The sequence below is a fragment of the Lissotriton vulgaris genome, chromosome 5 (genome assembly GCF_964263255.1).
Source record: "Lissotriton vulgaris chromosome 5, aLisVul1.2, whole genome shotgun sequence".
NCBI lineage: Eukaryota > Metazoa > Chordata > Amphibia > Caudata > Salamandridae > Lissotriton > Lissotriton vulgaris.
This window is the reverse complement of record NC_141693.1, coordinates 289,268,506-289,412,684: the sequence shown is the minus strand read 5'-3', so window position 1 is coordinate 289,412,684 and position 144,179 is coordinate 289,268,506. Positions and strand designations below refer to the sequence as shown.

Here is a 144,179-nt window from a genome sequence, read left to right as displayed (position 1 = left end):
TCCACCTCCAAGGAGGGGAGCCCGCTTCCATAACTAATTCTAAAATAACCTCCGGGACGTGGTAAACAGAAATGGTATTTCTACTTGTAGCAACGTCAAGTAAGAAAAAGTCAATTCTAGAATGATGTCCGCACTTTTTATTATAGAAAGTGAATTTCCCTCCTGGATGTCCTGAACTGTGGACCAAGTCTCTCCATATATCTACAAGCCCAATATCTAACATTAATTGCCTCAAGGCAGCTCTCATTTTTTGTGCGTTAACCGCTACTCTACACGAGGTAGAGTCTTGACTTCTTTAGTATTACAATGGGAAGCACAATGTTCACTTCTTGGGAATCCTGTCACAGCCTTTGGAGTTCCTTGTCTCTAAATTCCTAAGAAAGCACGTGGTTGCAGACGAGCTTGAAATTGCACATATCCTAGATGATGTAACCACTGTTTAACACCTGCCTGAACCCGATCCATGAATCACCTGATGCACCTGTTCCAAAGCGGACCAGAGCTTTCTCTCTTTCTACCCGGTATGAAAATAACAGTCAGAAGTTACTCTTTCACTGTGTGGTATTTACACATTTCTTAGGAAGGGGCCTGTGAAGGGTAACAACAAAAGAGATATACAGTATCCCTTACAGAGAAAGCATACATACAGTGTCGAGTAAAACAAACAGATAATAATTTGTGTACAATATCATCTTCTGACCAATAGGCATTGGTACAATTGCCACGTGTGACACAGAGTAATCTGATTACAGCAGCTTAGGAGGGGCTGAGTTTAATACTACCAGGAAGAACAGCTAAGCGAAGAAATGCAGCTAAAAGGAGGATATCTGCCAGATATCTTGATTGATTGGCAGACATTTTTGGTACATGATGGACATAGGAGAGATGGCCAAAAGATATTATGTCAAGGTAATTTGTATCCTAACATAAAAACATTTCTTCTCATGCAACATAATTTTCATTTACGATATGTCTATCATAGGAATTGGTAAAGAAATAATCAATATAATGGTTATTATGTACTGCGGGTTTTTAATGCCAAAATCACAGGTCTCCAGGTAGCCAGATGTTTCATCACCTGTAAGAATATCACATAATGAATCCAGGATTCGAAGTTGCCAAAGCATCAGATGGATACTCAGAGTGTTATAGTGCTAACACCTTCTATCATAGTGTTACTCCTGGCTGTTTTTCAAAGACCAGGGTAACAAAAGTCATGAAAGGCAGCTCTAAATTCATCTACAACATTACACTGATTAGTAACTAATGGAAAGGGGCGACCACTCGGTCCCCCCGAACGTATGGTTGGGGGCCCGGATCCCCCTCGGGAAACCATTTTGGGCGGGGGCATGTCACGGCTGGTATGCCCGAAGAGGCGTAGCCGGGGCGCGCCTTTTCCTGCCCAAGAGGGGTTGTCCTAGACGCCTACACCGTTGGCCACGCCCAGTAGGCGTACCGGAGGAGGGTACACACCCTCCCGAAGAGGAATAAAGAGAGCTGGAATCCGAAGAAGCATCCTCTTGTTCCTGTGCTTGGAAGCTGCACCCACTCGTTGCACGTGAGCCCTCGACGGAACAAGGAGCAATTTTGAGAACTTGTAATTCTTGTGTTTCTCTTTCAGCGACTTCGAGCCTGCGGATCCAGGACCGTTTTGAGCAACGGGGATCGAATATCTGATAACAATGCCTGGCAAAAAGGCGGGAAAGAAGTCCGGGACTGACCAGTTGCTTCACATGCTGATAAAAGATATGGCGAGCATGAAGAAGCAGATGGCAGCGATGAACAATACTGGTAAACCGAAGAAAGTTATAGGCCCGGCATTGCCGGGAGTTGTCCCCGCAGGGAGGGGTAAAAGGGTCAGGAATAGGATGGCAGGGGGGGAGGTCCCGGTTCCCGAGTTACCCCCGGCAAGCCCGGTCATTCCAGTCGAGGCCCCAGTACCGATCCTGAACGCGGGCCAACCGATTCCGGTTGTTGTTACGCCCGCCAGCGAGGAGGACATGCCTCCGGAATTAACCGCCCAGTTGGCCGCATGGTTTGGCAGAAAAACAGGGGGTGCTACGGCACCGGGAGACACGGCCGAAGAGGACAAGTTACTAATGCAGCAGTTGCGGCAGTCGCGAGATGCCGCGAAGGCGAATCTCCCTCTTGTCCCCCCACAGGTGACCTCGGAAGGACCGGCAGCTGGCGGCGAAAAAACAGCGGGAGCAGCAATGGAGCCGGGTAAGCAAGCATTGCCAATGGCAAGGGAGGGGTCTTTGCCCTCAAGAAGGGAGAAGGTGGTCCAACATATACCGTTGGCCACGAAAGAATTGATATGGGCTGATAAGTATGTGAATATGTTTTCTCTACTGACTGACCATCGCGAGATGGAGTATGTTAAGACACAGAAGGATTTGTGGCACCCGAGTGTATGGCGAGCCAAAATGGCGGGTTTCAGGGTTGATGATACAATCTCAAATCGGGCCAAGGCCTTTGCGATGTTTACTGCAATTATTGGGGAACGTAAGCCCGAGGTTTTGCCCGAATTGGCCTGCTATCAGGCACGAATAATGGATTTTTATGAAACGTATGAGGGCAATGAGTGGATGGGGTACGATATGAAGTTTCGTAAGGCCAAAGAGTACGATTCATCTCTGACGTGGGATTGTCTCGACTCGATCTCTTGGCAGAAGCAGCTCCTGCCGGGCGCGACAAAGTCGTCCTCGCTAGGCGAGAATGGGTCGGGGCCTTGCCGCCAACAGCCTGCGGCGCCCTTTCGAGCGGGCCCCGCTGGCGACCACCAACCAAGGAATGGTGGCAATGGGGGTAAGAAAGGGGTCTGTTGGAATTTTAACAGGGGCAATTGCACAAGGCCACAAGGGACATGTAAGTTCAGACATGTGTGTGTAGGTTGCGGAAATTATGCACACCCCGAGAGTTCGTGCAGATCCAGGAATAGTGATACGGGGGGTAGAGGGGGGGCCAAACAGGTCTGAGGAGGACCATTGTGTACCGCTACCTACCCCCGTTGATATCATGGCAATGATCCCCTGGCTAAACGAATACCCTGATCATGTCTCCGCTGGGGTGTCGAGGAACGGCTTCTTATATGGTTTCCACATCCCGGCAGGGGATTTTCGTGGGGAACCACTTTGTAGAAACCAACTGTCAGCTCAGCATAATCCAGCGGTGGTTGAGAGGAAGATTGCAAAAGAGGTTGCCCTTGGCCGGGCTGCTGGCCCATATAGGCACCCGCCAGTTGGGAGTGGTTCCCAAGAAGGACCCGGGGGAATTTAGGCTGATCCATAACTTGTCAGCTCCGAGGGGTCTTTCGGTGAACGATGCGATTGACCCAGGAGTTTGTTCGGTGCAGTACGCATCCTTCGATGATGCTGTCACCATGTTGAATCGCCTGGGGCCCGGAGCGCTGATGGCGAAGTCAGATATCGAGTCAGCGTTCCGGTTGCTCCCGGTACACCCACGGGATCAGCGTCTGTTAGGCTTTGTGTTCCAGGGCCATTACTACATGGATAGATGTATGCCAATGGGTTGCTCCATCTCTTGTGCTTATTTTGAGAAATTCAGCTGTTTTCTGGAATGGGCATTCACAAAAGCCACTGGCCTTAGCCATGTTATGCATTACCTGGATGATTTTTTGTTCTTGGGGGCAGCCGGCGACACAAAATGTGCGCAGGCCTTACATGAATTTTGCACTCTCATGAAGGAATTCGGGGTGCCATTGGCACCAGGTAAGACGGTTGGACCATCTACTTCACTCGAGTTTCTGGGAATTGAGCTTGATTCTGGGGAGGGATGTTTCCGTTTGCCAGTGGGGAAAGTAGCGAAATTCAGGGCTTCCCTGGAACTGTGCATTAGCAAAGAGAAAGTTACTCTCCATCAGTTACAACAAGCAGTGGGTCAGCCTAACTTTGCCCTAAGAGTGATACCAATGGCCCGCCCCTTTTCCCGTTCCATTGCACAAGCCATGGTTGGTCTCAAGGAAGGGCACCACCGCACGAGACTGTCAGCAGAGGTTCGCCAGGACATGCGCATATGGTTGGCGTTTCTGGCGGACTTCAACGGTCGAGTGGTGTGGAACAAGCCGCCAGCGTCTTCGGACGAGCTGGGTTTGTGGACCGATTCTGCGGGAAGCGTGGGATTTGGCGCCATCTTTGGTAATCGATGGTCGGCGCAGACATGGCCGACGTGGTGGCACACCAGCGGTCTCACAGGTAGCATTGGGTTTCTCGAGTTGTTCCCCATTTTTGTGGCTCTGAAGGCATGGCCGGATGAGTTCAGAGATCGCTCTGTGGTGTTTTGGTCCGATAACATGACGGTGGTTGAATGTATAAATAATCAGCCAGCACGCTGCAAGTGGATATTAAGATTACTGAAAGAAATTGTACTACTTTGCATGAGACTGAACGTGCAATTCAGGGCGAAGCATGTGCCTGGTGTACTGAACCAGGCGGCTGATGCACTCTCTCGTTCACACATGCAGGCGTTCAGGGGTTATCTACCTTCTGCGGACCTAGCGGCGGCACCATTTCCCGAAGCACTCTGGCTACTCGGTGCCCCGGATTACAAGACCTCGTGGCAGCAAGCTTAGCCCCCAGGACAAGGAAGGCATACGAAGGAGCGTTTCGTTCCTATTGTGCATTTTTGGGTCCGGCGGGGGGGGACAATTGGGGTCAGGAAGATTATGTCCTGAAGTTTCTAGTAGCACTGCACAGAGAAGGCCGATCAGCGGCAACGGCCAATAGGCACCGGGCCGCCATTTCATTCATGGCGCAGGCGCATGGCATCAAGGACCCGACATCGTCCTTTTTGGCAAATAAAGCCCTTCGTGGTTGGCAACGCCTTGAGGGTCGTAGAGTAGACGAGAGGCGCCCGATTGGGTTAGACAGGTTGTCCCTGCTGATGTCGATACTCCCCACAACATGTTCCTCCCAGTTCGAGGCAGTGCTGTTCTTGGCCGCTTTCGCATTAGCGTTCCATGGGGCTATGCGGGTGAGCGAGCTGGTGGCAAGAAATAAGAAAGATGTGGAGGGAGGTCTGTGTCGGGATCACATTCTGATTAAGGGTGATTCAATGGTGGTCACAATAGCCAGGTCCAAGACTGACCAGAGTGCTATGGGGGACAGCATTGTTGTCCAGCGCATACGAGGGTCTCCCATGTGCCCGGTGAAGTGCGTTGAGGAATATTTGGCGCGAAGGGCGGACACATGGGGGGGAAACCTGCTGAGACACATCGACGCCACCCCACTGACGAGGTTTCAGTTTCAGAGGGTGCTAACAATGGCAATCGCAGCGGCGGGCTTGGACCCGGGCGATTTCGGGACCCATTCCTTTAGGATAGGGGCTGCTACAGAGGCTACAGCCAGGGGTCAGAGTGTTGAGAAGGTGAAACAACTGGGACGATGGTCCTCGAACTGTTATAAAAGGTATGTGCGGTTGCACATGTTGTGAAGTCAATGTCATGCACTCACGCTTCTTGTCTTCTGTTTGGTTTACAGTTTCGCGAGCATGCTATGCGGGGCGGACTGTGCAGTCGACCCGGCACCTGGGGACCAGCGGTCAGAGATCACCGGATGAGGAGAGAGTGGTGTGGGTCGTGGGCCACTCATACGTGAGGCTGGCCGGGGACGTATTCAAAGCAGGTGACGTGACTCACGCAGCTGGGGAATACGGGTACAGAGTGACCTTCCACGGAAGGGGCGGGCTCTGTATTGACCAGTTTCAATGTTTTGTCGAGGAACTGTTAGGGCGGCAGAGGTCACCGCCATCTGTAATCATAGTACATCTGGGGGGCAATGACTTGGTGACACTCAGTCGGCGAGTACTACTCGAGCGAGTTTTATCTACTGTTAGCTGGCTGGCGAGAAGGATCCCGGGGTGCACGATAGCATGGTCCCACATGATTCCCAGGAAGGTGTGGCGGGGGGCCTCTCGGTGTCAGCACTGAACCATTCAGTGAAAAAGGTCAATAACAAACTTGGTAGGTTGTTTCGCTCGGCGCAGTTGCACTGTATTCCGCATGGATGTATTCGGGGGGATTACATGTATCTCGATGATGGGGTCCATTTGTCCCGGGAGGGGAATGTCTTACTCATAGGAGACTTCATAGCATGGTTAAGGGGTTTGTAAAAGCATGACCTTTAGTAGGAGTTTGTGGGGGGTCAACTATCCGGCCTGTGGCGGTAAGGTCATGATCGGTGAGCAGTAATTTCAAGGTCCCTAGAGGGGGGGCGCCACCCACTATGGATGGGAGCGCCCGGGGGGGAGGCGGCCATTGGCCCCTCCCACGGGGAGGCGGCACACACTAAGTATGGGTCGCCTAAGGGAAGACGGCCATAGGCCCCTTCCAGGGGAGGAGGCGGCTAGATGCCCCTCCTACGAATTTCCCGGGGCCCGGATATCCGCGACGGCGGATGTGATAGACAGTGTGGGGTGGGAGGGGGGTCCACGCTGCCTTCTTACAGACACCCCACACGGGTCCTCGGACGTCCTTTAAGATGGCGTCGAGTTAAAATGGGGGCCCCCGCAAGACAAGGGAAATTGGAGTTGGCACAGAGGGTACAGTCCTCTGCGCGGCCGCCCTCACACCGTGAGGGGAAGAGTTCTGGTAGTAGGGATCTGACACCGGTTGCGACCTTGCCGTTTGCCCGTAATGCTAGGATGTACAATTTTAATTTAGAAAGTATGCATTTGCAGGATGTTAGACTCGGCTAGGAAAACCTTTGTACTAGAGATTTGTTAGGGTTAGCCAAAGAACATGTCTTCATCAAAATGTAATAAATGAAAATTGTACATGATATGAAACTGTTATTTTAATGTTTTAATTTTGTTTCATATTTTAATAAATACGGCCGGGAGGGTAACTCCCTCCCGCCTTCCAAAAGTTCAGAACTGCGTCCGTCTTCCCATCCTTGGGGATTGTGTTGGGAGGGGGTGACAGGCATCCCGGCCATATGGAAAGGGGCGACCACTCGGTCCCCCCGAACGTATGATTGGGGGCCCGGATCCCCCCCGGGAAACCATTTTGGGCGGGGGCGTGTCACGGCTGGTATGCCCGAAGCGGCGTAGCCGGGGCGCGCCTTTTCCCGCCCAAGAGGGGTTGTCCTAGACGCCTACACCGTTGGCCACGCCCAGTAGGCGTACCGGAGGAGGGCACACGCCCTCCCGAAGAGGAATAAAGAGAGCTGGAATCCGAAGAAGCATCCTCTTGTTCCTGTGCTTGAAAGCTGCACCCACTCGTTGCACGTGAGCCCTCGACGGAACAAGGAGCAATTTTGACCCACCCACCAGCCCCTTATGGCAACATTAGTACTGCAATAAAGAGATTTGCTTTGATAACATCTTTTTTCCCTTTGTTTAGCGGTTAATAACATGGCAATGTTAGTACTGCAATAAAGTGATTTGCTTGATAACATCTTCTTCCCTTGGTTTAGCGGATGATAATGGTCTAGTTTAATGGTGATGAATGTCTAGTAGTATAGACAAATATTGCAATGTACAGTATAATTTTCTTCCTTAGTAGGTAAACAATTGTCGTATTTATTTTTTGGTCGGGCGGTAAGGTCATGATCGGTGAGCAGTAATTTCAAGGTCCCTAGAGGGGGGGGGGGCGCCACCCACTATGGATGGGAGCGCCCGGGGGGGGAGGCGGCCATTGGCCCCTCCCACGGGGAGGCGGCACCCACTAAGTATGGGTCGCCTAAGGGAAGACGGCCATAGGCCCCTTCCAGGGGAGGAGGTGGCTAGATGCCCCTCCTACGAATTTCCCGGGGCCCGGATATCCGCGACGGCGGATGTGATAGACAGTGTGGGGTCGGAGGGGGGTCCACGCTGCCTTCTTACAGACACCCCACACGGGTCCTCGGACGACCTTTAAGATGGCGTCGAGTTAAAATGGGGGCCCCGCAAGACAAGGGAAATTGGAGTTGGCACAGAGGGTACAGTCCTCTGCGCGGCCGCCCTCACACCGTGAGGGGGAGAGTTCTGGTAGTAGGGATCTGACACCGGTTGCAACCTTGCCGTTGGCCCGTAATGCTAGGATGTACAATTTTAATTTAGAAAGTATGCATTTGCAGGATGTTAGACTCGGCTAGGAAAACCTTTGTACTAGAGATTTGTTAAGGTTAGCCAAAGAACATGTCTTCATCAAAATTTAATAAATGAAAATTGTACATGATATGAAACTGTTATTTTAATGTTTTAATTTTGTTTCATATTTTAATAAATACGGCCGGGAGGGTAACTCCCTCCCGCCTTCCAAAAGTTCAGAACTGCGTCCGTCTTCCCATCCTTGGGGATTGTGTTGGGAGGGGGTGACAGGCATCCCGGCCATATGGCCTGGTTAAAACTTTGGAAGATGGGATACTCTGTCGCAAACGTGACGGATATCCCATCCGCCGAATTACAAATGCTATTGAATATAATGTAACTGTAAGAGGTGGACAGGATATCCATCATGTTTGTGATGGAGTATCTCATCCACCAAAGTTTAAATCAGGCCCTCAATTCTGAGGACTCCTGATGTGATCCTATATCCACCTGAAAGAGGTACCGTGCTTTTACAATCAAAAGTCAGCGCCCTCTTGTATTAAGAGGTTTACGCTGCACTTTGTGGCCTACAAGATTAAAGGTAAGGATTATGTGACTTTCAAACAGATTTAGTCCTGCGGCTTCAACCTTCCAAAGATACTCCAAGATATGCATAGTTGTGGGTCGTTGTATTTAATATACAGAAATAGCATATCTTTGTGTGAATTGTCACAATCGTTGTTATCCCATTCTTTTCCATTGAAATCCATGAGCAAATAGATATAATTAGATAAAGGTGTCAAAAGTTTACGTACAATATGTGACAGAATTGGTCTTGATGGCTCAAGCAATTGGTCATGGTTGAAAAGCATTTTTGGAAGTTGGGGAATTACGATTCTTGAGATTATTTTGGTATTTACTGTCCTTCCTAGGTTGACTTACATCCTTGTCTGAGTATGTCACCAGAGGCAAGGACATGTCCCCATACTAACCACTGACAATACAACAAGATGATTACAATGTCTTGGTAAGCTGTGAAAAAAATGTATAACAGGAAGTTCATAGATTAATGAGTATTGAAGTGTCTTAATATGATGGCATAAATAGCACAAAAGGGGGGAGTTGTAAACACGTAAAACAGTTTTTACTATTATTAGTGTAACTGTAACTTGCGTCAGCAAGGTTTTCTTGCTCATGCAACATTGCCAACAGAGGGTGCCTGTCTCTGACATTGAACTGTTATGAAGACTCTGGTATCGTCTGGTTTTGGGAAAAATAAAGGGGCATATTACCAAGGGCCTTATCGCCGCTTTAGCGGGAATTTTTCCCGCTAAAGCGGCGATAATTTTTTCGCCATATTACCTAGCTGTCGCTAACACCAGTTAGCGACAGCTAGTAGGAGATAGCGATCATCTTGGGGCCCACTTTGCATGTCAGCGATATTTATTGCTAATGACATGCAAAGTGGGCGTGCCAAGATGTTAGCGACTGTAAACAGTCGCTAACATTGCTATCTCCTATTACCAACAAAGGCGTACTTTTGGAAATATTTCCGCTAAGCGCGAATATCTCCAAAAGCTAACGCCTGCCGAGAGCAGTTCTTAGCCATGTTATCCAATGGTAGGTGGATAACATGGCTAAGAGCATTAGCTCAGGGTAAACAACCTTTACAACGAAACTTTTACAATGCACTACCATTACGACGCAACTTTTACAACGCAAATTATTACAACGCTTTGCGCTGGGGGGCGCTCTAGGATAGGGAATAGGTTTAATGTACTATCCAACACCTTCCCTACTATCCACGGGACTGGAGTTGGAATAGTAAATTAAACTATTCACTATCCAGCGCCCCAAAGCACTATGGGTTGTAAAGGCATGCGTTGTAAAAACCGCGTTGTAAAGGCATGCGTTGTAAAAGCATGCGTTGTAACGTCATACATCCTTAGCTCGGTAATGCATGAATATCGCTGACTTTCAGCGATATTCATGCATTTCGGCCGATTTTTATCGCTTTTGAGATATACCTTGATAATAGCAAGGTTTATCAGCGATAAAAATCGGTGGAGCTCGGCGATAATAATATTGCCGCTAACCGTGTTGAGCGATGATTATCACTTGATCTTGGTAATAGGCCCCAAAGAGTCTGATACTGCTGGCCCACCAATCCTCAACTTTGTGAATCCAGAACCCCATAAGACTAGAATGAATCCTGTCAAAGTTGAGACTTTCCGGGGCAAAATGGGGTATGGGAGAGAAAACCACAGAACAAGAAAGTCTGATATTCAGGAATATGCTGGCCTCTCAAGGTAGGCATAGGTACTGAGAGAATACAGGCTGAAACAGAAAGCACATACTATGGCTGACCACATATGTAGGGGTCTGCGAAGTTCATGTAATTTGCTTTTGTGTAATTATGTGAATGTTTTGCTAAATTATGTGAAATTACATGCAATTACGTGAAATGCAAATCCATCGTGTTGCACTATAGTTTAAAATGAAATGCGTCCTTGTGTTAATTTTTGACAGAAAGAAACATTTTCTGCAAAAAAAGTGAAGAAAACAAAAGGCTTGCGAACAAAAGCCTCTAACGTTTTCTTGTTCCCATGAATTTATTGTAAATTTTTACAGCAAATGACACATAATCACGCAAAGTGGCAAAATGGCATAAGTTCGGGAATTTCACGTAACAAGCGTAACATGATCCCCAAACAGATTGTTACTACGTTTCTACAACCCTATTGTTCTATTCTGCATTAATTGAGATGCATTGCCTTATAAAATGTAACCGGTTGCTTGGTCATTCTTCTTGATCGGACAGGTTGTACTTTCAAGGCTAAAGTCATGAATGTTGAAAACTCAATAAAGAAATATTGTGGGGGGAAAAAATCCTACGAAGTTTCGTAAATTACGGCTGCACAATTGAAATGTTTCTAAGCCTACTTGTAAGCCTAACGAAGAAAATATTCAACAATAACTATGAGTGAGCAGAGATAGTGAATCAGATAAGTAAATGATTTCCATATAATATAGCATTTGTCTTAAGCCAGTGTTCAAAGAGATAAACTGTGAAACCCAAGAAGTACCAGGAAACCCACATAAGATCCTGGAACACTGGCAGGATTTCTGTCTTCTGAGGAACAGACCTTGTAAACATCCATAAGATCCTCAGACGGCACGGACAGAGGATAAACTGCGAAGGAGGAAACACAAGAAATGTAGAAGGACATGCACTGGGTGAGGCAATACGGGAGAGGACCCCTACAACTGAAGATGTTGCGAAGCATCAGTTCCATCTTGCTGCTAGTACTTATCTTGTCTAGGAACAAAACACTGCCAGGAACTGGAGGGCTGTGACCCAGGCAGTCGGTGATTGTCTTTCTTCCCAAGAGACCCTGTTAGTCCATCTTTCTTAGCACCAGCCTCCTGGTTCCAGATCTCCAGAGTCTTCAACGAAGCATATAGGCGTCTGTTTTAAAAGGTGCAAGCCCTCCTTCTCTGTGTACATCCTAACAATTTTTCCTACCTCTTTGCTCCCAAAGCTTGAACACGGAGGTAGGCTTGCTCAACCAAAAATGGCTACATAGTGTGTTAGTATTTGAAGATCATCTCACTCAGTCCCACCAGCTATAGCTAGATACCTGCTTGTGTGTAAGCTTTTCAAGAAGTATTCTTGTGTTTTTATTTGAAACTCATCTGCAATAGTGTATATATTTGTCTTGCCATGGCATGGAGAGCCAGTGTAGGCAGAAACTACTCTGGTTGGATTGCTCTGTAATTCAAAGACTAATGATCTTTCTTTCTTCATTAAACCCTTTACACTTCAATTATTGTATTCGGAGATTTCTTTGGGGCAAAGATAATTATTGCAGCCAACTTGCCATATGTTTATTGGGTTTTGAAAAATGTTTGGTGAGAAGTTGGTTAGGTGTATATGTGAAACTGGTGGCATACTTGTGGGGAATTCAAAAACATTACAGACGGTATCCACCATTACACAATTTGAGAAATGGTGCTGACTTGCTGCGTGCTCCCTTCCCCTTAAATGATTTTCCTTTAATCTATCACCATTAGAGGGGGGTGGGGGGTTGGACAGAGCAAATGAATTCAAGTGATGAAGAACTATCAACACTGTGGTTGTAGTGTTGATCAAATGAAGAACCTTCTTGCATTAGGAACCGTTACTGAATTTACATTTAAATGAATTAAACATTCGTCAAATCAGATACTTTTGAATTGTCTGCATTTCGCTGATGTATTTTGTCATTTACCTGTTTGGTTTCAAATGCACATAAAGAGCCAGATTCTGTAAAATAAATAAATAAAAATATAAAGAACAAAATAAAACGTTTGAAAAACGACGTGAACATATATGACCAGTTGTTTCATCAAGTGTTCAAACAGTTCAATGATCTGGTCAGTAAGAACAGACATTTTCCAGAACAATCCTCCCACTGCAAGCACCTCCAAAGAATGAAACACTAAAGGACTGAAGTTCCCTTTCCTATTTAAACTCTGAAAACATGTCTCACTAAAACTCTAACCTATATTCTATTTTCCTCTATAAACTCTGCAAATAGTTCTCACAGACTGCACCAATAAACATTAATATAATTGTAATGCTGATTACATTTGAAAAATATTCATAATAAGAAATATTGAAGCAGTGTAAAACCAGAGCTTTTGTGAATAATAACGAAAATATATATCCGAGTTCGAGTTAGCAATTAAGAAAACTTGGAAGCAATAAAAACTACAACAGTTCCTCACAATTTTCTGACTCACTAAAACTTGAAAGAAGAAAAGCACTTATTCTCAAGCCTCACACAATTACTCCTTTACAACATGTTTGCACACTCAAGGGCATATTCACAATAAAATGGTGCAGCGCAATGCTGCAAGCAATTCTGCTGTGCTGAGGTGCGCCATTTTCTAAGTGCAGGAATACGCTATATTTACAACAATACAGCACATTCCTGTACTCACCCCTATGCCGGCGAAAAATACAGCAGCTTAGCGCCAGTGCGGGCACACTTGCACCAGGGTGCAAGGGTGCCTGCGTTGCAGGGATGATTGTTGTTGTTCATGCATAAAAACAATCATCAATTGCATTTTGCTCCTACTATGTGTGCTGCAAAATGCAGCACACATAAAAAGAGCAAAGAACAAGGAGAAATAAAAGTATTTCTCCTCGTTGCTCCACTCTTACACCTCCCTGGGGCAACCGTAGGTTGTTTGCAAAGTCTCAGTTTTACAGATCCTTGTAAATCTGGAGCAGTGTCAAAAAACAGTGGGTGTTGGTGGAACCCTCACAGCAACACCCATTGCACGCCCCTTTGCTGCAGAAAACTGCTTCGAGGAGGACCATATTTACGAGGAGGTGTCAAGCCACGCAAAGTGGCTTAGTGCCACCTTGTAAATAAGGAGCAGGGCACAGGGCCATCAGAACATCACAAAAAGTGTCGCTCTGGTGGGGCAATGTCCTTGTAAATATGCCTCAGGATTCCCTGATCCTATCGCTCTAGAAAACATATCCCTGCCTTCACAGTCTGGAAGAAACCTAAAGCAAGAAAATGCACTTCAGTACACACCTAGACTACAGCTCGCTCCATGTGTCACAGACATGAAAAATTCAAATGGGGCTACCCAATAGTCCATGCACATCATGCCATCGTATTGGATATCGTTAACACCCAAAACTAGATTTCTTTTTTATTGCGCAATTCGAGCACGGCTTAGCACTTACCATCAGATGAGGGCATACTGGACCCACCTGGCTATGTCAAGATAAGACATGACAAGGTGAAGGGCACACGTGGTGGAATCTCAATCACACATCGCAGAGATCTGACCTGCAAAAAAATCTGGAATCCCTCAATTTGACTTCTTTGAAGGCCTAAGGATGGCTTGAAACTAATCCCCCAAAATCACCATCCACATACACTCTAATTACTATCCTTCTAGACTACATAAGAACCTCATCTTGGACCATGCTGACAAAGCTATTCGACAGCAAACACTGAACATTCACAGTATTTATCTTGGTGACTTCGAAGTCAGTTAGTGGATTCTATCCGATGTCTATGCTAATGAGCGTCAAAAGCTTCTAGCACAACAGAACCTAAAACAAGCCCTCAAATCTCCCTCTCATATAAAAGGTAAAGATGTAGCAACCTTCAATCAGGTTAGAGCAGAATGCTTTAGCCCCATTGGAGTACAGTGGCTGGACCATTTCATTGTCCCTCTAGACATCCATCTGCAATCTTCCCTTTCACAAACATACCGATACCATATGCAGCATTCTTCAACACGGAGATCGCGAGCTACCAGTAGCTGTTTTGGAGTAGCTTGCTGCCTGGACTTCCGAACTATTCAACTTTCTGGCTATTTGCTACCACTGCACAGAAAACATTGCTAGCCTGGTTCAGAGAGGCCGGGCTGAGGGTGCAAGAGCAGGATTCATCCCATACGCTTGTTAAATAAACAAGTGTGCCACTGCTCGCTTTTAAGAAGCCTGCAAATAAATGCTTCAGCACACATTGTTTGCAAACCTCTGCCAACTACCCTGAAAAAGTTTTGCTTCAATGACTTCAGAGAGTTACTGAAAGCATCACTACATTAAAATGTCTTTATTTGTTTTTTTCTCTTACTTTCCAACTTCCTTTTCATTCTCTTTCCTTCTTTCTTCTTTCCCATCTTATTGCTCTTGTTTTTCTTCGTCTCTATTTCTTTCTTTCTTATATTCTTTTTTTTCCTTTTTGTTCTCCATTTCTTTCTTTCCTCTTTCTATCAACTTTCCCACTCTCCTTGTCTTTCTTTCCTTTTTCTCTCATTTGGTCCTTTCTTGCTTTCTCACTCTCTCTTCTTAATTCTTTGCTTCTTTCCTTTCAGAATTCCTTTATGTCACTTCTTCTTTACTGTCTTTGTCTTCTTCTTTCTGACCTCTCCTTCTTCCCATCTTTTCATCTGTCCTTTTGTCCTCCCCTTGTCTTTGTCTTGCCACGTTTCCTTTCCTTTTCCTCTTCTCCTATTTAGCCCTTCTTTCCTTTTCTTCTCTTGCTTTACTCCTTCTTTCCTTTCTTTCGCCTTAGTTTCTTACTTCCTTTATCGCAGTCTCTCCATTATTCCGATCTTCGCTTCCTGTTCTTCTGTTATTTCCTCTGCTCCTTCTTTTTTTCAGTAATATTCTTTATTACTCTAGTCCATTCATCCTTCTTTCTATCCTTTCTCCTCATTTTTCCCTTGCTTCACATGTTCCATTTTTCCTTTCATTCTACTATTACTTTCTTTTTCTCATACCTTCCTTTCCATACTCTCCCTTCAAGCTTGCCACTAAGCCTTCCTCCTTCGTCCCCTGTTACATACATCTTTCTAGTTTGTATATTAAGAACTAGCTCAGGAGGGTTTTAATAATAATAATCCAGGCAAATCACCCGTGAGGGTATGAAGGCCCGAATTGTAGGCACAGGGTGATTAAGTGATTTGCCCAGAATCTCAGGATGTTGACGTTTACTCCAAGACTCAAACCTAGTTCACCAACTCTGTAGACAGCAGCACAGGCCGTTACCCCACATCCTCTCCCCAATTAATTTATCAGGAGTAGCTCACACAACTGAAAAGGTTGGAGACTCCTGATCTGTAGCCTCCTGCGAAAAATAATTTAGACACATCATCACCAAATAAGACCTAACCAATGCACCAAGGGGCAGATCTACAAGAAAGTGCCGCAGCGCGGCACCGCAAGCCCTTTGGCTGCGCCACGCTAAAGCACTTTCAGAGCACAGGAATGCGACATATCTACAATGATATGTCGCATTCCTGTGCTCTCCATAGCGCTGGCGCAGAAACAGCTACCATTGCGCCGGCACAGGCACCCTTGCACCATGGTGCAAGGATGCCTGCGCCATGGGGAGATTGCTTTTGTGAAGGAAGGGGCCCCTTCCTGCACAAAAGCAATCACTGCAGGTATTTTCCTCTTTCAATGTGTGCTGTAGAATGCAGCACGCATTGAAAGAGGAAAAAACGAGTAGAAATAAAACCTTTCTCCTCGTTTCGCTTGCTACGCCACCCCTATGGTGGGGCAGCAAACTGACGCATTTCCAGGTTTACGATTTCTCGTGAATCTGGAAATGCATCAGTGGACATGGGTATTGCGTGGGAACACCTACAGCTACACCCATGTCCCGCCCCTAACACGCCAAGTGCAGCGTGAACAGGGGCGATATTTACAAGCATAGGTTAAGTCACGCAGGGTGACTTTACCTGTGCTTGTAAATATCCCTTAGCAGGCTGCGCCACCGGTCCGTCACGCAACAGGATGCACCGGCGGCGCATGGGGCTTGTAAATCTGCCCCTAAGTACAGTCTCATGAAACACAGTCATTGCCCAAGAGGCTAATGCCTTGTCGAACCAGCAAAAATAATCAAGTGCTTGAAGCCTGCAATAGGATCACTTTTATCATTAAGAAAAAACATTAACCACCAAAAGGCACAACCCTTGTTTCTCAGCTGACCTTCTTTATGAGAAGAGAAATAAGGGCACTAGAAAGACAAAGGACAACAAAACTTCAAACTTCTAAATCTCTCTTTCTTCTAAATTTATATCTCCCCCGTTGATTGAGTGATTTTTTTTAGGAGAAAATCCTTGGAATTCAGTCTAATATGTTGGGAGGGGGAATAATAATACTCTAGGAGAGTTAGAATTAGGTGGCACAGCTGGTTTAACATCTCAGTCGACATTGGTGACCTTTAGGGTGCAATCTGTGGAGGATTTGATTGCCCCTTTTGTGAGCTGCAGGTCTGGGTCCCCAATAGATCCAATCCGCCACACATCTTGAAGTCTATTGAGGACATTATTGCTCCGCTGTATCAAGAATTATTCACAGTATCCCTGCATTCAGGGATAGTACCAGATGACTGGAAAAGAGCCAAGGTGATCCCACTATCAAAAAAAGGCTAACACTGATCCTGAACCTCTCGGCTAGTTATATGTCATTGTCACTACTTCCAGTAGCTTCTAAAGTGCTTGAGAAGGTGGTAAACCGGCAACTGACCACTTTCTTGACAGAGAATAATATACTCCACCCCTCTCAGTCAGGGTTTAGAGCCCGACATTGCACTGAGTCAACACTGTTAGAGGTCTCAGAGTCCATTAAGTTTAGTTTAGATTCAGGCCTCAATGTGGCTCCGGTGCTGTTGGACTTGTCTGCGGCGTTCAATACGGTGGATCATAACATCTTCCTGTACAGGATGGAACATTTGGGGGTAACAAGTTCAGTGCTGGGCTGGTTGAGCTCCAAGAACGTGAGCAGGAAGTATGGAAAAATATGGATGTGAGGTGTGCTGCAAGGCTCCTGACTTAGTTCCACTCTCTTCAATGTTTATATGTCCCCTCTGGCATTTTTCGTGGAATCCTATAACATCAAGATCATCTCATACGCAGGTGATATTCAAACACATAATAATAGTTAAAGAGAAGGTTAAATAAACAACTAAACATGCCCGCACTCGAGTAAGATAAATTAGAGCGAGTAGGGCTTTTTTGAAATACGATTGTAATAATCATTTGAGGAATACTTCACTGAATTTTAACGCGGGGTTTGAATATTATTATCCCATTCTTTTAGATGTGGAAATTGGACTCGCCCTGACGTGGGTCTTGTTCATTAATACTAATCAAGGTGCTACTTCTTCGTTGACTCGACCTTTTTTCTACGTTTTTAGTGAGTATTAAGGATATTCGTTTGATACTGTTATGGAGTAAAATTAGATATGAAAGTGGGATTGTTATAGACACTCCGAGGTCGTGTTACATTCCACTTAGCAATATCCATTTGTTGATTTATCTGCCGTAGAGCTTATAGACAACGTCGTTTTGAACAGCAAGCCAGTGGTGACACCAGTTACGTAAATAAACAGACTGGTGAGCATTGGTATTTCTTTTGGCATACAATAACTTTTGCATGCATTGTGAGTTATTTAGGGTTTGGAGGCCTATGGAACTTTACTCTGCTAATAGCACTTGGTTGAATATGCTTTCTCACAATTCGGTTTAAGTTTATTTTGTCTTGGTTTTTACCTTGGTTCTTTTCGCTGAGGGTCTTGAGAATTTGTTTTTGCACTTCTTCTTTTCTCCAAAATAGAAATTTTGTTTTTTGTTTGGTGGTGATTTTACACTGGAATGTTGGTTTAATCATTCACATTAATATAAAAATGGAAGTTGTACACTGAATGCTCCTGTCACTTGCAGAAACAATCTTAAGACGAGGTTCAGATCAAAACTTGTCTTCTCTGAATTGCTTGTAAATATCTATTATATGACATATTTAGCTTGTAATTGTTGTCTTTGTTATACATTCTAGCCCTGATGAAGTCTAATTGCATAAACTGCTGTAAATAGACGAAAACACGTGTTGGCTAGCAATCCAAAGAGATGCTGAAAAGAACATTAAAGAAGACGACTGACACCAATTTTGGAATACGTTATTTTATTCGTTAGCTGTTTTGTACACAATTCAGTTCTGCTCGGGATATATTGTATATAATATTGTTAATGTGGTTTACTACATTATTTATGACGATAGATAGACGTCATGACTATCCCTTGTAGCAGCTCCAATAACTCTTCTTAGTACTTTTGACAATAGAGAGCAAGCTGAAAACCTTCTATCTATTGCTTCTTGTTGGACCTTCAAGGTAATTTGCGAAAACTTTAAAAAATGCACTAAAGTGCATTTTTCAAAGTTCCATTTTAAACACGCACATGCCCTTGGGGCATGTGAGTGTGCAAAATGTACTTCTAAGCAGATTTCAGGGGTGCAACAGGGTGTCCTTTGGACACCCCTGCACCCTTGAAATTGCATTCTTAATTTGCGAATTTCTAATGGTGAATTGCAAATTAAGAATGTCTTTCCATTCATTCCTATGGGCCTCTAGGCCCATAGGAATGGATGGGGAGGTATTCCTTAATTGTGATTCTCAATTAGAGAATCGCAATTAAGGAATTTTGGCCTACATGCATCAAGCATTTTTGGAGTCGCAAACGGTGCGATTCCTTAAAATCGGCCGTTTGCGATTCCAAAAATGCTTTTTGAGATGCATCATGCTTTTTTAGAAATCGCAACTTTTTTGCGATTTCTAAAACTGCGATAGCATTTCAGAAATCGTAATTTTGTGATTTCTAAAATGCTATGCATCATTTGATTTCAAATTGGGAAATTTGAAATTGCAAGTGCAAATTACCACGAAGTTGAACCTCGTAGTTATTTGCGATATTGTTTAAAAAAGCACAAACATGCATTTTTTAAACTGTAAAGTTACAGACACACATGTCCTTAGGACATGTGTGTATGTAACTTATACTCAAAAGTACATTTCATGGGTGAAGGGGGGGTCATTTGGACCCCCCTCTCCACCCTTGAAATGCATTGCTGAATTGCGATTTCAAATTGCGAATTCGCAATTCCCATTCATTCCTATGGGCATTTTAGCCCATAGGAATGAATGGGAATTGCGAATTCGCACTTTGCTAATCGCATAATATTTGAGAATCGGTAAAAATTGCGATTTTTACCGATTCTCAAATATTTTGCGAAAATGTACATGCATCCCATTTTGCTTTTCCTAATTTGCGATTCCCTAAAAATCGCAAATTAGGAAGTGCAAAATGAAACAATGATGCATGTGGGCCTTTAAGAAATCGCTATTTTTATAGCGATTTCTTGATGCATTGCAGTTTGCAATTCCTTAATTGCGATTCCTTATTTTTCGCAATTAAGGAATCGCTAAATGCAATATTGATGCATGTGCCAATCTGTGTTTCCAAGGAAATTGTAGTCCTTCGCCACCTTGGTAGGGTAATAGACTCTCTAATTAACTGCCTGAGTCTTTGTTAGAGTTTATAAAAAAATTTATCATTACAGAAAGCAACAATATTATTAATTTAGAATCAGCTTAATCAAAGTAGTTAAAGTAGTATTCTGTAAGAGGACTCTCGTAAGCTCTTACTCTAAAGAAAAGCTCAAGGAAAGAATAAATTCCCTAAACAGACTAATGCAGAGTCTGTCTGATAGTACCAAACAGAAAAAATATAAAAATTAAACCCATACCCTTGGGAAAAAAGCCAAAGGTGTCAGAGATATTTGTTTTTCGTTTTACATAAATAAATTCCTGCTTTGGGAGTTTGTTTATGTAAAACAAAAAAGTCTGCTTAGTGACTACATGTTACGTGGTGGCTGCTCAGAAAACGTGTGGTGCCTTCAGAGGAGTTCATGTGGTGGCGGCTCCTCTGAAGGGAGAAAGATTTCTGCCAGGCAGGCTCTAAATATGGTGGGCTGTATTACTGCCAGGGCGTCGTAGTACATCCCTTAGCTGCCACGTCGGAACAGAGTTCAGCCTGCCAGGGGATAAATGACCCCCTTGGCCTCAGACAATTTCATTCTTGCAACCACCAGAAACACCCTTATCTCATTATATTAAACGCACATGCTTCCTCCTATGCCTCTCCAATAACTCAAACAAACACCTATAAACTTGACTAGTCGTTCTTAACCTTTTGTCTTCTGTGGACCCCACTTGATAATTACTGGAACCTGGGGACCTCCACTGAATCATTACTGAAATCCAGGGACACTGTAGTAACAAAGTATTGGAAATAAGGAGGAATGCAAGAAATGAATTGTATAGGATTTATTCCTAAGCAAAGAAGAATAGATGCAGCTGGAAGGAAGGTTCATCCAAAGAATGAATCCCAACTCCAGATTCAGTACATACATTAGAACATTCATTTGTAAGAAAACATTCTACAATACATAGAGAGAATTCCATTTAAAGGAACATGCAATCACTACACATCCCCCTTCTTCAATAAAAAAAAACAAATAATAAAAAAAACAATAAACACAAGAAATGTTAAACATCGAACCTTCAGTAAACACACCACTTGGAGACTCTAAAGAAACAGGAACCTGTGAACCATCCTGAGCTTCAGACAGGATCTTCACCCACAACACCATCTCCCTTTTCAAACTGAAAAAAAAACCAAACAAAAAGAAACATCCAACCACAAATAAACCCTTTCCAAGTCACTACAGAGATTCCCTTCTAAACCAGTCTTGCCTGCAAACGCAAACCGACTCATATAATGAATCGTGCCATCGTCCAATTGGACCGTACTCTTCATTCATAACCCTTACAACAGTTTGGGTTCAGAAACCTTTGAGTATAACTTCCAAACTTTCCTTGCAGATTTAACACATACCATATGTCCAACACTGCCAAGTTTCCTATCAAAATAATTTTAATTTCTATCTTGTGACTTCAAAAAAAAACTGCTGAACTTGTCAGCATTCCAATTCATTGGCTACAAAATTCAAGATGCTGTAAGTTTTGGTGTCCAAAAACGTCAGGACTAACTTCACCGAAAAAGGAGTCTGAAACTTCACAAACCTGTACACAGTGTAACCCCAAAGAAATAGGATTTTGTGTAGCACTATTAGAAACTGTGTTTGTATCCTGACCATCCCCCTTTTTGAAATGAGACAAAACTTCTAACCACACAAAAACTCTTTTTACATTAGCAGAATCTTACTCTTACAAAAGAAGTTCCCTGCTAGAGCAACTCTATTCTATACACTCTTTTCAAAATAGAATTTCCCATGGGGCAGTGCAAAACAGTAAATTCTTGTTCAATACCTGTACTATTTACGAAACTCTCCATCAAATCTGAATTAAAGTCGACGCCATTGTTCGTCAAACTAAAAGCCGTAAAAGCCTCTTAAAAAAAAAAAACTTCTCTAAGAACTAATCACACACTGTGTATCCAACTTAATCACGACCTTCACTTCAAGCCATTCTGAAAATAACAATGTACCTAATCACACCATCCAGTTCATATGTCCATATTATGAGTACCATAATATCCATGGCAAAACTTTGCTACGGCAAACTAGTACAAATTAACGAGGATGACAGTGAATTAAGCATTTTCTGTGCTTTGTCCGAAGTTTCACACTAAACAATTATGAACATGTCTATCTATGCTCAAACAATTTTAATACGTCTTTTGGTCCAAGAGATTCCTGGATGACCTTAAATTTCCCTGAATAACCCTACCTTAATAAATCTACTAAAAAAACTGCACGCAACATATCACCCTCTTTATACTCCTCTTCCCACATAAGCTTTGACAGACAGAGTATCGTTTCTATTAAGCAGTGAGGGATGCCTACTGATATGCCTGGAACAAACTGTAAATTATAAACGAACTTATAGACATCCTGGTTATTCTAACTGATGCTCTGGATAAATCTTCCATAGTTAGTATTTTAAGTAAAGGAATTTCCCGCTGAATGAGAGCACATGTCGTTCGTCTTAAGAAAGTTACATTTTTTCCTGAAAGCTTACAATTGTTGCTTGGAACAAACAAGAAATTTGATTCTGAGAATGGACAAAACTTCCCTTAAAGCGGTATTCTGCTGAATCTTATTCTTGCCCATAATCAAAATATAGCTTTGGAAAACAACAACCTCAGAAGAGTTCGACATCAACCTTTGAAACACTGGAGTGGCTGATGTCCAGTGACTTTTGGTCTTTCCACCCTAATACCGGTGGACTATTATTTGCAACATATAATTTACCCATGGCATGCTTTCCTTTAAAACGAAACACGAGGGTTCTAAACCCTAGCATATAAATTTTTCCGCCTGTAAAACTTTCAGCAATAACATCATTGGATTGTAACCACCCTCCAATTTTATCCACAAAATGACTTTTCCACATCTCTTGTGGCACTACAGTGAACGGTGAGCCCGAATCTGCTGCCAATTGTACTGTAATTCCACCCAAAGAAATATAAAAAAAAGGATTAAATGATGAGTCACTAGAGGTATTTAAAACAACTATTTTCCTCTGTACTAAGTTTCCCTGAACAACATTATTGTCCAAATTTGATGAAGAAAAATCACCCTCGTGTTGGACATACATCACTTTTTTTTAACACTTTCTTGTTCTTCCTGTTGCACATTCGCGAAAAGTGTCCCACCAATCCGCACTCCCAGCACTTGGCAGATCTAACAGGGCATTTTCCAAAGAAAACAGCATGTGAATAACTACCACATCCAAAACAAACTAAGTTGCTACACTCCTTTTTCTCAAAACCCTCAAATTTCCTTGTAACATGGAAATCAGTTTTCACTTTCTCAAACTTGTTGGTTTCACAATTTCTATACCCTGTTACCTCTTCTACCACCTTCTCCGGAATTTCTTTTGCCATGCTGTTACCTTGCGATGACGTAGTTTTAGCACAACGATCAGACATTTCTGTTTTACTAACTAAGGCAATTATATCTTTAAGACATTTTTTACCCTCAAGCCATAACTTGTCCTGCAAGGATTTGTTTTTGGTATACTTTACTTATAGGTCAAGGATTAGATCATTGTGTAATTGAGCTAATTCACATTTCCTCACTAACCTTTTCAAAACTGAAATAAATTCCTCCACTAATTCAGCAATACCTACTGATGAAGAAAAAAATCATGCAAATCTAAAAATGCATTTTTAAAAACATTCAAATCTCCTAGTGTTCTTTCATGTATATGCATTTTTTCAAGAATGCGCAAACCCTCTGGACCAAGTGAATATAACAGCATTTGTTTCTTCTTTTCAGTAGAGAATGTACCGTTGACATCCTCTAAGTTTGCAATGTAATTTAAGAAACATGCATTCCAATCCACCCAGGAATTAACAGGTTGTCCAAAAACGGACAAAAATTCTCTAGGTGAATTGATTTGTAAATTCAATGGATTTTTGTCTCTGGTTGCAAGTGTTCTTGATCTGCTCGCTGCCAGTGGCATAATTGAGTGCCTTAAAGAGAACGACACCTGAAACAAAATTGGTTAGTTATTGGAAATGACCCCCTCGTGAATGATGTGTTGGTGAAAAAGAAATACCTAACACAATAACTAGTTAGTTATTTGAAACAACCACTTCATGAACAATGTCTTCGTGAACCAACAGCTGAATATTGAATGAACCACTTTGTAAATGATAACTTCAAGTGAAGGAATACCAAAAACCACAGCTTGTTGGTTATTGTACTCGTTGAAAATTGAATGCAACCACTTCGTGAATGATGTCTTCAAGTAAAGGAATACAAAAGACAACAATTGTACTTGTCGAATTATCAAAAACGACACTTCGTGAATGATGTCTTACAGCATGTAAAATATTGTACCTGTAGAATATTGAATGCTACCACATCGTGAATTATATTACAACCACATCATGAATAATGGCAGTCTTTTAAGTAAAACCTGTAAAATAAATTGGGTTAGTAAAAAGAAATCATATATGCAGATATAGAAACTGCAAATCGTGAAATATTCACTTCGTGAAAAGGTGTCCTCCAGTAATGTTCTAGACTTCCAGCTGCATTAAACTCGAAGAAAAGAAGAAAATTGATAAAAAGTACCGCTAAATTCTTCTCCAAATACTGCCTGTTCCGAAGTTTCTGCAACGCGAGTGGTTGCTAAGGAAACCCGACACAACACTTCCAAAATGGCCGTCACAACGTAGGTTAACGCGTGATGATGTTATCACACTGAGAGGAGTGATACGTGATGATGCTGGCGTCGTCCACAGACGGGATTCCAAGAAGAGATTCAATGGAAAGCTCCCTCGAGACCACGTTCCAGTGCAGGACGCTGTTGCTAGGAATCCGTTACGGTACGGCTTTCAAAGGTAAACAGTATGTAGAAACCTTACTGTTTGAAGTAGAAAATCCAAACATCGCTATGCGAACCGGATAATTTCTAATATCATGCCTTTTCCAAAATAAGTGGTACGAATCATGCTTTCATGCTTTTTCCGAAAAAAGTGCCCAGTACGAATCACGCTCAAATTAGTCCAAAACTACTCCTCGTGTAGGAGAAAAGCGGGCACACGGAGTAAAGAAAACGAATTATAAAGTACTCACAGGCAGAGAAGAAATTTCCAGGTGATAGAGCGATGAATAGTAGATTTAACAAGAGGCAATCACTTCTTTTGTTTAAATTGGGTTGTTCTTGTTTCAAATTCGGTTGTTCTTGTTTCAAAACCATCCATGTCGCCAAAATTGTAGTAACAAAGTATTGGAAATAAGGAGGAATGCAAGAAAATGAATTGTATAGGATTTATTCCTAAGCAAAGAAGAATAGATGCAGCTGGAAGGAAGGTTCATCCAAAGAATGAATCCCAACTCCAGATTCAGTACATACATTAGAACATTCATTTGTAAGAAAACATTCTACAATACATAGAGAGAATTCCATTTAAAGGAACATGCAATCACTACAGACACCCACTGAGTCCTTACTGGAAGCTAGGGACCCAGCCTAACCATTTTAGATGATTTTAACCACCAAACAATACACAAAAAATGCATTAACACTAATTTATCAAACAAATACACAAATGCTGAAATATGTTATTTCATCCCCAAATATCCATACAATATTCTGTTTGATGCACTTGCACTACTTCCACATATCAATCTGAGGATGATAACTTAATTTTTAGCCTCCAATTTCAAATACCAACACATTTACAGAACATATTAAAATGTTCAGTTTTACATTTAGATTATGTATGCACATGTTTTTAATATGTCAATATTATGTAATATTTTAAGCTGTTGCAGACCCCCTAAGTAAGCTTTGCGGACCCCAGTGGTCCAAGGATTACAGAGTAAGACCCTCTGAAGTAGACTATAGCCCAGATATACTGCTGAACTTTTTTACATGCTGAATCAGCCGATCCCCCTTTGGACTGTCTAGCCCAGTCCCATACTTTCAAAACCTAGGCTCTGCCATATAGAGCTTCCCAATGCTTACCCTCTGTATTCAACCTCTCTCTCAGCTCTAGTTATTACCCTATTTGCTTCAAGTTAGCAGTGGTACCATCTCTCCTAAAAAGAAAACACTGCAGATCCATTAGTCACTTCAAATATCGTGCTCTATCCCAACTTCTTTCTCCATAGTCTTGGAATGCCCTTTCTTGAGCCACTTGACCTTGTTTCTCATCTTGCAAAACAAATATAGCCCCTTAAAATCACTGTACTGTTACCACTCTCTGTGACAGTGGGTACTTTATTAATTCTACTGTACAATCTATCATCTGTTCTCATACTCCTAGACCTCTCAGCTGCATTGAATAGTTTTGATCTCTCCATCGTGATATCTACAATTGTTTCCTGACATCACTGACAAAGCACTTATAGCTGGTTCAATAGTTTCCCCACAGCGTCCCTCTTCAGCCCTCTTTTGCTCTCTCTAAACTAAACTAAACTGTAGGAGCCCTAATACCGGTCGGAAACGGCCGAATTCGGCCGTTTCCGACCGGTATTACGGTTTTGTTATGTAGGGGGCTACATAAGTACAGATTCGGTAATTTTACCGATTCTGTACATTTACAGAGTCAGTAAAATACCGAATCGGTAAATCTACAGAATCAGTAAATAGAGATGTAGGTGGCCCTCTGAAGAGTGCCACAGGCCTTCAGGAGTCGGTATTTTACCAACCAATCCAATTGGGTGGTAAAATACCGAATCCAGGTGTGCATGCACATCTGTGCATGCACACCTGTGCCATGTGACACACAGACATGCCCTTAGGGCATGTATGTGTGCCACATGGCACACAAGCCTGTAATTGGGGTGCTAGAGGGTGTCAAAGTGACACCCCCTGCACCCTTGCAAGAATAGGTAATTACCGAATCGGTAAATACCGATTTGGTATTCCACATTGATTCCTATGGGCTTCAAGGCCCATAGGAATCAATGGGGGATACCAATTCGGTATTTACAGAATCGGTAAACACCGAATCTTACAGATTCGGTATTTACCGAATCAGAATTACCTACATTTCCCCCCTCTAATTTACCACTTCTTAAATACCGAATCGGTATGAATCGGTATTTTAGAAGTGGTAAATTAGATTTACCTACATCGGGCCTTAAATCTTTTCATAGCTTTATTTCCTATATTTGTTTCTTCTATCATCTCTACACAGATGATACCTAAATATGCTTCTCTTTTTCAATTTTTATCCCTACCCTTCAAAATTGTAGTCTCCAACCGCCTCACAGCCATCCACCAATAGATAGCTCTCCTTTGTTGAACTTTCTAAGACGGAAATTAGACATTTACTTGCTACTACTGCACTTAAATCTCTCATATACGCCACAAAAATCCGCATTGACACCCCTGGTTTTGAACAACACTCAAAATGTTAAACTTATCTAACTGCTCAAAACTATCAGCAACTCACTAAAGGATGGGGCCAAGGACACTACACTGGGAGGAGGATAAAAAGGGGTTATCCTTGTGCCCAGTCCTCTCTGTGTCTCCCAAGAGGTGACTCCTTCGACTGCTCATGCTGCATATGATGGGACATATATTTCAAGATTCAGTACCAGTCTCGAAAAGGGGAGTGTAAAAGTACTAAAGGGAGACCCCCACTCAACTCTGCAACTCATAGCTGTTATCCTGATAAAAGACAAACCAAAGCTGTTTTAACAAGCATTTGCAATGCAATAGGTCTCGCATTTTGCAAGCTTGAGCTATTGGCATTGTGAATGACAATGCCTTTTATTTATGTTTTAAAAACAAAAACATAAATAAAAGGTATTGTCATTTACAATGCCACTAGCTCAAATTCGTGTAAATGTGATACCTATTGCATTGCCAATGCTTGTGTATATGTTTCAATTGGTTGTACGATTTAAAGTTTAAAAACAGTCCTATAAAAAAAGATAACACAAATAAAAAAAAACTGCATACACACTGGGTCTCGCTTTCCCTCGGTCTCTTGGGCCACCACACAAACACACACACAAAGGTACCAAAAGTTTAATTCTCACCTCTCCCATGCCCAAAGGCAGCGCCTCTCAGCCTGGCCTCTGCCCCTGAGTGGTGAGTCATACAGCCGTGGTCACAAGACCACATTCGGTGCCCAGAGTTATATTTACCCAAGCTGTGATGAGCGGGCTGCCGCCGTGGGGCCCGGACAGCCCTCCAAAGCCTTTCTGAGTGGCGCAAAAAACAACATTTGCGGGTAAGGTTTATAGCATGAGTGATTCAGGACACATTTAAACACTGCTTTTAGATGCTTTCTTTGTTGTTATTCCACAAAATTATGCTGAACCATCCTGTTTGAAATGGGATGCATGTCGAGGGAAAGGTTGTTTTAGGGGTCTTCCTACTTCACAAGTGTCACAAACGGTGGTAATTTAAATGGCTGTAGTAATAACTTTGATTCTACTGCATTTTACGGCAATAAGATGTTTCCTGGAGTGTGTCACGAAAAAGGCACTGAAATGTCACACCTAAGTACAGTGAAAAAATTGCAAAGTCGCACAATGGGAAAAAACTTGTCAGCTACGCGCGTATGTTTTCAAAAACGCATAGTGCGTGCTTTTTGGGTGGTCTTTGCTAAATGGTTGTAAGAGGCGGCTTGGTTGCATCTGACGTGATGGCCGCCCTAAGTGCTTTAACAGCAGAACCTGGTTCTAAGTGCCTTAAAACAGAACCCAGCACTAAGTGCCTCAACAGTAGAACCCGGACCTAAGTATCTGAACAGCAGAACCCGGCCCTAAGTGCCTCAACAGCAGAACCCGGCCCTAAGTGCCTCAACAGAAGAACCCTGGACTAAGTGCCTCAACAAAAGAACCCTGTTCTAAGTGTCTCAACGGCAGAACTCTGGCCTAAGTGCCTCAACAGTAGAACCCGGACCTAAGTATCTGAACAGCAGAACCCGGCCCTAAGTGCCTCAACAGCAGAACCCTGGACTAAGTGTCTCAACGGCAGAACTCTGGCCTAAGTGCCTCAACAGCAGAATCTGGTCCTAAGCTCCTCAACAGCAGAACCCTGTCCTAAGTTTCTCAACAGCAGAACCCTGGCCTAAGTGCCTCAACAACAGAACCTGGGTGTAAGTGCCTTGACAGCAGAACCCTGGCTTAGGTACCTCAACAACAGAAGAGGAGACGCCAGCCCTAGCCTTAGTCAGGGCTCATCCCTGCACATCAGAGTGAGTATAAAGGCTGATGATCCTGTGGTCTGTAAGAGAGCTTAAGCCAAAGTGGAATTACCAACTGATGAAACCACCCCATCCAAAGGAGCTGTGACCAATGAACAGCGGCTGGATGACGTCACTCTTCTAGTGAGTATACACTTGAGGCTTCACTCCCTCTTTATTTATTATAAGATTGGGTGCTCAGGATTCCCCAATAGTTGTTGTTTTCTTTCGGTGGGTAATAATGAGGATGGTGTAGTTGTTGTTTCATTAATTTCATACTTTGGATTAAATTGTTTTTAAAGGACATCATTTTGAGTGCTTTGTTCCTGAAAGCCTGCTTATAACAAGGAACTCACGTACCCCAGAGACAGGACTGAGTTACCAGGGCCAGGCTCTCATGCAGCAGCTGAAGGACAATGAATCACACTGTAGTATCACCAATGAAATTGCCCGCTGTGCAAAACAAACAGAGCCGTGAGCAGACGGAAGGTTTATGGGAAGCCCTAAACATAAAATACTCTGAAAGTAACCAGGAGACTGTCTGGGTCGCAAACGGAGAAGGTGCACAGAGGCAATTCATACTGCCCTAAACAGCAGGTGAACTCTGGTTCATACTGCCCTGAACAGGATGTGAACCCTGTCCACCCGCCTCCCAAGTCAGCCCTTCTCGAATGATGATGAGGCGTGAAGTGCGCTGGCACCGAGGCGGGCTCCTACACACACTGCTGTGCTCTCAGCTCCCGCGTTGCACTCAGTGTTGTTGCGTGGTTTTTACTTTCTGTCAAGTCGTTTTTCCCGGATGCGCTAATAGATTTTGAATTTCACAATTTAAGCAAATGCTTGTTTAACAAGTGTGTGAAAACGTTTCCATACCATAAACAATCCCATGTCTGACTCTTGTGTGGCAAGCACAAGAATCCTAGATAAGGTTTAAAATGCACTCACCTTGCTGAGAAATGAAAGAGAAACACATTGGTTTACACTTTTATGGATTTTAAAAGATTGCATGAAACCGAATTAACTTTATTGTGATGATGATGATGGTGAAGGGACAACGCAGTCCTCCACATTAGATATATTAGAAGCTGTTAATCACAGGAGTCAGACCGACATTTGAAACCCTGTCTTTGAAAAACAGAAAGTGTTACAAGAAATTCACCACCAGGGCCTCTTCATGACTTATATTATTCAGCTCAGCTCCTGGAAGGCTATCTGGGGGTCCTGCAGCTCCGAGGTACGCCAGGTTACAGCGCCCCTGCTGGGAGAGTCAGTGTGAGGTATGCTTCGGAGAAGGTGCTACGTCTGCAGCAATGGAAGCTGGTGCCAGGGGTCCCAAGGGGTCAGAGGGGTGGGGGTGTACCTGTATGTATAATCTCAACATCCCTGCAGTGTGCCTGTTAGTACCTGTGTGCATGCAATATAACAAAGCCAGAGATATTGACCGTGCCAGTGCTTGTGCATATAATCCTTAATACCTGTAAAGTGCCAGTTTCCAAGAGCTCTTAGTTTAGGAAGAAAGGGGAAACGTGAAGAAACCCCAATGCATGGACAGCAGAGTGGGGCGGGGGTGCAAAAATTCATGGACCAGGGATTGCGGGCGGGGGGATGGGGGTGCAAAAAACCATGGACAACGGGCATAATAATATTATACTAGGGGTACTGTACTGGAGACAAGGACACAACGTGAAGAGACACAGCGCGCATGCACTGCAATGCTAGGCAAATGGGCGGGGCCCAAGGGAGATAGGGCGGTCACCAACCCCACTTCCAAAGAAACCAGACAGAAAACCAACGACTATAGATCGAGCAGCGCATGCGCTGCAACGCAGGCGAGACCTATGTGGCGGGGCCTAAGGGAGACAGGGCGGTCACCAACCCCACTTCCAAAGAAACCGGACAGAAAACCAATGACTATAGATCTCGCAAGCGAGCAGCACCTGCGTTGCAATGCAGGGGAGCCCTGAGGGGGTGGGCCTAAGGGAGACAGGGCAGTCACCAACCCCATTTCCAAAGAAACCGGACAGAAAACCAATGACTATAGATCTCGCATCTCGCATCTCGCAAGCGAGCAGCGCATGCGCTGCAATGCAGGTGAGACCTAAGGGGTGGGGTCTATGGGAGACAGGGTGGTCACCAACCCCATTTCCTCGCATCTCGCAAGCGAGCACTGCATTCACTGCAATGCAGGTGAGACCTAAGGGGCGGGGCCTAAGGGAGACAGGGCGGTCACCAACCCCACTTCCAAAGAAACCGGACAGAAAACCAACGACTTTAGATCTCGCAAGCGAGCAGCGCATGCACCCAAACGCAGGCGAGACCTAAAAAGGACCCCTTCAGTCTCAGAAGGAGGCGATACTAAACTAAGGGTGCCGTTGCAGTTATTTTTAAGGCCGCAATCTTAAAGGAAAACGCGGCACTCAGCCAGTCGACCCCTAAATAGATCTAGGCTGTTAAATGTATTTGGAAACATTAAAATATTAAGAAATATCTCCTCAAAGGATCTAGCATTGGTTGATTTTAGGAATGCAGCAGGGGAAGAACTAACCAGCATTCTGGTTGCCTCCGAGGAGATGAAGAGCTTATTGTAAGCCTCTGGTCCAGCTAGCAAATAGTATCTGCGAAGTAATCAAGGCAAAGCGTGAGGCCATCGGCAAACTAAGGGAGAGCTGCGCCTCCCCAGACAACCCCATTTTTATGTGAATGTGGAGGGTTAAACATAATCAGGTTATCTTTTCCAGGTTCTTGGGTGTAGGACGGAGAATGGGTGCTGGGAAGAGCTGGTGGGATTGTGATGGCTCCCAAGAAAGAAAAGTTAATATCATGTTCCAGAATGACAGAGCTCTAAAAATGAGAAAACAAAATCTGTCCTACCTTCCGGGCTTTGATGAGCCCAGGAGAAATGATGGCCACACTTGTCAGAGGTACATATCCTAGGTTGTGGAGAGCCACCCCTTTAAAGATGTGCAAGGTCTCCAATTTCCTGCTTGGAGTGGTGGAGGTGTTCAGGAGATCGACTGGTAGGAATCAGGGCATCTACTGCCAGGTTGTGTCTTGGTATGGAATGTCCATGGTTTTAAATCGTTCATGGAAATGCAAAACTACAGAGAGATTCTGACCAATTACCCAGTACTGTTCCTCCAGGAAACCTGGTTGTTGGAGTGCCCATTAGTTGAGGAATTTGTTGCTATAGTACAAAAAGCCTAGGCCTCATCAAGAGAAAGAGCAGTGGGCGGATTGCTAATACTGGTATCTGTCTGCTTTGGGAAGAAGGTAGCAGAGCTTCAAACGACCTGTGTATGGGTCTTTGCTTGTTTAATTGAACAGTTGTTTGACAATGTGTGGTTAAAGCAAATGATTTGTCTTAACATCTATGTTCCTCCAATCCGCCCTTACGTGAGGGTGAATGTTGGACTTGGCCCTTTTTGCAGGGTCATCCCTGAACTTTTTGTCTTCCTCCTGTGTTTTGTCTGACCTGTTTTTGTTGGTTTTATGACTCTGGGTAGTTTACCACTGCTGATCAGTGCAAAGTGCATATGCTCTCTCTATTGTTGATGTATGGATTAGTGATTCAGTGATTTGCTGGTTTGGTTTACCTGTCAGACCCTAGTACAGTGCACTGAGTGTGCCCAGGGCTTGTAAATCCAAATGCTGCTAGTGGGCTTGCAGCACTGGTGGTGCCACCCACAGAAGCAACCTGTAAAAGTATGTCCTAGCATCCTAGCACCTATGACCAACCTATTAAACGCCTCCATCGAATCCCACAAGTTGGAAGAAGGCGGTGGTAAAGGCACTTATAAAAAACCAAACCTTGACCCGGACAACCTGGCTAACTTCAGGCCGATATCACTCCTCCCCGGCATTAGCAAACTGGCGGAAAAATACATCAACTCCCAGCTTTCTAATTACCTGGAGTCCAACGAGCTGCTTAAAACATCCCAAACCGGTTTCCGCCCGGGCCAGGGCACAGAAACAGCGATGGTAGCGGTCGTCGAAGAAGCCAGGAAGATCATCGACGCAGGAGGATCAGTGGCAGTGATCCTCCTGGACCTCAGCGCAGCATTCGACACCGTCAACCATAGCATCCTGGCCCAACGTCTGGAAAACCTTGGCATTACTGGGACTGCCCTCGACTGGCTCATATCCTTCCTCCAAACCGCTCCTTTCAGGTGGCGGAGGGAGACTGCATCTCCAGGGAAACCCCGATACGCTGCGGAGTGCCTCAGGGCTCTTCATTGAGCCCTACACTCTTCAACGTATACATGGCACCTCTTGAACAAATTGTCGTCCCTTATGGCATTAAACTCCTGACCTACGCGGACGACACCCAGCTGGTAGTCTCCCTCTGCCAGTCAGACCACCCCACCATCGATCTGTACTCCTGCCTGGGGGATATAGTCAGCTGGATGATCGACTCCCACTTAAAGCTCAATGGGGACAAAACCGAGCTAATGGTAACCAGTCCCACTTCCGCCCAGAGTCTCTATGGCCTCCCTGCATGGGCCCCCCTCCTATCCCCAAAACTGATATCGAAAGCTTGGGGATCTGGCTGGATGATAAACTAACCCTCAATACACAGGCCAGAAAAACCGCGGGCACATGCTTTGGCCTTCTACGTTCCATCCGTAAGATCCTCCCTCTGCTCCCGCTTCAGTCAAGAAAACTACTTATACAAGGTCTTATACTGTCAAGACTTGACTACGGCAACGCCTTATACCTCGGTTCACCAAAAAAAGTCATCTCAAGGTTACAGGTGGTGCAAAACGCGGCCGCACGAGTCCTCACAGGCACAAAAAATCGCTGTTCTGCCAAACCTGCACTCAAAGAACTCCATTGGCTTCCGGTGGAGCAAAGGGTGCAGTTCAAGGCCATGTGCCTAACTCACAGAATCCTGCATGGAAAAGCCCCTCCTGTTCTCAAAGATCTCGTGACACCCTATACCACAAACAGAACCCTCCGCTCATCCAACGCTCATCTGACCCAAATACCCAGGATCAAAAGAACACGCTTTGGGGGTCGGCGGTTCTCCTATCAGGTGTCCAGGATGTGGAACACTCTCCCACCGGACCTTCGTGCCCAACCTAATCTCCTGTCATTTCGCAAATCCTTGAAGACATGGCTGTTCCCCTGACCTCTTCCCGCCTCCGCCTGACTCGACCACTGGATTTCAGTTAGCGCTGGGACGCTCACGGGCAGCCATGCGCTCTACAAATCCCCTTCATGTCTAAGGTCTGCCATTGCAGAGTCTGTGTGCAATCTGGTACTGCCATGCTGACTGGGCAAGTGCACCCACTTGCCAGTCCCTAAACCTTCCCTTTTCTTCATGTCAGACACCCCTATGGTAGGCCCAAGGGCAGGGTGCATTGTAAGTATAAGGTAGGACAAGCCCTGGTGTGTGTGTGGCATGTCCTAATAGTGAATTACAACCATTTTCGTTTTTCATTATTTCAAGGCTACCTGTTCTCCATAGGCCAGAATGGGAAGTTAGATTATTACATCTTATAATCAGAACGGACTCAAGGAACATGGTAGAAATTCGAGTTTAGTATGCCTGAACTCAGAATGATAAAATACAGCTTTTAGTAAAGTTTAACCCTTTCGATGCTGATGACGAGCTCAGCTCGTCATCACCCACGGGTGGCGTGTGCTGATGACGAGCTGAGCTCGTCATGTAACGCGGTAATTAAAAAATTGCCGCACAGCGCGAAAATCGCCGCAGCATCGATGCGGTTAATTTAACATTCTGTGTTTGAAAATACCACTTTTAGAAAGTAGGTATTTTCTTGTCTAACTATCCAAGCCTGCCTCTGCTAGGTTGTTTATTCCTTGTCTGGAGTTTGAGTGACAGGGATGGGGGATTCCAGGAGACAGAATGAGTCAGCCCAGTGGTGAATAGAGAGATCTGCATCTAGATGGGAGGGAGGAGTTGCACCTGGGACCTGAATAGGGCTGTGCCTTTCCTCCACAATGCTGGCTCCACCTCCTGTGGGGCGTCTGATGTTTCTGCCCTGCACTGTGAAAGGAAATAAGGAGTCATGTCAACAGAGGGCTCCAGAACTGGTTTGGACTGGCAAAGGCCCCTCTGCCCTCAGGAGGACAAAGGATTTTGGGGTATAAATATTGGGACCCTGATCCCAAGAAATTAGATCACTTTTGGACAAACAAGAAGACACCTCTGCTGAGGAGAGAAACCTGAAGAAACTGAGGAGAGACTATCCCTAAGCAGAATTGCTGCTTGGCGGATTGGCCTGCAGTGGTTGCCTTACTGCAAAAGATAGGAGGAAGGGACTGTGTGTCCTTTCATCAACTTGTAAGGATCTCCAAGGGTTTGGAACAGAGCTTGCCTCCTGCTGAAGTCTCAGGGACAACAGACTTCAACCCCTAGCTCCCCAGAGTTCCTTGGGAAGTGTCTGCTGCTCTTTTGGGTCTTCTGAGGGACTGCGTGTCGCAAGGAGTTGGAAGCGTGACTCAAGAGGAAGAAGCATGTCGCTGTCACTGCTGCTGCCTTCGCATCTTGTCTTCCTCTTCTTTCCTCTAGTCAGGGTAAGGGGGTACACTACTAAAATAACCTCTGATCACCCCCTTGGTAGCTTGGCACGAGCAGACAGGCTTATCTCAGAGGCAGTGTGTAATCTTGGATGTCGCTGCTGTAGCTGTCCTATTGCACCGCATCGAGAAAAGCGTCTTGTAACGAAGGAGAAGCGTGTCGCCGTTGCTGCTGCTGCTGTCGTACCTTGGATGTCACCGCTGTAGCTGTCATATTGCACCGCATCAAGAAAAGCGCCTCGCATCCACGGAGAAGCGTGCCGCTGTCGGAGCTGCTGTTGTCGCATCTTGGATGTCGCTGCTGTAGTTGGCGCATTGTGCTGAAGCGTCTCACAACATCGGAGAAGAGTGCCGCAGCCGAAGCTGTTGTCATCGCATCGCTGAACAAGGGTGTCGCCACTGCAGCTGATGCATCGAATCGAGCCTGCTCGCATCATCGGAGAAGGGTGCCGCATCTGGAAGATCTTCACGGCTTTATTTCTTTGCACCGAAACTTTGCCGCATTTCCATCGCTGCAACACTTTTGTTGTGGAAGCGTAACGCATCGTAAGGTACATTGACTCAAAGTGTCGCATTTTCAAAACTGAACAGAACTAAGCTAAAACTACAACTTTCAGTACAGTATTGTGAATGTTTGTGGTTTGTGGTCTTGTGTTAAGTCTACGTACAGAATACTTCTTTTTGATATAAAACCTGTGTGGAGTCACTGGATTACTGTATATGGTCACAAATGCTTTACACACTGCCTCTGAGATAAGCCCGTCTGCTCGTGCCAAGCTACCAAGGGGGTGATCAGAGGTTATTTTAGGAGTGTACCCCCTTTCCCTGACTAGAGGAAAGGGTCCCTATTTGTCATGAGTACCTACCTGTGCCAACTAGAGACTAACCCTGGGCGAAGAACTACGCTCCGTTCGCGGAGTTTGCGGAGTTTCGGCAACTCCGCGTTCCGCGGAGTACGCGTAGCTGTCGATTACTCCGCGATCCGGTGCGGAGCATAGTTCTCGCGCGCTGAATAACATTATCGCGTGCGCGGCAATGGCTTACCTTGGTTCTGCGTTCGCTTTTTCCCGGTCACGTGTGCCACCATGTTTATAAACCCTCCCGCACCATTCCGTGCGACTGTGCGAACGCGATAACGTCATTTGGATGCGCGATAGAGTCATAAGGACGCGCGAGGATGCTTGTTGGTAAGATCGAGTTGCCGAACACGCTGAACCTGCAAAAAAACCCGGAACAGGAAATAAGGGAACGCAAGCGGGCGGGACAAACCTCTTGGGTAACTTAGCGCGCTAGCTATCCCGAGCATGCAGGCAACGCCCCGAACACGCGCACCGCGCTCCCGAAGACGAAAAATGGCGCGCGAACGGGTCTAGCAAGCAACTACGCATGGCTGCGGAGCTACGCGTAGTTCGCGGAGTGCAAGTGCGGCTTCGCGTAGCTCCGCGGAGTCCGACTCCGCGAACTACGCCCAGGGTTACTAGAGACCCCCAAATCTAACAGTGAACTTCTGAATTTGGTCAATAATGTGAAAAACCCGTCATTTGATTATTCCGATGCTCTGTTCGTGGTACGGGGGTATTTTAAAGAATAATCAGCATTTAAAGAGTTTGATGAGACAATGAAAGAGTTAAGGTTGGCATCAAACATTCCAGGCTGTACCTTCTCTGCAGGTATCAGGGCAGGTAATGCAAAGATACTGCCCCGTTTAGTACAACAGAATTTGATTAATGTTAACGGTTGTTGCAATGATGGCCTTCCTGCTGCTAGAACCTTTAAACATGGTAACAGAAACATGGCCATTGACCATGTGTTTGTCCCAATCCACCCAATTTATAGTGTGAAAACCTTTAGAGTTCTTGATTTAGGGCATAGTGATCACTTTGCTTGGAGTTTAACGATCCTTTTTTGAACTTTGCAAGCCACACCCTGCCCCTTGAAGTAGTTTATCATAGAAGAATTTGAGTTTTGATCACTGAAGATGCTCTGTAGGCGTTCTTCAATTGAATTCAAGCATTTACCCTTGGAAACATGCCAAGATGCATTGGGTTGGTATTAAAGATTAATAAAGCAATTATTAGCCCACTTTAAGCTGGCAAAGGGGGGCCCACATCAAACCAGTGGGACAAGAGGAAATAGGAATAGCTGCTTTTATGTCGATTGTTAGGACGGTAGAAGAGTGGTGAACTGTAGTCACTGACGTTTTAATTTAAATCCAAGTAATGCCAGCTTAAGAGTATCCGTGGAGGCTTCAAAAACTGCTTATCGAAATGTATGTGCCCACAAAATGAGGGACTTTTATAAGTCAAATTGGGAGCTAATATTAGCTGCCATCGTGGATAAGAATAGTAAGCACTTCTAGCGGCTGGTGAATTCTGTAACTCTCATCGCCCTCTTCCCTTGAGGCACAGATAAGTGAGAAAGGCTGGTATAACTTAATTTACTCACTTTATAGTGGTGGAAATTATGATAATTTGTTAGTGACATTGGCCAGCTCCTAAATTAATGCAGAGGCGATTGCAAACACTCAGACGGCAGCAAATAATCTGTAATATAAAAGCCTCTAGGAGGGGCAGCCCTGATGGTCTGCCATCTGTTATCTTTAAGAAAGACCCTAGGAAATGGGGTCTAATTCTGAGTGTGTCTTTCAAATGGGTAACTTACCACACGCATCCTCCCAGACACATGGAAAGGAGCCATAGTGAATCCCTTTCATAAAAAAGGCAAAATGTACCAGCCTGCTAACTATCGTCTGATCTCCCTGCTTGATATTCCATCCAAATGTTTTGCACACTATTAAAACATCTTCCTGCTTGGGCTTTTGACACTGGACTGATCCCTTTGAAGCAAGGAGGTTTTAGACAAAAGCATTCAACTATGGACTACAGTTTTACGCTGTGGGGAGTCGAAAGAAGGTCAATGGAGCTGGAAGGTGGCTTTTGCAGCTGCTTTGTTGATTTCCAAGTGGCATTTGACAGGGTGGACAGTGGTACAGTTAGCTAAAACTAAACCAGCGGAATATATTTGGGGCCCTATTAGGCCTCCTGATGAAGCTACATAGCGATAATTGGTTTCAGGTCGACCTGTACAGGTTAGGTAGCCTATCGAGGATATTCTTGGTAGAGAATGTCTTATGTCAGGGATCTGTTTTAGCACCCCTGCTGTTTAATCTGTTTATTGCAGACCTTCCCCACACATTAAGTGGCACTCAGTTTTTTCCTGAAGATTGGGGGTAGGCATATGAGCAGCCTTATGTATGCATATGATCTGGTGGTGATGGATTTCACGCCTATTGGGCTCCAACGAAAATTAAATGCACGTAACTCTTATTGTCCTGAAAATGAACTAACAATCAATGTTGATAAGACAAAAAGGTTTTTGGGCAATGTGGTCGGGGTACTCTTAACGCCCTTAATAGTTTATCTATCCCCTGTTCTAAAGTATCCAGTCCCAGACATACAGATGGTATGGGTATACTCTTTATTCTGTTTGGGGTTTATTCAGTGCTGAGCCAGTCTCTTTGAGAACTTAGTCAGTCTCTTGAAGAACACAAAACACGCTGATAAGCGTCTACAGCTCCTCCAGAGTGAACTTCCAGGGGCCTACCTTCCTGACGTCTTTCTCCCGGCCTGTGTGGGGACCCAAAAAGGAAAATAGAAAAAAAAACAAGGCTCAGGCTTTTTGGTCCTCTTATCTACACAGGGAATGGGGAGGGGTCATGCACCGTCACCAAAAACCCTTATCGTGATGTGCCTAGTGGTAGGGAAAACATTGTAGTGCCTCAGTGTCTTGTGACGCTTGCCCACAGCCCCCGAATCAGCCCCGAACATGCAGGTTGCATTTGCCTGCTTCCACGGCCCTCCGTGGACATGGTGAAGGGAGCCCTAGCCTCCTCGCCGTCGGGGAGAAGCTTAGTCCCTGGCGTGGTGTTCCTAGAGCTGTCTCCTTTGCCGGGGTCGGGTTCACCTCCGTGTTTCTCCTGCTCTGTGTCGCGTCTCTCCCGCGCAGCTCCCTCGCTGAGGATCCGCTGCTCCTCCTCAGGTCTGTGCGGGTCCGCCGGTCCACACTCCTCTCCTCGAGTCTCCTCCGTCGAACGCCGAAGTCCTGGCGTCTCGCCCTTTTCTTCCGTATCCGCACCTGGTTGTTTTTTCAAGCCTGGGCCGCTAACCGCACTTCCGGGCTGCTCCTCCCTGGCGGCCATGTTGGGTTGGTCGGGTGAGGTTTCGGACGCGAACCTCACACAGGCAATAAGGAAACGGAAATTTACTTGGTTTTTAGGCAATACCTGGCTGGAGCAGGTTCTTGAGTATAAGTATCTATGTATTATTTTCTCAGATGATCTGAGTTTGCATAAACACATGGCCTCCGCGGAGACTTGTGTTATCAACAGAAGTGAATGGCTTGAAAAGGTTTGATCGCAGACATGGCAGATATACCTTTGAGCCAATAAATAAAGTCATACAGGGCAAACGTAACTCCCAGACTCTATAAGGAGCAGAGGTACTCGCAGTGGATTGACGAGTCTCATGGGAAGGCTTAGAAAGTAGCTCATTGAAACTGCTCCTTGATCTACCCAAAAATGCGATGACCCAAACTGTAAGGAGGGAATTGAGAATTGTAGCCTGAAGTGCTCTTGTGGATATAAGAGCCTTGCGCTTTTATTTTTTAAATTTCAAACGGTGTCCCCGGCGATAAACTATTGGTGCTAACTTTACCTGCGGTGATGTCAATCTTCAACAGTAAAAGGAACCCTGTGAAGTGCCTGGGAACCCCTGGCATGCGCCTTGGAGTAGGAGAAGCTATACAAATTAGTCAAATCAAGGGTACCTTCAGGTGATGTGCTGTTGAAACTATCTGGAGGGAGGACCGTCAGTGTCTCAAGATCAAGAGCTCAGTTACTCCCTTCCTAATTTCTCAGGAGAGCATAGACCTTTTCCCGTACTTATATAAAATCCCAGATAGGTTTCTGTGAAACGAAATTCTACGGCTGATGGTTAAAATCGACCCTAGATGGCGGATGTCAGGGCTAAAAACAAAAATAGCCTAGATCCATGGTCAGTGTCTTTGTAAGCGGGGTATGAAGTACTCAGTGAGCAACCTGTTGATGGACTATGTTTGCTTCTTCCAAGAAAAGAAGATTCTTTGGCCTGTTTTTTTTTTTTAATGGGATACGGTCGAGAGAAATTGGCCTAAACTTGATATGCAGCCTTAGATTTCAAGATTTAGCCATTGCCATTAGTCAATACCTGCGCAAATCATTACATCTTATGCTAGGCTTCCTATCTCTTAGTGTTTTAGATCAAGATTGGTACCACCCTCAGGTTAGTTGTGATGTGTTTCTAACTGGTAGACTGATATCAACTATATTAGGAGGATGCCATGATTAGGACACTGGCCTTGAGATGGGAAACCTGGCTTTGCTAGTGAGGTTGACTGTATGAGTCCCTTGTGATTGCAATAATTTGGCTTTGCACACTGCACTTTATAATGTTTTAGTTGGCAAAATGAGTTGGATGCTGCTGGTTAATCTGTTACTAATCTAAACATTTAATACATGTGGGATAGTTGGCTGCTGACCTACTGAGTTTTAGTGAGAAGAATTTTTTATACTGTTTTAGCTTCATTAAAGGCTGATGATGTGTTGATTAAACTGATTTAATTAAGTGCTACTTAGTGCAGATTTTATATGTGTAATTGTACATGTCAATGTATTGGGTAATGTGTAATATTTTTGTAAGAATGTATTTCTTGGAAATAAAGAATTTTTTATTTGATTTACGCCGCATATGAAAACACACAAAGACAAATCACTCATGCACACATCCACACACAAAACACAGAGCACACATAAACACACAGACACACACAACATACTCATAGGCACACAACATTTTATCACATTTGAAAGCAAGGGGCAGATTTATGTTAGACTTGCGCCACGTTTGCAACACGCAACGGCGGCGTAAACGTGGTGCATCCCTGCGACCCATTTACAACGTGACGCATCTAGGCAGATGCGTCACCTTGTGAAGCCCTGCGCCACATGTGGGCGTTCCGGCGCAGGGTGGGCGTTCCGGGGCAGGTGCGCCTCGCAAAAGTGGCTGATTGAAATCTACAAGATTTCACTCAGTCACTTTTAGGCCAATGCTGTGTCAGAACCGTGCGCCTGCTTGAAGCAGGCGTAAGGCTTGACGCAGCATTGGAAAGATAGGGCACCCCCGAGCCTTGCTGGAGCTGCGTCGCGCTTGCGATGCAACTCCAGCAATGCACCACCTTTACGGCACAGATGCGTCATGCATCTGTGCCTTTTTTGCCCCATGGTGCGCCGCATTGTAAATTTTTGATGTGTGCATACATAATGTTGTCTATGTGTTTGTAAAGATGTTTCACAACAGTGCTAGCTTCTGTACAACATGGCTTCAATGGTAAAAAAAGTGCTGTGACATGGGAAAGGCTGGCTGCGTCATAGCACTTTAAAAAAAAACTTTAAGCCATGCTGCACATCAGCTCGCGCTGCTGAGTATCATGTCTAAAAACATTGACACATTTTTGCAGGTCAGATGGGCCCCGCAGTCCCTACTGTTGGGAATTTGTTGGTTAGGTCTGATCGACACACATTGGCCCAGCGCTATTCCCCCATCATTCCTGTGCCATATAGGGGAAGCTTGCTGTCGATTCTTCACCCAGCCACCTTCTCCCCTGTTGCTATTCCTCCCCTGCCTTCTGTTGTTTGTTTCACTCCCCAACCCCACCCTCTTTTCACTGGCTGTTTTGCTCCACCCCAATCCTACTGCCCACTCTCATCCATGCGTCTCTCAGTGTAGGCGCTATAACTAGGCTGAGTCAACTAAGCACTATATTCACAGGCATTAGCAACAATGTCACTTATATTTAGATTGATGACAGATTCATAGTCTCAATCACACAGAAGTACAACCGGCTACGTCAAAAAAGAGGAAGAATAAGAGAGAGGGCATCCTATGGAGGAATCCTATCTGTGTCTCGTTTTAATTTTGGGGCCCATCGGGGGGAGGGGGAGGCAGCACCGACCACAGACACAATATATGGTGTGACAAAGGCCACTTTATTGGAAGCCTGTGCACCTTACAAACACAAAAACCCTTAGCCTGTGCCGTACAAAACTACCTAACAACCCCACACCCCCACCCCTAAAATGGTTCCCCCCAAAGAACAATATAAGCACAAATTACCAACTGTAACATGCCTCAATACCTAACTAAATAACTTGTAACAAGTAGTCCCCACCCCCAGACAAACAACCCAGGCCTCCTACCATTTTCCCCCATTGACTAAGAAGAAAAGCCCATTGTCTTCAACGCACACCAGCACCTGTTCCAGCAACAGAAAACCCTTACAATAAAAAAAACCCTGATGCACCGGCTCCCAAGAAAACCCTTCTAAAAAACCACCTCACACCGTAAACCCTCTTGCCAAACCAACGCACAAAACCCCCCCAAAACGCAAACAAAAAACCCCAGGCACATGGGGTGGGAGGGTGGGAAAAAACGCTCAGCCACTGACCCCCAGCCCGGCTGCGGTGTCACTGCCACCGAAATGGTGGCCAGTGACACAAAATGGCCGTTCTTATTCGCCCCAGCCCAAACAAAGCCCAACCAGGAGCCCAAACTCACCGCCAGCCCAAAGGAAACAACCAGCCCACGTACGGTGCTGGCCCTAACTCCCCCCCTCCCTGGGCCCCCCAAACCCCCCGGGGGTAGCAGGCCTCCCGCCGGTCGGCAGCCCCCGCAAAGCCCTATTGGGGAGGGGGAGGGGGAGGCAGCCCGACCACAGACACAATTTATGGTGTGACAAAGGCCGCTTTATTGAAAGCAGGTGCACCTTACAAACACAAAAACCCTTGGCCTGTGCCGTACAAAACTAAACCTCACTAAATATGAACAACCTAACAACCCCACGCCTAAAATGGTTCCCTCCAAAGCATAAACACAAATTACCAACTGCAACATGCCTCACTACCTAACTAAATAACTTGTCATATGTAATACCCACCCCCTGTCAAACAACCCAGGCCTCCCACCATTTTCCCCCCATTGACTAGGAAGAAACGCCACTCGAAAGAGGTATTAACGACTTTCGACCTCCTCATATGACGCCTTCACCCTCGGATATCTGCGCACCCCAATAGCCTGATCCAGTGCCTCCTTCAATTGGACAATATAAAGCTCCATCCCATACCGAGACAGATGTACACCATCTTCCCTGAAAAAGTACACCGCCCCATACCTTAACTCCGGGTGCTCCATTCTACCCAAGCGTTCCTTTTCACAAAAAGCTTCATCTCTGTTAATTTTCCTCTGCGTCTTATTATCTATGGCCTCTGGCCTCTCCGCCCCCCTCCAAACCCTCCTGGGAACGATTTCTGACCAAATGACATGACACTCTGCCCATCTACTCCGTATCTCCAACAAGTCCCTCTTCATTTGCTTGACCAACGCCAAACCCATGCACTGGACCAGGTCATTCTCTCCTAAGTGTATGACCACATCATCTGCACACACTTCCCCTCTTACCACCTTATTTAAAGCCGGCACCAACTCATGCCAGCGCATTCCCCCCTTTCCTCGCCAATGACATTGAAACAACCGTTCGTCCCGTTCCAAGTTAAGGCTCCGGTGCTTTTCCCACTCCGCCCTATCCGCTCGCTCTACAAAAAAGTGTCCTAAAATGTAATTGTCCAACGCCGCCGCAGCTGGCCCCTCCACAGCACCTGTAAAGACACACATGTAAGAGGGTGGGAAAATCTGTCATTTCATTGATCCAACCCTACCCCTCGCATCCTGACATATGTCCTGTAACAATCCGACTTCCATCGCCCCAGCCGCCTGATGTCCACTTTCCCCCATCCTCGACGCGCCGCCTCCGTCGCCGCTCCAATTCGAAACTAATGCGTCCCGAAAGCCTTCGGGTCCTCACCCATATACCGTAAGGTGTGCCGCAGGACCCACAACACCTGAGCCGCAGTCACCCTGCCGTTTTCCCCCCGACCAAAAACCTCCCCTGCCAACACCCGCCGTCTGGCCACCAACCGCCGTCCCCACACCACCGGGCACACCGCCGGGACCTCCCCGGCCCCAACACCACCCACGTACCCTCCCCCCGCTGATCAGTCTTCGAACACCACAGGGGCACAGCCACCTCTTGCTCCCGGACGTCCACCTCCTCCCACAAAACATCTGGTCCCCCCTTCAGACCCACCAACTCCGAAATGCTAAAGGCTCCAAAAAACATGTACGACGTAAGTGTGGAAAACAAAGTAGTCTCCCCCCAATCGCAGCAAATCAACGGTAACGTCTGCAACAGGGACGCAAGCAGATCCTCCGTAATGGGCCTCCGCTTACTCACCCGTGCTCCCTTTTCCCTCCCCCAGCCTTCCAGGAGACGCGCCCCCAGCTTTCCAGCCGACGGCGAATAACCCCATCACAATTTCCCCATGAACGCCACCGCCGACAACTTACCCGCAACCGTCACCCTCGACAAACCCCTGTCCATCAAGCTCAACATGAACTGTACCACCTGCTCCTCCCGCCGCCACTGGTCCCCTTGCCTTACCGCTCCAAACTGCCGAAATTCCTCCCATGCCTGCTCATAAGCCTTCCAGGTGGACGCTGCCACCGACGCCCTCACCAGTTGAACAACCCAGGGTCTCCCACTGACCAAAGATCCGTTGGCACCAGCGTCCTGCGCTCGTCCGCCTCCGTGGCTAGCCCATGGAACCTCTGCCACTGTGAACGAGACAAAGCATCCGCAATGTCATTGTCCACCCCCGGAAAGTGTCGAGCCTGAAATAAGATATCATGCTCTAAGCAAAGCAGCACGAAAACTCTCATCAATTTCAACACCTTTGGGTCCCTGGCCGACTTCCTGTTGATCACCTGCACCACTGACACATTGTCCACCCGAAAGAACACCCGCTTATGTGCCAAATCCTGTGCCCACACCGTAATGGCCACCACCAACGGGAACAATTCGAGAAAGGCAATGCTTCACCCTCCGGCTTGCCAATGTGGGGGCCATTGCTTCGCGCACCATCTCCCCGCCCAGTAGAGCCCGAATCCGCCAACCCCCGCCCAATCCGACGAAAGCGTGACGTCCCACTCCCAAACCTCCGGGGGCGCCATGGGCACACCATTGAAGCGCCCCAAAAATGCCTGCCACATGCGCAAGTCCTCCTTCATCCCCGCCAACAACTGCAGATGATGATGCGGCAGCGTCAAACCCGACATCGCCAAGCCTAGCCGAAGGCAAAACGTATGCCCCACCCGCACCATGCAAAATTTAAATGCCCCAACAAGACCTGCACATCCCGCACAGTCACCTTCCGCTTGTCCAACATGCTTCCCACCAATGCCAACATTGCAGTCATCTTGTCTTCCGGTAGGCGTGCTTCCATGGCCGCTGAGTCGAGCTCTATACCAAGAAATTACAGCACTGTACTGGGACCGTGCATCTTCCCTGTAAAACCGTCCAGCTGCTGCTGGCAGTCCATCGAACCCGGCCATCCCACCAGGAAGAAGTCGTCCAGATAGTGCGTCACCGTCTCCGAGCCTGTGCGCCAGGAAAAAGCCCACTGCAAGAAGAAACTGAACCTCTCAAACAAAGCACAGGATATCGAGCATCCCATGGGGAGCGCTTTGTCTACAAAAATGCCCCAGTCAAACTGAATCCCCAACAACTGGTGATCCTCCGGATGCACCGGGAGCAGCCGGAACGCCGACTTAATGTCGCACTTCGCCATGAGGGCGCCCGTACCAACCGCCACCACAAACCTCTGGGCCACATCCAAGGACGAATACGACACTGACGTAGGCTCCGTCGAGATATAGTCATTCACTGATGCCCCCTCCGGGGCATCAGTGACAAGTGCTGTATCAAGTGAAACTGCCCCACCCATCGTCTGGTGGTACAAGTCCGAATCCAGCTCGCCCCACTTCGCCTCCCTGTCCGACGCCATCTGTGCCCGGAACTCCTCGTCATAACGAGACAAGGCATAACCTCTGTATGTAACCTGAGCCCGCCTGACCACGTCTGTGTACTTGAAGAGAGCTATGGCCCTGTCCGGATATTTCTCACAATATACGCTAGCGTATATCAGGAACGCTGCTGACCAGTTGTCGATCGTCAGAGGCACCTTGGGACGCCTGGCCAACTCTTGCTCCTATTCTTTCGACCCCTCCTTCGCCGTCAGCTCCCTGTGAAGGAGCTTCAAGATCTCAACATACTCCCCCTTTCATATTTCTCATTAGTTAACAATGACAGGTGGGCCCCCAGCGGCTTAGTCACCCCCATGTATGGGAGCTTGCGCACCGGGACATCGCAACTCTCCTTCGCCCTGGGGTCCCCGACAGCTTTCTTCCCCGCCTTCGCATTCCCCGCCTCAGCACTCCCGTCACCGCATGCCCCGGCGCTCCTCGACCCCCTGCCGCCCTTAATCAATGCCCCATCCAGGCCCACCCATGCGTCCTTCACATATCGTCCTTTTACCAGCCGCACCAGGTCCTCCCCCAAGCATCCGAACCCACTGACACCTGCGCGCCACGAGGTTTGCCCAAACTACTCCCTGCTCTGCCACCATCCTTACCTGGCATCAAGGCCAGCATCCGAACTGGATCCCGCCGCCTAACCAGTTGAGGTGGGAGGGCCCTCACTCTCAGAGCATCCTGCCGTGGGCGTACCTGCAATACACTTCCAACAACATTATTCCTCTCCCCCCTCCTGAATTTCCCCCTCCTCCTCAGACTCCTCCTCACAGTCAAGCCGCCCTCTTTCCCCCTGCTCATCACCTAGCCCCATCTGCCACCGTACCTCCCGGCCGCCCGCTAGGGCTTCCAGCCGGCTCAGCCCCACCTTCTCTCTACAAGAACTCATCAAGTCTCCCAAGTCCACACTCTCCCTCTGCCCATCCTCCGCATATGACACCGCAGCCTGATCCACAGCGTCCAATCTCCATCCCCGTCCCCCGGCGGCCATCTCGACCCTTCGGGGTGGGGCTGGCGGGGACCTACCGCCCCTCTTCCCAACGTGCTCCCGCGAACGGTCCCTCAGTGGAGCACGACCGCCCGTACAAGGCAGAGACGGCCCATCCCCGAGCGCATAGCCAAGTGTTCCTGCTAAGAGAAAAAGGTAGAGTCCTGCATGCCGGGGAAAAAACGACCCCCCACCCCCTCCTCATGCCCCTACCCCACCCCGCGGAATGACCACCCCTCCGTGCCGGCCGCTCATCCCACCCCCCAGCTCCCCCAGTCCTGTCCCCTCCCCACTCTTCAACTCCCACCCTTGTCCCCTCTGCACCCCGCTCCCCCCTCCCCGAACACCCCTTCCCCCACACGCCTCGCACCCCCACCCCGCCTCGCTTCGGCCCCCAACCGGCTCGCCTCCTCCCGACCTGCTGCCAAAACCCCCTACCCCAGACCAGTCACCTCCCTCCTCCCCCCCACCCCACCAAGCGCCCCCGACCAGGGCCCCCCGCTCCCCCTCCCCTGCCCCAACTCCTCATGTGCCCCCCTCACTGACGGCGACCCCTTCCCCCTGAATGATGCCCCCCAATCCAGCTCGCTCCCCCCGCCCCCTCTGCCCTCCTCCCCCTCCAAGTCAGACTCTTCAATCAGTAGGGACGACACTGCTCCCCCCTGCCCCCGCACCACGCTCCCCCCCTGCTCCCAGCTCTTCATGCTCCTTGGCCCCCAACAGTACTCCAACCTGCCCCCCTCCCTGCAGCATCGCGCTCTCGCCCCTCCCTGCCTCATTAACGCCCAGCTCCTCCCCCCGCCCCCTCGCTCCAGCCACAAACTCCAGGGTCGGCCTGCCCCCGCGCCCCGCCTCCCTCCTGCCCTCCTCCTCACTCCCGGCACCATTTTTGCCCGGCCCCGCCGCCCACCTTCAGCCGCCTTCCTGCCCACCTCCCCTCGCCCTGATCTCTTTGCGACCATGGTGGTTCAATTGCCAACACTGCTGCCGCCGCGTCACTCGCAGCACGCCACGGCGGCCTCACCTGGACCTCGGGCCGCACGAGATCCATGCGGCCCGCCTCCCCGATAAAACCAGAGTGCCTCCCGGACTCGTGGGTCATCCACAAGCACCATGCCTCCTGTAAGTCGCAAGCTCGCCTGCCTCGCTCCTCAGCTGCACCGCCCAAATGCTGATCCTGTGTCCGCTCCTTACCGCGCACCAGGCCAACGCCCAGCACCACCGCACCCCTCTGCAACGAGCAGTAAACCAGGGGAAAACGGCGAAAAACCAGCCAAGTAAGCCACAAGCGGCAAACCGAACCAATGCAGGCCACACCTCGACCAGGCCCAACAAAAAAAACGCTCAGCCACTGACAAAAAACGCTCAGCCACTGACCCCCAGCCCAGTTTCTGTGTCACTGCCGCCGAAATGGTGGCCAATGACACAAAATGGACGTTCTTATTCGCCCCAGCCCAAACAAAACCCAACCAGGAGCCCAAACCTACCGCCAGGCCAAAGGAAACAACCAGCCCACATACGGTGCTGGCCCTAACTCTCCCCCCCCTCCCCGGGCCCCCGGGGGTAGCAGGCCTCTCCCCGCAAAGCCCTAATGTCGCTGTGACCGCCAAATAAAGTCTCAGAGGACCCAGACAGACATTTTTAGATCACACCCTTTTGCACTCTGCCTCTCATTCACAACGTCTCTACGCTCATCTTCAGAGATAAAACACCTCAGCTACTCCCCAGAGGAGTCATTGCTCACACTTCGGTGTGACGAGGGAACCCAAATGATGAAGCATGTCACCTAACGGTGAGTGACGGTTCTTCTCCTGAGGGAATCTCTCCTCCCTTTTAGGTCCCAATAGGACACCCTCTCTCTTATTCTTCCTCCTTTTTGACGTAGCCAGTTGTACTTCTGTGTGGTTGATATTATCCTTTAGGGATCAGTACTTTCTGGCTTTCACAGATCCCTTTTGATCCCAAGTGTGTAGAAGATTAATAGTCTCTGCAGCAGGAATAATGACCTGCTGAACTACCCTGTGTAAGTGACCTGACTATATCAGTGGAAGACTTAATTTACCACCATGTTTCCTAGATGTGCAGTGTTTACATTCTGGACTTTTTGTTCATGAGTACATTCACTCTTACACAGTTGTGATGATACCTGCTTGAGTCGTTTACAATACGATCATCAGTGGCCCTCACTCCTTCTCTTCATGTAACATTAGCCTGTCAATGTAACTGTTAACTTGTTGGTGATCAGAACAAAAGAGGATATTTAAAATTGCACATTGGTTTTATGTGTGCCCTTCCACTAAGCTAAGCGTCTCTTGGTGAGTGGGAGGTTTGTGGCGTAGTGCACGGTGTTGTGGGGCAGGGCGTAAGGCCTGCCCTGCGGCTTGTTCGCTTGCGCAGGGGTGGTAGCGCGCAGCAGCAACCAGTGAGCCTCACACCCAGTGCCAGTCGGAAGTGACGTGCTCGAGCGCACGCCTTCCATTTATTCAACCCCGCAGGCCACGCCTGGCCTGCGGATGCAGGGATGCGTGCAACGTGCATACACTAGAGTGCTAACAGCACTACATCACTATCCAACTTCATAAACTTTTTGCAAAATGTTCCATATATAAATGTTCATTACATTGCAACAGTCTCTAATACATTGCTCTGTACTTGCGTGTCCCTTGGATGACGGCTTCAGGGTCTCAGCTGACAGGCATAGTCTTTTAGTCTCTGACTTGGGGGTGGATTGGGTCTCAGGTTGTACCGTGGGGCGTTATCTAGCCCTTGTTCTCTGTTGCGGGATGGATTCCTGACGGGTGTCGGCATCATCGGTGTTCCACCCCCCGACTCCGGCATTGGCCCTCGAGGGTCCGCTGTTGGGTTTCCGTCTTCCTCGGGTGTCGTAGCCCGGGGTCGGGGTGACTCATCGGCATTGTCTGCATCTCCTGTGTCCGTTCGCGGCCCAGGGGGGACCACTTTGAACCACGAGGTGTTCCTCGACACTTCCTCTCCTTCTCTTCTAGCGGTCACCATGGTCCCTTTCGTAGCTGTTACCGTCCATGGGCCTGGCTCGTAGAAAGTCTGGAACTTTCCTCCGGGGCGTCTGCTCCTTATGACTACCCGATCTCCTCGATGTAGTCGACGTGGTGTCGCTCTACGCCGTTGGCTCGCCCGCTGGTTGTTTAGGCGTCGACGTTCCTGAGTCCCACTCGTGTTGTTCGGGCTTGGCACCTGCTCCGGGGCCGTAGGGAGGGGGTCTCGGCGCCGGCCCTGGAACATGAGGGACCACGGGCTCTTCTGGGTAGTGCAGTGGGGGGTTCCTCGATATTCCCTTAGGAACTCATGTAACCATTGTTCGGGATCAGCCTCTTCTACCACCGCTATCCGGAACATCTTGTTGAGAGTCCGCATAAATCTTTCTGCCTCCCCGTTGGCTTGTGGCCATTGAGGTGTGATACGTCGGTGGGAGATGCCTCTGGCTTTTAAGAACGTGGCGAACTCTGTTCCCTGGAACGGTGGCCCATTGTCAGTTTTTATCTCCGCCGGATAACCAAACATGGCGAATAGTTTTTCCAGCGCCGGTCCCACGTGTGTGAAGGCGGTGGAAGCCACCCTTTCAACTAGGGGATATTTGGAGTACGAGGCAATAGCCACCAATGTGTGTCCTTCCCCCGGGAAGCTCCCGAAGTCCACGCTGATCTTGGTCCAGGGGGTTGTGCATGCCTCCTCAGTGATTATTGGGGCTGGTCTTTCGGGATCACTCATTAGCTGGCAGGACATGCAGTTTTTCACGTAGTCCTCTACCATCGCTTCCAATTCGGGGAACCACACCTTCTCACGCATGCGTGCCTTCATTTTTGTGGAGCCCTGGTGTCCGCCATGAGCAAGTTGAGTGGCCCGGTATCTAAGGCGTTGTGGTATCACCAATCGCGTTCCTCTCAGGAGTACACCCTCTTCCGTGGCGCTGAGGTCGTGGCGGACGTGCCAGAATTTTGTGAGGGCTTCTTTGTCTGATGCTGTCCAAGTGTCAGGAGGGTGTAGGTAATTGGTCCAGGACCCTTCCTGTACAGCTTTCAACGACCTCATGTATGGGTTGTCGTCCACTGCTGCTTCCTTGATCTCTTCGATGGTCATGCATTGGGGGCAGGAGGCGAGTGCTACCCACCGGGCGTATTCCTCACAGTCGTCGTCAACGGGTACTGGCTCTTGAGGCAGCGGGTGGCGCGACAGGTAGTCAGCCGGGTTCTTGGCTCCCGGTCTGTATACCACTTCCATACCACAGGTTTGAAGCTGGATCACCCACCTCTCAATTCGCGGTGGTGGATGTGGGGCAGAGCCCTTGAAGAGAGGCACTAAGGGCTGGTGATCTGTTACCATGACAAATGAGTGACCTTGTAGATACAAGTGAAAATGACTGCAACCCCACTTGATTGCCAGGGCCTCTCGCTCAATTTGAGCGTATCTGGTTTCAGTCGGGGTCAGTGCCTTGCTGGCAAAAGCTAAAGCCGTCCATTGGCCAGGCTCGTGTTCTTGAGTCAGAACTGCCCCGAGGCCCACCGGGCTGGCGTCGACAATTACTTCAGTCCGTCTGGTGGGGTCAAAATAGAATAATGTTGCATGCTCAAGGAGGGCATCCTTTATCCCCTGGAAGGCTTCCTGTTCTCTCAGGCCCCACTGCCACTTGGCGTCCGTTTTCGTGAGTGCTCGTAGGGGTTCACTGCGCGTTGCCAGGTCTGGTATGAACCGGCCACAATACGTAGCCATCCCAAGGAAACTCCTCACCTCCGTTGGTGATCTCGGTGCTGGAGCATCCTTTATGGACTTAGATTTCCTTGGGTCAATTTGAACTCCCTCTTGGTTAAAAACGTAGCCAAAGAATTCAATTGACGATTGAAAGAATTGACACTTGTCCCTGTGGAGGGTTGCTCCGTGTGTGCTCAGTCTTTTCAAGACATCCCGCAGATGTTTATAGTGATCAGACGCGGTGGCAGAATGGATTAAAATGTCGTCGCTGACATTAATCACCCCCGGCAAACCTGACAACAGCTCTCTGATGGTATTTTGAAATACCTCCGCCGATGACGATATTCCAAAATTGAGGCGCTTATATCGTCGAAGCCCAGGTGAGTACTGAACGTCATGATGAAGCGGCTCTCCTCTGCGAGGGGCAGCTGATGGTAGCCTGCGTTGAGATCGATTTTCGAGAACCATCTCGAGCCGTTTACATCGGCCACTATGTCGTCCATGGTGGGCGTCAAGTGTCTTTCTCTTCTGATGGCGGTATTCGGCAACCGCATATCAATACATAGGCGAATCTCGCCCGGCTGTTTGGGTTTCTCCACTATGACCATGGGAGAAACCCATGGGGTGGGCCCTGTTACCTTCTCGATAACTCCCAGGTTCTCAAGTTTTTCCAGTTCTTTTTCCACTAGCGGCCGAAGGTGGAATGGTATCCGCCGGTGACGTAGTGCCTTGGGAGTGACGGACTTGTCGATGTGGAGTTTGATCGGGTCGCACTTGATGCAGCCTAGTCCTTTGAATAGTTCAGGGGATCGTTCTAGCAGCTCGTCCACTTGATGGGTTCTGATCCGGTTAGCAAACGCGATCAGTTTTAGGTCCTCAGCAGTGTGGCTGCTTAACAAGGTATCAGCCTCCCGGTCAATTATGTGTACCGTCGCTGATATTTCTGTCTCATCTGCCCGGATGGGTATCACAATTTTTCCCTTGAGAGGTAGTGGGGTATCTGCTCCATAGGCAAAGATTCTGGTCTTGGAGCGCAGGACCTCAGGGCGGGGGCGAAGCTTATTAAACTGTTGCAGCCCCATGACGTTGACAGTAGCGCCTGTGTCGATGATAGCTTTTACCTCATTCTCCCCCATTTTTACCACACATGTTGGCTGTGGTCGTCGTCTCTGTTTCAGTTCCCGGGCAAACGAGATCACATACGCTTCCTCGTCTTCCGAGTCTGAGTCGTCGTAGACTGTGGGTAGGTGTTTTCCCGGCCTCTCCGGTGGCGGGTCTTCTAGCGATAGCTGGTGGACGGCTTTGGATGGCGTCCATGGCTTCTTGGAATTTCTGGGTTGGTTCTTCCTCCGGCAGACGGACGCGAAGTGGTTAGGGATTCCACAATTTCCACAGGTTTGACCCTGAGCCGGACAGTCTTTGGCCGCATGAGGTTCATGGCCGCAGTAACCGCAGCGAGCTTGAGGCGGGTCCCTGCGGTATCCTTTGTGCGCCTGGCCACGTGTCCGAGGCCGTACTGCGTCGGCACGTTCAACTTTGATGGTTTCAGTTTTGGCGGGAGTCTTGTGTAGGGCCTGCTCCATAGCCGTCGCTCTGGCGTCCGATAGTTTGTGAGCTCTAGCTAAAATGAGGATGTCTTCCAGGGAGATCCCTGGTTTCCGCAGGATGTGGCCCCTGAGTGTCTTATCTCGGCAACCCTGGATCAATTGACGCCTTATGGCCCTTGGCTGGTCCTCATCAGTGGAACTGGCCAGCTCCCTCACTCGGGTGTGGAACTGGTCCATGGATTCCCCTTCCCGTTGGCGGGCTTGACCCAATTTGAAGACTTCAAAGTCGACATTTAACTGGGGGTCAAAATGGTTGTTGAGCGCGGTGACAGCAGCAGCATAGGTGGTCGCTGCGTTTGGGTTGGGGAGGTGTTTGAAAAGTCTGAATACCTCGTCCCCCGCATAGTGGAGCAGTAGGGATCTTTTCACTGCATCATCCGTCTCCCTCGTGACCACAAAGTAGTTCTCTAACCTCTCCAGCCAGATTTTCCATCGAGGCGAGGCCGTGGATGGATCACTCGCCTCACTGAATGGAGGTAGCACCCCAGCAGCAGCGTGTTGGAAAGGAATGTTAATAACGGGCGCCGCCGCATCAGCATCCACCATGGCGGCAATGCAGTGTTCGCCGCCAAAACCACGCGCCTCGTGGCCGGCAGACGGGGAACAGTAGGGGTCGCCCCAGGGTCCACACTCCGGGCGGCCGGCGACAGCTGCGTCTTTTCCAGGCGGCACCAGGCCACAGCAGGCCGAGACACGAATCACGTAGGATGTGCCCCTACTCAGAGCAGCGAGCGTGGCGGACCGGCACCGCGCCGTAGGCGGGGGCCCGGCAGGGAGGAGCGCGCCGGCTCCCGTGAAGCAGGTGGATCCGTCGAGTCACACGCGGTAGGCACCGCGAGGGCGAGCAGACCACTCCGGCAGGATCGAAGTGCACAGGCGAGGGTTAGGCTCCCTCCACTCGTCGCCAATGTTGTGGGGCAGGGCATAAGGCCTGCCCTGCGGCTTGTTCGCTTGCGCAGGGGTGGTAGCGCGCAGCAGCAACCAGTGAGCCTCACACCCAGTGCCAGTCGGAAGTGACGTGCTCGAGCGCACGCCTTCCATTTATTCAACCCCGCAGGCCATGCCTGGCCTGCGGTTGCAGGGATGCGTGCAACGTGCATACACTAGAGTGCTAACAGCACTACACACGGCAGTGCAAACAATTCTGCATGGCAGAGCACGAGCTGTAAGCATGCAGCTGGCCTTTGGACTCACTCTCAAACCCCCTGGAGCTCCCATGCAGCCCTTTTGTTTGCTATTAAGTTGCTCCTCTGTTCATGGATTTTGTAACGTTCTTCCACTTCCGTGGAAATGCATTGCACAAGTTGTTTTGCGCAATTTTCCATCCAATTTAATGTTTGACTTTCTAAGATCACATGGGTTAATGCAGCCATTTAGATGCTGGTGAAGCTTCTGTTAGATTATGAGAGAAGCATCAGTTCCAGTCATTCCCCGTTTAGCCTGCTTTCTGGAATGCAGTGGCCCATTAGATAATCCGCAGACTTCAATTTCTTGCTGCAAGCCACGATAAGATACATTTGTGGTTTCTCTGCAATAAAGATTCTCATCTGCCTTCTGAAATGGCATTAGTCAATTTAGCATTATGAGGATTGGGTTTGTGAGATGAATCAGGAGGTCAAGAGCAGGGCCAGCTTTAGCACTAGTGCAATAATGTTTGTTGGCGCCTCCCAATGACCACCGCTGCCATAGATTCCCTCACAGCCACCATTTAACAGTGGTCCTCAAGTCTCCATAACTAATCTCTCAGGTTAATTTAGTTTTATAGCGCCTCTCATACCAGTGTGAGGTGTCAGAGCATTTTACTTTATACACACATTTAACCAGTGGCGGCTGGTGACATTTGCACATGGTAGGGCGTAAAATTGGTGGTTGAGCACACCGCTGCGTCTTAAGGAGGGTTCGGGGGGATTGTCCCCCCGAGAATTTTTTTTTAAATGAGTGGGCAAATGATGCATTTTCAAGCAAATTTGTCTAGACCAACGCTCACCTCCTTTTTGACTATGAATAGTAAAGTGCATGTGGTTATGTAGATGCACAGAGAGAGATAAAAGTTACTAATCTTAACTCCACACCTACTTACTTTGAAGATGTAGCACATACATTGACACAGAAAATCCACAAGTTAGTATATGAGCTTCACACAGTGCATCTTAGAAACATGAAGAAGTAGCCCTTGCTCAGTGTTTCCTAGTAGGTACTGCAAATAGCATAATTTGAGCAAAAAACGGTGCCTGGGACAGTTCTGAGCCTACTAAATAAGTTAGAACATGTTCATGATACAGGCTCTGTATCATCAAGTTCAACCTTCACTGTTACTGTGACCAGTCAACTCTTTACTCTCAAAATGAATCATAGAATTGATGTTGCAGAAACAAAGCCTGATACTTGGCAAATAACCTGTACATACAACAATAACTTTATTTATTAAAAATAAAATGAGCTGAGCTTATTCTTCCCCCAATAGAGAAAATATGCATATTTAATCCTTAACAGACTTCTCTCCTTTGAACAGGTAGAACAGGAATAGGCCCAAGTCGGGTTCTAATGCTACACTTATTAGCCTAGTCCTTTCTAGGTATCTCAAGACCAAGAACAAGGCAGTGGGAAACTGTTTTTCAGTAGCCGAGCACTGAGGGCCCTACAATATATATCCCTGGTCATTTGTAGAGCATCTTCATTCAGTAAGAATCTGTCATTTGTCTGAAGAATAAAGCAGGAGTTAGGTGTGTTAAATGCTCACCACTAACCTGTTATCTACTACTAGCAGCCCGCCCCGGCGTTGCCCAGGGCAGAAGGGGGCTGGGGGCAGCATCGCAGCAGGAGACGCACAGCAGAGCGGCCGGGAGCAGCAGAGCGTCCTTACAGTGTTTCCTTGCTCCGGTTTTGTTGCTCCTGGCCGCTTCTGCCCACGCTCATGTCCGTTGTTTCCCCCGACATCCTGACTTTGAGGAAAAGGCTTCCGAGCACTCATGGCCCCCGCCCGTCCCTCGGTGCACACCTGTCGCTGCTTCACTTACCTCAGCCACCGCTCCTCCCCGCGCTGCTGAGTTTACTGCTCCACTGCTCCTCTGCTTCTCGCCGCTCCTCACCGCTTGTTCGCCGCTCCTCCCTGCCTGTCCGCAGCTCCTCCCCGCGCTCATGTCCGCGGCTCTTCCTCTTGCTCCTGAATGCCGCTCCTCCCTGCGCTCCCGATGTCATCACGCACGTCACGGCCGGCGATACTTGCAAGGGACTACTTTTTTTTTATTCCTAAATTTTTTAAAGAACGTATATTTTTTATTTTTATATAGCCTATGTTCTTCTGCTTGCCCTGAGGTTGTCAAAGATGTCTTGGGTGTTTGGATTGGTGGTGTACTTTTCGAGTTTACCTGGCTCAAAGGACACAGTTCTCTCTTTATAATAGTAGTATAGATAATTAAATCTTAATGAGAATTAATACGCATCCTGATCCATGCACATGCGGTGGGACTCGATAGAAGAGTTTGAGTGCTTGGAAATGGGACCGACAGGGAGGTGAGGGAAATAATGAAAAGTTACAGGCAAGAACAAATTCAGGAAAAGTTACAGAAAAGGGAATTAGGAGCAGGAAAGAAAGAGAAGACCTGACAATAGTGATGAATGAGAGAGAAAAGAAATAAAAAAACACCCCTTACGAGCACTGGAAAAACTCACTACCCTGTTACAGTAAAAAAGAGTGAACACTGATACCCAATGATTCTTACAATTTTTTTATATGTTGTAAAACATGGAAAAACTAATCAATGGAATTCACAATGAAAAATAGCAAATAGGAAAGCCTATCTATGAGCGTGCTTTTCTAGCACAACATGCAGTGCAGGTATTTCACTACATCTCCAATCCTGCCACAAAGCCCTCTCTGATCACTGCCTGCTCTCCAAGCCTCTCACTATGAAGGATTCACTCCAAACACTGCTGACGCGCCAATCCTTTCATGATGTACTCCGAGCACTACCTGCTATCCAAGCCTCTCTGGCGTGCCCAGGGAGCAGTATGCTCATTGGGATGGGATCACAGCCTACATTCTAAGTCTCTGACTGGGCACTCAGAGCACCGCTGCTTTCAAGTCTCTCACCCTGAACTCAGAATACTGCCTATACTCTCCAAGCTTCTCTCTACAAAGTCTGAGCAAAGTATACTCACCAGGGCTCTGGCCATGTACTCCGAGTGCTGCCTATGCTCCAAGCCTCACAGAACACTGCTTTAATTATTTAATAATTCCTATATAAAAGAGGCATTTTACCTCACATAAGATCTATTAGAATATCCCAGACTTTCGGAAATCCCTTTCAAACGATGTTGTACGTCCCTGGCGGCTCCTCTACCGCACTAGCCAAAAACTTTTTAAAATGCCCGCCTGGGCCTTACCTGGGCTGCTGGTGAACTGCTGACTCCATTCCTGATGACAGACTCGACGCCGGCGACTAGGTGAAGTGTGAGGCCTCAAACCAGACAGTCTCTGTCCCTCATGCGCACGAGTCGACCACGAGGAGACCACAAGGAGGAAGGGAAGGGTGTAGGCAGGGTGACACTGACTGGCCGTGGGCCGGCCCGATTTGCCCAGCAACTAGAAATGCCCAATCACTGAATGGCTTAACACTAAGCCACTACAGGGATTGGGCATTGCTTGCCCACCATGTGTTACGATGCTCCCACCCTGCGGTGAGACACTAGACCGTGAACAGTACTGTTACATTACAGTACAGTACAGTAGTAGTAGCCAATCCTGATGCTGCTCTCTTTAGAGGAGAACTGCTCTCTAAAGAGAGCAGCATCAGGATTTGACTGAGCATGAAAAAAACGCCGCTCATTTTTTAAGCACTGGGGTATGTTGCATGAGCAAACCCCGTACTCTGCAGTGCTTGCTTTTGCAAAACCATTTAGTTTGCTAGCTAAACAAAGGCAGTCGGGCAAACACCACATGCGCAATGCGCACTGTGCCGGCTACTCCAGCGCCACCCAGTGTCAGACAGTGCATATTACTACATGATTGAAGCTTTAGCTCAGCTTGACACCACGGCCGCAGGCGCAGGGCAATAATTATTGGGTAATTTATTCGAGCGGCGCGTTAATTTATAAAACTTTTATTAACGCGCCGCTCGAATTAATTGGCCGAGAATTATTAGTGGGGCAATGCCCCACCACCCAAATGGTAAAACCGCCACTGCATTTAACAGAGACAATCCCTTGTTAAAACAGGAATTCATCAGTATATAAGAAATGTTACATAAGACAGAGTACTAAAAGATGTAGGAGTCACAGGTCATCCATACTGGTGGGCAGTATAGTTTAAGAGTCTTTGGTCTGTAATAGTTCTTTCTACCCCAATTAAAGCTTTTTGCAAGATTAGGTTAAGGAAAGACCGGGCAAAGAAACATGTAGGTCTAATATAAACCTTGCAGTTTGCATACAGCTCTTTGAAGACAGTTAATAGCTCATTGTTCTATATAAGGATTTTAACTTCTAAACTGCAAGTAACAAAAGAATCTCTCTGACAAAAGCAGTGACCCATTGACCTATTTACATTATATGCACTTTGTGATCTGCATGACACACGTTCTTAGCAGCAGCCAGATTAACACTCTGAGCTACCTTACGAGGAGTCAAACTTTCCTTAGACAAAACTCCATCTCTCTACAGGAAGAACATTAATCACCGGAGTTATCTTGACATTTTTATTGATGTCTGAAAATAGCTGTAGGCAAGTAACATGGCAGCAGGTGGTTTTCAAGCCACAATATATTTTCAAACAGGGCTTCCCCACCCCACTGAACACCCAGTGTGGTGGAACTGATCACACCGCCCTAAAGCCTGGTCAAGAGAGCTGGGAGACCCCTTATCAATGCTATATAAAGTGATTTAGATCTTGGCTATAGGCTTTGTTAATGTTTTTTTTAAAGGTGTGTAAAAGTGCCAAAGTATGAATATCAACTTACCTTTTCCAAACTTTTGTTAAACCCCCATGAACACTATGGTTTACTTTACATGAACATTGGCTACAATTGTCTTTGTGAGTTAAGAGTTAACACCTTTCTAGCCCTGTGCATACTCTAAATGTAATTGTATTTATATAGCGCTTACTACCCCTGACAAGATGTTGAATCGTTTTTGGCAAGTAGCACGCTACTCTGGAATCCAAAAAGGATCAGTGGTGAATTAGTATTGGGAAATATTAGATTAATTTGAGCAGTGGACACGTGCGTCTGTTAGCTGGACTGAAAAGGATAGTGGAAGGATAGAAGAGGGGAGGGTTTGCATTTATATAGCGCTATATGTCTATAAGACATGTGCACACTGGGTGTGTGTCTGTAAAAGTGTACTGGCCAAGCGTAGACACAGAAAATGTGCCCGAGTGTGAACAGAGCTAGAAGATGGGCGACAACTATTGGATTTGCCAATGCTTGTTTTAAATTTGAAACAGGTAGTGAAGATAATTAAGAAGACTTACCTACTAGTGAAGGAAATGCCTTCGGCTGGGAAGCAGAGGCGAACTCCTGTTATAAAGGGTAAGCAGTTTTCACTCTACAGAAATAAGAGGTGATAGGATATTAAAAGGAAGTGGTGAGGATGGTGGGGGGGGTGTCCACGTTTTAAGAAGGCCGCCCGTTTACTGGTGTCCGAACTGATGGTGAGGCGCCTCCTGTGCAAGAGCCCCGCCGGATCTACACAGCCCCTTCCCCTCTCGGCAGGCTCAGAGGGAGCACGTCGGGGGCTAGCCTTGAAATCGGTAGTCTCCCGCCTGAATCGGGAGGGTTGTCCTGCATGAACCGCTCCCCACTTCCTGCTCCATCCATCGCGTGGTCTCCAGGTCTGCGGGTGTGGAGTCCTCCTGTACCTGAGAGGGAAGGTGCGACTCCGTCATAGTTTCTGCACGCCAATCCCGCAGTATCCTTGCGAGGAAGACCGGGAAGCGCCCCGGGCGATGGAGGACTGCGAGCCGGAACGCAGGCCTGCCTGCCTCAAGCATGCCTTCCTGCTGCCGGGGACGGTACCATTTGGGGCAGAGGCTGAGTGCTGTTCCCTCTGACTCACTGCCGCCGGCGCAGATGTCGTTCCTGACGGACGTCTTTACACACCACTTGGAAACCGTCCAATCTTTCCAGGTTTATATAGGGAAGCGTGCCTCTGCGTGACTGAGAGCTGAAAGTACGTACACCTGCTGCAGGTGAGCACTGCAGACTCCGCACCAGCTCAGTGGAACAAGAGGCATTAACTGCAGGCATTAACCCCAGAGTACAGACTCAACGGCAGCATCCCACGGACAGGCCGGTGCTCTTCGCCGGAGCAGCATTTAACTCATAAGGATGGAGACGCCGAGCTGAACCTGTCGTCACTGACAGCTCCTGCATACATTGCTGATGGGAGTAGGCGTGGAAGCTACCAACACCCCAAAGGAAGGCATCTGTTAGCACAGGTGTCAACAAAGAACAGGTGCTGTCTGGTGGACACAGAGGTCTGCTAGCTCCCCAAAGAAACCAAATAATACAGCCGTGGTCCCCGAGAAGGAAGCGGCGCGAGCAACCAGGGGAGCTGGCCTTCTGTCTCCGACGGTAAGGATAACAAGGCCAGGGTGTAATGCTAGGGTGTTTCATTTGGGACCAAATCCTACCACGTGAACACCCTTCCTTTTCTAAGATTTCTTGACAACTGATGCACAACAAGCAAGGACAACTCGTAGCAACAGAGCTCGCTTTGAAAGAAATCAGAAGCAGGGTAGGACAAGGTGACCCTCGAGTGCCCTGCATTATGTGGGCCAATCCATCCCATCTGCACACACTTGCTAAGGGTAGTTTACAAACGTATTATATGCTAGAAAAACATACGTGTGTGTGCCTGCGTGTCTGTGAGTATGTATGTATGTATATATATATACATATATGTGTGTATATATATATACATATATATATATATATATATACGTATGTGTATGTATATATATATATATGCATGTGTGTATATGTGTACATATGTATATATATATATATATATATATGTTTTAAAACAAAGGTGCGCCACACTCAGAATCCTTTCTTTAGTGTTTATTCGAACAGAGCCAGTCTGTCTCATCGACGCGGTTTGGCCTCACAGGGCCTGTGAAGCCGAAACGCGTCGGTGAGACAGGCTGGCTCTGTTTGAATAAACACTAGAAAGGATTTCTGAATCAAGGCCATTGGTTCGGCCTTATGTTGGCACCCGCTGCTGTGCGCGCCGGTGGGAACCACATTGCTTTATCCATATATATATCCATATATATATATACACACACACACACACACGTTTTGGGGTAATATTTTTTCCAACAAAGTTGTGAAGTTTGAATAAGCACAGCACTTCAGCATAGTTCATCAAATTACCCTTTCTTTTTATTCAGAAGATTCTATACCTTTTGTTGAATCCAGCTATAGTAGTGGGTTTTGCTCTTGGTGTTATCCAGAAACACCCAGCAACTTCTGTATTTTACGTTTCTAAAACAAAATCATTGAGTTTTCCAATCTGACTTGGAAAAAGACAAGCTATTAGAGGTGGCAAAATCAAGAATTATGTGTCCTTTTCTGTACAGAGTTAACTAACGAATCACCCTCTTCCCCAACCCTGGTAAGTATAGGGACATTTGTAAACCCCTGTCTAACATGGCTGGTAACATTTGGAAAAATCCATCCTGCACGTTATGAGCAGGGAAAATACACATGTTCTTGATGATGTGATCCAGACCATAAAGGAATTTATTAATAGTATAAACCAGAAAAATCCATTATTTCCACGTAGTATATACAATATGTAAAAAGACCCCTTGATGGTCCCCAAAATTCACCCTATTACTGATTCTGTGACTCATAGCACATTTTCAATATTCTATACAGACTGAGCTGTAAAATATCCCCTTTTGTGGATACTGTGATCATGAAAAATGCACTCTATTTAGGAGGTTTGGGTTTTAAAACAAGCATTACATTCAGGATTGCATGAGCTGCACATACCCAACCTATTTTGATCTTTGTCTACCCACACTTGTGATGTCTTTCTAATGAGGCAGGCAATGGCAGCCAACGTGCAGTGGCACCTTATGCAGGAGCTGCTAACAAATGCTTCTCTGACATTGTTTCTATTTTGAACATGGTGCTCCTGCAGATAGAAAGCCAAAGAAGGCCTCTGCAAGAAGCTTACGTTCGAGGTCCCGCAAAAACATCTGACAGGCCTGCTCTCCCATCCCTCCCAGTAAGGTTCATCTATCCACTATCTAGCGTTTCACCATCATCCTTCCTACCACAGTCCTTTATATGTAGATACATTTACTGTTCATCCATTTCACTCTTGAAAACACAGTTTTAGGTGCTGTGAGCAGAACAGCTTTACGATCACAATGAAGCAGGGAATACTATCGCGGATAGGCCATCGGAAGAGGATTTCTGTGGCTTGGCCAGCAGAAACTCATCGGTTCACCTACATTTAAATTGGGTAGGAATATCAAAAGTTTGCCTGAAGGGAACATCTGTCAATTTACAGTATATTCTACTTTAGTCATATTCTAACTGACCCTCTTAACCTTCAAGAAATTTTAAGTGACAGTGCTTTAGAAGTCTGATGCTTACTCACCAATAAATATCCTCTTTCTACCTGCAGGACTCTAAGATGGCTGCTGCCAAGGCGGAAAAGGAGGAGGGCCTTTTTGACTTCTACGACTCTTTCAAAGACATGTTCCAGTTCTTTTGCGACAACACCACCATTCACGGCAGCATTCGCCTGGCCTGTACCAGCCAGAACAAAATGAAGACCACATTCTGGTTCTTGCTTTTCTTCTCCAGCTTCGCGATGCTGTACTGGCAAATTGGTATCTTGACTTCCCAGTACTGGAGCTATCCCGTCGCTATTAACATCAGCATGAGCACGAACCACAAGGGCAAGATCTTCCCCGCTGTCACAATCTGCAATATGAACCCCTACAGGTACTGGATCTGACTTTGGCTTTATAATGTGGGATTATGGGCAGACATTTGGCACTCAATAGATGTGTCCAGGTGCAAGCAAAAGGAATATATTTCACAATTGGTTATTATCTCAAACGTACTGAATTCAGGTCGTTTGGATTTTCAAATATCTGAATCAGGGGGTTTTATCCGAAGTGAAAAATTCTAAAATTGCAATCATACCTTTGTAAGATCTATTCAGTGTTGCCCCCTTCCAAGTGTGTCTGCACTGGCACTCACTTTTAGGAACGTGAAACTTGTTTTTAATCGTCAACCTTTCATCCAGATCAAGAGAGAGAGATGCAAGGACAAGAGAGAGAAGGAAGGAGGAAGAGAGGACAGGAAAACAATAAAGTAATGTGAGAGAGGGATTACAAAAAGGGATTAAGAAGAACGTGTAATAGTGAGATCAAGAGGCAGGAAGTGGAAGGTGGTGGAAGAAGGAGGCATTGTTGGAATAAGATGGTTTCAAGTATAGGAAGGGTTGGAATACCACAGCACTTCTATTTGGCACTGGTAGTCACAGGCTCAAAAAAACTTTGGCCCCTGCACTCATTTGTTGTACAAATTAAGTAGTAGTGTGGGGATACTCAGTACAAAAAAGAGGAATTAGGAAACAATTGCTCAAACACTGCATTACTTGAAAAGAGGTAGAGGTCCAGATATGAGGAGAGTTCTTTGCCTTGCTTTCTGGACAGTAGCATCCTTCATTCTCAGACTTCATGTTGCTATTTGTTTCAAGTTGGTTTTTGTTCTGATCAGTGGCTAAACATCTAATGATTCGTGGCTAAACATCTACCTCACGTTGTTTGCTGCATTCTTCTGATACTGAAGGTAGGTTGACAGGTCTTGAGAATGGTAATTGTTGAGATATTGGCTACCAAGATATTCATGTCATCGAGGAAAGAATTGTCATGCTTTAGGGGACAGGAGATGAAGGGAGTGGCTCAAACTCTGAAGTTCAGGGATAATAATATCAAATAACCCGCATATCAGTTTACACGTCTGTGAATAGTATAATTTCTGTTTTATGAAGGAGTTGCTTTTTAACACGTGAAAGCATACGAGCATTGGGAGTTATCCAGAAAGGGCGATGTTGCCTGCATGTCAAAATGTTAGCTACAGAAACATTGTGGTACCAAAATATCAAGAAGTTAAATGCACACAGATAAGTATAGCTTTATTATTCCTAACTCCACATGTGCATATTTTGACACTATATATATATATATATATATATATATATATACTACTATTATAAAGAGAGAACTTGCACCTTTTGGCCAGGTAAACTCGGGAACCACAGTGCCAATCTACACACCCGATACATCTATGAAAATGTCAGGGTGTGTAGATGGACATAGGCTATATAAATGTTTAAAAAAAAGTAAATTAAAAAAATTACGTTTGTAAACAAAGTAGTCCCATGAAAGTAGTGCCGGCCGGGACCTAGCGCTGGCCGCAACGCGACGTGCGTGATGACCGCGACGCGACTTGCGTGATGACGATGAAGGAGGAGCGGCGGTGCAGTGACGAGCGGCTGTGCAGTGAGGAGCGGCGGCACAGGTAAGGAAAGGGAAAGTTCAGTGCGAGACTGTGTGATGCAGGGGGAGGCAAGAAGGAGGCAGCAGTAAAGGAAAATGTTGGAGCGTGAGTGAGTCGGGGCGGGAGGGGGCGCGACTGAGTCGGGGAGGGAGGGGGGCGCGAGTGAGTCGGGCGGGAGGGGGGCGCGAGTGAGTCGGGCGGGTGGGGGGGCACGAGTCAGTCGGGGCGGGAGGGAGTCGGTGCGGGAGGGGGTCGGGGTGGGAGCGGGTGTACTGCCCCAGCCCCTTTCTGCCCCAGGCAATGCTGGGGCGGGCTGCTAGTATATATATATATATATATATATATATGTATATATATATATATATATATACTACTATTATAAAGAGAGAACTTGCACCTTTTGGCAAGGTAAACTCGGGAACCACAGCGCCAATCTACACACCCGATACATCTATGAAAATGTCTGGGTGTGTAGATGGACATAGGCTATATAAATTTTAAAAAAAAGTAAATTAAACAAATTAAATTTGTAAACAAAGTAGTCCCCTGAAAGTAGCGCCGGCCGTGACCTAGCACTGGCCGTGACGCGACGCAACGACGTGCGTGATGACGACGTGTTGGAGCGGCGGACATGGAGCTGAGGAGCGTAATGTAAACATTGAAATCGCGGCGGACATGGAGCTGAAGAGCGTGGGCACGTCATGGCGAAGAGGAGCGGAGCGGCAGCTCAGGTAATGTAAACATTGAGAGAGAACTTGCACCTTGGCGCGTCATGGAGAAGAGGAGCGGAGCGGCAGCTCAGGTAATGTAAACAAACATTGAAATCCGGGCGGAAGGGAGTCAGGGAGGGAGGGAGTCAGGGCGGGAGGGCGTCCGGGCTGGAGGGAGTCCGGGCGGGAGGGAGTCGGAGCGGGAGGAAGTTGGGACCGGAGGAACTCGGGACGGGAGGGGAGCGGGTGTGCACAGAGGGGCAGGCGGGAGGAGTGGGGGAGGGAGGGAGGGAGTCGGGACGGGAGGGGGTCGTGTCGGGGCGGGAGCGGGTGTACTGCCCCCAGCCCCTTTCTGCCCCAGGCAACGCTGGGGCGGGCTGCTAGTATATATATATATATATATATATATATATATATATATATATATATATATATATATACACACAGGGTATATATATAGATCTGACGGGGGAACACAGACACTGCCCTGATGTTCCGTGACCCTGCAGGGGAAAGGACTGGAGGCAAGCGAAAGGGGACCCAAGGCAGACCGTTTTGTTCACAAAAGGAAAATACGAAGGTAACATCACCTCGAAAATGGCACACACAGCATGAAAACGTCTGAAAGCCCCACAGAAGACAATTTCGAACTAGATGGCCTCTGGGAGTGGTAGTCTCCTATACTAGATCATGTGACAGAGACTGTATGATGTAAAAGGGGCCAGCTGTACTCCATCGACATAGGAGGAGCCAAGAAGGTTAAAATCAAGGTGTTTCCCTTTTTTCAAGTTAGTAATGGCATCTGAAGAAGACTTTTGTCGAAATGAATTATGCCACAATTTTTCAGCAAAAAAACAAGCCTTCTGCATTGATCCCCGTTGTGTCCTTTGTGGTGTCTCAAAAGGAGTTGCCGTTGTGGAGTGTTTAGCACGCAACCAGTCGCGTGCAGAAGGACCCGCTTTGAAGAGTCCGAGGGAAAGCCTGGTGTTTTTTCTGCTTCCCAATAAAATTGGATATTACCTCGGACCGCCTCAATAGATGACCCCAGCATATGGTTTTTGCTTGAAAGCGACCCAATCCCCGTTGTGTCCTTTGTGGTGTCTCGAAAGGAGTTGCCGTTGTGGAATATATATATATATATATATATGTATATATATATATATATATATATATATTCTAATATAATAAAGAGAGAGCCCAAACCTTTGAGGCGTGTAATCTCAGGAACCACAGCACCAATCACAACACCCAATACAGAGTTGGAAAGGGCAGTTGCAGCAGAAGGACATAGGCTATGCAGACGCCCACCAAATACATTTAAAAGGTAAAGAACTGTGCCAGCAAAGTAGTCCCTTGTGGGCGTGTCTGCATTGTGCTGTGGGCGTGTGCTGGGGGGTACAGGGGTATCCACACCCTGACATTTTCATAGATGTATCGGGTGTGTAGATTGGCGCTGTGGTTCCCGAGTTTACCTTGCCAAAAGGTGCAAGTTCTCTCTTTATAATAGTAGTATATATATATATATATATATATATATATATATATATATATATATATATATATATATATATATATATATATATATATATATATATATATATATATATATATATATAAAAAAAAGAATACAATCGCTCAAGAAGAGTGTGTGGAATAGGGGAAGCTATCCTAGAGAAGTATGCATTTCTTCAACTTTGTGGAATATATATATTCGTCCTCCATTTAGTGGATGCTGGGGTGGTGCCAAAACTTCGGTGGTAGTGCTGTGAATAGGTGTCCACTGGCTCCTCGTATATATAAAAATAAAGTCTTGTCTTCCCAATATATGGAAATAAGCAAGGCACTCCAACATGGTTCCCAAAGATTTTTATTACCGGATGAGCGCAAGTCAACATGTTTTGGTTGTCACCTACAGTCTTGCTCACGACAAATGAGCGCCATCACTCGTAGTGTTTATATCATGTAACCAAACAGAAAGTTCATGGAAACCAACAAAGGTAACTAAGATTTCTCTGTTGCATTTTTGTGCACCATCTCATAACTTATACATTTATTCAACAAACACATTATATTATATGTTTGAAACTTTTTTGAAACAAATATAGGGGTGCATCCTTATAACTTAACCAAAATTAAGGAATATAATAGATACGCGTTAGATTATTTTAAAACAAAACACAATTAGAGAGCAACATTCATAAAGTGCAAGTGCTTATACAAATCATAATAAAATGAGAGTCAATGCATTACTTCCAAAGGGCATTATTAGTCAAATATACATATTATTGGCAAGTGCCAAAATAAACAATCATCCTTTCTATAGGTAACCATTTTTCAAGGCTGCGCAACAATTTTGCACTGTCTGCAGATGTGATTAACACACAAGAAAAACTTCTACTTATTCAGTAGCCTATGTGGCTACATTAATTAAGTCATATATACACTTAAGTGTGAAAGTGTTCCTAAGTAACCCACTGTAACATATGATTTCGACATTATCTTTATTTGATTAAAAACAACTTGTCTATTATTTTCAAAGAAAACAAATTATAGCAGAAAAATAAATCCTGAAATACCTGAAAAAAATGTGTTAGTGCATATTTCATCCGTGGCTGCTGCACTAAAAAAAGAAGACAATCGCTCAAGAAGAGTGTGTGGAATAGGGGCAGCTATCCAAGAGAAGTATGCATTTCTTCATCTATGTTGAATCCACATGGTTCTTGGCTGTCTAATTCCAATATGAAGTAGGTTTCCAGTCAACAGGTTTCTAATATTTATTGTCACCACAGGGTAGTTATACTGAAGTCCACGTTTCCATTTGGTTTGCTAATAACTTTAGTGCCGTTTGACATATCTTCACAAAACATTTGAATAAAAGTCTCATCAACCTCAGCTCCCTCCTGGAAAGTTTCATGGTATTCTGTAAAGTGGAGGCTGAGAAAGGGGGGGGGTCTAAAAACGTGTTTTCACTATGCAATTTTCAATTGGAACTTTAGATACTGCTATAGTCAAAATGGTTGAACAGATTTACACCACATTTGGCAGAAAGCTAGATCTGCATAGTAAACGCTTGCTTTTTGTGATCTGGTTTAAATTCATTCAGTAGTTCTTGAGAAATGAAGGCTCAAAATGTATGTATATTTTACATTGCAGTTTCCTCGCAGATCTACCACAGTGAATCTGTGGATCCACAAAATCAAGTGCTTGTTGAGATAAGATGGCCACAAACTGTACAAAACATATATATAAGATATAAGGTGGGAGGTTATTTATGATACCAGTTGAGAGGTAGGTCCTCTGTTTATCGCTGAGCCCACCCAGCACTTACTAATTGCAGTGTACAGAGCATAGACACAGCCCTGACGAATGCCTCAGACCCACTCCTGATTAGAGACAGAAACATATTGGCATAATTATTTGTACAGTGACACATACAGGTCATTACACCTAAGTATGCCTCCTGTATTTCCCCTTTGGTAATCTGTTATTGAACCAGGGATACCACCAAATTAAAGGATACTTTAGTGGATTATCCCATGGTTTTTTAAAGTCATAAACTGAACCTAAATATTTGTCCTGAGAGAAGAAATATCTAAGAACGCCCTCAGAAAAGCCCAAATCTGAGGTTGATTCCACCCTGGTAATAACATTTTACCAGGTTGGGACGAGGTGGCAAATGATGAAGCATGTCACATTAAGAGAGTGAGCCATCCTCGTCGAATTCTTGGGATAGCTTTGAATTTAGGTAACAAACAACTAGCAGCACAAAGCGAACTTATTAGGTCTCTGGTACTAACCTGCTGATTAAGAAAATAGCATTTCTCTGAGGGTATCACATCAATTTTTGTGTTTGATTTGGCAGGGTGGGGATACCCTGATCCCCCTGGGTCATGCGGCCCTGGCTTCTTTTGTTGTTTTGTGGATCCCCAGATCCAATGAGGCCAGGTGCAACCACCTGGGAGAACTGCAACAGATCAGGGGAACTGTAGCACAACAAAATAAAGAAAAGGGGTTGGACACCCATGGGGGATGCGGGAGGGTTGGTTGCATCAAGATCTATATATGTGGAATGAAGCAAAGTAAATCTATATTTACCTGTATTTATTAACCATGTCAAAATTTTGGTTCTCAATATTTTTATCATGATATCTTGGAATACATATTAAGGTGGAATGCCACAATGTTTGCTCCATGCATGTGTTCCTCTTCAGAATTTGTCGCCATCTCAAACCTCCCAATTTGCTATGAGTTGAGTTAGTAAGATTTCTGGATCAACATCTCATAGAATAATTACAGAGTAAACTGACGTGTTGGTAGAAAAGGAGATTGATACCCTCTGGTTGTCTTCGTTGCCATGCTTGTGAGCATAATTGTCTCTCAAAGATGAGCGGAGCTCATATATCTCTTCTCATCTTGTACCAGGTTCGATGTGGTCAACAAACATTTAGTCGAGTTGGATCAATTGGCACGGAAAGCTCTTTCTGATTTCTATGGTTTCAATGCAACTAGGAGCTTCGACAGTAAGCCTGAAGTAACAGCATTAGCGGAACTACTGGGAGAAGGGAGCGGCCACTTCAATTCTAGCTTCAGCTTGGAGGACAGCATCAAACTGGTGCGGCTGACGGACGATGGCACCAGGCCAGCCCCGTCAGGGACCATTAGTACCAGAGTGGGCTTTCGACTTGTAAGTATAACACCCAGACTAAATACAAATACCTTTTCCTCCTTGCTTGCCCAAGGTAAATGGAAGCCCCCAGGAGGTTAGTCTGTCCATGAGACCATAGAGCACAAAAAGGTCAACGAACTGGTAAATGCTACGTAAATTTAAACCACTTAACATAATTTAACTTTTTAGTCACCACTGTAGATGACATCATCTATTCGACTTCATACTCAAATAAATTCAAAAACAGTGTTCAGAAACAGTCTACAACCCCCAGACTTTGCACATATGCTCCCAGCAGAATCCTTGAGATTTTACTCCTAATTGTGTTTCAAATTAGGGTTCCTTACCCCTGCTGATGTGATATATTTATCCTTAAGCTAAATTAAAGGCAATAATAAAATGCAAGTGTGCTGTCCTACAACACTGACTGACCAAGTTGTCAGAATGATTGACATCACTAAAAATCAGAAGTGGATGCACACTTAATATACCCCCAGATGACAGAATCATCGATATATCAATCTTTTCATCTTAATCAACCCTTTGTTCCTATTTGGGAAACTCTCCCCGTCTGAAGGTGCTTTTATGTTCTTTGGCCACTATGATCGTCCAGACAGTGGCCCTGATTCACAAAGGGTCTCCGCACTCGTGGCGGAGGCCCCACAGTCATGGGGGAGTCTCCCCACTAGGGTTTCTGCCCGAGTGCAGAGACTCCCCCATGACGACTGTGGAGACCCGTGGTGAATCAGGTCCTGTGTTTGCCAGATACTCCTTTGACTATTCATAAAATGCAAAACTCATGTAAATCAAATGTGATTTGCATCATCAGCCTCCTACGGGTCCTCTCCTAATAGGAATCAGTGGTTGTGCAAGGAGTCCTTACAGGCTATACAGCTGTGATTAAATCCCCAAACATTATGTCCAGAGCTCTCAGAAAGCAAAGGGCATACGGGCAGTCCAAAAAGATAAATAACCCAGTTTCATTGTTCTTTCATCCACTTGAGTAACACCTATAGCGGTTAAGCCCATGACCTTGTATGAAGACTCATCCTCATAATCATCCGTGAATTACCATTTATGCAATGTGTTTGTGACTGTTGATTGTTTGACTTCATAGAGCGCCAATCTATTCGTTGGTGTCTTACACTTGGATCAACATTGAACATACTTTAGTTGATCAATATAGTTGATTAACTTCAGGTGGATTTTTTTCAGAAAATTCCTAACTTCTGCACGGCATAATGTTGGGTCCAGTTATAAAGAACTTCTCCCTGCCCCTTACTCCATTTGAGTACATTTTCAAGTTTGCATGAGTAAGAAATTGACAATGAAGAGCAGGCCACGGACTTTGTTTTGGTTCCTAAGAGTGATCTAGATTCTTCCAGCTACATGTCTCTGCCTGACCCCCACACCATTCAATATTTTGATTGAGGCTATGGTGTCCAGTGTTCTTATTGTAATAGTAAGTATAAGACATTACCTTATCCTCTTAATATGTTTATTGTGTAGAAATAAAAATAAACTCTGCCATATTATCTGCACACCGAACACCACCCCTCAACCCTTTATCAAGCAATGGCCCCCCAGCAACAGACGCCACAAAAACAAACTTTGGAAATGCAAATGATCAAAGGAAAACGCAACGGGGCTCGGCGGTGGTGGTCTTCTGACTGCCCTATTATGACCATGGCGGTCCTGGGGCAAGCATAATATGACTTTCCTCACTGCCACAATTTTCGTGGTGGTGCGACCGCCAAGAAAAGTGTGGTGGTGAGGAAATAAAGGGGGCCCTACAGGGCCCCCTTGTGCCTCTGCACCAAATCAGATGCACACAGGGGGGCACAACATGTGCCCCCTGTATGCATGACTCCAGTACCTGCACGACATGGACTGCAGCAGTCCATGCCGTGCAGGTACTGTTTTTGATGTTAAATATAAATCTCACATAAAGTATGTCTTAAAGTACTAAGGATAAAGAGTGACTGTCCACAACATTGTTGCAGCCTAGGTTTTGAACAAAATGTTTCAACTATTCTCTTTCAGGACAACAACCCTCACTCACCCGAAGGTGACATGCTTCCTCACACCAAGGCTGCAAAGTCATTGGTGTGGGCTTCAACTTTTCAAGGTTGAAGAGGAGCTGGGGTGTTTTAAGGATATTTACTCGAGAAGGTGAAGGAAATGAGGGGCGGAGTGCAATAAGGGAAAGGATGAAGAATAAACTGTTTACAGAAGACCAAACAACCTTCATTCCGTGGTCTCTTTGGACAAGGTTAAAAGAAGGGAGGACTAGGGGTTATCAACAAATACAGGTTTCTGCCCTTAAATGACCTTGCTAAGGGTTCTGGGACATTCCTCAGGACGGCGATGGCCTTTGTTTCTTGTGGGTCCATTGTCTATCTCTATGGTAATGCACAGATTCCCCTCTCTAGTCATAAAGGTGACACCACGTGTTGCACAGCTCTTAGGAGTCCGTGTCCAAGGTTCGGGTGTCCCGGCAAGAGTGCTTTTGAAGTTTCACAGGCACCGCTGTGGGAACGCCAAAGGACCGCCTGCCAGTCAGAAGAAAACTGCTAATCTGGTGGGCAGTTCAAACATGGGTTTGGATGTGCGGGAGCGGGCGGTCCCACTCCTGCACCTCCAACCTCATATTAAGGCCATAACTATAACTGTTTTGGTCCAGACATCCAAGCAAACAATGAGAATAGCAACAAAATCTGAAGACAGCCACTTTAACTGTAGTTGTCGGGCTGAAGTAAACCTCTGCCAAAGTTTTTAAGACATTCACAATTTTTGGGTTTCAGCAGGAGAAAGCTTCAGACAGCTGTAAGGGAAATGTAGTTTAAATAGTAAATGCCAAGAAATCCTCTAAGCAGCAGCACATACCCATAAAATGGGTGCAAAATTTAATTAATAAAGCCTCAGTCCATGCGCTGCAGGGCGGTGTTATCGATGATGGGGTCGGTGTGGGTCACTTTGTATGCAAGTTCCTAGCGGAAGTACTCCCCCTAATGCATTGCCCTTGTAGACATGATCTAATAATACACAGACCGAAGATCCCCGGAACCTAATCCAGAGTCTTGGAGAGAATGAGACGTAAAAATCAGTGGGGAGGTGAGACATGGCCAAGTAGGTGAATATGAGACATTCAAAATAAACTCCAAGCACTCCAAGATTAAATCACACGTTTGTTTTCGTATGGTGATGTCCAATGTCTTTTATTCAGACATCAGATTTCTCATTCCTTGAACATAATTCTTCTGTACATATTCTTGGTCAACAAAACAGCTTCATGCCAACACGTGTTTCGTCCCTTCATTTAAACAGGACTTCATCAAGGCTGAAACAGATGAAATAGTACCATAAGGAATTGAAGGAGTCATGGGATCATACTAGACCCATCTCCATATCTCCAAGAATCATGTGTATGAGAATATGAAAATCCGGTGGTTGTGATGTGTTAGTCACCTAAAGTAAGTAAAGAAATCCTATTAGAAGGTCGCAATCTGATCACTCAGTTGTTTGAAATAGCAGAAAGGAATAGGAAAGAGTGGTTTCTTAATATAATTAAGTCTCTCAGAGATAAAAGGTAATAGAAAAGAAGAAATACATAGTTCAAATCACCTCAAGGGTGTAAAGTGAAGCATGCAGAGTTTGTGCTGTATGTCATCCTTCTCCCAGTCATCAAGCCACAGTCAGTAGTATGGCTCACCTTAATTTGTTATTATCAATGTCCTAATATCAACCAACAGAAACACTCCATGTGCAGTTTCTAAGTATCTAGAAGAGAGACCAAAGTAAATATGGTTTCTTCGTTACTCTTCTAACCATGACTATAGTAAGTTCTCAAGCAATGTCTCACTCACCACAGTGTTAGCCTTAATCTAGACTAAATTCAAGTGTAGATTGGCATATTAAGATAACTTTGCATTCTGCAATGTAAAATATTGTGGCATGTCTCCAGTAATCACATATCCAGTTCAAATATCATAAGTTAAACTCAGTGGCCGTCCATGTGAACAAAATATGACAGAATTCCTTAACCCACGCAATGTTGTCTAATCCTAAATCATGTAAGGCCAGCCCAAGTCATATGGAAAACATGCACTGCTTCGTTACTTGCATGTGGCAGGAAGATTTAGAAAAGGCGCACTATACGCCCTACTCCATGGCGTTACACGGGGCAGAGGACTGCAATTTTATGAAAGCCCAACACACTATGCGCTCTGCTCCATAGCGTTACAAGGGGCAGAAGAGGGCAATTTTATTAAGAGCCCAACAGAACAAATACAATTAAGATGGGCAAAAAGAAGGACAAAGGTATAAAAACCGGTGTTCCATGGGGACATACCAGACGCACAAAGATGGCTATACCCAACAGAAAAGCAAAAGAGCAAAAGAAAGTGAGCTGCACGTGATCGTGCCGAGTAAGGTCATGAGGAATCTTTGAGCTGCAAATTATACTCCTTACTAGAGCCCACATATTTCACAAGCATTCATAACAGACATAACGATAATAGCCACAATTTGTCTGCCAAATGACTCTTATAGATAGGTAGAGTACTCCCATCTCATGCGGTATTCCTGGCGTTCTGCATGGGCGCAATCTGACTATTCTATTTTATAGTTAAAGTAGACTGGAAGTTAAAGTAAACATTTTTGGCGGCCATCTTGAAGTGTGCATTTAATAAGTGAATTACGTACTCACTTAAAACCACAATTTAAAAATATCCTGAACTATTCCTAGTGTGTGTGGTGTGCTGATAACATGTCAAAACTACACACAGTCTTTCAGAACGGACTACGCGTTCCCACGCCATATATGTAACTAAAAGGTCCAAAGGGTTCATAAGATCATGGCGGCCATCTTGAAATGTGATTGAAGTTCTGAAGTATTCACATAACTTATTGAAAATAAATAAAAGGTCTGGCGCTCTAAAACCCACGATATTTATTTGAACCATATTAATAGTTCAATGGGTAAACTACATAAAGTGTCTCGTAACGGACTACGCGTTCCCGCGCCATGTTCGTAACTGAATAGTCTAAAGGGTTCATGGGACCATGGTGGCCATCTTGTAATATAAACTAAGCTGTACAGTATTTTTTTAACCTTACTAGTAGTTCAATGGGTAAATTAACCAACAATTGTCACAATCGTGATTCATAGCCATCATATACTATATTGTCTAATATTTAATACATGGTCATAGGAGAGTGAAACACTGCTCAGTGAAAAGTTACAAATTAACTATTAGTAGTGATGCGATTTCCCAATGAGAGTGAAAGAAAAGAAAGTAGTGCCGCCTTAGTGGCAATAGAAGTAGCATTTGTTAAGTGTAAGCTAGTATTTGAAACAAGTGTACGCATCAGTCTGCTTCATAGTAACAGGCACGTTTGCAGAGTTATAGTACCCCAAGTACTTCTACAAACTTGCATTGTACACATACACAATTACAGAGATACATTTCTAGCTACACATCACTCCTGTTATAACAAGTATCAATATACATTTGTGCTAAAATTTACATTTGTAATTCCCAATGGACCTCTAGAACAATGTCAAAGACATGCATTTCCTATTCTACTTCCAAATTACTAATTCAGGTAGAACATATGATATACAGTACATGTTACAGTAAATTCAATGGTCTCACACATGATATTGAAATAAAAAATTATCCATCTGTATATCTTTCTCCCAAAAAGGAATGTAGCTCACGGTCCACATTCAGGCCCTCCTCGACTGTCCTGAGGCGCATAATCCAGACTGCCTCTTGACGCCGAAGTCCGAGTTCTCTATTTCGACCCCTATCCACAGGTGGTACCAGTTATATACCATGGAAACGGAAGGTCCTATGGTGATCCTGCTGTTCGCTGGTCATTATGTGAATTGCAAATGGGTACCTGGCGTCACCTTGAAGTGTTCTTGGATCTTCTCTTTGAGCATTCTAATGGTGCTCCCCACATAGATTTGTTTGCATTTACAAATTAAAACATAAACTATAAACCATGTATAACAGTTGATATTAGTATTTATCAAAAACATGGGGCTCCAATTATAGGAGAATTCCTTCACGTCCATAGGTAATCTACACATTGAACAATTCCCACATTTGTGTGAACCTCTATTTCGGGCTGTAAACCAATCTTGTTTCCTTGTTTGTGTAGGATAGTTGGGTCTGATCAGTCCTCCCAGTGTCCTCCCTTTACGGAATGTTATGCTGGGGTTCTTGGGAATAAATGGTGTAACATTTGTATCCCCCATAAGCAGACACCAGTGTTTTTTTAGTACTTTACTTATATCCCCTGTGTTGCTCCCAAATAACATTATGGATCTTATTGAACCCTGATGTTTTATGAGCTTTTTTCGATTAGCAAAGAGTGCATCCTCTCTATTTAGTCTCATGGCTTTGTTAGAAGCTCTATTGATTAAGTGTACGTCATAGCCTCTAAATGTAATCCTCATCCTGATTAGTTCTACATTATTCTTAAATTCCTCATTAGAACTACAGTTTCTCCTCGCCCTAACCATCTCACCAAAGGTTATTGATGCGATCTGATGGTTAGGGTGGGAGCTAGTCGCATGTAACACCAAGTTACACAATGTTTCCTTTCTGTACATCCTACTGCTTAACTGGTGGTCACGTACATATAGTTCCACATCTAAGAATACAATTCTCTGTTTGCTGTGATACGTGAAAAAATTACATTTTATATGGATTACTTTCCAGGTGTTGTTTGAAAGTGTTCAGTTGTTCCACTGTCCCTGTTCATATCAGCAGAATATCGTTGATATACCTGCCCCAAAAGTATATATACTGTATCCAATTTGCTCCTTTTCTTCCCCAGATCCAATCCCTCTCAAACCAACCCATAAAAAGGTTGGCATAGGAAGGAGTGAATCTGGAACCTATGGCTGTCCCGCTAGTTTGTTGATACCATCTGCCTTCAAACAAAAAGACGTTATTCTAGAGAATATTATCAATCATCTTCAGATCATCTCAGTATGTAATAGCAACTCTGCAGGTCTTTTGTGTAAATAGTGTTTGATAGCAGTTATTCCAAATTCAGAGGTAATATTCGTATACATAGATACGACATCCAAAGTAACTAGAGTCATCTGATCATCCCACAGTATATCGTTCATCATATTTAAAACATGCTTCCCATACCTAATGGACAATGGTAATAGTGGCACTAAAGGTTTTAAGAATGTATCTACAAAGTGGGACAGGTGTTCCCTTGGTCCCCCTATACCGGACACAATTGGCCTCCCCGGTGGAAAGGGTGCAGGTTTATGAATCTTAAGTAGGGTATACAGGCATGGGAATCTTGGTCTGTCTATTTTTAGATATGTGTATTCTTCAAGAGTAAGCAACACTATCTCATACCAGTTTTTGAGATCCTTATTCACTATATTTGTAATACGTGCTATTGGATTTCCATCCAGCGCTGTGTAACAAGCTGTATTCCCAAGTTGTGAGTATATCCCATTATTGTAGTCAGATCTATTCATGACTACTATACAGCCACCTTTGTCAGCCTCACTTATAATCAGAGTCTCATTATCTTTCAGAAGAGTTAATGTATTCTTTTCCTGTATGGTAAGATTGTCTGTACCTCAATGTCTCCCTATAATCTTTCTATTGGACAAGTGATCCAAGTAATCACAAACATTTAAAAAATATATGTCACAACAGTTATCTGGTGCGATATTCGGGGTCCACTTTGATTTGGGTTTCAACCCGCTCTCCTTAGTATGACCAATATCCATTCCCAATTGGTGTAATAATCCTCTCTCATCCAAAGAGCTGCCCTCTTCGGGGTCCAGTGATAACAGTAAAACAGTATCCACTGTGTCTTGTATAGACATTGTGCTGTAAGAGTTTACTCTACTCACTTCATCAGTATTGCTTGAGTGTGTGGAAAAATACTACTTCAATTTCAGTTTTCTAACAAACTTATACATATCAACTTTCAATTGTTCAGTATTCACCACAGTAGATGGACAAAGCCCAAAACCTTTCTGTAACACTTTAATCATATCATTCATCAATACTTGATTCGACAGGTTAATCACATTCACATTCACATGTTTCTCATTTAAATCAGTACATGTTACTTCTTTTTGGTCCATGCCTGCTCTGTTGTTTGACTGATCCCTTGGATCTCTTGTCTCGTCTGGTTTTCCTGTTCTTGGTGCTCGAGTATTGCCCTTCCAGTTCCCTATTCTGATTTGCCTCATTTCTTCTAAAAAACGATTGTTACCAGAAACCGAAGTGAACTCATCATGCTCAGTATTGCTCTCATTATCGCTTGAGACTATACTACCGGAAGTATTACTAGCTCTAACAATACCTCCTTCTGCCTCAGCGGTAGTCTCCTTATTAATCAAATGATCAAATTTGCTAGCAAATGTAAAGACTCTCCCTGATAAATAATCTCGCTCATCTCTTTTGAGTTTCCTAGTTTTACGAATCTTAATGCCTTCTTGGTGTTTGGCAAGTATATCTTTTAGTATTATATATTTCTTTTCAGTTGCCTCTTTCAAATTCAAATCTTGAATCTCTTTTTCTACATCAGACAAACTCACTTTGCAATTTGGTAACCTTTCTTTCAGCATTAATTATCAAATTCTCCATCAGATTCATGGAGTTGCTAGTAAGTTATTTCTCCCATCTTAACAAAAGAGCGGGCTCTAAATCGTCGTAGGTGGGAAATATTTGTGCCCGTAGGACCCTAGGTATCCTATTACGTTTTAAATACTGTTTTAATGTTGTTGCATCCCACCATTTTAATTGTTCGGTGACCTTAAGACTTTCTAGTTTCAAAAACTTTTCTTTAATCCTTGACTCCATACTGACCTAGGTTGTGTTGTTAGACCCAAACTCAGGTTGCTGAAAAGTTCTTCAGCAACCTTTTCTCTTTCTGCCAAATCCAACATACTTTTCACACGAAACAGTAGCAAAATAAACAGTAGACACCAGGTGGTGCTGTACAGCCCAGACAAAGACTGTTGTGTGTCTTTTTCCTTTTTGAGGGAGATTAGGTGGCTCTCCCTCCTCCTGAAGCACCACATCTAAATATTTGCACTTTCTATGGACAATTTTGTACCAGATTGGAGTGTGCGCCATTTACCCAGCCACCTGTTTAAAATATCGAATATGAGACATGTTACCCTTGACGAATGTGTGACTATAGGTGCATACCCTGCTTTCGTCCCATGGAGACTATTGACTATATATAAGATGGAATCCAAGAAAGCAACACAATCAAAATAAGGGCATTTATGACATTTTTGCATGCCAGATATGTGTTGCATGTTGTGTTTTGTCCTAAACAAATAGAGTTAGGTTTGCTGACAGATAAAGACATCATTCCGGGGCATTGCTTCCACGTCCTGACGAAAGCCCTGGACCCGATGGCCACATTGACATAAGGCTGAACTATGTTGATTATTTTATATTGGGTGTAGGACCATTACTTCCATAGACATCCCCCTATGAATTTTTTAATCATACCAGAAACATCATAAATAAACGTGATACCTTGGTGTTTCAAGAGGTATACTCTCTTGATTTTTTCTTCAAGACAGGAGAACGTGTACTGGACCTCAAGCAGGGACACAGTTTGCTCTGATGCCTCTGGCTGTCGCAATTTGAATGCAGGAGTGCCAAATACCAAAGCTGAGTATTGATTCCGGCTCATGCACCTTTAATTCCCCACCAGACACTCCCTACCCCTTTATCACTCTGTTGCTGGTTTTTGTTTTGGCCCTGCTTTCTATCTTTGTCACATTTGTCGCGTTGTTCTCTTCTTACTTTTTTTCTCCGTCTTTGTTTTTCTCTCTCTTGCTCTGGGTCAAAGTCTGATAAGATCAAATAAGTGCTGGTCCCAAAAACGAGTGCTGATGAGCCCCACTTTCAACCTGCGGCTCAAATGAAGCACTGATTACGACTACCCGGTCGCAAGGCCTAATTTGTAAGTGCCAGGGCGCTCGTCAGGAGCACTGCAGCTTGCACCACCCAATAACCTTGCTAGTGCTGTCAGTGACCGCACCAACACAGCTACTAACCATCACACATACAAGTGTGAAAATTCACACTATTCCAGGTCCCCAAAACTACAAAAATGGCTTTGGTGGTAGGTATTCATAATTTTCATGTATATTGAGTAAGTCTGCCACATGGTAGCGGTTTGTCTAATGTAAAAATGAGCTCAACAACTGTCTACCATCATGTGGCAGACTCATAGGTGTGGGCGTCATCAGTTAAGTGCCCCTGCACAGCACCAGAAGCCACCGGCTCAAATTAACCACTGCCGATTGCTGGTAACTAAAAAACAGGTGAAGATGTTTATCCGCCCGCCCAGTTATTATGTGCTAATAAGTTCTCACAGACCTTTATAGTTTAGAATATTAATGGCCGAATGTTTCCACATGTTCGACTCGAACTGCTTGAATTCCCACCCTTTTCTGCACAGCGCCTCAGTGAGTTAATGAAATCTTTTCACTCACTTTGTGTGATATTATATGTTCTTTTTAGGTTTTGCCTGGCGTCTGCTGCGCAGCAGCGTTCGCTCAGGCGAAATCTTTTGAGAAGCAGTATGTGGCTTTGTCCCGCCTCTCTCTTCCGTTGGCTAGCTCCATAAATGGAGGCTAGCCATTGGAAGAGAGATATGTCCGTCATTGTCCGAGGCGATTCATGGGCGTTCCGTACATTTTTTTCCTCTCCGCCCCTTTTAAAACATCATTGCTACGGTGGGCGTTTACTTTTTTTTTTTCAGCCTTTTATTTTGTCATTTGCCCCGACCGCCACCGGAAGAAGTCGTCCTCTGATGAATGCTTGCTCCTGTCCTGCCCCCCACCCCTCCCCCTGTTCGTGCTTGCTGTCCTGCCTTCCCCGCCCCCCGCTGTCCGTGTCTCCGTTCCCACCCCCCCTCCATTGCTTTTTTAATGTTCCTTTGGGTAATGTCCGCGCTATATAAAAATGCCCTAAATAAAAATAAATAAATACTGCTGTGCTGGTCCTTTCGGATCTCCGACCCTGCTGCCCCTCCCCTAGTACCTGCGGAAGTCGTTCCTGTCCATTGCAAAGCCATAAGCTGTCTTAGAGCTGGAGGGGCGCAGTGTGCTCTGGACCAGTGGTTTTGTGTTACCTGTTTTCGTTACTTTTGGTAGATATGTGTGTGTGTTTGGTGCGTGTGTTTAGTTTGTATTTGGTGTTTTGCCATACGTGTCTTGTATGCTAAACTGCATTGGTGCGCCTTTGAAAGTTTATAATTGTGTTCAATGTATGTTTTGGGTATGTGCACATGTCGTTTTGATATGTACATGTCTATGTGACATAAGAGTTTTCCGTGTGTGTCGCATGTATGCATTATGTATGAGTGATTGGTTGTGCTTCTATCGCTGTGATTTGTGTTACATATGTTTGTAAGTTTTTGTTTGTTATTTGTGGTTGTGTGCCTACCCCGAATGCACAGGAGTTTGTATTGTTATAGGCGTGCATGGTTTGATTGCTGTATGTGTGTGATTCGGTGAAGTATTCCTGTAATTGTGTTTTGGGCTCACACGTCCTTTTGAGTGTGTGTACTTTGAGTGTGCGTGTTTGCGTGAACGTTGGGTGTTCATGCTGGTGTTGTGCTGTTTCAGCGCCTTGCTTCTGTGGCCCTGTTTGTGTGTACGTGTGCGTGTGTGTGTATGTGGCAGAGAAAGTGACGCGGGAGCAGGGATGAGGTGTGCCTCGGCCCAGGGGCAGCAGAGCTGGCCTTGTTTCTGGCCCTCCAGTCCCCTCGACACCACCCCAGAGCTGACATTACCGCAGGCATTATCTGTGTAATTGGGTTTGCTCGGTCCATCTCAATGGGTTTAAGGAAAAGCGATAACAAGGACACAATGGATTACTTATGGAGTGGACATGGGAACCTTAAGATTAGGGACAGGGGTAATAGGCATCACGATTTGAATTCATTCCCCTGCAGGCAATGACACTTTGGGAGCTCGGGGTTGACTCCCATGTGGTAATTTGCTTCACACCTCTTATTTTCGCAAGGGAAACAGACCCTACAGCTCACACTCAAGATTTGGTTTAATTTATGTTTGCTTCAGTGAGTATGTTAATGGGAGGCCGAATATGCCAGACCACCTAGCTAGAGTGGTGTACGCATTATTCACACATTCAAACTCTAATACACTTGTGCATTCTTCCACAAATGCGCACAGACACACACTTACACGAGTGCACATGCACAAACACACACGTACATTTTGGTTTATGATTGCATAGATGAGCAGGAGAATGAGTTGCTGACATTTGTTGCATATTGACACCAGCCCTTCAAGGCCTTTTGCACACTATCTCTCTCTTTCACACACTTACCCTCACACATGCACGCACCACTTTCAACACATTGCCACAGATACAAACATATGCATTCTGACATTCACTTGCTTTCACTCACACATGCAGTAAACATTGTTTCTGGTCCATTATTGCCTCAGAGGGCATGATGAAAAAATCCTTGCAGACCAACGAACTAGAGTGGCACATACATTTTCATGCCTTGTGGATCCATGCATATGCACACTCACTCACATGCGCACATTCATACACACTCGTGAACGTTCATTCACACAATGATCATGCACACACACCGTGCACATGTGCATACTCGCGTGCACATGCGCACACACACCTACAAACACACACACCATCACTCAGGAAGCTCCTAATTGAATGTGAGCATTGCATGTCAGCAATACACATGTGCACACACACACACCTACAAAACACACACCGTCACTCAGGGAGCTCTTAATTGTCAGCAAGCTATTTAATGACTGCAACTTAAGGCAGGGTTTTTGGTCCTTTGATAAGAAGGAGGTTAGTTATTATTAATCGTTTTTACTGTTTGCGAGAGATTAAGCTATTGGCATTGTAAATGGCAATGCCATTTATTTATCTGTTTTCAAAACCAACACATAAATAAAAAATTTGTCATTTACAATGCCAATAGCTCTAACTTTTATAAAGGCGAAACCGTTGAATTGTAAATGCTTGTTTAATCTTCCAGTTGCTTTAAACTTACATTTGGGGTGCAAAAGATATATTTAATTTTTTTCTTACAAATATTACAGTGATAAATCTTAACATTTGCTCAATATTTTTATTTATATATTTGATTTTGTGTTGTCCCACATGTAAGGATTATTTATCCCTCACATTATTGGTAGGTGGTCTCGCACCGAGTGTATAATTTCCATGATGCTGGTGATTTCAAGAGGGCCTGGCAAATGTTTGTGGTTATAGAATTGGATTTTTTTACGTTGCCCAGAGTTACTTGGACTGTTATAAGCGTCTAACATTGAATAAATGAATACATTGTGCACTCAGTAGATTAAAAGTTCCTCTGCTCTCTCTCTTACAGTGTGATGCTAGGGGCGGGGACTGTTACTACAAGTCCTACTGGTCCGGGGTGGACGCCATGAGGGAGTGGTACCTCTACCATTACATAAACATCATGTCCCAGATTCCCATCAAACTCAACTTCCCAGACGACGAGGACCACCAGACCTTGGCATACAGTTGCCAGTTCAATGGGAAAAAGTGCAGCGAAAGGTAGGAGTCAAACCAGGAATATTTGTGAGGCAAGGGAAAGATGGGCAAACTAGAGTCCATTCGAGATTGACTGCCAGCTGTTAGACTTTAATGCTTGTTTTGGCTTTTGTTAAACTTTATTTTTGATTAGCTGCCAGGCCCACACCAAATAAAATATGAATATCAGCTAAAAGCAAAACATGTTTTATACAGATAAAGAGCCTTTTAAGATGTAGTCTTAATAAGGATGTCACTAAAAATGAATTCACCCAAAAGCTGAAGTGGGCTTTCCCATTGTCCCATGCTATATGTGGGAGGAAGGACATTTTTATTGGCACAACACCAGGTAAGTGGATGAAGAGGACTGGCTGAAAGCCCATGTTAGTAAGTATAATTACAAGTTTAATTATAAATAAAAGTTTAATAAAAAGGGGCATAAGGGGGCAGGGTAGATATACCCTGACTCCCTTGCCCTAGGGTAGTGGGGGTCTCATTTGAGATATATATATATATATATATATATATATATATATATATATATATATATATATATATATATATATATATATATATATATATATATATATATATATATATATTCACTGAAAAAAACATAGGTTATAGACCATATATAGTTAGGAATTCACATTTACAAAACCTTATTTTACTCACACAAAACCATTGAAATTCCATATATAGTTAGTTGCACTAACTATATATCGCGCACCCGCAATCCACTGCTGATGATGTCACATATTACATCATTCATGACATGGTCAGTGACATCACTGATGACATCACTGATGACATCTCAAATGACATCACTGATGACATCTCAAATGACATCACTGATGACATCACTGATGACATCTCATTTGACATTACTGATCACATCACTGATGATATCATTCATGTGATAATACGATGAACCTCTTCAGACTCTAATATAACCTTAGATACAATCAGTGTAAACAGACACTCACAGACTGTCACTCATCCATGGAGTTACTCACACACCTAGTCAGTCATGCAAAGAATCAATCACACCTCCATTTCCTCAACTATACAGTTATACAAACTTTACTTATTCAAACATATACTAACACATATTTACTCTCTTATACAATCCCTGATACAAGTTCACAATGATCCATACAGCCACTCACACATTCACTGGCTCTTATGCACAGTTATTTATATATGTCAACTCTCACATGTACTGTGTTTTACATATGTACTTACTTTGACATGTAGCACTGAGATATCCATTCACTCACCAATACACTCATGCACACAGTCAACCGCCCATACAGCTGTTTCCACATGCACTTTTGAAACCATACATCTAGTGAATCAACTGCTCACACATCTATGCACAGAGTCATACACCTCCCAGCCACCCACACACACACTCAGTCTCCCATACAAATACTTGGGCAACCAATCAATAACCCATATAGTTACTCATATAGCTACTTATCAACACATGCAACAGTTTACAGAACAACAGACATAATGATGCACAAATTAAGACAGTTTAGTCACTAACCCATGCACTCAGTGAGACACATTTAATCACTCACTCATACAGTCAGTCATGCACCTACTAAATCCTTCATCCAGACACTTATACATCCACTCATTCTTCAATATGTAAGACATATTTTAACTTTACAGAAACATACAGTCACTGGATGTTGTCATCAGTGATGTCATCAGTGATGTCATTTGAGATGTCATCAGTGATGTCACTGACCATGTCATGAATGATGTAATATGTGACATCATCAGCAGTGGATTGCGGGTGCGCGATATATAGTTAGTGCAACTAACTATATATGGAATTTCAATGGTTTTGTGTGAGTAAAATAAGGTTTTGTAAATGCGAATTCCTAACTATATATGGTCTATAACCTATGTTTTTTTCAGGGAATTTTCAAGGTTTTGTAAATGCTAATTCCTAACCATATATGGTCTATAACCTATGGTTTTTTCAGTGAATTTTCAAGGTTTTGTAAATGCTAATTCCTAACTATATATGGTCTATAGCCTATGGTTTTTTCAGTGAATATATATATATACATACATATATAAACATATATCATCTGTATATCTATATAAATACAAACATAAATGCATGCATACATATACTTATATGCATACAGATGCATGTTATTTACATGAAAGTTGAAAAAACACTAATAAAAGCAAAGCTAAAAAGCCACCTCATTACAAACAGAATGGCTTTAACTTAAACGAGGGCGAGATCTATTCCATTTTCAATGCTTGTTTACTTTGGTTCCATCAAGAAGGCATTCAGATGTGTCACACATTTGCCATAAATTCTGAATGTTAGCACTCCAGTTGCACATTAGATCACTGTAGTAAAGCTACTGCTCACCAGGGACGTCTGCTGCTGGTATTCAAAGTGCATGTTTCAGTCTGCATGTCAGAATTTTTTTAATGAAATAGAAGAGGATTTGAGAAGTCACTCAAAATGATCCCTAATTTTTCTTTCTGAAGCACTAATCATACTTTCTATGGCAAAATTAACCCCCTCATGTTGTTCCTTTTTAAATTGAGTGTTTTCAGACTTACCACTTCATTCCAATCAAGATGGCTTCTGGTGTGCCATACTTTTGTCATAAGTAAGACTGTTAGCGCTCTAGTTGTTCTTTAGAACACTCTGGGACATTCTGTCATTGGGCTATACTTGGGGTACATCTGGGTGATATTTGGGCTACATTTAGGCTCTTTTGTCTCTGGTGGCCATCTTGGGAGACTGTATGTCAGAATTGTTTAATGAAATTGAAGAGGGTTTGAGAAGTCACTCAAAATGTGCCCTAATTTTTCTTTCTGCAGCACTAATCATAATTCATATGGCAAAATATACCCCCTCATTTTGTTCCTTTTTAAATTAAATATTTTAAGAGTTACCACTTTATTCCAATCAAGATGGCTTCAGGTGTGCCATACCTTTGTAATAAGTAGGACTGTTAGCGCTCTAGTTGTTCTTTAGAACACTCTGGGACATTCTGTCATTGGGCTATACTTGGGCTACATCTGGGTGATATTTGGGCTACATTTGGGCTCTTTTGTCTCTGGTGGCCATTTTGGGAGACTGCGTGTCAGAATGTTTTAATGAAATAGAAAAGGATTTGAGAAGTCACTCAAAATGTGCCCTAATTTTTCATTCTGCAGCACTAATCATACTTTCTATGGCAAAATATACCCCCTCATGTTGTTTCTTTTTAAATTAAATGTTTTAAGAGTTACCACTTTATTCCAATCAAGATGGCTTCAGGTGTGCCATACCTTTGTAATAAGTAGGACTGTTAGCGCTCTAGTTGTTCTTTAGAACACTCTAGGAGGCTGCAGTAGAACACAAAGGAATCAACTGACAGTCTCTGTCCTTGTTGGATGTACATGTTTTACTGAGAATGTCAGACTTCATTTTCACATGACTGAGAAAGATAATGTGAATTTACAGAAAATAAGCTTTCAGTTTAGCTTATAGATCCCCTTCCAAACCACTGTGGGAAAATCATGAGATATTAGTTTTCTTTCAAACAATATTCATGATATCACAGCAAAAGGTTTTTTCACATGGTAAAATCACCTTAGAACCCACCACAATTCCTAAAACGAGTATGGTACCATCAACAAATGATTTATAATGTAACTAAAGTCCTAAAACCCTCTATTAACTACAATGCTTTTTAATGAGGTGCTATCATGTATATTGGTCCCAAGATGGCTGCCAACACTTCTTGGATGAAGTGCTGACAGCCAATCAGATCAGATGTGTGGTTAGGCTCCGCCCAGATATATATATATTTTTTGAACCTAAATTACTCAAAATCCACTGGAGCACATATATTGAGACCTAGCAAAGGCACATCGGGCTAACAGTCCCTACAATTCTGCCAAGTTTCGTGCAAATCCATTCAGCCGTTCGAGCTAAAAGTGAGGCCAACCGCCCTATGGAAATTAACATGGGGAAAAAGCGTTTTGGGACCCCCCTTTTTTCTCGGCCCCCCCTTGATGAAACCCCCCCAAATTGCCAGGGGCTGCTCAGAAACAAAATGTTCCATTTTCCTGAAAATTTCAGCCAATTCCGTCCACAAACGCCAAAGTTATTAGACATAGAATTTTCAAAAATCCCATAGAGAAAAAATCCTAACTATATATACCTACTGGCGACCGCCAGTAGGTAATATATATATATATATATATATATATATATATATATATATATATATATATATATATATATATATATATATATATATATAATATTGCCACTCTCCCATGGGACTCCAGCAGAATTCAGTGCGACCCCCATGTGGTCATGCAGTAGTCCTGAGGGATAATAAAAGAATGACAAAAGCTACCACTACCATGTGTAGCCTTCGTCCTTCATAGAGGTCTTTGCTCAGAGTTCAGTCCTTCCCCAAACTCTACTAAGCACAGCCAGAAAAACACTACCATGTACAGCCTTCCCCCTGAATAGAGGTGTTTGAGGAAAGGCTAGTCCCTTACCAAACCCCTGCTACACAACACCTTTGCCCTGCTGAGGTGGATGCCCATGGACAATTGTATGCAGGGTCTGGCCAAAGCCTGTGCGTGGTGGGATGCCAACTGGGTGTGGGTGGTTGGACACAAGCACTGTCACTTGTAGCATATAACTAGTAAGGTTGTCTCAGTGCTAGTCATGTGTTCAAGGCTGCTGTAGGGTGAAACATGCCAGGAGATGCTATTCAATAGTGGCACTTCAGCACATTTCTACTGGTCCTTACAGAGCATCTTAATTCGTAGACTTTTGTTATTGTATTCTGCTGCCATGCTCGTCCAGGTGCAAGCATAACACCCTTGGAATGAGGGTCTTCTGGAGTTACTGATAAATTATTATAAGACTAAATAAAAAATGGCAAAACGCTTTGTCACTTTCTAGCTCGGCATGTATGGGCACTGTGCTAATCGTATGCTTAAAAACTCGGCTAGAAAAACAGACATTTGTGGAGAGCAGAATCAAAGTGTCGGTGTTGTTGTAGGTTGCTCCATATAAAGGAGCTGCTCTGGGTCTAAACTTTAGAACTATCCAGAGTTCCCTGTTTCCTTTTTAACATAATTTATGCACCACGCTAAGCCTGAAAGGGTATTTTGTGACTTATACTGGGTACTGCCAGTTTCTGGACAAAGCTATACTTCTCTAATCAACTTTAACTAAAGCGAAACGGGGTTGAGGGGTTGCCTTTATTCATTCCAGGGTGCTTTGATTTTACCCATCCAAAGCCTTAATACTGTGTCAGGGAGTGGTAAAAGACTTTTGTCATTTTTCATCTTGGCGTAGATGGCACTGTGCTAATCCTATGCTTAAAAGCTTTGCTAGAAAAACAGACATTTGATGTGAGGAGATCCAGATTGTTGTTGTGTTTCAGGGTGCTCTATATAGAGGACCTCCTCTCCGCCTAAACTTGGGAACTACACAGAGTTTCTTGCTTCCTTTTTTGCATTATTTTTACAGCACTTTGATCCTGGAAGGGTATTGTCTTGATTGAGAGAATAATATATAAATTATTTATACACTCCTAAAACACATAGCTGATTGCTTTTCATTATTACTATGGAGTTTTTGATGCACTTCATCTGTAAATTCATCTGCATTTTACCTATTTGGAACTTAGGCTGTGCACAGCATGGGTTAACCACAGGACACAACCTTCTGCCTGGCCCAGCCTCTTACCTGTTGCGGGCAGCCAACCCTGCCTTTAGCAAGTTAGAGTGCCCAAGGTGGGCAGCTAAACCCTGCTGCACACTGTCTTTATCTATGTGTATTGATGGGTGAGTGCAAGGCGTAACCTATGACTAAATGCTATACCCAACCTTTTGTGGGCAGCTAACCCCGGCTGCATTCATCCTTCAGCTGTACACAGCTGGGCTGGCTGCAGGGCCAGCCTTTTGACACTGAGGACATTAAAAGTCTGCTGAGCATGCCCTTTGCACACAAGCAGTGGGGGGTTGATGCAGGGCCTGGCCACTGGCCAGGCACTGCTCTTAACCATCTACAAGCAGGCATACCGGACCTAAGAGGTGATAGAGACAAGCTCTTTGGACCCCATAGAGTAGATAATTAACACTTGTAGGTGCGGATTTAATTCCGCTATTTTCATCCGAGCACCTCTTTAGAAATGCTTGGCAGATTTATACCCTCCTCCACCTCTGTACTCGTCATCTCCTACTGGTGCTGCAAATACTCCTTCTCATTCTTCGATCAGAGATGCCATCTCATGCTTGATGTCCTGAAGGGGTCTGTCTCTGTGTTTGCCCACACTAAGATCATAGAAAATAAAGAGTCCTCCAGCTAATGTTAAGAAGCATGGTACAGGTAGCCAGTCTGGCCTCACAGTCAGTCCAGTACCTGTTGCTTTAGGGTTTCTTAAATGTATCTTTGCCATGCCCTCATTTTTCATTAAATTACCCAAAGGTGACTGTATAATGAACCGCCTTCATCCATTTTGAACTTTAATAACTTACTATTTACTACTAATTGGTTAATCTGGCCTCTTTATCACATCTTACTGCTGACACCATCTGGGTTACTACTCAAGTTTGGGAAAACAAATTTCAGTCTCTTTTTCGTTTCAGCGAATACATGATGTTTCACCATGCCATCCATGGGAGATGTTACACCTTCAAAAACATTTGGAATGAGGCCTTCCAGAAAGCATCAAAACCTGGAATTAAATATGGTAAGACCTTTAGTCTTAAGAAGGGCTGTTCCAGGCTTAAAGGAGTCAGGTCCACTGGAAGAACTACTTTAGCGTCAGGTCCAGAATAGCAGGGGTGAGCACTGCTGGTAAGGTTTGATGTTCATTGTCAGAACAGTTCCTATGTCTCTTGACTATTTGGTTTCAACCTAGAAGTTTCAGATGGTGCTGTAGGTCAGGACTGAAATATTTTGTCTGCTGTATTTGTGGGTCCCAGTACTGGAATAGATGTGAGTGCCACGTGTATAAAATATTGTGGAAACCTTGAGTTTGAATAATTATTTTGCCTAAAGATTGAGGCTTACAAAAAAACCTGCATTGGGTCCAACATCACAACCTCAACTGAACTTGGTTCATAACTCTTGCCCTCCTGTTTTTCACACTCGTTCTATTGACTCTGTTTAGTATACTAAGATCTCTTTCTATATATGGGAAAGATGCTGTTGTGCCCTTATTTTTGCCATGTTTAGTGATGCCCCTAGATCTAAAAGAGCTTGGAGGTGCTCTAATCCTGGAGCCTCATTTATGTGAAATGACGCGTCGCTGCGTGAAAGCAGCGATGCGTCACTTCTCAGTGAGCACTCCTTGCGTCATGATTGATGCATCATATTTATAATATGATGCATCATGTCGCAAGGAGTTACAGATACGTCAGTATTTCTGACATATCTGTAGGCGCAAAAGTGACGCATTGCTGGAGTGTGTCACAAAAGTGACGTAACTCCAGCAATGTGTACTTTCACATGGGCAAGTCCCATGTTGTTAGTGCCTGCGTCAGTCTTACGCCTGCCATGAAGCAGGCATAAGAATTTGACGCTTTAGCAGCCAAGAAATGGTGCAGTGAAATCTTATAGATTTCACTGTGTCACTTCCATGACCCTTTCTTGCGTCAAAATGCCCCCCCTTGCATACATTATACCTGGCGCAGGTATAATGTGGCGCAGGGATTTACAAAGTGACGCATCTACCTAGATGCATCAATTTGAAAATATGGCGCAACAAGGCTCATTTTTTACGCCACTGGTGCGTCACAAAAGTGACGTACCGGCAGCGTAAAAGTGACGCACCGCCTCATAAATGAGGCCCCAGATATTTTGGATGGTGTCTCTACTTTAACTATATAGAATAGTGCACCTGATATATTAGATGGAGCTTTCATTGCTCATATGATGGATGATTCCTCTAGTTGTTCTATAACTGACAATACCCGTATACCTGATATTTAGGATAGGCCCCATTCCTGATATGTCAGCTGTTCCCTGCACTAAGTTACTGACATAATGGATGGTGCATTTATTGTGCCACCATTCCCAGTATTATGTCAGACGGTGCCCGTATTCCAAGTGGGTCAGATGATGCCTTTATTCTTAATATGTAGATGGTACCCCCATTCCAAATATGCCAGATGATATTATTATCCTTTCTTAATGAGATGGTGCCTTTTTGCTGAAATGTTAGCTGGTGCTCCTAACCGTGATATTTGAATGAATATCCTTATTACTGTTATATTTGACGGTAGCCCTATTCTTTTAATGCAGGATGGTGTTGCTATCCATGATTTTAGATTTCATCCAGTAATGATGCATATGATGCTTATTTTAACTGATATATCATTCTTTCAGGCCTCTCCCTGATTGTGCGAGTAGAGAAAAAGACACACCTTCCACTGCTTTCCTACACTGGGGGCCCGAGAGTCGTAATCCACAAGCACAACCAGCCAGCAATCATGGAGTATGGTGGCTTCAATATCATGCCGGGCACTGAGACATCTATTGGCCTCCAGAAGGTGAGCTGATCCTATGGATGACCAGTTACCATGTCACCTCAGTACTTTGCATTTAGTAGCCAACTGTTGTTGGGCCTCATACTTCTTCTTTTGGGCCAACACCTTTTTCACACTGACAAATTCCATTGTTTCCCAAACACCTTACTTGGGTCACAGTCACCTCTGTTTTAGCCTCTCAAAAACATGATGGTACTCTTGACAAATTTTGTCGCGATCCTCATCCTTCCTGGCACATTCTGTCATAAACATAGCACCTTAAACACTCAATATCTTACATCCTGCTAAATTCACCTTTATTTGAGTCCTCAAACTTTATCTTGCACTCTACCAAATGCCCCGCCTTGAATAAACATAAAATGGTGAGTGGAATGCTTGATTTCATCCCAGTCACTGCTAATTACTCAGAGCTGCATCAACAGTTCACCTTTTTTTCCACAGACTTTTATTTCTCTGATTAGAATGCTAATCAGCATCAGCTCTAACAGAAACTGTCCTGCCAAATTGCCAAGCTAGGTTCTCTCTGACTCAGAAAACCAGCACCTCAAGACTGGTTTCACCCTAGTTGGGGATGTTCAGTTAGGTTCAGCTTGGTTCTAGTGGCACAGTGAGTACATGACCCACATCTGGGCATTCCTGTCAGATTTATGGCTTCGTATTGAAGAAACACAAAAATGATGGGTGGAATGCTTGATTTAATCTCAGCCATGGGTAATTGTTTTGGACCACAGGACTTTCAATAGAATTCCAACATCTTTGATTAAGCTCCACCATACAGTATTTGCATCCTTTACACTTTTGATTGGGCTCTCACATTTTGTGTTTGTCTGCTACCTTCTATTGTCTCCTTTGACGCCTGTATCCAGTAACCCTCGATATCGGTTGTTCCTATAGACACCTTTTTTACAATCCCCTTGACAATGTCCATTGGGAACTAGTCACCTTCCATTTGTACTCTGGCATCTTTCAGTGTGTCCTGCAACTTCCCCACACCACCTTCTTTTGGACCATGAACACATTCCACTGAAACCTAATGCTATGCTTATGACTCTTACACGTCTCATTGGGCCCTGACAACTCTAGGTCGATCCTTAAACATCTTCCGTTGAACGCCCACTCCTTGCTTTTCATTTCACTTGGTCTCACTGTCCAGATAGTTTTATTTTAACTTCTAGAAATGTTTAGACCTTTATATCCTTGACCCCTACTTTCCTGTCTCAACACCTTCCACAAGAGCATTCTTCTTTGTTCACCATCTACCACTTTACTGTGTGAGCATCAGTGCGAATCCTGTTTCTGTCTGTGGGAGTTTAAGCCTCCCGTCAAGTATTTGTGTATGGTCCTCAGGTGATGCACTCACACGAACATGTGTGGAAATGCATCACATGTTTACATTTCAGTATCTGTGCACATGTGCCTCTGGGACACACGCACATGCATGTCTGTTGTGTCTCTGCATGTCATGTCTCAGTACATGTTCATGGGTCATGACTCGTGGTGAATTTATATTCATTTTTCTGGTTATTGAAGGAAGCATATCAGTATGTGAGAGTGTGTCAGCCTATTCTTGTAATCCATCATCAATTTGAGTTTGTGCCTCTCACTGTTTGCCCATGCGCGTATCTGTATCTCGGAGAATGTGAGTATGGGCATCATTGTAACCCCTTCATGTATGGGCCACTGAGGTTCAGGGACAGTCTTAAATGACTAGACTTCAATTTGCATGCATTTCTCTGTTCATTTTCTTGCATTTTGAGCACCTTTGGTTGTGCATTTTTAGGTATACATGTGTGTAGGTCAGTGCATGTGTGAATACATGGTGAATATAAGTGCTGTACATCTTTACTACTAAGTAGTGCCTGACCTGCAACTTTTCTTGTCCTAGGATGAAATGAACTGGTTGGGGGGACCCTATGGTACCTGCACAGAGGACGGGAGCGACGTGGACATAAAACTACTCGACAACAACTCCTACACTTCGCAGGTAGATAACTGCGTAGATAACTGCGAAGGGTATAGCCAGGCAAGGATGGTGCAGGTGATAAAGCTGTTACTCGCTGTTCTTAAGAGTGTAATAGAGCGCTGCTGGGCAGAACTGGTCATAACAACCATCTACACCTCTTACAAGTGGTGCACTGTAATACTGAAGGTGTTATGGGTAAACATTTCTCTTGGGAACAGTAGAGTGATGTAGGCCACAGAAGTTGACAGTGGGTAATGACAATTGATCTCTCTTTTAGCAGTATAAAGGGATGGTGCGGGTCATGGTGATGTCAGTGTGTGGTACCTGTAAACCTTCTTTCTGCTGGGCATCTCAATATGCCAGCTGCGGGGTTACTATGGGGACCAGTGTAGAGGGCAATGATCAGTGATCCTGCTTGGGTCGGTGATAGTGCTTGGGTAGGTGTCGAATAGGGATGTCCCCATCAACGAGAAATGGAGGTGGGCGGACAATTGTTTGATTGGCTGATGCTGCCATGACTAAAATAATAAAAATAAATATATATATATTCATGCGAAATTAAGCTGAGGCAGGAGCAGTAGATTGATATGGCTGTAGTATTTACTTGGTATAAACAATTGTAGAGTGTGAGTGAGAACTTTACTGCAGAATCGTTACTGCAGAATCAGTAGTAAAATGCTTCGTTAAAGAACGTGGTTGGCATATATTGGTTGGCAAAAAAAACACCAAATAAAATGGCCGCCAAGCGTAAGGAGCATGAAGACGTTAGTGCAGTACAGTCTTTGTGAGCACGACTGACTGGAAGTACACTCACGACTTGGCAACCAGGGCGTCCTTGACAACACGACCTAATGCCTCGCGACTTAAGGAATAAGCGTGAACGGACAACAAGGGGAGAATGCCAAACGCCAAAATAATAATTGCCAATGATGAATAGTACCTTGAAAGAAGACAATTTTTACCAAAGAAGTTCATAGATGAGATGGAAAATGCTGTGTGAATGAGCCTTGACGCGATGTTGAGTCTCGATGATCTTGATGGAAAACGAGGTGAGTCAAAGCAGGATCGTCGCCAAAATGTTGAAGTACAGGACACAGGATTCCGATGAAAGTAAGGTTTAAAGTATATTTATTGTAGACATTTGTGTCTCTGGAGAAGCTCTAACTATCCTGCCTCGGCAACCGCCTTCCTTGGAATGCAGAGAATCTGGAACATAGCAAGTTCCAAAGATGACAGCACTGATTCTCATGTCTGCAAGAGGACGGCAGAAGCCACAACATCATAACAGTAGGTCATAGTGAATAGGGTTGAGAGTCCCCTGTCAACACCTCCTTCCACCACAGTCACTCTCTAAGTCCTCTGTCCCACTAAAAGACCATCGCACATCTGACAACCCTGGTTAAGGTGCTTTCTTAAGCTATCTTTTATCGGCCTCCATGAAGCGTGCTAAACTTCCAGTCGCATACACGGATGCCCTCTCTTCCAGATCTGCTGAGATATAATGCTGTTGAAATAGGAAGACCACAGTGGAGAACTGTCAATGATAACTGACCTTTCTCCCAATGTTGTAGGGCTTTGGGTGACAGTAGTTGACATAGGTTATGCCAGCTCTTCCCCATCCCTGTATAGTCGCGATATAGTGGTGAAGCTGAAGAGTGCTGTAGTGGAAAGTTCAAGAAGGTTGCCCTCTAAATCAAACCATGTCTGTACAAGGTGTCTGGTGTGGGTTGTGGTGATAAACAAAGGGTGATAATTGCCTGCTGGGCCTCTTATGTTGTTTACAGGAGAGCTGATTTAAGCACTAATGGTTTGAGGTGGATGGTGTTTCTTCTATATACTAGTATGTAAACACTGCCTGGAGTTGTGTGGTGTAGGATGTCCTACTTGTAGGTTGTAGCCTGGTGTATGACATATGGAATATCATTTTAGCTTAATATCATTGTCAAAATATCAAGGAGAAACATTTTGAAAAGCAAGTACATATAGGGAAGTATAGATTTACTATTCGTAACTTCACATCTACGTGCCTTTAATGCATATATATATATATATATTGTCAAAGTATATGTATAGAGTAAGGTATAGAAAATCTATACATATTGATATTTGAATCCTTTATATTTGGCTCAATTATTAAGGTATAACGATATTCCGTACACGATATTCAGAACCCATTCCTTGATGGTCTCGTCTGTCATTTTATGCTTCCCTCAATAACACAGTAGAGATGAAGTTCGGCGCTTCTCTTTTCCCACCCTCCTCTCACAAGCTTATCTCTGGTCAGTGCTGCGTATGTGTGTGGGGGGGGGGTTGTACAGAGTACCCCAGCTGCCATATTCTTTTGTCCTTTTGTACACACCATGAGTGTGAAACGCGGTAGTTATTAGTGCCATCCAAGTGGTAAAACAAACTTGCCACCATTTCCACCCTAACTCTATCTTTTTCATGGGCATTGGGTGTTGACACCTGAATCACAGCCAAAGGAACTGACGGGGTGTGTATCAAGCCTATAAGGCAAGGGCACCCCAGTAGCCTCTCTCTGCACATGAGCAGAGCACAGGGCAAGCCAAATATGTTCCGCTCACCAATGTTCCTCCTTGCATAGACAGGTTGCAGAAGGAATCTGCAGCAGAAAGTCTGAAAAATAGGCATGATGTAGAAGTGCTTAGTACCTTGTCAAGGGTTTTAAAATATGATCTGAAAGGATTGGTGATGGGGTTTTGGGTTGGTTGAAGGGGAAGGCAGGTCTGTATTTTGCCTTTACCTAGTACCTCCACCCCGGAGGTGCCCACATTTGGATGTCTACATTAGTGGGAAGGGAGGGTCTACTCGATTAGGGGTACCTCTCCTTGGTATACGTCATCAGGGGCTAAGACTTGTCAGTACGTCGCTGAGTAAATTATGTTGTGGTAAACGTTCCTAGAATATGTATGTTATGAGTGGGCAAAGAACAATACCATTTTGAGTGATGAGAATTATCCATGAGTACAGTTTATCTTCTCTCTTCGCAGGCCTGCATCCACTCTTGCTTCCAGTACACCATGCTCCAGCTTTGTGGTTGTGGATATTATTATTACCCTCTGCCCCCTGGGGCTGAATACTGCAACTACAAAAAGAATCCTGGCTGGGGTGAGTGACAAAATAGTAACTCCCACATGGTGGTATAGGGGGCAAAGCATTGGTTGCCAAATTGTTTTAGACTCAGCTAAATCTCCACTGCATGTTTAAGTTCCTCGTCTAATGCAATCTTTCAAGAACCACAGCACCGATTGACCCCTACCCAGAGGGAGAAAGGCACATCAAAAGATTTAGCCCATCTGTGTCAAAAGCTTCATGCGAGGACTCACATAGCATGAGCTCTGCTGTCTATGTTAAACATTTCCCAACAGGCAAAGAGAAAACACGTCAGTTCCTGTGTCTGGCACTGTATAGTTGTATCCGCTGCCTCATCATTAATAAACAGGACAGAATTGCTTCAATATCTATAACTACATTTTAGAGTGCAGGACCCTGGAAAAGCATGGAATGTAGGAATAATTCTCCTCGAAGGAAACACAAAGAAAGTCTCTATATCCAAAAATCTTAGAGGACAGGATACCTCACTAGGGTCACGTAGAATGTGGAAAGTTAATAAATCATGTTGCTAATTCCTTCACTGTATCAGCTAAGTCCTTTCCTAAAAAACAATAAAATTTTCCTTATTATACCACAGTAACAGCAACCAGGTTCTCACAGATTACTACTATTCAGCTCACAAAATGCATCACACAGTCAAACTTCTGAATAGTATCCCTCCCAATACAGGTTACAATCTAATTATGGCACATATAAAGTTAAAAAAATCTCTTGCTATAACAAATATGAAGTTTAAAAAGTTGACGCAGCGTTTCTGTGCATGTTCGATATTATCACCTTCATCAGGACAGAAAATGTTCATAAACTCTTTCAATTGGTTGGATCATGCTTAATCAATTGCATAATCTGAAGACAATGATATTCTTGCCACAGGTCATATTCTCTTGATAAGTTTTCTTTGATTGTATTCTGTATTCTGTATCCGTCAGAGCCACCATCTGGTTTTAGGGTATGGGTGATATTATGGGCGTTCCACCACAACATCCATTGATTTTAACGCTGCCCCCAATTTACAAGGGTGGCGTAAATAGGAGGCAGCACCAAAATTATTATCAGGGAGCACCTGGTATTAAACAGGCAAAACAAGAAAAAAATGCTTTATTTCTCCTATTTTTTGCTGTTTCCATGTGTGCTGCCTTATGCAGCACACATAGAAACCCCAAATTGCCATCGATTGTTTATGTACAGGAAGGTGACCCTTCCTGCACATAAACAATCAAAAAATAAATAACGTTTTGCAACTTCTATGTGTGCTGCACACATAGATGTTTCGAAACACCATGAATGATTGTTTATGTGCAGGAAGGGAGACCTTGCTGGAAGTCTCAGGAGTCCATGTGCCATTCCCACAGATGAAAAGCAAAGTGTCAAAATGTCAGTCTGACAAATCTTACTGTCCATTAGATGAAAAGCCCAATATCCAAGTGCTAACCTCCTGGGCCACCCAGATCTGTGTTTTATGCCTGTGACGAACTACAGCTCTTTCCTGTTGTAATTATTTGCCTCCGCCTCTTTGCTCAGGACACTGTTTCTACAAATTACATGAGAAGCTCATGGGACGGAAACTCGATTGCTATGCAAGGTGCCCAAAACCATGCCAGTAAGTACACCTCTTCAAAAATATGGTCTTTCTTCCAAGTGTGAATATTAAGAACTTTTTATATTATGTTATAGTTCGTGCCAATGAAATTATACAATTCTGCGGCCTCTGGGTTGTCAGCATAATTTTGCATTTTCTTGACTTTTCACATAGTCTTTCTGCTGCATAATTTGGAGAGTTCAAAGAAAAAAATATCTCTTGATGAAATAAATTACATTAATAACAAACACCAAACATGGCGCAAAAAACGTGCATACCAGCCTGTCATAAATACTTTATTTGGCTTAATGAGCCATAAAAGTCAATTTCATATACAATATCATGCAAAAGGTGCATACATAAAAACTAAATATAGACACCAACATGAAAATTAACACCCCTGACTCTGAAGTTTCATCCTTGATGGGGTCAGTACAAGAACTTTATTTTGATATAGTCGGTGGTAATTCCTGTATATTTCTTTAGATTGTGTGTGGGGGGGGGGGGGGGCTCAGTTATGCTACACAATCCCACAATTGCTAGCGTCCCCTAGTAAATACCAAGAAGAAGGAACTGAGGAACACCCAACTAAACTACAGATTCATTCTATGTTTTAATGATCTGCCAGAAGCTCAATGCCACCCAATAGCATGTTATGGGGACTGAGAAGAGAGGGTAACATGTTGATTCATCTGGAGTAGCAGCTTTGTCCAAATGAGATATGGTTCTGGTTGGCAACAGAAGTTCCTGCTTTGGCTGTGAAACATCACAGGAAGTTGAAGCCACAGAGATGTGCACAAGACAGGCACAGACCTCTAAATATGGCAGGCTGTGGTCAGCCAAGGGCTAATTAAGCCCCTAAATTACTCATCTCTAACTATAAATGTAACACGTAGGTTATCTTTCATAGAATCACCTGGGACTCTTATTCCTCCCCCTTGAGAAGCTCGTTCAAGGCTTATATATCAGAGCCGAAGAGCCCTTACTGATATCTTCCTATAGAGAAAGCAATGGTTGATCACTATTAACATGGAACCCTTGACCAGGAATCTACCCATTACTGTATGACAAATTGCTAATCAAGGTTTTTTTTCATAGGGCTTTTAAGTCCCATATATTGTGCATGGCAATAGCAGAGAATCCCGAATTAGGTGCCTTAGTGACCAAGGTTAACCATGGCCACAGAATCTCTTAAAAATGAAACCTCAGATCTTTGCTGTCAGTCAGTGATAGGCCTGGGGAGAATTCAACAAAAATCCTGATGACCTGGTAATAAATTAATCTTGTTAGAGAGACAAGAACATTGGTGACTTTGTTAGATCTGTAGGTTCCTAAATGTTTTACTATTTTTCTCCCTTTCTCGTTTCTCAATTTCGTCCTTGATGTTATTAACTGGTATATGTAAAGCCCCGGCATACCTTTTTTGGTCCTGACCGCACTATACAAATACATAATAATAATAACTATAATCATAAAATGTGATGACGGTAACCATGTAGAGTTAAATAAAATCCTGATCATATCCACTGTAAAACCATTCGGAGATGTGCAGCAAGATGGAAAGTCCTCGGTGGAGATCCATGCTTTCTATTTCCAGACTGAGGAGTTGCAGAGGATAATTGTTTGCATCCGACAGGGCAACAAGGATTAAAGAGCGAGAGGGTTGCTTTGACTGAGGGTGAGGAATGTAGTTGACCAGAGTGGCAGAGTGAAACCTGGTTGCAGGCCATCAGAACAGGTGGATCTTGAGCCTCATGTGGACCTTGACGAGCTTTCCTTTGTGTAGGGAGGGTGTTGTAGATAGGAGCCCGAACTTAAATGGAACTGCGTCCAACTCTTTGGAATATGTTGTGTAAGTGACAAGTTTGTGTTGGGAGTCTGCTATCACGTATTTGGAAGATGACTCAACTGGATGACTTTAGAAAGTTATTCTGACAATATCCATGAAGTTCCTTGTGGGTAAAGTGGATATCCTTGAACTGCTTACTCTCTTTGATTGCTGTCTATTGACGGGTCTTCAGAGCTGGTATGATTTTATCCCAGTGTTTCTGATTGAAGATGAATTGAACCGTGTTTTTAAGGTGCATGTTCTTAATGCAATCTAACTGAATGGTGACAGTGTTTCTTGGAAAGAAAAATGACCAGTGTAGCATATAATGGATAATAAATCACATTGTGCCCTTCGAACCTTCTTCATCGTACACTTGGCTGCCCACAGCTAACCAAATCTGTGTTCATCTGCCTGTATCAAATCATCTGGCACCAGTCAGTGAATGGTTCAACAGCTTGACAAGTGCTTGCCCACCCTCAGGGACAGACTCGCACAATGGGGATGTGCTTCCATTGTGTAAAAATATGGAACTCGTCTAGATCCATGCTGAAACCAAATGCATACTCCAAAGTTGATATTCAGAATGTAATCATTTCTTCAGATAATTCATTCTACTGATCTGTAATTATCTATTTTAAGATAGGGGTCCCTCTCGTGTTATAGAAAAAATCAGGGAAGTGAGATGTGTGAGGGAAGACATAAGGTGCTAAAGTGGGACCATTCCACCAATCCAATCCCCCCAAAACAAGTCTTAGAACTTTCTGTTTGTGTTTTACTATTGCAGTGAGACCTGGTATGGGCTGTCTGCCGGGACAGCGAAGTGGACAAAGAGTTCATCTGAGGTAAGAAATGTGGAAATTGTATTTATAAAGCACACGCCTAACCAGGTAACATCAAAAGGCTGCACAAGGAAGGAATATTCTGTTTTCATAATAAGAGGATGTATGTCGTTACAATGCATACTTTAACAACGCATACCTTTACAACGTATTTTTTACACCGCAACATCCATTACAACGCATTCCATTACAACGCATGCCATTACAACGAATTCTTTGAAACTACCTTTACAACACATTCCACTACAACGCATACTACATTTACAACGCATACCATTACAACACATACCATTACATTGCATGTATGGTAAGTATTGGATAGCGTAGGGGTAAAAATTACTACTCTAACTCCAGGGGGTGCAACAGTAGGGTAAGTGTTGGATAGTGTAGGGGTAAAAATTACTATTCTAACTCCAAGGGGTGCAACAGTGGGTAAGTATTGAATAGTTAAGGGTTAAAAATTACTATTCTAACTCCAGGGGGTGCAACAGTAGGGTAAGTGTTGGGTAGTGTAGGGTTAAAAATTACTATTCTAACTCCAGGTGGTGCAACAGTAGGGTAAGTGTTGGATAGTGTAGGTATGCGTTGTAATGGTATGCGTTGTAATGACTGCGTTGTAATGACATGCGTTGTAGTGGCATGCGTTGTAGTGACATGCGTTGTAATGGTTGCGTTGTAATGGCATGCGTTATAATGGATGTTGCGTTGTAAAAGTTTCGTTGTAAAGGTAGTGCGTTGTAAAAGTTGCGTTATAAGTGTTGTTTCCCATAATAGGAGAGTGTGTTTGCTGGTAGGCATAGGACCGTGCAGTGTGAAAGTATCTTAACAAAACTTGATGAGGAGTCCTTGATAAGGTGAGAGTTCAATTCAGTTCTGAACTGCATGAGGGATATTGCAACTCTGGTGGGCGGAGGAACTATCCTGTGGCCATTTATAGACGAGATAGTTCACCACTTTGTTGATGGAGTAGAGACCTCTAGACCGAGCTAATTCTTTAATCGGTCTTTTTCTGTGCAGAGCAATTTTTATTCAGTTTAGTGCCAGCCCCACAAGAAACAGAGGTTGATAAAAAAGAATATATGTTGATCACTCTCTGTGAAATCATAGATCCCGTTTACAACAGCACCCCACAGTTCATTATACAGCACTTAAAAAAATAAAGGAAAGATAAGTCTACTGAATCAATGTGCAACATGTCAGTTTAACCTCCCCCTGCCATGTTGGGCTGCAGCGTTGCTTTCACTGCCTTGCAGCAGTCATCTTAGCAATTCGTAGAGACTAGAAGACCAGTTTTGATAACCTGGGGGTAATATTCTCCCCACATCAGATGGCGTAGTGCCAGGATAGTGGCGGGTAGGTCGGCATGTATTTATTTCAAACTAATTATGTATTTAATCGATAGCGGAGATCAACACTTTAATTCGGTCAAACAATGTGAGTAGTTTTTCTCCCTGAGTCAGAAGTCTTATAAGTGACTGCCTAATACTCAACTGCTGCTTCCTAAAGACAAAACATACATTTGCATTCTTCAAACAAGCTCATGTGTACCTAAATAAACATATCTGACACCATTCTGCAATTGGTCTTCTGCCTTCTCCGAAAATGTACCCTTACGTTAGCCGTTTTGAACTCCAGGTTATCATGGATGGTGTTAAGGGAACGGAAATGTTGCGATTTTATACTTCAGTGCAATTATGTCCAAAACACCTAGTAAAGTGCTGGCGATATGGCTACAATAAACTTTTTGTGGACTATGTTTCTTAGACAACCAGCTCAAGTCCTAGAGGATCTCCTATTACAGCTCGTCCTTGTGTACCCAGAGCTTATCTGACTCTCTTAGGTCTTTCTCCAAAGATTTTATGCTGAGCCTCTGTGTAGTAGTCTAGGTTTGCCTATCTAGGCTTTCAGTAGTCTCATAGAGATTCCAACACAAATTCTTCTAGATGGATTTGAAGATTGTCTAGAGTCCAATTTCCCTACCTGAGATAGAAGTGCCATGGAATAATGTAACAGAATGAGTATAACTGGCATCTTATCTGACAACGGACATCAAATTGCTACTATACGGCCCATCCTAAGTGAGCAGAAAGGGTTTGACTTCCTCAGGTCACTTTGAATGTCAATAACTAGATGCACATGAACAAACCTATTCAACTTAGTATGCATCGTTTTTCTTAAAAGTAACATTTGAGTGCACCTGAAAATTATTCATGTCAGCTTATGAGCTGTATAAAAATCTAAAATCAAATATAATTTGATAGATTGTGCTCAAAGTAGCATAGGAACGTAATCATAGTAACGACCATTTATAAAGTGTATAACAAAAAATTAGCTTTTTCTTGGTTCTCTTGTGGCAACAATGCCACGGCATGCGTTCTTAAATATTGTTACATTTATGATCAGAAATTATGCATTTTTATACATTACATTCAATGCAGTAAGGTAATCTAATATAGCAAAGCAAGTATCCAAAAAGTAATAACTTATGTTCGAGTGTGTAAGAGACTCGTCGCATATTTACAAACCATCAGAGACTAATTTAGCCTTTCGACTCAAAGAGGCTCGGACCTGTCTGAGATCTGTCTCTGAATTGTGTTGCTAGTCTCTGCTTCTAGCCACTGAGTTGTAGGTGAGAGCCTTGGCACGGTTCCTCTTTGAGCTGTTCTTTCAGCTGACAGTCTCACCAATGAACTTAGACAAACATTCCTTGCTGAAGAGTTTATGCTTTCAGGAACACCGCGGGTTTCCCGTATAAAAAAGTGTTATTGACTTGTATTCGCTAATGGCAGTCTGTCAAAAATGGCTGACTTGGCCAAGATTCCCAGGTGCAATCCAAGCATGTTTGTACCTCGCCCAGAGCCAATCATAGCTACATGTTCTTTCCCACTTCATTTTATTTAAACGTTTGTTTCCAATAAACCTTTCTATTGGTACATAAGAGCAAAGGTCTGGTCTCACACTCTTTAGAGGAATCTTTCTTTCTTTCTTCATAATTAGATTGAAAATCATTTCAATCACAGCACACTGAGATTTTTTTTAATCTTCTAGGATACTGGCAACATATCTGTCTGATTGTTTACTTAGAATTAGTTCACAGCTCACATGAAGGATACAGAAGAGGAATATTTTATTAAAAATATAAGATAATGTGCTGTCTAATCAAAGTCCCAAGTCCACATCTCTCGGTACCAGGGAACGATTCTGCCTCAACTCCTCACTGCTCATATTAAAAAATATGTATTTAACATCAAATGATGATGTAGAGGGGCGCCAAGATTGGTCACTTGGTTTTGTGCACTCTCTACGGAGATTTTCTGTGACCTGTAGGTCAAATGCCAATCCCACTCAGTAGCACTTAGCCTTTCATCTTTTCAAGGTGAATACAACAGGTGTTACTAAATAGTATCTATTCTCTAAGTACCAAGAGTGAGTGCTGTTAGTTGATATTTGTTTTTCTTCGTCTCCCATGCCTTTATCAGTCTGCTCCCATACTGATACCACTGTTGTGTTAGCCACAGTTAGAGCCACTTGAATTATGCAGTTCTGCAACTGTGGCATTTTTCTCCTTCAATTATGGACCTGCCACATTTCCTGTATTGTCCACCCCGTGTGATGGATACAGGTGTCATTACGGATTTTGGGTGCAGAGAAGAAGATGACCTGTTGTCTTGGTTTTTCTTATTGTAATTTTTGTCTCCAGTCTAATTGTGTCTTGGCTTTGGATGTGCCGAGAGCCACTAGAGGCATTGAACTTGACAGCTAGAAAGATGGGGTTGCCAATTGTGATGGGTTTGCAGATGATGATGCACCAGGTTTTGAAGATGGTGTGGGTCAGCAAGTAGAGCAAGTGGAGTTCCATCAAGGTGGGTGTTTGTGGTTATATTCGTTCAGGCCCTTGAAGAGGTGTAATGCTGCAAGTAGGATGCCTTAAAGGATGACCAGTTTGGAAAGCCATGGAGCAGAATATTGCTACCATCCAGATGCAAAAGTATTAGAACATCAGTTCTGGAATCGCTTTCTGGGGGAATGTTTTCACTTTTTTTAGTGGCGAGAGCTGGTACTAGATTGTATTGTGTTTCTTAGTGATGAGGTCCTTGATGGGGACATTGTTGTCCCGGGTGCATCTGAGTGACTTGGTGTTGGATGAAAGTTGGGGTTTGAATCTGTCCAGATTCGTGACCTTGAGACAGGTTTGGACTATATGCTGCTTGTTGTTAGTGAATAGCAGGACTTCAGTTTTTGTGGGCTTGAGGAAGGGCTAAGCATCCAGTTCTGGATGATGTGCAGGCAGTGTTTAATATCTGAAGTGGATAAAACTTTCAAGACGAGTAGCGTATCATCAATGTTGGTGTGTGGGTGACTTTTGATGCTGCTATTGGTGACTAGAACCCCAAAGGGCTCCTTGTGAGGGTTAAGATTCCAGGAGACAAATGGAACTCTGTGGACTTTAAAGGTGATAGGGGCATTGATAAGTAGGAGCAGAACCAGTGAAAGACATTGGGAGTAAATTCCATTCAAGAATTCAGTGTGTGGATGATAGTGGCATTGTCAACAGAGGTGAAGGAAGCTGAGAGGTCCAGCAGCATCAGGAAGTAGAGGTCATCTTTATCTGAGTTGAGAAGGACATTGTCCATGATTTGTAAGGCAGCTGTTTCTCTGCTGCAGCATTATCCAAAGCCAAATTGGTAGTCACGCAGGAGATGGTTATTGTTGATGTGATCTTCTATTTGTAGCATAGGCTGCTGTTATGACGATGAAGGGTAAGAGAGTGTGTTGTCTATGTGCTTTCAGATTATGTTTATTTTTCATTGAAGAAGTGTTGGATGTCATCGCATTTTTCAGTGGAGGATAATCTGGCAGAGGGTTGAGAAGGGCTTGTTTGTCAGGAGTATGTTCTCATTCTATTGGCAGTTTCATTGATGGTGTTTATGTTGTACTTGGAATTGGCTGATGTGATGAGTTGTCAGTGTGTTGTGTGGAGGGGCTAAAGTAGGGAAAGTGTGCTATGGGTTCTGTTTTACTTTCATTATCTTTCCAGCCTTGGTAAGAGAGTTTGTGTTGGCATGGTCTTTGCTCAGGATACTGAAGAGTTTGGCTTGTACTTGCATGTTTCATTTGGAGAATGGGTGTGCACTTGGTTTTCCAGAAATATATTGAAGACGTTTGCAAGCTTCTGGATGTAAGAAGTGGAGATGGCAGCCAAGAGATGAATTTAGGATTGGGTTGTTCTATTAGGAGGTGCTTGAAGGCTTTGAAGGTTTGTTGCTCTCTTTTTTAATCAAACTTGGTGTGTTGACGTGATGCTGAGCAAGGTGACAGAGAAGGTGAGGTTGTCAGTCCAGTCCGCGTTTGTAGGAGGTTACCATTCAAAGGCTGGTGTTCTTGAGAAGACTAGTTAATAATTGGCTGTGAATAAAAGCATGACTAGGATCTGCTGAATGTGATAATTTCTGTCGTTAGAAACTGCACTCCATTGCGATCTATTTTGTATGAATGACTGCACGTTACAATGTAAGCTAGATAATATTGCCACAGATTGAGTCACAAAATTTGACTTTAATCACGTAATATGTCACTTACCTTACCTGCAGCTGAATTTGGTCCTACAACGTCTCCTAGATTCACTGACCAGGCCATACCACACACTGGACCTAAGGATCTCGACACATGACCTTCTTTCTATTCTCGGTGACCTCTAATCTCCAATCAGTCCAAGGAATCTCTGTCACTTCCTCCTCCTTCACAACCTGCACTACTAATATTATAAGGCACTTCCTAACCATTTCGTCCTGCCAGGGAATCCATTTCTAACTGACCCTTAAATCTGATGTCTAAATGTTGTCATATTTCAGGAACGGATTCTACGCCTGCTGCATTTACCTGAGCAATACAACGGGACAAGCTTACGGTAAGAATGACAAGGTAGACCAGCAAAATGCCCCAAAACTGGGTTGAGAGCTTTCTTTACTTGAGGAGAGGCAGGCTGGTCTATTGGCAAATCTGATTAAGCCAGTTCTCCTGAAAGGCTGTCAGTTATTATGCTTGTACCTTCTCAACCAGGATGCTGTGTCATAACTTGTTGGGTGCTCACATGTCTGGACTGATACAAATACCTTTCTCTTCACACAGGAAAGAATTGTCCAGTGTCAATATCTTCTTCCTTGGGATCAGTGAGAAGGAAATCAACGAGACAGCTGACATGACAGTAAGTATGCCCCACAATCCATGGTTCCTGCATTTAGAACCGGCTGGTGTTTGTATTAGCAACCCAGTGAGCTGAGTTCATCTATGTGTTGAATAACACATGACATCATTTTTCAAAACATATATAGGATCTTTCTTCGCTGTTGCATTTCTCTTCTTCAGTTTCCCTTCCTATTTCTTTCAAGTATAATCTAAGTCACACATATTATGGCCAATAATCCATTTCAGGGTGGCAGGGGCAAAGTTTTAGAAGTTATATGAATTTCACAATCTCATTCCTCAAACAGCAGAGCCAGACAAACTTTACAGTCTGATAAAGCAATGATGCCACCCAACATGTTAAATACACCTTATATGTTTTGTTTAGACAAATTACAGTTTACGCCAATCATACTGTTCCATGCCTCAGACATCAGTAGCGATTATGGCATAAAAGCTATTTCAATGCAGTTGATGAATTCATTCACACAATTCATATAGTAATCATGACGTACCAGCAAGTACCCTCAGCCACAAAGGAGACCATTCAGCAAAAGCGTTCTGAACTCAGCATGAATTATCAATTAAATATAAGTTTTAAATGTATTTCCACTGGGCAGTCATTTTACACCCATATTAGCTTGCAAGTTTTTTTTAAACACTCACATTTTTTATTAAATAAATAATTTTTATTTTTCATAAACTCAGTTGCGCAAGGGTAAAGGTTGCTATTGTAGTGAAAAAAACCACAATATTTGTCATGAAATACTAAAATTTTAGTTTTAATAAGTGGGATTTCTCCCGAACATTAGTGTGCAGATTTCATCAAGTACTTACATATACTTCAGCCATACATGGACAGATTCTGCCTCACATGCCCATGGATCATGATCACATGACAGACATGTCCATCATTCCCTTATAATTACCATCTGTTATGCAGTGATGTCAACTTATTAAGACAACAATGTCCACAATCTGTCCAAGATGGCCATCACTGTGCCATGGTCATCAGTAAACAAGAATGCATCCATTAATGCCATATATGACCACAATAAATCAAACAACTCCAATAATATGCCAGAATGTGCACAATCATAATGCTAATGATGCCCACAGTATGCAAAGAGCCAGCATGAATTGTAGCTGGAGCCGGTATTGTCAAGTCAAGGATGCCTGCAGAATGCAAAAAATGGCAACCATTATGCCAGGGAGCAGCCCTGTGATATGAAGTCATAGAAGTCCCTAAATATGGTGAGCAGCCACTAGATGTGAGAGGGAAAGTGCCACAGTTAGGTGGAGTTAGAATAATATCACTTACTAAAAGTGGGAAAGGGCTGTTTCTCTTACTACTTTGTGAACAAAAAGAGTACATTATCCTTTTCTACCCTCTATCTACAAATATTCAAGATGCTGACACTTGTCAAGCCCTACAAGAGTTAAAGGAAAACAACCAGGTGCCTTTAATAGATATGCATAATAATTACTTTTGTGTAACAGGTAGGAACGTAAGAAATGAATCTGCTTTGCAGTGGGAAAATAAGTCTACCATACAATTATGCAGAATGTGAAACACAGAACCTTGTACATTAATTCTATAATCTATTAAAGACATCACTACACATCCCCCTTCTTTAATTTAAGAACAACCCATATCCTCTCTATAAAAATAAAACAAAAACAAAAAATGAAATTAAATATAAGTAGTACAAACATAGTCATCACATTTCTTGGGTTTAGTAATCTTTCTACCAAAACCACTAAACTTATCAAAATATTTTAGTTATTTAGCAAATTAGAAATCATGTTATCGTTCCTTGAATCTAAAATATCATTTGACTCAATACCAGTAGGTAAATGTACTTCTTCAGTGGAGACAGGTACATCAGTTTCGTTATTTCGGTCAATGGTGATCCACCAGTACTTGTCAAAGTTAGAATCAATTTTTGTACACTGATTTTTTTCCTTAGGAACATACGTTTTTACTCAAGCTAATTTGCTCATATAATAAATAGAACCATTCTCAAGTTGACCAGTGTTCCTATTTACTTTAACAACTTTTTGTTGTTCACTAAATCTATTTTCACCTTTAACAATTTTTCTACTGGATTTTACTCTAACCCATTGACCAACGTGAACATTAAAATCTATAACTCCATATTTCTTGTCGAAATAAATTTTGTTTTTCTGTTGTGAATTGGTTAAGCACTCTTTAATATCATTGATGTTCCAGTCACTTTTTCCCTCTTTGTTTATCCAACCAAGATTTACTTTGGAATGGGGAACTCTACCTCTCATAATGGTAAAAGGACTATTAGCAATGGAATCATGTACTGTTGTTTTATGACTCAACATCATTTTCAGAATTTCTGTGTTCAAATCTTTCTTATTATTCATGGTAAGCTGAATGGTACCTTTAATTACCCTATTCATTTTCTCAACAACAGCATTTCCCCTTTGGTGATATAAAGCAATGAACCTTTGTTCAATCCCAGCATAATCCATGAACCTTTTAATTTCCAAAGATTTAAACTGAACCTTCCCTTAAGAATATGTTCTCTGCGAAATTAATAACGGAATAAGTATCTAGTTTATTAGCAATTTCCAGTTCAATCCATTTCGAGAACAAATCCATTAATACAATGATACATTTTTGTGTACCATCTTTCCATGAAACAGGTCCCATTATGTGAAGGGCCACATCTTCCCACGGTAAACTCGGACATACTAAAGGACATAAAGGAGGATTCAATGCTTTCTGAGATTTGTCAGCTGAAATACACTCTACACATGATTTTACAAAACGTTCCGTTTCAAAGTCGATTTTAGGCCACCAATAAAGTGACTTGATACTCTTTTTAGTACGGGCAATACCTGGATGACCTCATGACAAAGAGCAATTTTCTTGTTTCTCAAAATAGAAGGTGGAATCATTTTATCACCTCTTACTAAAAATATGTCTTCAATGCCTAGTTCATTTCTTACTTCCCAGAATGTTCTAAATTCACCAAGAAGGTGATGTTTACTACATCCTTCCCAACCTTGTTCAATACAAACTTTCACTTTTTTTAGAATAGGATCATTTGTTTGTGCTTCAACCCACTCTTTTTCTTGCAAACCTTGACTATTTTCATCCACAAAAATCCCAGCAACACAAACATCATTCCAAGGATTGGAATCAATTTCTGTAAGGGGTAATGATAACCTACTTAAAAAAACCGCAGTAACATTCATCCTTCCAGGGACGTACACCACTTTATAAATAAAATCTTGTAATCGCATAGAAAGTCTGGAAATTCTTGCTGACGCTCTTGATAATCCTTCAGTAGTTAACACTTTTGTCAAAGGTTTATGATCTGTTCTAACAGTGAACTCTTTACCCCAAACAAACTTCCTAAAATGCTCAAGAGTCCAAACACATGCCTGGGTCTCCCTTTTTATAACCGAGTATTTCTCCTCAGTTGGAGACAGGGATCTAGAGGTAAAAGCTATTACAACTTCAGAACCTTTCCCATTACCTTGAGTTAGAACTGCCCCAAACCTTTCCCACTGGCATCTGTGGTTATAAAGGTTGGAGCAGCAGGGTTACATTCTTTTAACGTGGGAGCTCTAATTATGGCTGATTTAATACTTAAATAGGAAGACTGGCATTTGTCAGACCACTCAAATTTACACTTATTCTTAAGTAAAGCACGCATTTCATGTGTTTTATTTGCAAATTTTTCTACAAATTTGGAATAATATTCCACTAAACCTAAAAAGGAGCGAAGTTCATCTTTGTTAGATGGTGGTGGAGCTTTGGATATGGCTTCAACAAGTTTATCTTGAGGTTTTATGCCATCACGGCATATCACATGACCTAGATAGGTTACACTAGATTCAGCAAACTTACACTTACTGATCTCACCTGTGAGACCTTTATCATCCAGAATACGCAAAACATTCCTGAGGATTTCATCATGGTGCTTTTTTGACTTTCCCATGATTAATATATCGTCCTGAAAAAATACAACATCACGAATGTGACCTAACAATTGTGACATGAGTCTCTGAAAAACAGCTGCCACCGATGCCAATCCAAAAGGCATTCGGCGGAATTGGAAACATCCAAAAGGAGTACAGAACGCTGTTAAATGTTTGCAATCAGGATCTAATGCGATTTGATGGTATGCTGATGACTAATCTAGTGTGGAAAAACATTTTGCATCCCTGGTCAAAGATAACATTTCGTCAATGCGAGGTAATGAAAACTGATCCACAACAATGTTATTATTAAGCCCTCTTACATACACACATAATCGAACCTTGCCATTGGCTTGTCTCGCGACGACCAATGGAGATATCCATTCGGATGATTCTATAGGTTCAATGATGTGAGCATTCAAAAGTTTATCCAATTCTTGTTTCACTTCATCACGAACAATGAAAGAAATGTTTCTAGTCTTGTGAATTTTAGGAACAGCACTCTTTCAATTTGATAGAATGTGAGAAACCCTTTAATTTGCCTATTTTATTGTTGAAGACATTGGGAAATTCTTCCAATACCCATTTCTTTGTATCTTCAGAATCACAAGCTACTAAAACTTGTCCGGGCTATTAGGATTTAAGATAGTGTCTAATTTACGTCGGTCTTTCCATCCAAGGACAGATGGTGCATCTTGGGCTACATATCATTTGCATAGAACAGATCTGCACTTGAATCTGAAAACCAATTATCTAAATCCGATGATGTCAAGTTTTTTCACCAGTGTAACTCTCCGGATAGATATCAGGAGATTCTAAATGATTTCCAATGGTGGAACAAAAATGGTCTACCCACACACTTTTGGCAATAATAGTGTATGGTGACCCAGAGTCTGCTGCGTCTTGTAAGGAAACACCTCCAAAGGAAACCCAACACAGAGGTTTACTATCTCCTATTTCACCTGAGATTTTCAAAACAACTTTTTTTTTTTTACCACATTTTAGTTTAACATCATCATCACTATCGTCTGATGACGATACCTCAGAATCACTCTCATGCACACAAGCAACTTTCTTGCTTTTCTTACAAGTTTTATGCCAACAAGCTTTGGCAAAATGACCGATCAAACTGCACTCCATGCATTTGGCAGTACGTGCTGGGCACTTGAAATACTGCGCAGAATGAGAAGTGCTACCACAACGGTAACAAGAATATTGTTGCTGTTTGCTTTTAAAAGCATTATCATTCTTTTGTATGTCACTCTTGTCACCTTTTTTTTATGTGTTTGAAAAGATTTGTTAGAGCTATCTGAAATTTTGTTGACAGAATCATTACTTTTTTCTTTATCTGATGAAAGTGTGACCGTAGCGCATCGTTCAGATAATTCTGCTTTTTTAGAAATGGAAATTATTTCTTTCAAACTTGAATCACCTTCCACCCATAGTCTGTCTTGAATAGCCTTATTTTTCGTGTACATAACAATTTGGTCCCTAATGAGTTCCTCATTTAAGCTACCAAATTTACAAGTTATGGAAAGTTTGTGTAGTGCAGATTCATAATCTTCAACTGATTCATGTTTATCTTGTTTCCTTTGAAAGAAGGCGTGACGCAAAACCGCAACACACACTGCAGGCGAAAAATGTTCATCCAAATCTAATAAGGCAGACTTAAATACATCGATATCACCAGATCTTTCTTTTTGTTGCAATTGTCCAAAAACACGAAGACCTTCAGGACCCAAACAGTACATCAAGAGCCTTTTTTTCCTTTCTGGCGAGTAAATTCCACTACAATCTTCCAGGATGGCAATATAGTTTACAAAATATTCCTTCCATTCACTCCATTAAATGGTAGGTTCACCAGGAGATGATAAAAAAGGCAGATTCAGAACGTGGAGCCACTTCCCTTTGAGATGGTTCTGCTGGGGTGGTCATTTCGAATCTTAATGGGTGAAATTGAAAAATAAATTAATAGAATACTCACAATCTGGCTGAAGTATCTTGAAAATGAGCAAACACGGTTCAGATATATTCCCGCAATTCAAAGGAATAATGCATTCCCTCTCAGTGAAGTTCTGTTAGTGCTGATGCCGATAAGAGGAAATAAATATCCAAAATGGTGTCACGTCGGGGTCATGACCAGCGCAATTACGTAGGAGCACTGGGTCACGTACCCTAGTGACGCAAGATCCGAGGCACAGAACACCGGAGAGAAAGCAGAATGGCAGCTCGAGACTCCGCAGCATTCAACTTGAAACAAAACAATGCGCGTGAGTGCTCAACTGCCGGTAAACGTAAATTGTAAATTGATACTTGTATAGCGCACTACTCACCCGCAAGGGTCTCAAGGCGCTTGTACTAATACCACTGTGGAGCCCATCCTGGCTTTCCCTGTGAGGCGTCCACTCCTGGGCACCCCCAAGGTGGAGGCCAGGCATCCTTAGCGTTGTGGGGGCCGTTGTGGAGATTAAGCAAGCTATTGCCCAGAGTTGCAGAGTGGGACTCCATGAGTGGAATAGGCACCGAGGCGAGAATTATCAGGTCCGTGGAATTTTTGTGCCCAAGACCCACCGAGGCGGGGAATTGAACCCTGGTCCCGGGCTAGACCTCTGCATCAGGGTCTGCCACTCTAACCATTGAGCCACACTTCTCCGGTAGACAGGCACTTCAGGATGGTGGAAACATGAGGTAATTTTAAATAAATAAACAGTACCTTTTCGATCCTTAACCACCCACTAGCCCATAAACGTCGGAAACAATATAGATGCAGGTTTTCACGAACCAACGATGTTTCTCATCCCCGATAGCCAGGATGACTTTCTTTGAGGATGAAAATAATCCAAATAGAATTACTCCAGCGTGGATTCTCCGAGGTTGCCAGTCCTCGTTGCCAATTTTGTAGTGAAACTAAATACAAGATGTAGTTTCCAAGATGATTTATTGACAACCTCTGGACTGCAAGGCAGAAAGGTGATCACAAGGAAACGGCTACACAGCAACTGAACTAAGTGTAACATTCTAATCTACACATACAATTATGCAGAATGTGGAACACAGAACCTTGTACATTCATTCTACAATCTATTAAAGACATCACTACAGGGGCACTTTTCCCAAACTCATAATAACTGGCCATTATGTTTTGGGACCTGCAGGTGGAAACTCTACAAGTTTTCCACATGAGTGGAATCCACAACAATAGAGATGACAACATCAACAGGTTTATCCTATCCTTCAATGAGAGGAAAGTTCATGAATAAGCACTTAACAGGGTCTTTGAAGTCTGCATGCACCCGGCGTCTGAAGCCTTTGCAAGCCACTGTACCTCCAGCTGCATCTGTGGGATGAGCATGGGTCCTTCGTCCCTGAAGGTTGAACTGATACTTGATTGAAGAAAGATGCTTGCACATGCCTGTGATTCAGAAAATTCCTGCAGAAAATCAAGAATGGTCTAAATTGTGCTGTCATTCAGGTGGCCCAGGTTAGCCTGCCAGGTTCTTGGACAGCCTAAGTATTTTACTGAGTGTACACATCCAACTGTTCAAGAGAAGGAAACTCTTATTCATAGTCCAAAGTAACATTCAGCACTCCTTTCTAACGTGGCTCAGTTTTGACCACCTTACCTCCTTCTTGGTGTCTACTAGGAAGTTTTTTCCTAGCGGACATTATAAGGCCTAGCTATTGAGGTTCTACTTTGAGATCTTGCTGAAGGACTGCAATCCACTTTATTGCTCTGTCAGTGACCTACTGTATTACTTCCGGCATCCCGAACATCAGGCATTCAGGTGCGCATGTGTAAAACTTACTTTGTGGGCACTGGAGCGATGAGGAACAAGCTTGTGGAATCATTTTAAGCTGTCAATAAGGTCATTAGCAACCGGCGTTTTACACCTTTTTCCCACTGTCAGGTATACTATCACTATTTGGGATTTTGCAGAGGCTGCTCCCGAAGGGGGCTCGAGAGTCGGCGCCATAGCCAACACCTCGACGTCGGGTAAAGCTCGGAGTGGGGGCATGGTCTGGAGTACATTGAGTTCTCCGTCGTACGATGGAAGGTGACTGAGGCTGGGCCCTCAAAGAGACGGAAAGCTTCCAAACCCCCAGCATATGCTGTAGAGATGCTAGATAAGGATGCAGAGGATGCCATAAGATGCTGGGAAAGAACGTTCACGTGCGCCAAGCAGTACGGTGTATGGTGCAATTGTTTAAAAAAAAAAAATAAGAAGAAGAAGAAAATGTGGAACCACTCCCATTTAGATTTGAGTCTCCCCCAATCGTTAATGGAGTGCTGTTCATATCCAACAAACCGTCGGAGGCTCAGTCTAAGGACAAGGACGGGCGGGCAAAAGCCAGCACAGGGCAGGGTCCTGCAGCAAAAACCCAGGGGTTCCGCTGAGGCTGGACAGGGCAGTGACGGATATGGGCAACAATCTCATTACAGAGGGCCCCCTGATGGCCGGCCTGAATAGGCTTGGGGCTACTATTGACAGCTGCCGGCAGCCCCAAGTGATTTGCGGGCAGACACAGCAGGGTATCCGGGTGTGTTGATCATCCACCTACAGAGTGAGGTGTTAGCCAGGCAAGAGGCGAGAAGGCCCATCAGAAACCAAACCTCACAGTGAGCACAGGCTGCAGATCGAAGGGTCACACGGGGTTGCCCAGAATTACATGCCAAAGAGGTAGTGCGTCTGTCGACTGAAGGCAGTGGTGGGTTTTGAGGCAGCCTTCGGGGCGCAATGGGGCCTGCAAGTTGTAAGCGACAGAGCATAGGGCGTAGTTGGGGGGGAGCCGTAGGGAGACGGAAGCCTCCCAGTCGGCGCGGCGAAGAACTACGCTGATATCGGTTGGTACGGAGGCACACCGGATGGCAGTGTGCCAGAATAGGTCCACTCACCTTCAGATGCCTCACGGCTGGGTGAGTTGGCCTAAGGACAGGTGTGTAGGACCACACACTCTGGGATGCCTCACGGCTGGGTAACTTGGCCTACCGAATGGGGGGGGGGGTAGCAAACGGAGACAGCGCTCGCAGCCCAGCCCCCGCCGGACGGACGGCAGGGCACAACAAAGTCGGACAAGGTAGCGAGATGGCCTAACTCCGGGACAGAAGCTACTCACTTACCGCGCAAACGGGGCGCAAAAAATCCAGCCTACCAAAGGAAACGACCCAGAAGGGACAAGAGACAATACCAAGGAAGTTGTGATGACATAGCATGATGCAAAGTATATACATGTTGTTTCCTTGTATTCCTAATAAACTGCGGCCAACAAATGACCACCACAAGACAAACGTGTACGTTGGCTTTTCTTGTCATAATAGGGAATACAGTACAGGGGGTATATACGACTACAGAAGGGAGTGGGGCAGAGTGCGGAGGTTATTGCAGAGGCTGCTCCCGAAGTGGGCTCGAGAGCCGGCGCCATAACCAACGCCGTGCCCCCCCGGACAAACTAGTGGTGGGGCGGCGTATGGTGCGAAAAGGAGAAAGAGGACAAAAAGCCACCCTCTTCCCTTCCCCCCGCAGCGGCCACCGGACTGGTGCAGACACCCCGGCCAATGGGGGTCAAGGCGGGTTACAAACTTTTCCCAATGGGAAGGGGGGCCTAGCGGAAGGCGAAGGCAAGCCAGGGGGCATATAAACCCTGCTCCCCCAAGCATGCTCCTATCTGCACGGAGCGGGGGGATCAGCAACGACGGCGAAGCCCAATCTTGTCCCACCCACCCACACCTAAGGATCAGCAATGTCGCAGGGCTGAGGAAGAAGCAAGGCACGGCGAAGAACTACGCTGATATCGGTTGGTACGGAGGCACACCGGAGGGCGGTGTGCCAGAATAGGTCCACTCACCTTCAGATGCCTCACGGCTGGGTGAGTTGGCCTAAGGACAGGTGTGTAGGACCACACACTCTGGGATGCCTCACGGCTGGGTAACTTGGCCTACCGAATGGGGGGGAAGCAAACGGAGACGGCGCTCGCAGCCCAGCCCCCGCCGGACGGACGGCAGGGCACAACAAAGTCGGACAAGGTAGCGAGATGGCCTAACTCCGGGACAGAAGCTACTCACTTACCGCGCAAACGGGGCGCAAAAAATCCAACCTACCAAAGGAAACGACCCAGAAGGGACAAGAGACAATACCAAGGAAGTTGTGATGACATAGCATGATGCAAAGTATATACATGTTGTTTCCTTGTATTCCTAATAAACTGCGGCCAACAAATGACCACCACAAGACAAACGTGTACGTTGGCTTTTCTTGTCATAATAGGGAATACAGTACAGGGGGTATATACGACTACAGGAGGGAGTGGGGCAGAGTGCGGAGGTTATTGCAGAGGCTGCTCCCGAAGTGGGCTCGAGAGCCGGCGCCATAACCAACGCCGTGCCCCCCCGGACAAACTAGTGGTGGGGCGGCGTTTGGTGCGAAAAGGAGAAAGAGGACAAAAAGCCACCCTCTTCCCTTCCCCCCGCAGCGGCCACCGGACTGGTGCAGACACCCCGGCCAATGGGGGTCAAGGCGGGGTACAAACTTTTCCCAATGGGAAGGGGGGCCTAGCGGAAGGCGAAGGCAAGCCAGGGGGCATATAAACCCTGCTCCCCCAAGCATGCTCCTATCTGCACGGAGCGGGGGGATCAGCAACGACGGCGAAGCCCAATCTTGTCCCACCCACCCACACCTAAGGATCAGCAATGTCGCAGGGCTGAGGAAGAAGCAAGGCACGGCGAAGAACTACGCTGATATCGGTTGGTACGGAGGCACACCGGAGGGCGGTGTGCCAGAATAGGTCTACTCACCTTCAGATGCCTCACGGCTGGGTGAGTTGGCCTAAGGACAGGTGTGTAGGACCACACACTCTGGGATGCCTCACGGCTGGGTAACTTGGCCTACCGAATGGGGGGGAAGCAAACGGAGACGGCGCTCGCAGCCCAGCCCCCGCCGGACGGACGGCAGGGCACAACAAAGTCGGACAAGGTAGCGAGATGGCCTAACTCCGGGACAGAAGCTACTCACTTACCGCGCAAACGGGGCGCAAAAAATCCAACCTACCAAAGGAAACGACCCAGAAGGGACAAGAGACAATACCAAGGAAGTTGTGATGACATAGCATGATGCAAAGTATATACATGTTGTTTCCTTGTATTCCTAATAAACTGCGGCCAACAAATGACCACCACAAGACAAACGTGTACGTTGGCTTTTCTTGTCATAATAGGGAATACAGTACAGGGGGTATATACGACTACAGGAGGGAGTGGGGCAGAGTGCGGAGGTTATTGCAGAGGCTGCTCCCGAAGTGGGCTCGAGAGCCGGCGCCATAACCAACGCCGTGCCCCCCCGGACAAACTAGTGATGGGGCGGCGTTTGGTGCGAAAAGGAGAAAGAGGACAAAAAGCCACCCTCTTCCCTTCCCCCCGCAGCGGCCACCGGACTGGTGCAGACACCCCGGCCAATGGGGGTCAAGGCGGGTTACAAACTTCTCCCAATGGGAAGGGGGGCCTAGCGGAAGGCGAATGCAAGCCAGGGGGCATATAAACCCTGCTCCCCCAGGCATGCTCCTATCTGCACGGAGCGGGGGGATCAGCAACGACGGCGAAGCCCAATCTTGTCCCACCCACCCACACCTAAGGATCAGCAATGTCGCAGGGCTGAGGAAGAAGCAAGGCACGGTGAAGAACTAGGCTGATATTGGTTGGTACGGAGGCACACCGGAGGGCGGTGTGCCAGAATAGGTCCACTCATCTTCAGATGCCTCACTGCTGGGTGAGTTGGCCTAAGGACAGGTGTGTAGGACCACACACTCTGGGATACCTCACGGCTGGGTAACTTGGCCTACCGAATGGGGGGGTAGCAAACGGAGACGGCGCTCACAGCCCAGCCCCCGCCGGACGGACGGCAGGGCACAACAAAGTCGGGCAAGGTAGCGAGATGGCCTAACTCTGGGACAGAAGCTACTCACTTCCCGCGCAAACGGGGCACAGAAAATCCAACCTACCAAAGGAAACGACCCAGAAGGGACAAGAGATAATACCAAGGAAGTTGTGATGACATAGCATGATGCAAAGTATAAACATGTTGTTTCCTTGAATTCCTAATAAACTGCGGCCAACAAATGACCACCACAAGACAAACGTGTACGTTGGCTTTTCTTGTCATAATAAGGAATACAGTACATGGTGTATATACGACTACAGGAGGGAGTGGGGCAGAGTGCGGAGGTTATGAATCTGATGCTTTACTCCACTCCCTAGGCAGTTTACAGCCTTCCCTAGTTAGAGATTCCTGCCTCCTTAGAAGGTATTTCTAAAGCCTTTACTGCACCTACTGGTGTGGCATTTGCAGTAAAAGTTGACATTTCAAAACCAAAGAATTGATGCTAAGCAAAACAAAATGGCTGTGGCAAAGGTTCAGCCGCGTAGCTAGGGGGGGGCGAGGGGGGCGGTCCGCCCCAGGCGGCACTATTCTGGGGGTGGCAGCCGGTGGCCCGTTGCAGTGGCCTTTTTAAAAGTTAAATCATTAAGAAAGTTCTGAGTTCAGCTTCCCTGATTTCAGCCCTGGGTCCCAGTAGTTTAAAATACTGAAAGTCCCTGACCTGACCTCTGATGACGCACTGCAGCCTCGCTGATTGCAAGCAGCCTGGGTGCTTTAAGCAGAAGCCCAGGGTTTCCAAGGCTGCTTGTCAATCAGCGAGGGTACACCTCCACAACCCCACCCCATCCTGCCTGGGAAGAGCTGCTGTGCACCCGAGGCTGCCTACGAGTACGACCGGGCCTGATCTGCAGCACACGTGCTTTTTGTAAAAACAAGCAGCAGACTTTCTCGGACCGGAGGAGGCTGGCACTGGCAGTTCGTATCAGAGCAGAGGCAAGTTTAATTTAATTATTCTACAGCACATTTGCGTTCTCTAAAGCAGCATGTTTGCATCAAAATACATAGGTGGACATGGAGACACGCATGCTGCACTCATAAAGCGTCTCCCTGATGCATAGTAATGCAGGCATTACAGGTGAAAGTCCCACACAAAGCCTCGCAAATCTTGATTTCAGTGGTGCAAAATCCAACAATGATTTTGCACTGGGGCTGCACCACAGAGGGGGGAATCTGCTGCGAAATCTCACTGAATCTGGACCTCGAGCACTGCTGAAGTGTGACACACAAAATGTGTAGCGCGCAGGGTCGGATTGGGATCACAATTCGGCCCGGGCACTGACGAAAAAAGTGGCCCACATTCAAGAGGCGTGGCCCATATTTAAGGGGCGTGGCCCACATTCAAGGGGCGTGTCCTTTCATGAAACACCATTTGCACAGACAAGGAATGAAAGTGGGAGGATACTGTTCTTGCACACGACACAGGGCCAAGGTGACAATGGCCTACATGCTGAGCAACTAAAAGAAATAGCAAGGCCCCTTTTTGTCACAAAATTATTCCAGCCCTCCAGCACAGGAGCACCTGAAAAGCAGCAAAGCCCCTGCTATTACTAACCTACTCAGTCCTCCCCAGACCTTCAGCTCAGGAGCACATGAACAGAGGTAAGGCCCCTGCAATTAGTAAATTAATCAACCCTCCAGGCCTTGGGAAAATGTCCTGGCAGGGGAGCACAAAATACAGCTTTCTGGGTCATCCAAGGTAGCCAGGTAGCCAGGGGGGAGGCTGAGGTGAAGCTGGTGCATGGGAAGTGCCTTCCCAGTGTGTTCTGGCAGTTTGAGTGTTTACCATTTACTGTAGTATTACCCTTGTACCTGTGTATGGTACCCTTTTGTAACTTGCACAAGTCACTTTTCTCTTGTAACACACTGTTTTCTCCTCTCACTTTTGTTTGCTTTAGATACTTGCACAAGTGCCACCATTGCCTACGTAACGTTTGTTCTTGTGCTGGAGTGTCTGCCATTAATTGCAGTATTATACCTCTACTTGTATTTTGTACGCTTTTGTAACCTGCACACATGTCACTTTTTCCTCCTGTAATGTATCGTTTGCTCCTCTTGTATTTTGGTTGCTCACTATTGTCACTTTTGATTCATGTAACTTAACGTTTGCTTGTGTAATTTGTCCACTTATAATTTTCTCCTCATGTATTATTGCTGTTCCTAGTGTGAAGCGCTCTGACACCTTCGGTAAAGTCCGCGCTATATAAAATCGCATAAATAAATAAATAAAACAAAACAATTCCAAACATCACCAGGCCCCCACAGCTAGACCGATTCTTCCTCGCCCACTATGCCCTGAATGTGAAGGGCTGTGGGCGAGGTGTTAAGACTAACACCGTTTCTGGGCTGCATGGGCCCCAGGGGGGCCGAAGTGCAAATGGCTCAAAGGCAGTGGCGGTTCGTCCATTGGGGGCGTTGGGGCTTTGCCCCACTAGCCATGGACGAACGTCACTGCATACAAACAAATTACCAAGTCATAGTGCATTTATTTTGAGCCTTGAGGTCGGTTGGAGTCACTAACTATAGTGACGTCACGTCATCGCGGAAGGGTGTGGGGGCGGGCCTGCGGCAGTGAGTGGCAGGCTAAGCTAGCAGATCGCAGCAGCGTGGCAAAGAGGGCAGGGGGCAGCAGCAGTGTGTGCGCATTAAGGACAAGTCATTTTTATGACTTGCCCTCGCATGCGCACACACGCAGTAGCCCCTTCCTTCCTCCTCCTCTCCTTGCACTATACAGGCAAAGACCCGGGGGAGCCGGGTCTCATTATGGGCAGTATTAGCCCTGCTCTATGTTGTCAGTGATTGGCCGACGCTGTTGGGACGTCACCACGCCCTGGCGTAGACAGGACTGCTACAACAAGAACACCAGAGTCACGAGGAGAGTGATGGCACGCGCTCCCCCTTCCTCTAGAAACAGAGCTGTTACAAGGCGAAGGATGCGTGTCTTCCAGTCATGGCCTGGTAGCTGACCCCTGAAAAAGTAAGATGATTCCAGACCGAGGCAGCGAAATCAACGTTGGGATTTCTTCGACGAGTCATGGGTAGGTTTCCAGCCTGTATATAAAACGCAATACGTCATCCAACTGTGCCCTTCACTTCCACCCTTATCTCTGTTTAATGGCTCGCTTTATTCCTTCAATATCTGGGCCCTTGCTCGCTTAAAATGTTCACAATAATTGTTCTGCAGTGCAAATGCGCAGATATAATTTAGTCAGACTGACAGCGTTCTGTGGTGACTCAAACATCCAGCCCGCCATTTCGAGTCCCTGTACATAACTAAGGCACAATTATAAATGTGCTCGTTTTCATGCAAGGTTTTATTCTTACACCGTCTTCAACCATGCTCCAGGTTGCTCAAGTTAAAAGAAGCGCCTGGAAGATTGTCAGTTTGGAGGGCAGATGTGTCTTGTCTCGGTTCCTCAGGCGTCTGTGGCTGTAAGTTAACTACGAGAATGTTGCCACCATCTGTGTAACAAGACGGCGCAGCGTCGCTCCCGCCTGTTTCTATAAATGACAGAGATACATATTTCCTTTTGGGTGCGTGGTGAGTGGATGTGTCAGAGTGGGGCCGCCTACCATTCTGCAGTGGGGTTGTGACAGCCAGCTACCTGGGGTGTTTTTGCAGCCCCCTCAGCAGAAGTGTAAATAACTTGTATGCTGTCAGGGACTTGGCCAATGGAAGCGTGCAGTGGCAGTGCACACCTACCTACCTCCCCCAAGAAAGTGAGGAAGGAAGGACTGATGCTCGCTCCATCTTTCCGGCCACTTTTTTTTGTTTCTGGTTCCAACCCACTTCACATGCTTAATGGAGCTTTCCTCTATCAAGACCAGGTCAACGAGCAGAGTTAAGGGTGAATCTCAATCTTCTGCTGGTGAAGCCTCGAAAAGGAACATTTAGAACATTTGCAAACGTGATTAATCAACAACCATAAGCTGTCTTTAGATCTTAAACCTCACATTGGGGCCACTTCTTAAAACGTTTTCTAGGTGTTATTGTGACTAACGCCTGGAATGTTCATAATTTGTGAATGCCTGAGTTACTCATGGGAGGATGTTGTTTACATGTGCACACATTACGTACTGGTAAGATCCCAGTGGATGTGTAGAAGTTGTTGTTCTCAGGAAAACGACAGAGAAATTCAGCAATGTGTAGCAAATGGGGGCTTTCATTTTCCTTGTTTCCGCAAAAAAAGTAAAGCATTTCCAAACTTCAGCCCCATGTGATAAAACAGCTTTGTATTCCTGTCATAGCCCTTATCTTCCTAGCACCGATATAAGTGTTTACATTGGGAAGGCGGAATAATGACTTTCATTTCTAGTCCTGGGACACCACCGGCATCATAAAAGTATTACAGGGGTCGACACAACCCGAGTTCAACCTTGAAAATCTTTTCAAGAGTTTATTGTTTAAAATATGTGATGTTAGGCCTGCTCCAAAAGCATTCTACTGACAGTATTGTGTGATGCGTGTTGTGACAAGTATTCTCCCAACAACCAACCGTTGTTCTGTTTGATGTCCTGTGTGTTGTTGTTGTGTTCTGTGTTACTATTGTGTTTTGTGTGATTTCCTGTGTATTACGGTTGTGCTCTGTGTAAGGTCCTGTGTGTTATTGTTGTGTTCTGTGTGATGTCCTGTGTGTTACTGTTGTGTTCTGTGTAATATCCGGTTTTGGACTTTTACGCCGCACTATTTTCAGATCCCACCAGCCGCCACTGCTCAAAGGCCTGAGAAACACCTGGCCCCCAGGGAGGCCGATTATTGCAAACAATCACCCCTCCCCAGCCCAGCCTCAGCTTGATTGCTTGGCAGGGCAGGGGTGAAGGAAAGGCCACAGCTGACAATCGCTGTCGGCCGCACTGCGAGGCTGCTTTCATTTTCTCAGTCTCTGTCTTCGTGCACTCTGTGGGCCGTTTTTTTTTCTCCCCTGACCCAGTCCACAGAGAGTGGACTAGGAAACTGGGTCAGGGGAGAAAAAAAACGGCCCACAGAGGGCACTGAGGCACCGGCCCTTCGGCCCATTCCCGAATGCCCGCCTTGCCAATCCGCCCCTGGTAGCGCGCCTGTCAGAGGACTCCTGACGCGGATACTATGCACAGCGCATGTACCAGGCCGAGCAGAAAGGTGCTAATGTGCACACTTTGCACGTCTCTTCATACATTCACGAAGCGCTTTACGTGTTTCTGGATTCATTTATTCATGCCATAATTGACGTTCACCCATTCAAGCCATGCTTTACTTGTCTCTTCATTTATTCACATAACGCTTACGTGTCTCTTCATTCATTCACTTATGCCACACTTTACATGCCCAGTTATTCATGCCATGCTTTATGCCTCTTCATTCATTCAAGACGCGCTGTACATGATTCTTCGTTCATTCACTCATGCCACATTTTCATGTCCAGTAATTCATGCAGAGCTTTACACGTCTCGTCATTCATTCATGACATACTTTAGATGTTTCTTCATTCATTCACTTATGCCACACATTATGTGTCCATGTATTCATGCCATGCTTTACACGTCTCATTATTCATTCACTTATGCTACACTTTACATGTGCTCTTTGTTCATGCCATGCTTTACACATCTCTTCATACATCCACGAAGCGCGTTACCTGTTTCTTCATTCATCCATTTATGCTGGAATCTGGGACATTTTTGCCCAGTCGAGGTCACTGCAATTTATTACAGCATTAAATGAATTCGTAAACCACATAAGCTCCTGATGCCAGCACTCTTGCTAGGGCTTGGTCTTGCTTGGTCTCCCCTGGGGTTAGTGCCTACCGCTTGCACAAATGTGCCAGCAGCGGGCACTTAACACACAGCAGCATGCACTACGTACTGTGCCCGCCTTGTGCTACAGGCGTCACTGACACTGCAGCAAAAGCTGCTTCAGGCTCTGTTGACAGAGCAATTTGAACCAGTCAAATGTACGCAGCGCTGCGATATTTGAATTGATGTTTCTTTTCTGTACTGTTATCACCAGGAACAGCAAACTATAGTGCCTTCTTTCTGAGACATCCATTTATAAAAAGTAATTGGTTAAAATATGGCATTTATTCATTACCAGTGTTCACTCTAAATTTAAATTGAATTATGATGTAAGCAAAACTAACTGCCTCCTGGCTCCGGTTAGCTCCTATCAAAAGTACTTTCATTTCAAGGAGAACGACACGAGTACACCCTGCTTTATGTAAAAAAATAAAAAGCAGCAGACTTGCTCGGATTAGAGGAGGCTGGCAGTTTGTATCACATGCAAGTTTAATTTAATGATTCTACAGCACCTTTGTGTTCTGCAAAGCTGCATGCATTGCCCACTCGAGGTCGCTGCATTGGCACAGCATTTGGTAAATTGGTAAACCACATAAGCTCCTGATGCCGGTAAATAATGCGTTGGACCATGGGTGACGTAACTGGTGCTCTAGCAAAGCACTCCGAGACAAATGGGGTACTCTCATAATACGATGCATATCTGTTTGCCAAAGAAAGAGCCCCACGTGTTCTAGAAATGTATATGGATTTACAAAGAGCATGACACTGTTTCACGGCATTACTGTGAAAGGATATGGTGCCTAAGTTAAAGGTTCATTCAGTTTTATTACAATGGCACATAGTGCTCTTTGGACTTGATATGTACCCAATATGATTTAATTTCAAAATCTTCCTGCAGCCTGCTTCAGTGAAAGGAAATGTTTTGCTCAAGATATAATATGCTCATTTGGATGGTACTTTGTTTTGATACTCTTCTCATGGCCATCTTGTTTCAGTAGGGGGGGACGAGCTGCCCAATATCTGGTATTGTATCATGTCAATTGATAAGTTTCAAAGTAACAGGTGGTTATGCGTGCCTGACCCCCCTTTTATCAAAAGTACAGTTAATTTCCTTGCATTTAATGCATCACATTATATCTCCTTGGCGTTAATGGGGCACAGAATGCGTTCTCAGGGCTTGCACTAGATCTGGAAGGGCAGGAGGTAACGGACGGCCCTGGGCGCTGGGAGCTCAAGCAAGCTGACCATGGGTATTGGGGCAGGAATGATTATGTATTATGTTATTGCTCAATAATTGACCCATGTATCCTGCACTAAACAGAGTGGGGCCAGTCCTGCCACATTGTGTAGCCATTCGCAATGTCCTGAGCTGAGCAAGCAGGCAGGTTGACTCAAAAGTACTATTACTGCTCAACTCATTATCTTTTAGCATATACAAAATTATGAAAGGGCATGTTGTTGTAACCAGAGACACACGAACCACTGACTGTCAAGTTGAGCAGCAGGAGCATGAACCGCGTGAACTTTCTTTCACAACACTCGATGTCACTGTTGCTCTTCATGCTAAATTGACCTCAAATATATTTTGCTCATGGATTTTTGAGCTATCCCTCAGGTGCTAGCTCTCCTGGCTGTTTGATAAGAGTGTACCTGCTGAGTTTACCGTTAGTTTACATTTGAAGGAATTGTTGGTTAGTTACAAGAGAGCTGCTAATATCTGTGTGTGGTTTGAACGTCACGACTTTGAACTCCTCCGCGGCCAACAGGGCCGTTCAGCCTGATGACTTCCAGAAAATGAGGTTTATTAAAAAGAGAGAACATAGCGCCTATTTCCAGGGCTTATAAAAGCAATATATCCACAGCGTTACTTGGCATATAATCTAGTGTTAAGAGCATTATTGAAAGTGGACAAAAGATCATGGAATATTTGAGTTTCTATAATTGGTGAGGCAGACACTGAGCGCAAACAACCACTGCACGTCATGTTGAATTAAACCAAGCAAAGATAGATTAGAATATTTTTACTTTTATTTCCTTGGGAAAATATCACACTTCATAGCAATTTTACTGTAAAAATGTGCATGGGGACAAGGGGCCTGCATGTTACTAGTGACGGAGAGGGGGCACCCATCCTAAGGGATCGCAAAAGAGAGACAGGGTTTTACACATTACTCATGAGACTTTCATGTGAGGTGAGGTTTTCAGTGCATCCTCGTTCCAGTAAACCAGTAATAAGAGCAAGTGTCTTCTTGTGATCACCCAGACACATTTAATAGTGATGTAGGTGCGTGGCATTGGTGCACAGGGGCATCAAGGGCTGCTGAAACCCTGAGTATTGCTTTACTTTGCTATGCATACACTAGGCAGGGGCCCCAGTTTTCCTGACTGCACAAGGTTAATTGTTTCCAAGTCAATCTCTTTCTTTCACCTCTCGACCTTTTAGCGATATTTTAATTATTATTGCTCTTTACTGTTTATTTATCTACCTATGCTTGGACCATAGGTATCTCGTCGTTCTTGTTAGTTCCTGTATTCCCCTAACAGTTCTGTGGAGTTACGAATTCAGGGTGGATGCAGCCTTTGCAAGGGTGAGGCTGACAGTGCTCTAGGAAGCATTTGACTTATGCCCTCGTATTAGATCTATGCACAGGGGCTTAGAAGCCTATAGGTATCCACCAAGCACCCTCAGAGATAACTGTCCAGAACAGCTCTTAATGCGCTCAATGGTAATGCGAATAATGAGGTCTAGAACACGCAACAGGGATACTATCCTGGGGCCAGTGTGCTACAAAGAGGACCTGTAACGTGGTCATATCCCAGTCTTACTTTTTAAATTGCACCGCTTTTTAACAGTTGCTGTCTGCCAGCCACAGAGTCTTTGGCTCAGTCTGTCGAAGGGGACCCCCGAAGCTTCAAGCAGTGATTGCTCACACTTTTCTGTCTCAGCCTGACTTGGCAGAAGTCTTCATCTAAGTCTTTGCCTGCTCTCCCATTGAGCGCAGGGCAGGATGCTCGCATCCACACACCGACCTGATTGAAATGTAAAACATAAGTGTGTCATAGGAGCTAAATACCTTGACACTAATTTACAGGACACAGCGAGTTGGAGCACCACCACTGTATGGGCCAGAGCTGAGCCACATGGCTGCTCTCGGGTAAGGATTTGTGCCGTATTCTCAAGAAGTATAACTGCAGGCACTCTCACGCATAATTTCTCACCTGCGTTTACAACTGTGTAGCCTTGGACTGGGTCATGTATGTGCATGTAACTTGCAAGATCGGGTTAAACTATTAGCAACAATACTAAGTGTCTCTCGGACCTCTTTCAAGTGCTTGCTGTCCTTTTTCCCAGCACACCTCCCCTAGGGGCGGCAATCTGAGGGATAGCCCCGGGCGCCACAAGCTCTAGCTACGCCCCTGCAAAGGTTTCTTCCTCCGTTGGGTTTAATAGAAGGTATTCCCTGCCTGGGACCCCGATTCCTCACCCACAACACCCCTGGAAAATCTAGTTATGGATACCCCTTTGTAAATAGGGATGGGAGCCCATCACTATGACCTGGAGTCCTTGTGGTGTCTGGGCTGCCAGTCAAAGGTTTCCACCAGCAGATCTGGCTGCGGCTCCATCAAGGGAAACGTTACAGTTCCTCCTTCTCCAAATGTGACAGGGCAATTGTGAGTTTCACAACCAGGAGCACTGCAATTTTTTTCTGCCCCACACGCCCCCCCCCACCCACCCTCTCTGTTTCACTGTTCTGAACTTAAATGTGCAAATAATATATCTTTCCACTTGTGAAAAAATGCTAATCCAGTTTGAAGCATGATTGTCTAATTCTTTTCATGACATCATCACACAGCACATACTAATTTCAAAGTTGTAGTAAGCATATGGGGCTGTGTTAGCTTATACACGTTATATTGCCGACATTATTTTCTTTGTTCCCCGTTTCAGGTGGTCGATCTATTGTCAAGCATGGGGTCCTTGTGGGGCCTGTGGTTCGGCTCGTCTGTACTGTCTGTGGCGGAGCTTGTCGAGCTGGTCCTGGATGCTGCGGCTATGTGTCTCATCATGACTTTCCGGATCTGGCGTCACAGGGGGCCTGCAGCTGCAGCATGCAACTGCAACAGAACCCGCACGGTTCCACAAACTGATGACCGGAAACCCAGCGAAGAAGACACGGAAGCAAACAGAGCTGAGACCCCAAACAAAGATGGCAGCAGGGTCACCTGCCGCTGTGGCTCGCAGCCAGCAGAAGTATGCCTCCCGGACATCCTGCCTGCCGGAACAAGACTCAGGAGGGAGCATTTCCCAGAGTGCACCCCACACCATGGAATAAGTGTGCGTTGGACATGTGAGAAATGGGACACGGACCCTCATATGTGAATATTATTTGTTATTGTTGATATTTATATGCATTCAACACCTCTGGTGTATGAAAGAGGGACCTCCACCCATTTTTACAGTGCTTTGAGATGGCATAAGAATACGTTTCACGCCACTCCATCACTGGCATTGAACAGACAGGGTGGTAAAATGGGTTTTCTCAGATTTTGTGTCTAGGTAGTTCTGAGCGATTACTGGTCCACAAACGTTCGAAGAGTTACATAGGTCCTATAAAGAGAGAATAACTCATAGTAACTCAAAGCAAAAATGCCTGCTGTGAGAGCAGGAGCCTTACAGTAGCACAAGTCATACAGGCCAGTGCTTAATGTGAGCTGGTGGTTTTCGGTGCTGAGCACATGCACTTAGTCATCATCACCGGCACTTTATCATCAACACTGACGCTTTTCATGAGCACCAGTAAAGGACACATTCATTTACGGGGAGATTAAGTGATTTGCCCAGAATCACAGGACATTGAGCCGACACCAAGACTCGAACCTGTTTCACCCGCTACGAAATTGGCAGCTCTGGCCATTACACCACATCCTTACCCCACTTTCATGGTTAGTAGTTGATTCTGTATTAGGCAACTCTAAAAGGAGAAATGGGCTGGTGCAAAATACCTCCTGACGAGAGCCCCGCACTTATGTTTTTTACACATTAACCACTGTTACATGCCAAAGGGTAAGACCAAGTTCATTGCTTACCTTGCCGCATCGTAAGTCATGCAGGCACAAGAATGAGAGAGAGAACTGAGTACAGCTTATGACAGTAGACGTCATACAAGCTACCGGGGTGAGATTGATCTTCACATGTAGCTTACTGTTACTTATGTCATTCAGTCCCAAGTGTGAAAGGGAGCTCCCTGAAGATCTTACACTTACACTTCATAGGAGTCTGGCAGTGTAGGGGGGGGGGGCACATGAGCTCTATGCAGGGACTTTGGTAGACTTATAGAAGAGCTAAGCAAAACTACATTTTTACATTTAGCATCCTTTCTCCTGGCAAGAGAGGAATTTCCAAGACTTATAAATGCAATCTGGCTCCCCCTTGTCTCAAATCGTCTCTCTAGTACCACCTAAATGCAGCGCCTGTTTTAACTCAGTCGGCTTTGTGTCTGGTCATTGAAGGGCACTTGCACCGCACATTGCACCAGATGTTCTCTGTCACCTCGATTTGTCCTCCTGCACAGCTTGTTCCCTTGAGTTCATATGATGCACTTTCATTTCTTGGCACATATACACTTCTCATAAAACCAGTCAACCTTTCTCTTCCACCTGCTATATTATACTGGAACACACCAGGCTGGGCTTTTATTGATGTCAGACATCATTCCAAGGTTTGTGTTTCAGTTCCAAGTTAAGGAGCAGATCATTCCGTCTTACAGCAGGCCCAGGGTACAGTTGTGCAGGAGGTAGGATGCCAAAGAGACCAGTAGTGTCTGTAGGGCAGGGGTAAGAGGGAAATCTGTGCCAGTTCTGTACTTGTTACAGAGGCAGACTGGCCTTTTGCCAAATTGGGAAACTTTAGGACCGGTGCCTGTGAAAGACTAGTAGTTCTGGGAGGGAGTCGGCCGCATGTCAGTGCGTCAGCTCCTAAAGCAACATATTGGTGCACCAATGCCGTCTCCTCTGCTCTATATGAAATTATTCTGAAGTCCTAGAAAACAGCGAAATAAATACCAGGATAAATCAGCATATGCCTAGATTTTCCCTCCCCAGAGTTCAAATAATTAGTGAACTACGGTCTCTACTGCGAGTGTAGGCGAATAGTGTATTCCTAATCTTCACCATTACTGCTTTGATCCTTGCATGATTAGTGCGTCACATCCTTCTCCCCTACTTCCTTTATCGTAGGATGATAAGTGCACCACAGTCTTCTCCAGTACTGACTTGGTTATGGGGTGATTAGTGCACCTCAATTGTCTCCTCTAGTGCTTTGATCAAGGGATATTTAGTGCAGCCCAATCATCTACTCTAGTGCTTTGTACATGCAGTGATTAGTGCACCCCAACTATCTCCTCTAGTGCTTCACTCAAGGGGTATTTACTGCACCCCAACTATCTCCTGTAGGGCTTTGGTCATGCAGTGATCCCAACAATCTCATACCGTGATCAATAGGAGGATAGTGTTCCCCAACCTTCTATTCTGTCTTGGTCATAGGGTGCACCTCAGTAGTCTCCTCTAGTGCTTTGATCAAGGGGTATTGAGTGCACCTCAACCATCTCTTCTAATGCCTTGATCAAAGTGTGAATAGCGCACCCCATTCGTCTCCTTTGCCTCCCAACTGTCTCCGCTTGACCAAAGGGGAGAGTAGTGTTCCCCAGCCTCCTACTCTGTGCCTTGATTAAGGGTAGATTAGTGCCTTAACCATCTCCAATAGTGCCTTGATCAAGGGTTGAATACTGCACCTTAACGGTCTCCACTAGTGCCTTGATCAGTGGGTGATTAGTGCTCCTTAACCGTCCCTATTAGCAGCTTGATCAAGAGGTTACTAGTGCACCTCAAGTGCCACCTCCAGTGCCTTGATCAATGGGTTATTATTGCACCTTTATTGCCACCGCTAGTGCCTTGATCAATGGGTGATTGGTGCACCTTAATCATCTCCCATTGTGCCTTGATCAATGGGTGATTAGTGCACGTTAACCTTCTCCACTAGTGTCTTGATCAAGGGGTTATTAGTGGACCTTAAGTGTCAGCGTTTGTGCTGTGATCAAGGTTTTTTTGTTTTTGTTTCTTTTTTAGGGATTTTTTACGAAGTTTTATGTATCACAAACTTAACCCGAAAACAGGTATTAAAGCACCTTACATGAGCATCAGTTGCGTTACATGAGGACACATTCATTTTTGTTAAGCCCGAGGAGATTAAGTGATTTTGCCCAAAATCACAGGATGTTGGGCATCGTTGCCGAGACTCGAACCCGGTTCCCCGGATTTGAAGTTGAGTACCCTAACCGTTAAGCTACATCCTCTCCCCAAGGGTTCATTAGTACACTTTAACCGTCTCCAATAGTGCCTTGATCAATGGATGATTAGTGCATTTTAACCGTCTACACTAGTGTCTTGTTCAAGAGGTTACTAGTGCACCTTATGCATCACCGCTAGTGCCGTGATCAAGGGTTGAGTAGTGCACCTTAACCGTCTCCAATAGTGCCTTGATCAATGGGTGATTAGTAGTCCCTTGATCACGGGATTAGTAGTGCACCCCTAGATCAAAGGGTGATTAGTCTGCCCCATCCTTGTATATCATGATGCTGCTATAGCTATGAAGTGATTATGGTAACCTCACCTTTCTCTGCTGCTGGATCATGGGGTTCTTAACGCGCCCAACCATTCTCCTCTGGTGCCTTGATCATGGAGTGACTACTGCACCCAGCCTCCTCCTCTGCCGCCTCAATCACAGGGTGATTAGCGCATCAATCCATCTGCTGTACTGCCTTGATCGTAGGGTGATTAGAGCACCCCAGCTTTCTCGTCTATTGTATTGATTATGATCACCCTCACCTATAGTGCCTTGATTATACATTTTAGTGGAACCCAGCCTTCTCCGCTACTGCATTGACCATGAGGTGATTACTACACCCCAGCCTTCCCTTCAACTCCCTCCAGCGCACACCATTCTTCCCATCTTTTTTTTTTAAAACATATTTTGATTGGCATTTGGTTATTATACAAATAGTATACCCCACAGACCAGGTCATTTCTGTTCATTGGTAATTTGATGTGATTGTAAGGATATGCGGCGACATGATATCAGATATTTTACATACACGCACATATTCATTCAGCGTGTTTTACCAATTATTTGCAGTCTTCGGTGCAGTTTCTGGTCAAGTGGTGTCACCCATCTGCAGTACCCCCACTACTTGGTCACTAGAGTTGTCTGAGCCTGGTCTTTGGGTCATTGAAAAATGACTCTGGGTTCAAGCCAAGAGAGGGGGAACCGGTGGATGCAAGAAAAAAAGTAATACTTATAACTGTGTGAATTGTATATCAATCTCAAGGAAAATCAAGGGCAGGAAAGAAAAGGGAAAAAACCAGAGCAAATGCTATTACTAAAGTGTCTCAAGAGGACAGGTTGTTGGTGAGAACAGGTCGTGGGAGGTGTGTTCTAGGATGTGATGGTAATGTTTGTGTGGGCTGTGGTCTCTAGTGGAGAAATGTTCATGTCCAGGTGCGTGGGAGGCGATATATTGTGCAATGTGCCTCGGGCTATACAGCTGGCTTAGTGCACTGGGCACATGGTGAGGCACTCTCTTCCTATGGCCTCTTATTCTCTTTTGTGTGGCTCCTCATCGCTCGCCCCTCCTAGGTCATCTTTTTGAACCCCCCTCCTCTCATTCATCTGGATCAATCTGTTCTGGATTTATGTCTCCCTCTGGGTCCTCCCAGTTCTTTAGTAGCTCCATCCATATGCCAGCTACATGGCGCCTTCAAAACCCTATAGCTTCCTCTCAACTAAAAGCTGATTCCTCTGCCCTAGCCTATGTTATAACATCTCTCGTCCATGTTTCAAGCACTGGCCCTTTCCCAGATTTCCAAGCCATTGCTAATCTACATTTTAACCACTGCAAGGGTCAGGTCTAAAAACCTAGGGGGATATTTACAAGGAAATGGCGCAGCGAAGCACTGCACACAATTTAACAGGGCTGTGGTGCATCAATTAAAAAATGCAGGGATACGCCGTTTTTACAAGAATACATTGCACCCCTGTGTTTGCCCTTGCACGGATGCTAAAAATGTGGCCTAGCGTCAACAAAGACACCCTTGCGCCATAGTGCAAGGGATGATTGTTTATTTGCAGGAAGGGACACCTTCCTGCACATAAACAATCGTTAAAGGCGATTTGCTCTTTCTATGTGTCCTGCAGAATGCAGGACACATAGAAAGAGCAAAAATGAGGAGAAATAAAAGTATTTCTCCTCGTTGCACCAATCTAACACCTGCTATTCAGTGGCGTTATTTTATGGCGCTGCATCAGATTTACAGATCCTTGTAAATCTGAGGCAGCATCACAAAGTAATGGGTGTTGCAGTGGAACACCCATAGCAACACCCATTGCATGCCCATAACGTTCCTGTGGCGCGATCCCCTTGTAAATATGCCCCTTAGTACCTATTGTTCATGCTATGGGTCTGACGAACCACCCCAGAAGACAGGTTTCCACGGTGCAAGGAGAGCGCCCCAGCGGACAATGAAGGCGGAGGAAAACCGCAGTCCAGAATGGCCAAAGCATAGGGCAACCCCATGGCATATGACAGATGTCCGCATCCAATAGCCTACACCTGGGCCCATTCTGGAGTTCTCTGCAACCTGTAGTTTATGGGGGGTGAGTTAATGTGTAGAAAATGACATGATATTTATTTCAGGCTTGTATTGCAAGAGACTTTCCTAGGTAAGACCAACATCCCGTCCTATTCCCTGTCTGTAACATCACAGCCTAGAATTCCATCCCACTTGGCTCTAAGGGTCCCCAGTGACCTCCTACCCATCTCGTCCAATGACCAGTAAAACCCTGTCAATAGGTGTCTTGCTGAGCCCATAGACAGCAAGAGTTGGAGCACTGCATGGGTCGTAGCCTCTTCCCTTCCTGTCCCAGAGGTCAGCAAATACCTGCACCAGTGCTTTATATGTCAGAAATTATCCCAAGGGCAACTCATTTGGTTCTGATAGCACTTCTAGTGGTATGGGAGCACCCAGTAGGAAGCAATCCCCCACCGTCTGCAAGCCGGCCTTTGTCCAACCTGAGAATGGGGCAGCGGTAAAATAGGCAATAGGGTTCTCATCTGGAAGACACACCAGTGGAAAGGCAGGGGCATAAAGCAGGGCTCCTCAGGTGCTCCCCACGCTGCGGTGCCAGCAATGCAGGGATACCTGCAAGAGTGGGTTTGGTCGAATACGGCCACATCAGGACGAGCAGTCGTGCCAGTAGGAGTCTCTATTAGGAGCAAAGCCCATAAGGTCCAGCTCGCACCTTCTAGTTTCATCGAGCTATTTGACTACCCATTGCATTTGGGCTGTTAAATAAATAGTAAAGCTCGAAGTCTGGAGCCTCTATGCGTCCATCAACTGGTGGGCGTTTCCGGACCTCAAGTGACACTCTATGGCATGCCATCCCATATTAGTTCACAGAGCAGGACATCTTATTGTTTAAACCATGCAATGAGTATCTTAACCTGAAGAGTCGCAAAAAAGTATAATACGCGAGGGATCATCACCACCCTTCACCACTTTTGTCCTCCCATTTGTACCTGTTTCAATATTTAAAAGTTAACTACATTTCACCTCAGTGTCCCACAATATATTTATTTATCTCCCTCGGTCTGCTTCCATTTCAAGTAATGCCTGAAATATGTGAATCTTTAATACATAAAGATGTAATGACACAAACTTATAAGGTTGTGTAGATATGTAAAAAACAATGATGCTTACATTAGAAAATATTGGCTGCAGAAACATGAGAGAAAATGCTGTGGGATTAACAGATACAAACACTTGAAACATAAAGAATCTGAATTTTGGTTAGGATCCCAAATGGAATTATTTGAAATGTGTCTAAGTTGAAACTAGACTTTATTTGAAATTTGTCTTATCTGAAACTACATATGGATTTTTTTCAAGTTATTAAAAACTTTTATATGTTTCATGGATGAACTAATTTGTTAATACAATTATAGATTGATCCAATACAACTAAAGCCAAAAGTGCAACAATGAAATATCAGAAAGAAAAGATTGTGTTTGATGATTGTTGTAGAAATATATTATCAGATAGCTAAATAAAATGAAGTCAACACTTTTTGTAATGAATTGCAGTACAAGGGTCTTGATTATGAGTGTCCGGAGGAGTAGGTGCTGTACTTGCACCCTGTAAAAAATTATATCTCAGGTTCTAAATTTTAATGAGTGCAATAAATAAAACCTATGGGGAGCAATGCCCTCAAAAATGGGGTTCAACATGCAGATGTTGGGGCTTCTTCACGAAAATCTGCATATACCAGTATTTACTAGGCCTTCTCTACCATTAAATTCTGACAAGTTTGACCTGGGGGGGGTACAATTCGAGGGTGGTAACTACCAAATGCATTTGTGATCTCTACACAAACAGGTATTTGTGAAAGGATGTCAGAAATAGGAAGAAACATCTACGGAAAGTTACAAGTAAAACAAAGGTTCACTTCTAGATTGAGGATGTTACTTCCGGGTGATAGGAGTGGTGCCAGTATTTAAGAGGCTTAACACAAAGCAGGCGACTTGCACGTTTTCATACATATTGATCACACGGCAACGCATTCCCACAGTTTGTTGTTTTTCTCCCTTTTCGGTTCCCTCTCCTCATTGCTTCTTCCTCCCACAACACTTGACTTTCCTTCGGCCTCACAAACATTCCCTTTTCCTCCCAATTCTCTCTCCCGTACTCTCTTTACCTTTCATTTTAGTCTCTCCTCCTTGCTTTCTACCAGCTGCCATCCTGCTTTCTTCATATATAACGGTTGCTAAATTTATCAGAATTGTTAGTCTAGTATTGTTTTATGTACAAAGATGAGCAAGTGGTGGTTCCATGAAGATCTGATGCTGCTGTTGGTGGCAGGCAAAACAAGTTTCTCCTGGGTCTCCTTCGTCACCCACTTTCCACTCTCTCCTAAAGGAGGATTGGTACACTGGAGAATTGGGATTATTGGCTCTATCCTTTGAGGATATTAATGTCTTCACAGAAATGCTGCCAAAGGATCATAATTTAGTCATGACTTCATTATTGAGGCTAAAGTGCCTTAAAACATCTTAGTTATATTATACATAAGAGAGGGAGGTGCAGTGACATTTTGAATGGTGATTTTAAAGCTTTAGAACATGAACGCAGATTTGCTAAATATGAATACCATAAAGGTATAAGGTTAACTCAAACACGCTCAATATTCTCATTTGGAGCTATACACCCTTGCATCCCGGAAAGATTTGGTCAATGTTATGGTCCTGTTTAAGAGCCTTCAAATTTAAAATATACTTTGACAGCAGAGATATAGGTTTCTATTTCCTCTGATTCAGCTGCTTGGAATAGTTATTTGGGAAATTAGTATGGACACTCTCTCTATTTTTCCAGAATAACTTTATCATCATAATCTTCAGCTCTAAATGTTTGCAAATATTGTTGTGTTTCTTATATAACGATTAATCAAGAGCTGGCTCTTCCCTACATGACAACTATACTCACAACACAACAGTTTACCACTACAATGGATGCACTTACCAATCCGCTAATAGAAGCTGGTATCAATAGTTGGGAAGATTTGTTTATGGTGGATCTTTACTTCCATGGGACTATTTAATTAACAAAGTAGGCCCAAGTCTGACGAGATTTAAATATATTCAGATCTCTAGCTGGTCACAGTCATATAAAGAGCAGCCAGCACGGATTAGTAGGCTGCCTATAGGTGGTTATCGTGATTTGGTGACTTGCCTTTTAGATAGCCCAGTGGCAAAGAAAGAAATTTCACGTTGGTATAATAAAATCATTGACGAAATAGATGCCAACTTCCACTTACCGACATCATTATGGGCTGAATTAATGCCAGGTTTAGATGTGGAGGAGCTCTGGACGGCTTCTTGTTCAACACTCTGGGACTTAGTTAAACCTGCGTGGCTTCGCAGGAACCACCTTTTTACTATACATAGGGCATACTATTCCCCGCATAGGTTGACCAAGTTTTCTCTAATGGGCCCGGTCTTATGCCCAAGATGCGGGTTAATCGCAGCATCAGACATCCATATGTTTTACGATTGTCCAAATCTATCCGCTTATTGGGAAGCCATTAGTAATAAGTTATCACAGTCTTTGGGTGAACATATCTCTATTGACCTTGCTCTTGTCATCTTTGGCCTTAGAAGCAAAGCCCGCAATGCCGCAACTAATCTGCTTTTTTATGCCATTCTAGTGGCACGTAGGGAGATATGTAGACACTGGAAAGATGCTCAACCACCCACAGTGCACGAATGGCGAGCATCACTTCTTCAAATTTCCAAACTCGACCTCGCCAGGGTAGGAAATTCCAATGGGAGAGCTTTTTGGGCTATGCTTGGATAGTAGCGACAAGCCTGTTTTTTTTTTTTCCCCAGGTCCTATGATTAATGCGCGCATTGCCTACCCTTGCTTCCATGATTAAGTGTCATGGCGTTATGGGGGTCTCGATAACTCGGGCACTATCTACTAAGGTACTGCCCTAAGCAAGATCATGTCTGGTCTGTGTGAATGGTGCTGCTGGGAATTGGTATACCTCCCTCCCTAATGAATTCTCCCACCAGCTATATGCTGAGACAGCACCGAACACGACCATACGCTTTATTGCTCTGTAGCGGTTTTTAGTTTTGATAGATTGGAGCCATGCACGCAAATGAGGATAAAAAAATAAAAAAAATATTACTTTTTTTTTTAAAATAAAAACAGTTTACCACTACAGTATACTCAGACATGTACCAGCTATGTCTCTCACAATATAGAGATTAAGTTGTTGTTATACATGTGTAATTGCACATTGAACTATGTTTCCTGTTAAAAGCATATACATTCCTGTAAGGAGAAAGCAGGTATATTACACCACATGAGACTTTTGCATATCAGACATTGTCAAAATTGCTTCTTTTATATACATATAGCTATACAAATAGAACAGTGTATGCCTGCCACTAACACCCTAAAAGCTGTCATGAGAAAATGTGTACATATATATAATTATACGATATTTGTGCACATCTGACCCTGTTAAATATTTCTGCTTCTTTGCAAACATGCGAATATGGGAATTTTCTGTAGAGCTGTTTTCTCATGCTAATGCACCCATACCAAATGGCATGTGCATACGTGTATGTCTACGTTAATTTCAGTTATTGCACTTTTTGATAAAATAAACATATATATATATATGTGATCAAGGGAGGGATCTCCCGAAATGCGTAGTGGCGGCACTGGCGAAATAAAAATATTTGCACTTTAAAATCGGGTCCACGCTCGTCTGTTCGTATGCAGAAGAAATGAAGGCGGGTATTGGAGTGATATATATATATATATATATATATATATATATATACATACATACTAGCAGCCCGCCCCAGCGTTGCCTGGGGCAGAAGGGGGCTGGGGGCTGCATTTTTTGGCCGGGGCAGAAGGGCGCTGGGGGCAGCATGTGTTGGAGGGAGCAGAAGTAGGTGTGATGTACCTCACGACCCCCGCAGCCCCGACCCCCTGCGCTGGCAGATTGCTCCTCCACCCTGCTCCGCTCCGTTCTTGGCCGCCCTCAGTCCTCATCCGGTCTGCTCTGCTCCGCTCCCCTACGCTCGAAGTGCTGCAGCTGACGGGACTCCTCCTTCTCCTTCTTGCCGTCAGAACACGGACACGGACCACCTCCCGCCCCCCTCCCGCCCCCGCCCCAACATTTTCCTTGTTTGTAAATGCCTTACCTGATCCGCTGCACCTCACATCACCGCCGCTCCATGTCCCGTCATCACGCACGTCGTGGGCAGCGCGCCGCGGCCAGCGCTACGTCGCGGCCGGCGCTTCTTTGAGGGGACTACTTTGTTTTTAAAGTTAATTTTTTAAATGTACGTTTTTTTTTATTTTATGTAGCCTATGTCAATCTACACACCCTGACATTTTCAAGGATGTATCGGGTGTGTAGATTGGCGCTGTGGTTCTCGAGTTTACCTGGCTCAAAGGTGAAAGTTCTCTCTTTATAATAGTAGTATATATATATATATATATATATATATATATATATATATATATATATATATATATATATATATATATATATATATATATATATATATATATATGCAGACACAGAAATCCGGTACACGCTAGTACCCGCTCACGAGTGGGTCGCCTCTGGGGTCCCGGAAACCCAAATATTTCTCACCACGTTCTCCTCTTTCAAAGTACGTAGACGACACACCAGGAGTTTGCTGTGATGTGGAAGTTCATTGGCAGCAAAAGAAAGAAAGTTTGCTTTCTCTTGCTGCCAATAAACTTCCACATCACAGCAAACTCCTGGTGTGTCGTCTACGTACTTTGAAAGAGGAGAACGTGGTGAGAAATATATATATATATATATATATATATATATATATATATATATATATATATATATATCAGAACATACTAGGAAGCTTTGAGAAAGCAGGTTATATGTGCCTCTTGAATTTACTCTGGAAATTTGAAGTAGTGAGCAGGAATTATGGTATTCATACGGGCCAATTTCTAGAGTATGGTTCCCTGATGAGAACCGTTAGGTCAATATGGTGGACAGGGGGTGTCGAGCCTGAAAGAAACACAGTGGCATGGTGCTACATGTACTCTAGACAATAGGGGTAAAATGTAGGAAAAAAGTCATAACATTATATAAAAATCTGTCAAGTGCTATTAGTAAACTACTATCTGACCTGAGGTCTAAGTCGGAGCAGACTTTCGGTAAAGAAATATCAAACACTGGTACACGATGACAGCCTCTGTCGCAAAGTTCTCTAGAAACATCAGGCTTTAATTCAGTGTAATTACCGCCATCAAATAAACTTCAATCCTGGATGTGTTGAATAGTTAACGCAGGATCAGTCAGTTGCCTTACTTGTCAAGATGCAACTTCAGATTACACTCCTATGGTTTGGGGTTATCCAGAGGCAACCCTTTATGATCTTTAATACTGCAAGACATAAATAAGGCAACATGTAAATCTCTCACATCAACTCCTAAGGTGTGTCTCTTGCATATATTCCCACACTCGGGCAAAGCTAGATTCAATTGTAGCTTTGCAGATTTGAAGCTCTTATTGGCAGAAAGATCCACTATATGATCAGCAGTTGTACTATGGCAGGACTGGTATACATGATGTAACTATATAAGAGCACACTGTCAAGCAGATGATCTGCACCTACTGGACACTCAAATATATGTCTATCTCAAAAGGCTTACCATTCGTGACTAATATGGCTGCAAAATGTATTGAAATAATAAAGTGGATAGCACTCCTATTTTTTGTAAGAAAAATATTATTTTAATCCTCCTTCTTTAACACATGCGTGCTGCAGAGGTGGCACGTTTGTCCACACTCCGTGCCTACAATACTATCAACCAAACTTGAGTGAATGGACCACTCAACCCCTGCGCACTGTTGCTACTGGTGGAAAAATCCCACTAGATATATCATCATTCTAAATTTTAATCCTGGTTTCAACAATTAGATTTTCACATATACCAATGTCACCATTCTTATTCGGAAATGTGATGATTAATCATCAGTTCATTTTAAATAAATTTCAACATATATTGAAAAATCAAAACATTTCAAAACATTTCACTGCATCAACAAAATCTTTCTTGACTGTGTATAGTAGATGTAGCCCGATGCATTTCGAGTCCTATGTGGACTCTTCCTCAGGGGCCTGTAAATATGAACATCTTGTGTCAACAATTTCATAATATTGCCTTCTAGTATCAGATTCAAGTTTCAAAAACATGCGGATGTACAAAACAACGAACAATCACTTTGCATTTCATATGGAAGTATAATGACAAAATCATGCACTGATAAAACTCAAAACTCCACCACCACACCTCAAGAGTGAATATGTTAACCAGTGCACTATACTCACAACAGAACCAAGAACTTGGTGTTCCTGCAAACACAAAATGCTTAACTATAAACAACTGCTGAGTTCATATACCAATATCCTGAGACCAACGAAGCGCCAAACGATGCATCCTCTTACCTCGATTCTTTTAAATGGAAACCACCGCGTTTCCGTGTCTATACGAGTATACCACCTACGAAAATACAAAACCATCCTTAGCTTCGTCTTACTAGTTAGATGAATTCATAACGCTTTCTCTCCAAAACGCCACTCCTTACCGTGAGGCTAATCACCAGCACCTTCATCTACTTCCTGCCGTTTACAAAGTAAGCACCGGACTTTCCGGGTTAAGAAGCGTCATACTCAGGGTTGAGCTCACAACAGTGAAAACGGACTAAACAAAGTCACTGGGTAGCGCCATTTTAAAGCGGTCACTAAACGGAACAGAAATAAACCTCCTGGCCGGTAAACCACAACGCTCACAGAATACGAAAAAGAAATGAAGAGTGCAGATCAAATAATAGTCAAGTGCTCAAAATTCTCAAAATAAAAATACATAGGGTGGGTTTCAATACAAATGCAATAAATGATAACAGTGCATTATTTCATTTCACTCGACTCTCAGAAACACATGTATGGTGTATTTTTCTGATATACTCATGCTAAAGAGAGGCTTGCCAAAACCTCTACATGCCTCTAGCCTGGCTAACAGTGTACAGATTACAGAAAACATGTATAGTCTATTTTTTCATTTAAACCTTTTGGTTCCTGTGTCCCTAGGAACCTGATCCAAAATATCTCTCTTTGTAGGAGGGATCTGGTAAGATCCACTCCTTCTTGGAATTCGGTTTTCTCCAAAACCGAAAACTGTAGCTGGGAGATGTTATGCCTATTTTCTGACCAGTGTCTAGCTAAATTGCTTTTGATGGGAAGACGGAAAGAAAATTAAAAACAAGAATATCTGAACATAAGAGTACTATCAG

General features: G+C 44.6%; 1 protein-coding gene across 1 annotated transcript; it reads left to right on the top strand.

Annotated features, from left to right (window-relative positions):
* Positions 1–63,602: 63,602 nt before the first annotated feature.
* SCNN1D (sodium channel epithelial 1 subunit delta) lies at positions 63,603–137,388 on the top strand. Its single transcript, XM_086921460.1, has 12 exons — positions 63,603–63,916; positions 70,615–70,876; positions 84,290–84,480; positions 91,108–91,211; positions 92,852–93,015; positions 94,898–94,996; positions 97,987–98,104; positions 99,632–99,710; positions 102,305–102,362; positions 108,212–108,267; positions 108,489–108,564; positions 130,149–137,388. Exons 1-12 carry the CDS (start codon positions 63,603–63,605, stop codon positions 130,578–130,580), a joined length of 1,953 nt encoding a protein of 650 aa, XP_086777586.1. The 3' UTR covers positions 130,581–137,388.
* Positions 137,389–144,179: the final 6,791 nt, after the last annotated feature.

Coding starts and splice junctions, on each gene's coding strand:
- SCNN1D (XM_086921460.1), top strand. CDS start 63,603: ATGGCTGCTGCCAAGGCGGAAAAGGAGGAGGGCCTTTTTGACTTCTAC. Junction 84,481..91,107: donor GGGAAAAAGTGCAGCGAAAG/GTAGGAGTCAAA, acceptor TTTTCGTTTCAG/CGAATACATGATGTTTCACC. Junction 98,105..99,631: donor CAAAAAGAATCCTGGCTGGG/GTGAGTGACAAA, acceptor CTCTTTGCTCAG/GACACTGTTTCTACAAATTA.